This window comes from Parasteatoda tepidariorum, chromosome 9, assembly GCF_982258835.1.
Source record: "Parasteatoda tepidariorum strain Cologne lab strain chromosome 9, Ptep-v5.0, whole genome shotgun sequence".
In the NCBI taxonomy this organism is placed as follows: domain Eukaryota; kingdom Metazoa; phylum Arthropoda; class Arachnida; order Araneae; family Theridiidae; genus Parasteatoda; species Parasteatoda tepidariorum.
In genome coordinates this window covers 60,143,541-60,287,719 of record NC_141763.1, presented here as the reverse complement: position 1 = coordinate 60,287,719, position 144,179 = coordinate 60,143,541, and the positions used below count along the sequence as shown (strand labels likewise).

At 29.1% G+C, this 144,179-nt stretch overlaps 3 protein-coding genes across 6 annotated transcripts; all 3 read left to right on the top strand.

Annotated features, from left to right (window-relative positions):
* The first annotated feature begins 26,730 nt into the window (after window positions 1-26,730).
* LOC107456596 (uncharacterized) lies at window positions 26,731-94,096 on the top strand. Of its 2 annotated transcripts, none has more exons than XM_071186813.2 (6): window positions 26,731-27,163; window positions 66,563-66,775; window positions 72,538-72,792; window positions 87,918-87,953; window positions 91,237-91,402; window positions 93,558-94,096. In XM_071186813.2, the coding sequence occupies exons 1-6, from the start codon at window positions 27,091-27,093 to the stop codon at window positions 93,580-93,582; spliced, it is 768 nt and encodes a 255-aa protein (XP_071042914.2). In that variant the 5' UTR covers window positions 26,731-27,090; the 3' UTR covers window positions 93,583-94,096. The 2 variants fall into 2 exon arrangements, with proteins under 2 accessions (XP_071042914.2, XP_071042912.2); XM_071186811.2 differs by having other exon boundaries at window positions 26,732-27,163; window positions 72,538-72,828.
* Window positions 94,097-112,627: 18,531 nt separating this feature from the next.
* LOC107453033 (uncharacterized) lies at window positions 112,628-120,181 on the top strand. 2 transcript variants are annotated; one of them, XM_043056216.3, is made up of 2 exons: window positions 112,628-112,780; window positions 119,214-120,113. In XM_043056216.3, the coding sequence occupies exon 2, from the start codon at window positions 119,236-119,238 to the stop codon at window positions 120,043-120,045; it is 810 nt and encodes a 269-aa protein (XP_042912150.1). In that variant the 5' UTR covers window positions 112,628-112,780; window positions 119,214-119,235; the 3' UTR covers window positions 120,046-120,113. The 2 variants fall into 2 exon arrangements, with proteins under 2 accessions (XP_042912150.1, XP_042912151.1); XM_043056217.3 differs by lacking the exon at window positions 112,628-112,780 and adding an exon at window positions 112,819-112,957 and having other exon boundaries at window positions 119,214-120,181.
* A 15,622-nt stretch (window positions 120,182-135,803) lies between these two features.
* LOC107453032 (uncharacterized) lies at window positions 135,804-143,466 on the top strand. 2 transcript variants are annotated; one of them, XM_087151944.1, is made up of 2 exons: window positions 135,804-135,988; window positions 142,393-143,466. In XM_087151944.1, the coding sequence occupies exon 2, from the start codon at window positions 142,415-142,417 to the stop codon at window positions 143,222-143,224; it is 810 nt and encodes a 269-aa protein (XP_087008070.1). In that variant the 5' UTR covers window positions 135,804-135,988; window positions 142,393-142,414; the 3' UTR covers window positions 143,225-143,466. The 2 variants fall into 2 exon arrangements, with proteins under 2 accessions (XP_087008070.1, XP_087008071.1); XM_087151945.1 differs by lacking the exon at window positions 135,804-135,988 and adding an exon at window positions 136,032-136,165.
* The last annotated feature ends 713 nt before the right edge of the window (window positions 143,467-144,179 follow it).

Here is a 144,179-nt window from a genome sequence, read left to right as displayed (position 1 = left end):
TTTTGGTACCTATTGCATAATCCTTATTCATTTGAGATTTGTGTTAATTACATTTATCAGTGGCAGCAAGCTAAATTCGAAAATTTTAAATTATATAGAATCCTTGATAAGGACTTTGCAGCTTGACCATTTCTTTATCTCATTTTTAGTTTACTATTTAAAATGCTTATAAGTAGTGGTGGAAATTCTTATAATTCTAATTCGTTAAATTATTAGAAAAAGAATACAAAATGCTTACATCTATAATAACAGAACTTCCTTTGAAAGAAACGCGCAAAGCAGCAGATTTTTCATAAGAAAGAATAAGTGAAGCAATAAAGAAAAAAGAAAACAATTGAAATAAAAATACGGCTACCGAAGCTGACGTCTTCAGGGGGTACTAGCTCCGGAAGCCGTAAAAGCAAAACCTTTTCCATTGAGAGAGCCAGACAAATGTCAAAAAATGCTCTCTCAGTACCCCGAAGGTTTTGCAAAAGTTCAGAAAAAAGTACATAAATACATAAAATCATGAGAACAAAATACAAAAATGAGAATACAAAAACTCACAGTAAACTAGACAAACAGTAAATTCATGAAACTAACTCTATGTTAAAAAAAAACATTTGAAATAAAAGAAAACAACTCCCCCTATTAAAATGCGCAGTAGGAAGAAAAAAAGGATAGGAAAGGCAAAGATTGCGTAACATCATTGACTCGTTGAGGGTTTTTCAGAGTGGGAAACTAAAATTATTGAAAAGGTTAAATTTAGTTTTAATACCAGTTTACGGAAAACGTATTGTAGAATTCTTATTATTACTGTACCAATTAACATAATACCAGTTATAATAATACTAAAATTAATTGAGCATTATCTGAGTGAGATTTCCCATGGTTTCCCTAAACGATTTTCCCATGAATCTTTTCTCTCTTAATTTTGTTTTTCAGTACGTAACTTTTTTTTCTTTTAATTTCAACTAATGCACATTAACAATATTAATTAAGCATTGATATCAATGATAATGATAATATGGCGAATAATAATATCCCCAAATCGAATAAGTACATTTTCTCCATTAACTTTACTTTTTGCAGATTAGTTTTTTTAAAATTTCAATATGATCGAGCAGTGGTGGCTCAGGGGATAGAGCATTCAACTTCCAATGATGTGAACCGGGTTCGAATCCTTATGATGGCTGGTCGATAAAAATTCCACACCCGGCTTGCACCGACCACACTGCTGACGTAAAATATCCTTAGTGGTAGACAGATCATGGGTAAGAGTCCCTTTGCCGTCAGACTAACCGTTGGAGGTTTTGTGGTTTTCCTCTCCATGTAACACAGATGTGGGTCAGTTCTATCAAGAAGTCCTCCACGAAGGCAAATTTTTCCCAATACTTGACCCAGGAGTTCCCATGTCTTCTGGATTTGATTCGAAATTACAAGGCTACGGAGTACAACATTGGTAGTCGTAAACCCGAAATGGCCGGTTGTTCAGTGACGGTTATAAAATTAAATAAATACATATTATCAACATTAATTAAGTATAATTTTCGTAAATAACAGTGTGCTTTTTACGGTTCCTCTAAACGATTAAATATCTTTACTCCATTAAGTACATAGTTTATTTCTTTTAATTCAATATACATATATTACCCAAATTACTTAAGAATCATTGGCATGAGTAACAGTATTTACAGTTTACGTTACTCCTAACCGAGTTAGTATCACTTTTCCACTAATTTTGAAATTGAATTTATCTGACCTAGCGAATAAAAAAGTAATTAAACATTAAAGTATGTGCCATTAACTCTTTTTTGACCAAATAGCAGGCAAATGTCACTGATGGTATCTTTAAAATATTTTAAAAATGAAATTGTCGATAGATAAATTTAAAACAACGGCTAACACTTCACCAGTCAGAAAATTCCATTTCGTTTTTCACTCATCTGGCTCGAAGGGTTCTTCGTAGAATGTTCTAATGTCAACAGTGACTTTGCTTATGCTTCGAACTAGCTGTGTGCCAAATTTAGAAAATTTCATCACTTTCGATAGGATGGATATATCTAAACATATTTTATTTTATATTAAAATAGAAATGTATTTTTTGAGTATCTGGGATAATTTGTTTTAAAATATTTTTCTTTTCCTCTCATTCTTAATATATTGAAGAGAACATTAACATATGGGGTACAATTTGTTAGTGACGTGGTATTATTAATAACCATACTTTATTATTATTAATAATTTAATTAATTATGATAATAACAAGGCGGGTATGTGAGTGCCATTACCTGGTTTAGATTTGCCCGGTATTCTCTACACTAATATTTTTTAAGGTTAATGGCCATTACCCGATTTACATTTGCTTTGTATTTTCTACACTGCTGTGTATTTTTTTTTTCTCTTACTGATTCGGAATATTTTTATATTTTTACTTTTATTAACTGTAACTTTCAGTTTACGTACATGTATTTATATTGTGTTTTGAAGGGGGGCGTTTCTTTAATTGATTTAAATTTTATACCTTTTAGGTGTGATTCATTTTGAGATTTTTAGTGCTTTTAAATTGTGGTAAATAGTTATATTTTTATTTTTTTTTTCATTAAGGGGCCTCGGGGCACTGTTAGTTTTGGATTAATCCAGTAACAACAGAAAGGCTCCTGTGTATTTGCAGACAGTGTGTCCCCTGATGAAGTACTGTTCTTCAAACACACATTTATATTTTGATTTTAATTATTAAGATTTATTTGTGTCTTATTTTCATTATATAAAACAAATTTGGTTTCAGCTGCCTTGTGCGCTTTTCCAATTTGACTTAATGATTTAATATTTCAATGTTCGTATTTATTTACCTTTTATGTATCAATATTGACTTAGAAAATTGAATTTATTGTATGATTAGATCAAATGTTTTTAAAGTATTTACACCATTTAAAACAATCGCAACATGCTGGTGATGACTTTTATATGTGTGTTTGAATTATTTAACACGTTCACGCCGGGAAAAGTGAAAATACTGGTACGGGAAAAGAGAAAATACTGGTAGAAGAACTATTTCAATATTAGATAATATTCGGGAGGAGTTAATCTATTCTCAACAATAACAACACCTTGTAAGGAAATTTATCAGGGCGAAGAAGCAATTCAATATAAAAATTGCATCCGTTAAAAACAATTGTTAGTTATGGATTTCTATTATTCCCGGAAAAAAACTAAAAAAAATGAAATTTATTGTTACCAGTTTTTACTCCGGTGCGCTGCCAAGATGAGACAATCTAGCGTGACCCACCGGTGGGTCACCCTGTCGTGAACGTGTTAAAGGTCGTGTTGGTCAAAATCATTTTAAAACCAGATGTGAAAGGATATATTTTGCTGCCATTTCAAATGATTGTGAAAAACTCGGTCTGAAAGCCTAAGAAGTTGGCAGGTCTTAATAAGGTATGCATTAATTTTAAAAGCTATACTAAAATTTAAAAAAAAAAACTAAAACTAAAACTGACATAAAAAAATTCTAACCTTCAAATTGCATGAAGGTAACGGTGAACATGTTAATATCAGTTTGATAACATACGAGATTTATTGATAGTGTTGAAAAGTTCTTCATTGTTTCAATAGAATTTCTGAATCAATCGATCCTAAAGCTAAAACCCTCCTCATCGATGGAAAGAAATGATAGTTTTGTGTCTGAATTTCAGATTTAATGAAGACAGTAGGTTATTCTGTTGATGTTTTTGTGACCAGATTAATTTGAGAGAATAAAATCTAATCTGTTTGCTGCGCTCCAATGCATAAGACTTCATAAAAGATTTCGTTTAGGTGATACGATATTTATGTGCAATTATTCTATAAAGCTAAACACTATTTTATCCCTCTGACGCAAAAGAGACCGGTGTCTTTTAATATAGTTTTTTTTCTGACGCTCTAATTACAAGTAAAAATATATTTTCCTTTTTTTTTCAAACTATAAAAAGTTTTATTCGCTTTTTTTTTTAATTATAGTCTAATAGTTACAAAAAAATCTGTTAAATTATCGGAATTATATTTGTACTAAAATATAAAATCCAAAAAAAAGCAGCTTAAAAAAATTTTTTTTTTTTCGTATTCAAAAATTTATCTATATTTTATTTTGTAAATTAAAGAAATTTATAATAAATAATTGTTTCTCTTAAATCTAAATAAGTGCAAATTTGAAAAATTACTGCTTGGAAGAGAGCCGAATTTGGAAGATCTTGCGTTTAATGCAGAAAAAGACATCAGTGTTTCATGCTGTATTTTATAACTATAAATTATTAAAATGATAAGTATACTATTTTTCACCTATTTTGACCTAAATTAATACAAAAGAGTACTAGTCTTCCGGATTGGGTTCAAAATGACAAGGCTTTGGAGTTGAACATCAGTAGTCGTAAACCCAAAGTTGGGGCGTTCAGTAAAATCTCCGTTGTTTTATTTCTCCAATGTTAGCAGGTATGCTCTCTTCGAGTGCTCCGATTTTATCGTAAATTCAATGACTTTCCGGTAGTTATTGCTGCCCTTTTTCACGTATTTTCTGAAATCGCGATTTTTAAAAAGTTATGAAACGCTTTATTTGTGCAAACTTCATGAAAAATCTAATCTTTTTCGGCAGTTGTTGCTACGCATTTCCGCATGGTTTTTAAAATTTTGATATTTTGGCACGATATTATTACGAATCGCGATTAAATAATCGCTCATTTAGATAACCATTTTTTGACGTGGTTTATTTGTGCCAATTTTATTGCAAATCATATTATTTTTCAATCGTTATTTTGGCAATTATTGTTACACATCTCTACAAGGTTTTGAAAGTCCGATATTTTTTATACGCTATTTTGATACTTTAATTTCGCATTTAAATACATAAAATTTTGACGCGTTATATTTACACCAATTTCACCGCAAATATAAAGGTATTTTGATAATTTCCTTTGTAGTTACTACTACGCTTTTTACCCGTGATTTAAAAAAAATTGATATTTTTCATATAATTTGACAGCACGCGAGTTTTGAATCGCGCATTTAAATAATTACTTTTTATGTGCTGTATTTGTGTCGATTTTTACATAAATATAAGAGGTTTTTCGAACGTCTTTTTACTTGTAATTTAGAATATCCTGATATTTTAGCACAATATTACAACTCTTAAAATTCGATACTGTTTTAATTTTTTTTTGGAACTTAAAAAGTAATTACGTATTTTAGCAAAATCGATACCTTCCTAAAAAGAATAAAAATGAAAAATAAAAACAAGTTGTGTACATTTATATTAAACGCGTTCCCCTTTGCTAAACAATAAATGAAAACACGTGTATATTTCTTTAGTACCATGAACAAGTGCAAGTTAACATCACACACTCAACCTATTCTTTTTGTTGTTACATGATTTAAAAATCACATGTCGAGATTCGTATTTATACGTTTTAAAAATCATACGTTTTAATTCCTCGCGTAATTTAAAATTCACACATCGCAATTCGATCTTAAAATTTCGTATTAAAAACAACGAGATTTAAAAATCATCCATCGCGATTCATATTCACGCGATTTAAAAAACATATATCGCGATTCATATTCACACATTTTAAAAATCATGCGCTGTGAGTAGTCTTTTCGCAATTTAAAATTTTACATCTCAATTCGTATTCACACAATTTGAAAATCACACATTGCGTTTTATATTTGCGCAATTTAAAAAGCGCACATAACAATTAGTATTTAGGCAATTATAAAATAACACATCGCTATTTGTATTCACGTGTTTTAAAAATATGGAAATGAAGAACACCATATAGGACAAATTCCAAAAGTGATTAAGTTTTTTGCCCTAATTTAATACTACCCACAACAGCTTCTGTCATAAGACTGTTTTCCAGAATAAATTTGGCCTGTTCAAAATTACAGAGCAGTCTTTTAACAAATTCATTTAATGGCTCGAAAAAGCATGATCAAGTGAATCACATGATCAAGTGAATAAAATTATCCCAATATTTAAAAAATTTGCAAATTACAGGATAACCATTAAGAAATTTTTTTAACCATTTTCTTATGCTATACTTCCACCATTTCATATCATTCATGATTGTACGCTGGGAAAAGATTTGTATATCATTAAATTTCAACAGTAAAAAATATAATCAAAATAAGCTTCGTTAAGTAATGTAAATGTTACTAATTGTTTATGCATATGTGTATTAATTGTAAATAGTTGTGTCATGTTAAAAAAATATTCGCCATAAAAATTTTTAAACAAGTATCTTAATAGTTTTTTATTATTAAGGAAAATAGTTTATTCAAGATTAATGCTTTCTTTCTTTCTTCCCTCTCTCTGCCCCTGCTTCCTATCATTAATTTAAAATAAATGTTTTAAAGTTTAAGTATATTCCCCTTCTAAATGCTAAATCTTATTTTCCGCAGATGGGGTTTTGTTTCAATTTTTATCATTTTTAACCCTATAAACTTTCTTTAAATCAAAGTATTTAACTTGTATTTATTTTAATAACTAGAACATTTTTTTAAAATTTATTTCTATGAACGAATTTTTTAAAGTTAAAATTTATGTTAAAATGGACTTATGTATTATGTAATATGACTTTTAAAAAACATGTATTTTCCCATAGTTTTTTAATTATTTCAATTTATCTAAATTTTCTTCTGATTAACTGATTCTGTTTTTTCTTAGAAGGCTCAGTTTTTTCTTAGTTTAGAAGTTTTTAACTTTAAGCATTTAAAAGTATTTAATTTTATGCTAAGATATTACAAGGTTAACTTAGAAAAAGAATTTAGTGGTTAGAACAATGTTTTTATAACAATTACTACCTAAAATTGTTGTGAATATGTTTGTCTAAATACTTTGGGTGTTCCCTTTGGCATGCGGCCCTTCATTAGTCAATCTGCTGCGCATGTGGCCCTTCACTCAAAAAGGTTGTGCACCCCTAACATAGAGCAATGTACCGTCAAAGTAAATAATTTGAACATGTAGATTTAAAAAAAAATTGGTAATTACATGAATCTCCGCTAATCGTACAACTAATTTTAGAAAAAAAATCGTTGGAATTTTATTTCTATAAATTAGGACAGTGCATTTTAAATATAAGTTGCTTATTAACGTTATCCTATCAATTGTACCTTCCAAAATTTGAGGTTTGTGGGCAACAATTTCATTGAGAAAGAATTATAGTTTTTAAAAATTCAGTTAATGAGAGAGATTTAAAATAAACTGTATTATTATGAGACTTTCATTACAACTTAAGAAAAATGACAATTTGTCAACATGACCCTATGGTTAAATCATTTATATGAACAAAATTCTTTTGATTCTAATTAATTAAACTAATGCATTATTTTTCCTCCCACTAGGAAAAGTATTTTCTAAAACTACGGAAGTTCCATTTTGGTTAGTGGGTATGCCATTAGTGCTTAGTATCTTTATATTCCATACCATATATTATATACATACAGGGATGACAACTGCTCCACGTTCAGCAAATTTTTTAACAAATTGGTAGCGAATGAATTAGTAAAAATTGAAGAATTAGGATAATTACGCCTACTCTTTAAAAGAGTATCCACGAAGAATACTTATATTTGCTGTATTTGATATGATATTTCAAATTTTTGATATGTAGTGGTACAAAAATGAATTAAAATGAAAAATAAACTAGAAATAGTGTAAATTTCATAACAACTAGAAAATAATTTTTTTGAAAGCGTAGCAAGTTGGCATCGCTGTGTGTATATACATACAATAAGAATACTTACATTTGGGTGCGTGGATAGAGCGGGTGCTTTTTTGAAGGTGAAATTGTGGTCAAAAGAAAAAATATTCACTTACATAAACAAGGAAAATGTTTTTAGTGGTAGTAACATTTATATTTCAATATATAAATCTTTGTTTTAAAAGTTTAAATAGAATGCTCGCCTCAACATGAAAAAATTAATTAGTCTAATGCATGTACTTAATACCAATTTATTTACCAAATTGGCTCTTCATTTCAACTCTCGGAGAAAGAATCTCTTTCTCGTCAAGGCAGCGTTCGTACGTTCCTACAAATTTTAAAAATAGGTGCTAATATCCTAATAGTTAAGTTAGTAAGTTTTTTTTAATTATAAACCATCACATAAATTATAACCATATTATTTTACCATCACATTAAATACTAAAAACTCATTTTAAATCTTCCAGAAAATCCATAAGAGCTGGCAGACCTGAAATTATTTCATGAAAAGGGCCGTCGGTGCCCAGTTGAAGGATCTGACAAGTTCTGTCCGCGGAAGTACACGACTTCTTTTACAGTAATGCAAAAGGTTCTTTTATAAAAGAAAGTGGTAAAGTATTTAACCTTTCACTCTATAGTAATGTTCTAGCTTAAAGAAAAGTAGCATCTATGGCGCAAAAGAGCTAGTGCATACATACTCAAACTTGTAAGGAAAGTATCCAACTGAACTAAACGGTTACATCTAATACATACATTTAAGGGTATATGCCCAACAACTTTTTGTTTAATTAAGTCTCTTTTTTGCATACTTACATAATGTGGCGTGTTTTTTCACGGACAGAATTTTCCGCTGGACCTAATATTTCGAGTAATATTTCTAAAACCATGTAATTATATTTTTATAAAATTAAAAATTTGCATTACATAATCATACAATAAAAATTAATATAAAACAACATAATGTCATGTTCCAAATATTCTGCTATGTATATAACAAAATTAGTGCGATAAATAAAATGATGCTTAAGGTCTAGGTAAGGATTAGTTTCAAAATTTTAATAAAAGATATCAGAAACTATTAATGACTCTAATGTAATTTGCTGAAATGGGAGACCATTTCTTTAATGAACCGTACTTTCCTCTTATTTACATAATAGGATTAACATTCATTTCTCACATGAAAGGTTTCATTGTAAATAACAGAACCAGTTCTACTTTTAATTATGCTTGTCTAAATCTTATTATAATTTATTTACATACCAATAGGTCTTAACCAATTCAGCCAATTAAATGAGATACTTTCTGAACGCTGTTGTTTTTATTATTTTGATCTTTGACATGCATGGGTATTATAGAATTTGTCCACCTCATAAAAATGTCATCGTTTATGAGGAAGAAGTTCACAGTCTACCATTTTTTTCTTCACACACTTCGACGAATTGCAGATTAAATGGCCTGGAAACATGCTAATATGCTGTATATTACAAAATTTATTAGTCAGAACAGACCACCAACATTATGAAGGTTTGTTGTTAATCATGCATTAACTTAATTCAAAGTGGCAGATTTGTAAAGAAATAAAATTTAAAAGATATCATTAGTAAATGTGGGATGTTAATAATGTTTTTTTTTAAATTTATTTTGTTCCGGAATTCTTTATCGTAACATAAAATATTTTAATTGGAAAATTGTCCATTAAAGAAGTTTTCAAAATTTACCAACATTCAATTCTTCTTTTTATAAACAAGTTAGATTTATTAATATTGTCATTAAATTAAATTTTTATTAAATTTTAATATTAATTTTACATTTATATTAACAAACATTGAGAATGTTTGCATAACTTTTCTTTTATATCGTAATTTTTAAAGCAATGATCATAATTATAATATTTTGGTCAGACATTAATGAATTGCGAGTTGCAAGTGTTTTAAGCGTTTCGACACCTACTAATTCTTTTCTAATGAATCACTTTCATTGCTATAATAAACGTTTAACATAATTCTTCAAGCCAAGTAGAATAATGAATAATAATTGAAAAAATAAATAAATAATAATAAATTAATTTTTTGTCTCAATGTAAAAATTATTTACACTTCGCACTCTAAATAACTAGTTTTTACATTTTGTTCTTTAGCAGCAACTACATATTAGCTTTGAGGTATAGTTAATGTGTAGTTATAAAGTTAATTGTTGTGCAATTATTGTATTAATTGTTCAATTATTGTTACTCTTAAAAATGACCGTAAGCGGTCTCAGGTGCCCAGAAAAATTTTGATGCTGACAGAGATGTCTTGTAAGCTTTAAGTTGGTATATATAATTCGGGATTCGTAGCTAATATTTTCCAAGACTACTGAAAAAATGTTTAAATTTAACTTTTATATGAGAATTGCGAAATGATTTCCGTCAAGTTTTATCTGGGCGACTGAGGCCGTTAGCGGCCCTTTTCCCATCCGTCTTGAAATGTTGTCTTTAAGCTGGCTCTTTCTAGTAATTGGAATGCAAATTGGAGTGAAAGGGAAATTAAATATTTAGTATTTTGGATAAGATTACGTCACTACTATAGTAAGCTGCCATCGGCCTGAGATTTATGTCTTCTCTTAAGTTTTCAAAATTAAAAATTTCATTGAATCCTGCGGTGTCGCAATTTATGGTTTTTTTTAAAAAATTTGTTATTTAGCTTTGCAATATGATGATCTAAAGAATCTATGTTGAGGTCGCGATGTATGTTTTTATTTCGGATAAACCATCTTACTCGTGTTATTTTTCAGAGAATTTTGTTCCAGCATCTTTTGAGTTCTATTAGAAGTGATGTTGTGATGTAAATTATTCCCGTTGTAATTTTTTCAGCGTTATATAATAACTTCAAATAAAAAATTATTGGTAGCTTGGAGCGTCGGAAACCTGTAATTATTCAGCCGTTGAAAATACTTAAAGTGTGAAAATTAATATTCTATCCAAACATATGTAGTATTTTAGTTTTTTAGGCATGAGTTAACAATTAGCAGGGATGTTTGCACCCCAGAAAAGAGAAAAAAAGCAGCAAAACCATTTTGTTGCAAGAATTTTTAAAAACTAATGTGAAGGTTTTTACTATTTTTAAATGTGAATAATCAACCACAATTGCTTTCAATTAAGAATTAAGCCAGTCTGTATCCTAAATGTTGATTGTCAGAAACATTATGATCCTCTTGAAAACATTGTTAGATATAAACACAATTAACTAAGGGCTGAAAGCCTATTCATGTATCAAGATAGAAGAAATCATATATTGGTTGGAAAGACATTTCCTTCCAGCATTCTTTCGAGAACTCAGTATTTATCAAAGTTTTATAAAATTGTATTTGCTTTAAAACCTCTTAGTTTGCAACTAAAAAAAATAGTTAACAAAAAAGCTCAGAAGTTCGAGGCCAATTTAAAAGTCATTTTTCAATGTTTTTTAGAGTTCAATTATTAAAGGCTTTATTTGCAAATAAAAAAAAACAAGAGTTCAGTGAAGGCAATGGTCGTTGCCGGCAGTATTTTGGCGGAAGTTTTTTTTTTGGCTCATCCCATGTCGTATATTTGCTCACTTTGTTGCGTTTTTAGTCGACAAGGTTGGGTAAGCTTTAGAAAGCAACGCAGCGTGAATTGTTGCAAAAAAACAAGGGCCCAGAGAAATCGTTCACTCAACCACTCCAAGTTTCAGAGAATTATTATCCAACTGGTTATTATATAAAGATGCATACCTGATAACGTGATAATGCAGCAAAATATTTATAAAAGATTCAGATGATTTCTGATATACGAGATAAGATTTCTGATACATGAGATTCTTTTAAATACTCATAAACTTGTACCCGATTTTTGATTTTAAACGTAGTATAATAATAGATTTTTTTCTTCTCAAGTTTATTTTAACCAATTTGCGCAATCGACACTCAATTTGGTTGAATGAGGAGCTGCTTCAAATTGTAGTGTTTGTGTGTGGGGGGGGGGATTGCTGTGTTCTCTCAAACATTTTCACTATTCAGCAAATTTTGCTTGCCCATTCTGCATGTTTACGAAAATTTATTTATCATATTCTATTTCGAGAACACAAATGAAATTATGAGTGGTGATTTTTACTTTGATTAAATTTCTATTTCATTTGGAGTAATTAAATTGTAAAGTTTCGAGGATTTGGAAGCAATGAATATCAGAGAGTCTAGCCTTTAACGTAACTAAAAATAAAATGTAAATGAAATATCAAGATGTGAAAATTTAGTGTATTATAAAAATTTAGGAGAAAATAATGAGGCTCATACAAAATCCATGCTATACTGTAAAAAAAAAGGGTAAAAATTAATTCAAACTGCAAATTATCAATGGTAATTTTAAAATAATCACTTTTATTTTTTCTGCTCATATGCTTATTTTATATAATTTATTGAGTTATTATGTATACTAACAGGAAAAATGAACCATGAAATTACATTTACTAGATCCGTATTTACTTTATTGTTGTTCATTTTTTTTAAAAATGCAGCAAATAAATATAGTTTAAATAAGTTCAGCACATTTCTATTAATAAGTAATTTGTTATTATTTTTTTAATTTTTAACTACTGAAATTATTTTTTTATTCTAAAGCGCGATTCTCAGAATACCTATTTCATTCTTGTCGGATGAGATTTGCCGATCATCACTAAATTATTTGTTATTCGATTCACGAGAAAAATTATGTCTTCATCTTTCTTCAATTTTCTTCTTTTTTCATATTTATTTATCAAATTATTCATTACTTATTAACTAGAATAGAAGTAAAGCATTCCCGCCGTGTGCCAGAGAGCTATGGAAGTTAATCTCCACAATGTGACATGATTGTGGCGACGTGGTCAGCATTGCGCACAGGCAGTCTTTACTTTACAGACAAATGGTACCCATTGATTAATTGAGCCAGCCCCGGGGATCGAATTCTGCTTCTTCACAGCAGTTCACGGCCTTACCTATTGACCATTTGATGTTTACTGATTAGAATAATTAAGTTTAAGGCCGTTCAACCATTAATATATTGAGAAGATATTAGCAACAAAATAAGTTCTTTTTATTGAGTTTTAGTTGTTGTTTTATTTACGTCGCACTAGAGCTGCACAATGGGCTATTGGCGACTGTCTGGGAAACATCACTGAGGATGATCCGAAGACATGCCATCACTATTTTGATCCTCTTGAGGGGATGGCAACCCCGCTTCGGTAGCCCGACGACCTGCATTCTACCGTAAGTCGAGCACTTTACGGTAGAACAGTTTAGCGAGGATCAAAACCGCACACCCTTGGTCCCTTTGAAGACTGATGCAAGTGGTCACCTACCCGCACACTGACCGCAGCCAGTGATGCTCGACTTCGGTGTTCTACTGGAAACAGTGTCTTAACGAGCAGTCAACTGCGGAACTTATTGAAGCTAAGTAATTATTTATTTATTAATTATTCGGTCAAATTCGAAATTTCATTCTGCAAAATCGAAATTTTGCCAATTTTTTTCCACAGTTTTAGAAATGAAGAAGCTGGACGTTAAGACTAAGAGAACTTTCCATTTTGTTATTTCGTTATAATACAATCAAAATCGTCATAAAATCCAACTTATCCGAACAATCATCATAAAATCAAAGCAATCATCATAAAATCCAACTTAAAATCCATATTCAACTCAAATATCATTTATTCAAGATATATTCATGTTAAATTCAATAAACTATAAATCAGATATGCATTTTTTAAAAAAAATAAAGGCAGTTAACGATTGTCGTTATCTACAGTGTTGAACAACCGGTTGTGGCTGCATGAAAGTTCAACTTCCTATTTATGTAAAATGAAACTTTTTAGGTAAAACGAAACCCTTTTCAAGTTATAAATGGGGTAAAACTACGAAAATCTCCCATGATTAACTCGATGACTATAACCTTGAAACGCTTATTCTATTTACAAAGACAATACATGTATGAGACCGAGTACTCGTTAATACAACATAGAAAAAAAACTTGGGACATAAAAAATAAGTAATTCATTATTTTGATCAAACTACCTATTTATCGCCAGGAAATAAAAGTGACTAAAATGGAATCATTATCCCTTTCGCGCCGCCTGTCACAAATACGTGCCAGCATAAAAATGTATCAATTAGGGTAAAAAGATAAAACTGGTAATCAAAGTATTTCTTTAGCAGTTTATTTGTGGGCGGAGTTACAATTGTTTGATTTATTTAATTCACCATTACTTTGTTCAAAATAAAACTATTTAGTAATACTTTGAATTAACATTGATTATATATATGATCGGGGCCGGGATAGCCTGGTCGGTAGGGTGCTGGGCCCATATCCAAGAGGTCGTGGGTTCGATCCTTGCCGGCCGAAGACTCCCCGTGTAGTAAATGGTGACTGATGCACGTTAAATCTGTCGAGTCTCAAAGTCCTCCATGTTCCCACAACAAATCAATACCTCTGGGGATACTGATCCAGGAGTTTCCTTGTCTTCTGGATTGGTTCAAAATTACAAGGCTACGGAGTTGAACGTAAGTAGTCGTAAACCTATGAAATTGGGTCGGCTGTTCAACGACGGTTATAAAATAAAATATATATATGGTTAAACTAACAATAATTAAAGCAAAGTAAGTCTGTCAAATTAGCAACGACTACATTTAAGTTACCGTTTTTTAATTTAATTACATCCTGATTCTGATTTTGTACGAATGCTTTTCTGAATCACCCGTCCTCAAGGGGTTAAGCATGGTAGGCGAAGCGAGTAGAAGATGGAGATCGTGAAAGTAAATCTAAAATTCTAAGTAAAACTCAAAATTTTACTTTTAATGTGATTATAAATTTTTCTTAACTTTTTTCCCCTTATATTGTAAATTTAAATAACACAAAAATTTTAAATGGATACAAATAATTTCATTTTACGTGTTAGTGTTTTTGTAATTTTGCATAAATTTCTTAGATTTTGACAGCATATAAAATGTTACGCACGTCTCTAATGAATGCATTTTAGTAATTTGTAAGTCATGATAATGAAAATCGTTTTAAATCATATTTATGAAATCAACAATAATTTATTCAAACATAAATTTCTCTACCAGTGGAAAAATGACAAACACAACAAGCGAAAAGGTTGGAAACTATGTAGTTATGAGATAAAATTAAAAAAAACTCAAATGATTGATATCAAGTTTTATATAAATACGTAAAAGAACAGTTATTTTCTACAAATTCTGATATAAATATACTTATTAGAGTTGAATTTGGTAGAAATGTAGAAACAAAAGTAGAAAAAAACCCATCAAATAATTCAATGACCCATGAAATCAAACCAAACAAAGCGAGTTAAAATAACATTAAAACTGTCATAAATATTTAATATTTCGTTGGCAACACTGGGAACATCACCAGAGGAAAAAGATAAATATCAAGAAATTTTTTTTCTTCTAAAAGACGATTTTACAAACTTTTGATAACCAAATGATAAAGTTTTTAATCCAATGATTTTTCTAAATTAATAGTGTAAGCGAGCATGTTTCCTCTTAACGAAATGATTCAAGTTAATTTTAAGATTATTGAGTTAAGCACCGATTTCCACAGCGATGAAAGTGATATGTATACATTTAATATTTTTTCTCTTAAAAGATTGCACAGCGTTGAATTTTCTATTTATTTATTTTTTTTTTAACTTACCTCTCTTGTTCATCGAACCTTATAAATTACACTAAGAAACAATCGGGTGTAGGGAATTCAAATCTAAAATTTGTTTTGTTTGAAAAGCAACATCAAAAGTATATTTTTCGTTTAGTTTAACTTTTGGTTAGAATGTATAAATTTATAAAGAACATATAAGTTTCTATAGATATAAAATTAACTACTCTTTTGAAAATAACACTTAAGACAAAAAACATATGACTTTAAGCATCGCCTTCTACCTACCACGCCCTACGTTCCAGGGAAGTGGGGACACTTAGTTGTCCTCCGAGGGAATTATTACAAATCCTGATTCGGACTATTAGTTAAGTGAATAAAAATTGTAATTTGTCGAGAGAAACCGATCGTAAATTTGAAACCCGAGATGTGAAAGTGTCTAAGATTTGTTAAAAAATCTTATGCAAAAGAGAAATAAAACTGTTCCTCAGTAATATCATTAGAAATAATATTTCATAAAGTTCTGAGGAGCCAAAGATCACAAGTAAAAGGATGCCACAGGCAGGTTTTATCAAATAGAAACTTATATGTAACTAATCTGGAACATTTTCAAAAATAGTTCAAATATTTAAGAATTTTTTTGTTAGAAGCAAGTATTGATTTATAAATCTAATCTATTTTTTTGAAAAAATAAAGCTTACATTGAAACAGTTTTATATCTGCATAATTTCTTTTTAAAGAATAAAAGCATTATAAAAAGTAGTTCAATTGAGTACTCTCCTTCACATTTTGTTACAATTCCTTTTCATTTAAATTATCACTTCCAACAAAAGGCGTCATAAGTAAGGAAGTCTTCGAATGCAAGCAGCATTAAAGGACGAAGATTTCTTTGATGATAGTTTCCGTTTCGACCTTGCTCTTTGTTGCCAAACGAGGGAAAGGAAAGTTGCTGAGAAAAAGGATGTAGAAAAACTTTTACAATGACACATTTTTACCCAGATTGTTAGATCAAAAACTAGCTTCCTTCACTTCAGCAGATTAAAATGATAGCATTTGTTTAAAAATAGAATAGTGAGTGACTCAAAGTTTAGAAAAACCATTCAAATAAATTATCGTTTGGAATTTCAAATGAAAACTCATTTCATTTCAGAAACCGATTTCTTTGTTTATCGGTGATATATTTTTTTAAATGAAATTATTTCGAAGAATGCTTTTCTAATTTGAAATGAGATTTAAAGTGGTTTATGAGTGACCTTCGCTGGTGTTGATAATTTCGAAATATTCATAGTAACTATTCTTTAAGGAAAAATAATGATGATTACTAATTAAAAAAAGTTAAAAATGTAATCAAAGGCTCCTAAGCATACTTAGAACTACTAAAAAAAATAAAAGTTAGTAAATAAAAATAAATGTTTCGATCTTATTTTACTTTGTTACATTTTATGTTCATGTATATTGCACCAAGAAAAAACAGACCAATATCTGAATAAATTTTAATCTAATGATTGGACCTTCACGTTTTAGGACTCATTCTTAATGGTTGGAGGAAGTGATTTCAAATATGCTAATTAATTAGTGCAGACGATGTTGTAAGTTACAAAATAAGACATAAAATCGTACTTTGTTTGAATTAAGCATAACTTCTTTTAAAACGGTTTCGGCTCCAAAAATATATGGGGCAGCCGCTATCTGAGAAATATGGTCCCCATAGTTCGATCCAAAGTTTGTATCCTTAATGTTAAAGTTACTTTTTGCAAATTTCGCTACATTAAGCGAATTGAAAACTTTTTGAACACAATCCTAATATTCGTTTATTCTAAACTAATACCATTTCAAAAATAAAATTTTTAGAGAATATTATATTAAATAGTAGTAGAAAAATAATTCCAGAAAATTTATTACAGCTGTTATAGATTGAAATTTTAAAACGTTGGAACAAACTTGTTACTAAAGCTACAACTTTAATTTTTTAAAAAAAAATTAGGCTACTGATCACAGAACGATTATACTACTAAAATTACCGAACAATTATACTACTGATCAGTGGCGTACGCAAGGGAGGGGTTTAAACACCCCCTTGAGCTCAGACAAAATGGCAAAAATGAAAATTTTAGTAGAAATTATGCGGGCTATTATTTTTTAAGACTATATATTTTTATTTGCCTTATGCCTACTTTTTTCTCTCACGGTATTTCTCAGAATACTGAAAAAGCATTTACAATAATAGGGTTGTACTTTTGAAACCAAATTCATGTGATAATGTTACGGACTGGTTCCTTTCTGTCCTGCCAGTCGCGATAGTTTTCGAGACAGGCTGGCACTCGCGAGGTCTTTACGCGATGATTCTGGAATCCTAGAATAGTGTAAATAATTTACTTTTCTTTTATCTTCAATTGTTTCTATTATTATGTATCAAATTGCGATTTTATTGTTATGTATAACCTAGACTAGAATTATGATTTTCAACTATTGTACATTCTGAGATTTAACTTACTGTTAACGCAGCAACCCCCTTACCATTCTCCAATTTATTTTTCTATTGCGATGAAAGAGCAGATATCCAACACTGGATAGGTACTCTGATAAAACTTGAATAGTTAGTTAGTGGAGTTAGTTAGTCGGGCTAAAAGTTATCTCTGCCGCTTGTCTTTCGGAGCTTGTCGCTAAATCTGTTTTGTCTTAACAAAAAGTTCATTCAATCGCCGAACCCGTCGTCGCCACTATTTCAGCTAGTGAAGAAATCAGTAACAATACCATTGGTGATATATATATATATTTGCTGTTCTTGGATCTTTAGGATGTCAAAACGCAAGAATTTAACAATTTTTAATTACTTTGAGAAAAAATCACGACCTGAAATTAGTGAGGTGACAGCATCTAGTACCAATGTAAGTTTTTCTGTTGTACGGAAATGTGATACTTCCGTTGAAGAAAACGTTTCTAGCATAACAAAATCTGATGAATGTGAAAGTGGCCCTCAAAGTGTTACTTCCCACCCATATGACTTTTTTCAGAAGATATTACATTATGTTCTTAAATTTAAAAAATCAAATCAAAATTTAACTAAACAATGTTGTTTAAATAAAAAGTTAGAATTGTCTAGCTGTCTAAATTAGGGAAATACATAATAGTGCTCTTTTACATACTCGAATTTCTTTTAGTAGTTCCAGAAAATTATGAACACCCCCCTTGAAAAAATTCTGCGTACGCCACTGCTACTGATTACATGTATTATGAACTATTTATGTTTGTAGTAATCATAAATGGATAATTTCTTTGGAAAAATAGAGTGGAAGCGACGTAATTTTGATACCACTTTTTAAACTTTTGTCTGGATCACAAAAAATTTCAAAAACGTAGATTTTCGTGACATGTTTGCAATGAGTTAACAGGTCCACCATATGTGAACAGATTAATTCCTTATCTTCTAATCAATCAACGGAGAATACTTGAAATCTAAAGGAACATCTATAGTTAAAAAAAGTGCTGATTTTAGTAAAAAAAAGTTGCTAAGTTCACCGTCACCGGTTACAAACGATTTTATTTTATCTTACTCCTTTATAGAAAAAATTTAATCGAAAAAATGACATTTAATTAAAATAATTTTTACGCTAATTACCGGTAAGATATTAAACACAGCATGAATCGATCAATTTTTAGCACAATGAATAGGCTACGAATTTATAATGATAGATTTAACGACACCGGTTTAATCTACATGTACTTAAATTTAACGCATAAATGACTTTGATAGACCTGGACTTTATATGAATTGAATCTGAATTTACGAATAAATATTTTACATTTATGTAGTTGGTGGGTATTCTTTTGATTATTTTTTCAGCGGTGCATCACGCATCTCTTGTAGTATGAAAGCACATAATTAGAAGTGCCAATTAATGACACTGATTGAAGAATAACAAGTCAAAATCAAATAATAATTGGTTGCCATTTTTTTTTCTTCAAAATTCGTTTCGTTTAGGAGGAAGCCTTTCAATACTTTTTTTAAAAGGTATTATCGAAGTATTATCGTCGACTAGATGTCACGTGACTCTTTATGTCCGGTCATTTACACTAATTTTATTTCGATTGTAATTTTATGAAAGAAAAGAATCTTCTTTTGTTAAAATAATATGCATCTAAAAAGTATTACAAAAGTATCAAAATTTACTTGAATGAAAAAGATAAGTTGATGCCGTTTTTGATTTCGTTTTTTTCATTTCTTGGAAATTAATCCAAATCTTTCTTCATTTATATATCTTATCTCTGTATATATCTTATCATTTATATATGCTATCTATGGGACTGTCCATAAATGATTTTCGACCCCACTCAGTCACAAATTGTTTCATTTCGCTACGTGAACGAACCGACTAACCAATTTTCACTCTTTTCCGAAACAAACTGAAAAGTCTATTTGGTTTTCATCTTAAGAGAAGAGTAGAGGCAATTTTTACTCTTTTCTTAAACAAACTGAAAAGTCTACTTGGTTTTCCTCTTAAGAGAAGAGTAGAGGCAATTTTTACTCTTTTCCGAAACAAACTGAAAAGTCTATTTGGTTTTCATCTTAAGAGAAGAGTAGAGGCAATTTTTACTCTTTTCTTAAACAAACTGAAAAGTCTACTTGGTTTTCCTCTTAAGAGAAGAGTAGAGGCAATTTTTACTCTTTTCCGAAACACACCGAAAAGTCTATTTGGTTTTCATCTTAAGAGAAGAGTAGAGGCAATTTTTACTCTTTTCCGAAACAAACTGAAAAGTCTATTTAGTTTTCATCTTACGAGAAGAGTAGAGGCAATTTTTACTCCTTTCCGAAACAAACTGAAAAGTCTATTTGGTTTTCATCTTAAGAGAAGAGACAATTCTTACTCTTTTCCGAAACAAACTGAAAAGTCTATTTAGTTTTCATCTTACGAGAAGAGTAGAGGCAATTTTTACTCTTTTCCGAAACAAACTGAAAAGTCTATTTGGTTTTCATCTTAAGAGAAGAGTAGAGGCAATTCTTACTCTTTTCCGAAACAAACTGAAAAGTCTATTTAGTTTTCATCTTACGAGAAGTGTAGAGGCAATTTTTACTCCTTTCCGAAACAAACTGAAAAGTCAATTTAGTTTTAATCTTAAGATAAGAGTGGAATCAATTTTACTCTTTTCCGAAGCAAACTGAAAAGTCAATTTAGTTTTAATCTTAAGATAAGAGTAGAGGCAATATCTACTCTTTACCGAAGCAAACTGAAAAATACACTTAGTTTTCATCTTCAGAGAAGAGTAGAGGCAATTATAACTCTTTTCCGAAACAAACTGAAAAGCCTATTTGGTTTTCATCTTAAGAGAAGAGTAGAGACAATTATAAGTCTTTTCCGAAACAAACTGAAAAGTCTATTTGGTTTTCATCTTAAGAGAAGAGTAAAGACAATTATAACTCTTTTCCGAAAAAAACTGAAAAGTCTATTTGGTTTTCATCTTACGAGAAGAGTAGAGGCAATTTTTTGTCTTTTTCGAAGCAAACTGAAAAGTCTATTTGGTTTTCATCTTAAGAGAAGAGTAGAGGCAATTTTACTCTTTTCCGAAACAAACTGAAAAGTCTATTTGGTTTTCATCTTAAAAGAAGAGTAGAGGCAATTATAACTCTTTTCCGAAAAAAACTGAAAAAAGTCTATTTGGTTTTCATCTTAAGAGAAGAGTAGAGGCAATTATAACTCTTTTCCGAAAAAAATTGAAAAGTTTATTTGGTTTTCATCTTAAGAGAAGAGTAGAGGTGTTCTTTCCTACTCGCTTTGTTATAAATAGACGATTTTGTCTAGAATATAATTGTTTTGAAAGCAAACTTTTCATTTTATTACAAAATATTCTAATATTTTCCAACACTGCTCCGATAATAGTTTTTTCACTTTTTCAGCGAAATAGAAGTTTATATAAATTGAGAATTTGGTTTGTGAATTTAAAGTAGAATGATAAAATCACATTCAGTAGGAATTTTCTAAGTTTGTAAAAATCTTGAATTGTATTTTATAATTCTTTAAGATTTTAAATTTTTTATTGTAGTTTAATTATCTAAATGAAGTATTTAAAATATTGATAAAAGAATTATTATTACATAAGGAATAATGGCGTCACGTGAAAATTAGGAAACGAATCAGTCAAAAATCAATAGTTGAATAATTAGCAATCGTTAAACGATAAACTTCTCAAAAGTTGATGGAATTTAAAGCTGGCACCAAAAGCTTCGAGTCAAAGAACAGACCCAATGATTTTAAACATAGTTATAAATTTTTTTTAAAAATTTATTTACTGTAATATTTTTTTTTAAAATTATAAGGCTTCGTTTAAATATGAAAGTTTTGCACAAGCAGATGCAAGTATCATACTAATAAAATTAGAATAAATGGAAATATATTTGTAACATCTAAGATTCTTTCAATATAAATTCAAATTATCGACAAAGTGAATATTTTTGAATATAAAATTTTGTCTACAAGGGACAAAATATCCGTCTGACTGAGCTAGTGATTTACAGAAGAGATATTTGGGCACATTTGATTTAAACGCCACCAGATAACATACTTTTTTTCAACACAAACTGAAAGGAATTCCTCCTTTTTTTTTTTAATCTTAAGCTAAATGAAACTATTCCACATTTGTGTTTATTTTCTTTTAAAAAAAGCTGCATTTGACCTTTTCAAGGTTGTAAGGGAAAGCGCTTAACGTTTTTATGATTCGGCTATTAAACACTAAAGAGGCTACAAATTGAGATATCATTGGATATCTTCAATTTGTAGTTTGCTCAGAAGATGGATTTTACGATGGCCAATTTGGGCCATAAAACGAATCCCACACACATGAATTCGTTTTCACACAGAACCCTTATAAATTCCACTAGATTGATTTCAAAAATTTTTTTTTTTTTTGATGAGAGAATATAAACGATTCTGAAAGGAAAATACTTCATTCGAAATTCGTTCAATTGAAGAATCTCTCATTTGTGAAAAATAAAAGTTTTATGCGGTATTTTTTTATAGCATTCTTGCACATATTTATTAAAATTATTATGAAATATTTACTTCTGGGAAATAATGTTTGGGAAAATAAAGTTAATGATGGTGATGTTTAAATATGTATGGGGCGAGTACAAGAGTTTTGTTATTGTTAGTAGCAGATGCCTCAAAAATGGTAGAAGATTTGCAAAATATATTAAAAGATCGCCATAAGGGGATAGAAATGTATGCTTTGTGTCGTTCTGCTGAGGAAACGAAAATTATTTTCAAGAACATAAGTTGCAAAATTCATCAACAGGTGGTGCTACTGTCAAGAAAACTAAAAAAACAAGATATGTTTTTTTTGTGAACATTGTTTTTATAGTTTAATTTGTGGGCAGTGCCAGATATTGCTCAGCTTTATTATGGTAAGTGAACAATTTAGTTCTATAAGTAGAACGTAGTAAATAGTACGTTTCTTTTCGTTTTACTTTAAATGATGTTTCAACTAGTCGGCCAGATTTGGGACACTCGATGTAAGATTATTGAAAGCACTCAAATTGTATTAAGTATTGCGAACAGTTAACGTTTTACGTTTTTCCCCAGATCCAATTCATGTTTTTTTTTCATTATTTATTTATTAAATCAGTTGACGTTAAATACTTCCTTTTTCACAAGCCATTCTTCAGCTCTGAAAGTATTTGTGTACTACATGAGGTACAATTCTTTTCAAATTTTAAATGGTTTCTTAATTTTTAATTAATGTGCATAACATTTATATAAGTAAATGGAACATTATATCCATTTTTTTCAAAAAAAATAGTTGTTTATATTATTCGAAAAGAGTGATTTAAGCCTTTGAGTGGCAGACAATAAATTTGAATTAAAAAATGTAGACAAGAAAAGCCACTAGAATTCTGGTTATAACATGCTTATCTTCAACAAAGCGGTTCGTAATACCTTTAAATTTCACAAAATAAAAAGTGGTTCATTAAAAACCGCTTTGTTTAAGTGATAAAAATTGTTGTGGTTCATATTATTGTCGAAAATAAATGGAACAGTTTTTAACCTACCACCTCTGAAATGGTAAAAAGTAAATGATTTAAAGATATACAGGGGTTGGTCAAAAATATAAAAACACTTCTGTGCTAATTATGGATAGAAATTCTTGTTTAGCAGCAAATGTTTTGGAAAATTTTACATGGCAAAACTGTTGGCACAATTTTAAAGATTATGCTTGAAACTTTTCATGATGGTGTTCCTTTGGCTAATGTAAAATTTGCATCGCTTAAAATAAGCGTAGGCATCTTTAAATAAATATTATAATCCTGTAAAGCATCTTTAAATAAATATTATAATCCTGTAGAATGATTTCATTATTGCTAGTATCAGTACTAGACGCAAGGTATAAATTTCATCTCCACATTTTGGTCACCATTTCTGAAGCTTCGAGCATGATCTTTCATAATGTGCAAACAGTTTTGCCATGTTTTGTTAAATATTCCAAAACTTTTGCCGCTAAAAAGAAGATTGTTTACGCAGAGTTAGTATTGGAGATGTACCAGTTACCCAATTACCCGGGCCCGGTTATTTTGTCTCAAGCAGGCTCGTTCAATTTTACCGGAAAACACTCATTAATTTTCGATACATTCGTTCGTTCGTTGTAGTGGAACTGGGAGCCTGAGGCCTTACGGCCCTTTTCCCATTTACCCTGAAATTAAACTAAGAAACATACATAACAAAAATAAACTTTGGGGCACAAAATGAAGATCGAAAGCTCGATACAACCATATTATGTTTTCAATAAACTTAAAACTATTCATAAAATAAAGGTTTGCATTTCATTTTTATTATTTGGGTTTGTATAAAGAAATTATGATGGTAAAAGAATTTTTTTACAAATGACACCTTACTTATGTAATTACTAGTTTAAACATTATTAAAGATTACTTTCTTAGCAAATAAGACCAAGCGTTAAAATAGACGAAATTGATTTAATAAAAATTGATAAATAAATTTTTTGAGGGTAGTTTTAATTTTAAAAACAGGAAACTTTTCATTTTTAGATAACTCATGTGGTAAAAACTTTTTAGAAATTTTTTTATTGCATTTTTAATATCTGTTCTACGTTTTATTGAAAAGGAGCATGTAGGGATAATTAATAACTATTAACTAAATTTTTACCAGAAAACGTTTCTTACTCGTTTGTTTAACAATAACAGCTTCTAGCTAGTCTGGGTAAATTTCTTTTAGCGCCGGGCTTACCACTGATGAGTTTCGTGTTTTTTTCCCCAGTGTTTTACAAATACGCGTTAGTTTTACAGAATTTTTTTCTTCATAAAATTAAATTTGCCCAGATTTCTAAATCATGATTTGAGGACAAATTAGTAGAACACCCTCAAAAAATTTTGTGATTTGTTATATATATATATATATATTTTAATGTTTTTAATGTTTTTAAATGTTTTAAATTGATATTTTCTGTTCAAAAGTATTTCTTAAACTTTTAATCAAAGATAAATTCTTAAATTGAAAAATATTTACCTGGTACCATTTGCTTCACCTTTCCATTTTTTTTTTAATAAATAGTTATTTTTTAAAACTTCTAAATAAATTCTACTGAAAAGTTAATTAAATCATTTGTCAAATTAATAATAAAGTCAATTAGCAGATGTCTTCCCTTTCGCAACAATGCTTTAAGTTAATCATTCAACATATACAGTCACCCAAAATTTCTTCTAGAAACTTTTTTTTAAAATTTGATTTTAGAAAAAGGATAAAAATGGAAGTATGCTTTTCTTTCTTTTTTTATAGGCGTGCAGTAAATTTTCCTAGAAATCTTATAAAATTTTTGTTCCATAGAAATCTCAATTTTTAGATTGCTTTGCATAAATACTATAATAACTGGTCGGGTTCCCGGAGCTGGCCGGTAAAAGATTTAATTTTCATTAGGTACCGGTCATCCGGACCCGGCATTTCTATAGTTAGTATATAAGTGTATCCATATTTTTGCACAACTCCTATTGAGGGATGAATTTTAAAAAAAGAAATTATGTTCCTAGATGATTGTTTTTAAATGTTTTAAATTGATATTTTCTGTTCAAAAGTATTTCTTAAACTTTTAATCAAAGATAAATTCTTAAATTGAAAAATATTTACCTGGTACCATTTGCTTCACCTTTCCATTTTTTTTTTTAAAGAAAGAAAATAATATGAATAATATGAAATATTACCTTCTCGTCGAGGCTTCAAGATTTTCTAAAATGGAATTAAAGTGTTTTATTTTTATTTACTTTCAAAATGATAACTTACAAAAATGTTAAACTAAGAACTTATAGTAACAGTAAAAACATTAATTTTCATAGACGTATATTTTCAATTTTCAACCCAATTTTAAATTTATATTATTTAAATGCGGATTAGAATAAGGTTTGCGTATAATTTGTTCAAAATTAAGATATGATTTGTTCAGTATATTCGATATGATTTGTTAAGGGGGTGACCTATATGTAATGTTTCATTTGCAGTTTTTTTTGTTGTTGTTATTTTACTCTTGGAACTTTACTTATTTGAACTTGGAAACTAAAATTCGTATTATATTTATGTTTTTAAACATTATTGCTATCTTAAAAATAATTTTAAGTGATAGGAAAATTGGAAAAAATATTGATGTATTGAATGATTAAGAAATATATATTGTGCGTGAAAATCCGGAAAATTGATTTTATCAATCCGAGAGAAACAATAAAAATGCTACAATAAAATACTCCGAAAAATAACACGAGCAGGGTTTATCCACAATAAGAATATGCATTGCGATTTCACTGATTTCTGAGATTAACATATTGCAAAGCTTAATTTCAAATTTTTCGTAAAAAGCCGTAAATTGTGATGTCGCTGGATTTAACGAAAATTTTACTTTTGAAAACTTGAAAGAAGACATAATGCTCAGCCATGCTTATTTTTGTTATATTTTATTACATTTTGCTACGCATCTTTTTCTAGAATGCAAAATATTTAAATATTCTTTTTACTCCATATTGTTTTTCAGTCACCAAAAAGTACCACTTTAAATTAAAAATTTCAAGGATATTATTATCCTTAGCGACAATCTTTTATCAACCCTAAAACTATGAAATAAAAAGAAATTTTGCTTAATACACCCTAGTCAGTAATGCTTTTAATGATGAACATTAAAAAAATGTTAATATCAGCATCTATCTCAACTGTCACTTTAATATCCAACCGGTTCTCAGAAATCACCTGCTAAATTATAACACGACGGTGACAACTTTTCCCCCTACCGACTTACTACCTGAGATAAATCTCCAAATCAGGTAACCCGAATCTCAGCACCCAAAAACTTTCCCTTTCTCCAAAAAACTTGGCGTCAAAAAAAGAAAGGATTCCAACTAGACCTTCACAAGGTCTAGCGACGGGCGCAAGGTTTGGAACATGTTAACCCCGCCCCTTTCTGCATGCCGGAATGAAAGTGTTAAGTATCACGTGACTTGAAAGCATCAATGGACACCATCGGTTGACCTCCAGTACCCCCCCCCCCTCTCGCCACCATCCGAACGAAAGCAAAAGTTCTTTTTTTGGTTTTGTTTCTTAGATTTTATTCATCTGTTCATCCACAGTTGTATGTTGTCCATTCTCAACCCTTAGACCCACCGGGAACAGATCTATAAAAACTTTATCTCCAGGACAGGTAGTGAGTTGGGTCTAAAAAAAGGTGACAGTTTTGATTTTATGTGACCAAAGAGAGATGGGGTCAATTAATATGCTGGACATTATTGCGGTCGTCTTAATTAGTCTGCTAGGAATAGCTCAAAAAATAGGTAAGTTGAATTTTGTAAAAAATTTCTTTATTTAAAAATTTTTGTTTTTAAGATTTTCCTTACAATTTTGTTGTAGTACATTTCGTAGGTTTAAAACTTATTTCATTTAAATAATATAATTTCGAATTTTATTTTTTTTCTTCGAGATTAAACTGCACCATTCTCTGATATCAATTAAAATCACAGTTTATTTTAGTTTGTAAAATAGAATTTATAAACATCTTTTATAGACATTTAAAAATGACATTCTAAAATATTATACATTTAATAATATTAAAATTTAATTATAAACATTTTTAAGAGGATAATAATAAGAATTGTGTTTTTATATATTTTGTAGTGGGTTGAAATTTTATTTAAATTTCTGAATTTTTTTATTTTGTCTAAATATTGTAATAAAACTTATAATCGATTTACAAAATCATTTTTGATCAGAGTTCAATTTAAATTCAAAAATAAAGTTTACATCCATTATGTTTTATCATATATATCCAAATGACATATACTTGTATTTTTAAATTAAAAATTAATTTTTTTAAAAACATATTACATCGTAATATATAATAAATCATATTACATTGTAATATATTTCGCGGTGGATAAGAGCCATATTATTTTCAAAATTAATTTAAATCAGAGTTAAATTTTAACATCTAAAATAAAATTCATGCCTATATATTTCATCATACGTTTACACGAAAGCTATAAATTTTTAATCTTTCCTAAGATGAGTTGTAGTGACAAAAAAAATTTTTTTTTTAAAATTTTGTTAGATCTTAAGCACATTATGATGCATTTATACGTACAATTATGATGCATTTATGTTAATATGTGCTGTTGATTTTTGTATTCTGGTATACAAAATCATTTTAAATTGAATCTTCGAATCAAAAGGAAAAGTTTGCCCCATTTAGATAATTTTAAATATAAAAGTAAAATTCTAATATGCAAGCAGCTATGTAAAATGTTTTTAAAGTTAAGAACAACAATATACGAATAATATTTTTGACTTTATTGGTTTTATAATACTTAGAATTTTGTAGTAATACACATTTCTGCGGTCATACGAAAGTTTGTTTTATAATTTTGGTGAAAGTTGATTCGCATAGTTTTCGAAAGCAGTTTAAGTCTAATTTAATCCGTATTTATGTATGTAAGTATAACAAAGAACATAATTAATGAATATTATTTACTTTTAAATTAATAATATTAATTTTCTCATAAAAAAGCTCTTTTTTTTCTAAACTCGTTTTTTATGTTTGAATTAAAAAAAATATTTCATATATTTTCATAAAAATAGGCAAAATTACCAGTTTTGGTGTTTAATTTTTCTTCAGTTATTTTTTAACAAAAACGTTCGAATTTTTACCTTATAAATAGTTTTTCATTCAATGCTATTCTTATTTTAAAAAAATTCTATATTCAGGAATACTTTTTGTAGAAGATCATAGTAGTAGATAAAAATTAATGCCTACAGCTGGCTTAATTAAGTATTATAAAAGGCTCATCATGTGATACTTTGATGTAAATATCATTTTGTATGAGTACTTTAATTATTTACGTCTAATGTTGAGTAACATAACTTAAAACCACTTTTATTAAAGAAAGAATCATATATTAAATCGCGAGAAAAAATTTACCCTCAAAACGGTGCAAGTTTATATTTCTGTTTAGTATATCGAGCTGTTCTGTTTAGTATATCTATCTGTTTAGTATATCTTATTTTTATTTAAATATAAATAAACACTTCGAAATACGTATTTCAATAACACTATGCATTTAGAATGAAATGTTTTTTTTTCCTCTTCATATTTATCATAAATAAATTATAATCAAATTACGAAAAAAAAGTTTACGCAAAAAGTGATTGGATGAGATTTTTTTTAAAAACTTATATGAAGCTCTTATACTGTGAATTCTAGAATGCACGCTTATTATAGCATTAACGTAAAAATTTCATGACGAATGCATATTCAATTTATAACAAATTAGCTTAAAGTTTGTACACTTATTTGTTTAGTTCGATGAATTTCAAATTACCAAATAATAATTATTCACATAAAAAGTGTAAAATTATCTTATATGCATTTAAAATAATTTGTGATTAATTCATAAATAAAATACAGCATTAGAATCCAAAAACTTCATACTTAGCAAGACATAATTTATTCTTACGTAACTAAGATTTTTTTGTTGTCTGAAAATAAATTACTTGGCCTATTTGCTGACGTACTAAAAGATTTTTGATTTTTTTAGAATATTTCACCCATATGTGCTTAGTGTCCCTTTAAAAAGATGTTTTTTTTTGTTGAGCTCTTTAATTTAAATGTTCCTTTTTTTCAAAATGGAAAATTTTTGTAGCACAATTCTTTCATTATTAGGTAGCAGATATTGTCTATAGCAATATATTAGTAATATAAGTAATAAAATCAGGGATGCCAACAGCTCCGCTATCTGAATTTTTTTAATAGCGAATTAAATTAAAAAAAGTTGTAAAAATAAGGATAATTACCTAAATTAATCATCATGTGTTTGGGTTCCGTTTGTAGTCTTTGTGATTAACAGGCACTGGGATGCTTTAAATTCACCTCAAGCACTTAGCTTGAGTATCTAAAGATAAATGATAATGAAGCACCTTGCTCTAAACTTCAAAATTTTTGTTGTTGTTGTAGATAAGTAAAAATGTGTCAGCATGAGGAAACGCCTTGAATCGCTTATTATTAATTGAAACGCTTATTTTTCAAATAAGATTCAAAGTTGGGAACCGTTATTTGTTTTGATAGTTGTATTTCATATGACACTTTGAATTTTTGATACGTAGTGGTGAAAAATTTACTTAAAATATACTGAATTAAAAATAATTAAAATTTCGTTAGTTAGCATCTCTGTAAAATATAGTCAATATTTTAATAATATGTTTAGATATGAAGACGTACTATAGAGATTTTTTTTTTATAGCTAAAATGGAATTTTAAAGAAAGTAATAGCCGTTTGATGCTAACTAATATGTATTACTTTTTTTTTCCTTTATGTATTTTTCATGTATAGGCCATTTTTGTTACTGAGTTTTAATTAGTTAAAATTACTGTTTATGTAAAGTGCACGAAAAAAGGAACGAAAGATAAATCATAAAAATCTGACTTTTTTAAATATTGATTTCCCAATAACTATTGGACCTATTTAATTTTAAATTCTATCATATAAAATCGCATTCTTTACTGTGTTGCAAAAGTTTGTATTCCTCACAATTCTAAATTTTTCGACAATTATATAAAATAAAAAATAATTACTAAAAATTATTTTTTGAGTGTAATTATCTTTGGATAAACGAATTTTATAATTGTTAGCAAAAGTTTTTCAATTAGCTTAAAAATTTCTAGTGATATGGCAAAATGCGCAAAAGATGAAATTAACTAACATCAAGGGGCCAGAACCTAGAAGGCCCTTGTCACCCCTGCATATCTGCCAACTTTTACGCATTTGGCGTAAAATTTTATTTTTATATCTAAAGTGGTAGTAAAATGTATGCTTTCTATAGATTCCTTGCATTTATAAATTTAATTAATAATCTTTATGAACACCAATATTTTTTAACAAATTAAGCATATATATTAATATGTAATACAATCTAACTTTACAGCTTAAGCCTTTTCAGAATTCAGCGTATGTTTCTTCCTAAAATTGTAATTAAAATTTCATTTTACTACCAGTTGGGAAAATCATCCTCGAAAGGATTAAAAATTGGCAGGTATGCCCCTGGCATTTTGGATAGATTAAAATTTCCATGACTACCAAAATATTTCTACTCAATTGTAATACATGTATTTAAAATTGTCATATGCTAAGAGAATCAAAATGTGTATATGATAGTTTATAGTTGAAGATTAATAACAGTTTATTTTTCTTTTCATGAAACCGCTAAAAATGGAAAATTTCGACAATCAATGTTTCTTCTTTTCCGTTTTAAAAAGAAATAATAGATGAAATATGACAGGGGGTGCTTAGTTACATGATATAAAAATTTTAAAAAAAAGCTCATTTCCGTGATGATTAAAATCGTTATAAACCATAAGTAATCGGAAGCAATTCCGATAAATACTATTAATCAGAATTACTCCCGATTACTTATAACGATTTCGACCAACACAAACTGTAAACATATGCATTGGAGATTTTAAATGCTCTCACTAGCATCTTTTATAAAGAAACAGTTATACAAAGTACTTTTTCATAAAAAGAAAATAATGGTAGCTTTTGTTATGGAATTTTTTATTTTTTAATTTCCTTGTTAGCAGGGTGCCACAGGTAACAAAACAAGTAACAAACAGCTTCGAAAAACGTCATTAACTCTGGTGTGGTGTGTTTTAGTTGGAAAAATTTTGAAGGATAATTTTGATTAAAAGCAGACATGCCAACTTGCTCCGGACAGCAAATATATATTTTTAAGTGGTAGTTTATCAATTGTGATTCTTGGTTTAATAAATTCAATTTACTAGATTTTTATCCACCACTATTTCTAAATAATTCGTAGGCTAATAAAATTAACCACTTTTTAGTACTTATGTCGCATATACAACTGAAATTCCCAACTGGTATCATTAAAATAATACAGGCCTACTTACATAATAGAACCTTTCAAGTTAATTTTAAAAATATGAAATCAACAAACAGGAAAATAACAGCAGGAGTACCTCAAGGAAGCATCCTTGGGCCCATACTATTCATATTATTTACCTACGACTTTCCCATCGACCGACAAGACTTTAACAGCATCACAGCACTTTTCGCAGATGATACAGGAATTGTCGTGAAGTCCAAAAATCCCAACATTGCCTTACAAAAACTCCAAGAAAAGATCACAGAAATAGAAACCTGGTGCCTAGACTGGAAGTTTAAAGTAAACGGACAAAAATCGAAACTACTAATCATTCAACATAAAAGAAAAACGATCCTCCCCAAAAAACAAGTTGTACTCTTTAACGAAACGATACCCATAGTCAAAACAGCAAAATATCTTGGTCTGGTCATAAACAGCAAATTTAATTGGAAAGATCACGTCAAAACAGTCATCAACAAAGCACAAACAGCCTGCCACAGATTACAAATCCTTCTTCAGAACCCTAAAATGGAACTCAGACTTAAACGTTTACTTTACATTTCGATGATCCGTCCCATCCTGACTTATGCATCTCCAGCTTGGTGCAACATCTCTACATCACTCCTTAAAAAACTCAAAATATGCCAGAACAAAATCCTCAGGAAAATAACAAAAGCAAGATGGTTTATCCGCAATAAAAACATACATAGCGACCTCAACATAGATTTTTTAGATCATCACATTGCAAAGCAAAACTTCAGATTTTTTGAAAAGACCATATATTGTGACACCGCAGGATTCAATGAAATTTTTACGTTCGAAAACTTAAGAGAAGACATAAACCTCAGGCCGATTGCAGCTCATTTTTGTAGTGACATAATTTTAACTAAAATACAAAATATTTGATTTCCTTTTATTCCAGTTACCAGAAAGAACCACCTTAAAGATTAAATACAAGATGAATGGGAAAAAGGCCGCTAACGGCCCCAGGCGCCCAGTTATATTTCGATGATGATAGTACTTATGTCATGCTATACCTTATAAAAAGCATGCAAAATAGTCAAATATTTGCAAAATTTACTTTGTAGTTACTTACCGTTCTTTTAATTATCTTAGCGTGTCCGGAGCAGTTGGCATCTCTGTAAAAGTATTGAATATTTCAAATTATATTGCTTGCTTTATTTAAACGTAAATCTAGGAAATAAAGTATCATACCTGCCAACTTTCACTCTTTCCAAGAATGGATTTTCAGAATGGTTGTAAAACAATAAACGAAAAACAATCTGACTCAAAAATATATTTACATTTTGATCCCGCTGAAATTCGCTTGCGCAAAGATTATTATGCTTTTATATATTTACTGTAATTATTTATATGTAGTGGTGGTCAAATTCATTTATAATTATCATTATAATTCAAAAAGTTAATTAGAATAACCTGAGTATTGCTACCACTTTAAATATGAAAATAAAATTTTCCGGAAGAGTTGGCAGGTATGCTGTTAAAAAAAGCAACCAAAAATAGTCAAATAGTTGCAAAATTTACTTTGTGGTAATTTACAGTTTTTTAAATCATTTTGGCGTGTCACCGGAAGGTATGAAGTTGGCAGGTATGAAGTACTGATCTACATTATTTATTTTGAATGATTTTGATTAAACTAGAATGCAAACCATAAATTATGTTTCTGGCTCTTAATTCTAATTATGTGGGAAATATTGTCTAGTGAAAAATTTAAACCATTTTCAGGTAAGATCTGCTAAGTTGAAATCAGGGGTGAAAGCGAGACGGAAAAGAGGAAAGGCTGGTAGTAAAACCATTTCAGTTATAGCTAGTTTTGGGGAGGAGTTTACTTATTCTTTTTTTAAATTTTTCAACAATATCTACTTTATCTTGGAAAAGAAGCAGATTTATATATATGACAGAATTATGAAAGAAATCTTGATGGTTACAGATGTTTCATTTTTTTTGAAACAAATGCTGGAATGAAATGTTTTACGTACCAGGTTTTTCTCTTCTCCGTCTTGCTATATAAGGGCTTTCACCCATGGTTGAAATTCATGACCAGCAAGACAGCAACCGGGAAAAATTAAAAAGTGGTAGAGAACGATTTAAGAAGCAATTTTAATAATTCCTATCAACCAAAAATTAATTTATAAGTAAGCGGCGTTCAACAGCCGACCCAATTCTGATTTTAAGACTATCATTGTTTAACTCAGTAGCCTTGTAATTTTGAACCCAACCCAGATGACAAGGGAACTAACTCTTGGATCAAGCATTGGGCTAAGCTAGCCTAAGCATTTTGATGGAACTAATTCGCATTTGAGTTAGATGGAGAGGAAAATTAAGCAAACCTCCCAAAGTTTGACCGATGGCTAGGGAATTTTAACCCATGATCCGTCTAAGACTGAAGATTCTTTTACGTCAGCACTGTGATTGGTGCGAGCCGTGAGCAGAATTCGTGCAAACCAGCCATAGCGGGGATTCAAACCTGGGATACTACATTGGGAGGCGAACGCTCTATCTCCTGAACCACCACAGATTAGCCAAGGAGTATTTGAAAATTAAAGAAAGTATATTTTGTTGTTGACCAGCTTAATTACTGAAATTACAATCAATTTAAAGACTTTAAAATTTTTAACAGCCTGAATGAAACATTTGTCTTGGTGTTTTAAATTTTTCCCGTTTGCAGCCACCCAGCAGAAAAAACTTGTTAGGAATTAACGAATTTAGACTTGTAATTTAGATGAAAAATGCCGTAAATTGTCGGATCAAAATATTACTGTTAAATATATTCTGGAAAACATGAATGTCTCCATTCAGACAAAATAAATTCAAATTATCAAATTACCATTGTCTATCTTTTAATAAAAATACACAACTGAATTAACGAGTAATGGGTTAAATGGGTTGAATAAATGATTATCATGTATTTATGTATATGTTTTATTTATTTATATGTAGTAGTGGTTAAAATTATCTTAAATTAAATTTATAACTCTAAAAACTAAATAGAAAATGCATGCATTTTTGTGTCTCGTCAAATATAAGGATAACATTTAACATAAAATCCGTAAAAAAATTGACAGTATTGAATAAATCCCTAGTTTTTAAATAATGAATGGTATATATTTTTGTATGAATGGTATATATTTTCGAATGGTATATATGAGTATATATTTTTGAATTGTTCAAAGCTTCTTTTAAGAAAGAAAACATTTGTTAATCTGTTTTAATATAAGTTTCAATAACTGTTTTTTTTTATTCAATCATACATAGTTACTTTTAGTTAATAGCGAAAAAAAATTTTTTTTGAAATTTAAGTCATTAATTTATTAAGTTTATCTTATACAATACGTGATTCAGCATGCATAAATATCCTTTAAGAACAGATAAAAGAAGACTAAATAAAGTATTATTTACAATGAGAAATGTTACATTAATTGTGATGAAATGCTACTAAAATCGTTACAATAATACCGTAAAACGAACTAAAATCGTTACATGCAACGCTACTAATATATTAAACAAGCATAAAATCGAAAATCCTGTTCTGTAAAGTTCGTTATCAAGAAGTTAAACTCATATTGAATATTTTCAATCGATGTATCAGTATTTTTTTGTGTATCACACCCAAAAAGCACCTAGCCATATTTTAGCGTAGTTGTCATGTAAATTACATGAAATATGTTACTTAAGCATTCGACGATTTTAGAATATTGATGACAAAACCAGTTTCACTTTGACCTTTGCACCGAAATATTAAAACTAAGTATAGGCTGCTGTATATTAAAATGATGGAGGCACCCTTATTCGTTTTCATGTTATCGAATATACCGGACCTACAAAAATTTTATGGCTTAATGATAATCATGACCTATACGTGCTTCCAGTAATAAATATATGCTAGTAGCTAATGATGTTTGGGAATTATATGATGTCCGTTATTTAAATTCATTTTTTACTTATTTGTATTAATAAGAAAGAATTCAAAATAATTAACTTGAAAATTAATATATGAAATTTAAATTAAGTTTATATTTAGGTTTACTGCATTGAATTAAATATTATGTGGAACTGGATCATTGAGGGTTTAATTAACAACCGTTATTTTGGGGCAGAAATTTAGTCTTAGTTTCAGAGTATCGGTTCTCGATATTTTATTCCTGATTGACAATTTTAGGTTAATAATTGCATTTATGGAAGGTAAGAGCAAAAAGCGATCAAATGATTAGGTTTTTACTTTTGACTACTGCTTTTAAAGCGGTTCCCCAGTTTCTTTCTTCCCGTGACGCTCGAAATTAGTTATCGAAAAATTTTCTGTAAATATGTATTAATGTTTGAAATATTTTAGTACAAATGTGAATTCATTAAAATAATCCTATCACATAACATATGTATGATTTTTGTTTGTCCTAGTAGCATAGAATCACCCAGCAAAATAATATTATACACTCTTTCATTATTGTCAATCGTAGAATGGTATTCCGAAGCGGGGCTGAAAGCCTCAGGGGTGAAAGCGAGAAGTACTAGGACAAACAAAAAGGCTGGTAGTAAAACCATTTCAGTTATAGCTAGTTTTGGGGAGGAGTTTACTTATTCTTTTTTTAAATTTTTCAACAATATCTACTTCATCTTGGAAAAGGAGCAGTTTTATATATATGCCAGAATTATAAAAGAAATCTTGATAGTTACAGATATTTCATTTTTTTCGAAAAAAATGCTGGAATGAAATGTTTTACGTACCAGGTTTTTCTCTTTTCCGTCTTGCTATATAAGGGCTTTCACCCATGGAAAGCCTATGTATATCAAGATGGAAAGGCACAAAAACTTTAACGAATGACAATTCATTCTAGCATTAATTTCGAGAAAAAAAAAAGCAACTGCCAAGATTTCTTTTTTTAATTAAAGATTAGATGTTGAGTCCCTCGACTGGTGCGTACCTACTCCCGCTTACCCTATTCATAATGGAGATCGGGGTTTAATTACGTCACAATTTTAACCCTTATCTCAAGTGATAGGGAATTGATATATAGAATGTAAAATTCCAATTTTGAAATCTAAATTTATAAACGGTTTTTTAATCTTTATACTTTTTTGAGTTAAATAAAAGTGGTAATAGAATGACAGTTAAAATATAATTTATAAACACTTACATGCAGGTCTTTTTTTTAATTTATATTTTATTTTCAGTGTTTTGACACAACATAGTAAAATTAACATTTACCATCAATCTGGAAATATATAGTCCCAATAATTTAGTCAGGAAAGCGATCAAAAGTTTTGTTCTCTTTAAGTGAACTTCACTTTTAACGACTTTAGTCACATCTCTGGAACTTTTTAAGGGAATAAAAAAATTCGTTTATCCAAAGATAATTCCGAGTAAAATATAATTTTCGGCTAATTTATTGATTTTTTATTTATAACTATAATCAAAAATATTTCAATTGTAAGATACAAAAATGATTTGATCATTTTAAGTAATAAAATAGAAAATTTGGTTGAAATTAGTTCTGAATTAGTCCCCAAATTCTAAAATCTCTGAAAAAAGATATTTTTAAATTTTCATATCTCAATAACTATTGAGATAAAAAAACAACAACCGAAGGTTGAAAAATAGTTTTGTTGATTTTTTCGTTTAAGGTAACTGCATTTTGCTTCTAAAATATAAAAATGTCTAAATTCAGTATGACTTCATTTAAATCGTTTTTTAAAAAAAATTATAATAACTATTAAACCCAGAAAATTTTTCTATGTGATTGCATTTGATCCTAGCAGCAACTTTCATTGCGAAATCCAGAGAAAAAGTGATGGCATAAAAAATAAAGAGCTTGAGAAATATTTTTTTCTCGTGTTAAGAATTTATTAATCTATTAAAAGAAGCGCATGACTAACTCTATTTCGACAAAGATGTTTTTAACTGCAGACAGTAACTCATCATTTTTGTGTTTCTAAGATTTTGAGACTGAACACAATTAATGATTTCAGTGCACTCGACCACGCACAGAACAACATGAAAATTTTAAGCTTAAAATGGCGAAATTTTGCGTCTAATTTAGTATGTATAACAGCTTATCCTGAGAATCTTACAAAATTCCACTTGACTGCGATTTTATGCAGAGGAATGTTGAATATTAAAAATAAAACTTTTTCTTACATGCAGTTGGCAGAATTATATTCTGGAAAAGAACATAAACGATTTGGATTAAATATGCATTAAAGATTTAACATTGTTGCGATGAAATGGGCTTCGAACATTTTATAAATCTTTATGATGGGGGTTTAACTGGATAATTCTTACATTTATGTAGCATTATGTTGATGATTTCACACGAATGCTTGGTGTTTACAAGAGTTTTAACACAAGTTCACCGTCCGGCTCATCTTTATTCAATAATACCGTAAAGCTTCTATGGCTGCCGGATATATTTTCTCACTTGGAGATGGCAACAACATTCCAGAATGCAGTAATCTCGCGAGATTAGCCGAGACTGATTAGGGATTACAATGACAGCACAATCAAAGAAATATGTCACTATAAAATCTGGTCACGTTTTAAACAGGGTGGCCAAGCACGCTCGCTCGACTGTTGTCGTCGCGTGCATTGCACTTAGTTTGTTCGAACTTCTCTATCTAAATGATATTGAAATGGAACTTCTTGAAACTCGCTAAGTACAACATAATTTAGAAAGTATGAGTGTTTGAGAAGTTGTTGTTCTTAAAAATTGGTAATTGTATTTTTTCTGAATGAATAGTATTACTCATATTTTCTGCCTCCTTGTGTCATATTTTGATTTTGCAGATTACGAACGAAAAGCAATTTTCATTCAAGATTTTTTATTTTATTTTATACAGTCACAAAAATTATGAAAAAGTAAAGGAACTAAAATGCTTTTAACTTACAGAAATGAACTAAATTTTTTATGGGTGAATCCAATATTTTAATCCAGTAGTTTCCAGTAGTTAAATTTCTGTAATTTATGGTGCACTTTTTGAATCTCGGCTTAGTTAATAATTTTTTTTTATGAAGTTGTAGGTTTCAAATCTATTTAAATGCAAAGTTTTTATGTCAAGTGATCTTAAATGGTTAGAGCAGTTTCATCTTGTAAGATAAACAAATGAATAAAAGATTTGTGTGTTAAATGAAGAAAGAAATGAGTTATACAAAGAATAAAAAGACAGAAGCATTTGGATATCATAGACTGGTTGATTTTTTTTATAAATAAAATAAACTTATTGGTACGGTATTCGATACCGGAAAAGTTCAATGATAAGTTTTTGATTTCATTTCCTGATTTTAGGTAATTTTTTTAATCTTTTTTTCGAAATGCAATTCTGATTCGAAGTTAATCTTGTGCACGTTTCGTTGAAAAGCTAACATTTTGTAAAGTAGATAAAAAAAAATTTCAATCCCATTCAACATGAATTTTTACAAGTATTTTTTTAAAAAAAAATTATTGTTTGTCAGTTTCAAATGGTGGAATTCAGTCTTTCTGGTAGGAATAGCTAGCTCGAGAGAAAGAAAGGGAAGAACTTCAATTGATGCATATGCTCTCTTTCTCTCTCTTTTTTCCTAACGCAAAAGAAAAGAATCCGACATTGTTTGACTGAAAGTGACCATTTTCTCCTAAATTCCATCCCAAAATTATTATGCACAATTTCATTTAGGCAGGAAATAAGAATAAACTTAATTAAATTGCTAATTTTTGAGACGATCTAATATATTTGTCTTAATTTGAGGTCATTGTAGAACGAAATTTAAAAAAAAAACAATATCATTTAATTTAATCATTTAATTAAAGATTTAAATGTAATGATTGAACACTTAAAGATCATTTGTAAATATTATTCAAAGTATTTCTTATAAATATCGTATTCGCAGAATGCTTCTTTTTCTGTTCTTGGGATTTAAATTAATACTGCTCTTGGGTACAAAATCCCCATCCTACATTTGAAATGATTAAATCACAATTATTCTACAACTGAAATGATTCTGTCCATTTATAGAGGCTATTAGAAAGCACATAGCATAACAATTGTTTCTTTCTGTGTATATTGTTATTTACTATTATTCAGTAAACTTGAAAAAGAATGCATTTAGACAGAATTATTTCAAATAAAATTGACCTATAATTAAATTAATTGCTGAATAAAATTCTTATTCTATCCATCAAGAGGCCATATGCAAGTTCAAGGTCAAATGTGGACCTTTAGATGGTGGAACACGAAAGAACTGTGTGGACCGAATTTCGTGTCTTACAGCGATCACCCAAAGAGATCGTGCTTTGGAAGAAGACGATCATTAGCAATCGGCACGAATGATTCGAATATCGACCATTATTCCTGTTACTATATGTTAACAAATTGGCATACGGGAATGTTGTTTCTGTGTGTTCAATATTGCCCCACCAATTAGCCTCTTGAACAACACAGCACTTTGGCCTTCTAAATCAAATATGGTGTCATTGGCAGACGATAATTTTATTTCATTCCATGACATGCAAATTACGGTTATAACTGGGCCGCCGTTGTTTCTTTGTTTTGGTTTGAAATACTTCTTTCTTTTCTTCATTCGTTTTAAGTAGAGGTTGTTCCAATGTTAACCGTTTTGGATTACATATAATGTCACGTTCATTTTGAGACATTGCAATGCATGCTTTGTTTCAACCAAATACACGTAATATCATTTTAATTTCGATAAACATTCGTAATTGCGTCGATTGCTTTGAGTTTTTATTTATTTCAATTTCGTATGATTATAAAATTGCTTGTAAAGAATGTTGTTTCTGTGTTTTCAATATTTATCCCATCAATTAGCCTCTTGTATAACACAGCACTTTGGCCTTCTAAATCAAACATGGTGTCATTGGCAGATGATAATTTATTTCGTTCCAAGCTAATTTCGATTTTGACTGAGCCGTCTTTGTTTTGGTTTTATTTATTTATGGTAGGGGTGATTTCAATGCTCGCAATTTTATGTTATATAATCTCAAATTAATTTTTAAATATTGGAATGCATGCTTTTTAGCATCCATGAATGCATGCTATGACGGTTTATTCGAACTGAAAGTTTTTAATTGTCTTTGTGGCGTGTAATTATTGATTTCTGTATTTTTAAGTTTGTAAAGCTTTTGTTTTTACAAAAGTAAGTACTTATGCAATACTCTGATATATTTTTCAATCAAATGGCATAGTAAAAAGAATTAAGATTGAAGAAATATTTTTTCTGCAAATTGTCAGAATCATAGTAGATAAGATTCATGGGAATTAAAGAAAATGTGAGTAATTCAAAATGTTTGCAACGAAACAAAGACTACCCGATATTCGTAATTACTAGCTTGAGTTAATCTATTATAGTCCCCCAGTGAACTGATCGTAACGACAGGGTTCCAAACAGAAGACCGAAGTCAAACATCACTGGAAGAGGTCAGTGAGCGGGTGAGGAACCACTTTGATCTCCTCAGGAAGGGACCGAGGGTGCACAGCGTAAGTCCTCGTCAGGAATCGTTCACACTGAATGCGTTTCACGCACCTCCGATTGCTGACGAGAAAAATTGAGAACTTAATTTGTGAGTTTTTTGCTGGAGAATATGTATTTCAACCAGGTTCTTATTCTCTCACGTATATATGAATCCAATTAGGTTCTTATTCTCTCTCTACTACGATTGGAGATGCGTAAATTGCTTTCAGTGAGAATAACCTCGTAAAGTGCTCGATTTTGCTCGCAGGTCATTAGGCTAACAAAGTGGGGGAGCCATCTCCTCAGCTGAGGATCGAAATTGTGATCTTCATGGATGTTCCCCAAACCATCGCCAATAAATATTGTGCAGCTCTAGTGCAACGCTAATAAAGTACGACTACAACTTATCTGTTAGAATTGACATTATTACACTTGTTATTGCTGTTTTCAACTCTATAATTTCTGTTGCCAATGTTTGTAGGCGTAGTCTTTAACATTATCCAATAAAAATAAGCCTGGTGGGAAAAAAGTTAGGCATGTAGGGTAGGCTAAAAATACCCATTATTAAAATGTTCTGGGAAGACATTTGGAATGACACGGTTGTCAAAGTGACTTTTGCGTAATTCCTGAGAGCCTCCTGTTGAAATGTGGAGAAGCTCCATATTTATGAAACCCTTTGTTTCGTATCACTTGTTCATTAGTAGACATCAGGAATGATCCTTGTTATTAAGAAGTCGAAATAGAGAATTGCAATTTCAGCCTGAACAAAAGTTTTTACTTAAAATGTCATCAGCACAACCACCAAGCTATTTCTAGCGTAGCGGGCATGCTGTTCGTTGGTGAATGCGATGTTGAAGAGGTTTAACCCTTTAACGGGCCCTTTATTTCTAGTGAAGGTAAATTAAGTATTTTTGGAATTGAAATTGTTTTAAGAACAGTAATTGATATAAAAAAGGAAAAACTAATTTAGTTTATAAAAATGCCATTTTCTGGGTGGTAAATATATTTAACATGACCTATTAGGAACTTACTGACATTTCTTTTTCTTTATTTATAAAACAAATTCCTTAAATGCTACAAACTTCAAAAGGAATGATGTATTTTATAACTTTTATACGTTTTTTAAAAGTGACAAATGGTTACCAATTTTATTCAAACTCACTTCAAGAAAGCTGAAGTTATTGAAAAATGGAAACCTAAATTAAAAGTGGTAAAACGTGGTGGTAAGTATACTTACCATGGCCTTCAAAAGGGTTAACAGTGACTAAGTCTAAGCCCAACTTCTCAGTGCAAAATCAAAAATACACATAAAGAGCAGTGCATTTAATTTGTAACCTACTCCTTCCAATATAAATTCTCTTTTTATTATTATAATAAATAACCAAAATTTTGTGATAGAATTAAGTTACGGAAGACAATGTAGTGGGGACATAAACGGTATACTTAAATTCCAGACGTGTTTTGATAAACGTTACCTTGTTTATAGTTGAACAGTTTTCTCTCTTTATTGTTGTTAAGTTCATGACGTTTAAAATTTGTTTTACGCAGTAAAATCTCTATTTTTATTTTATTTTGAAAATGCCCCTATTTGATATCCATTTTAAAAATAAAACATCTTTTTAATCAAGTTTATTACATCTTTACTTAAAATTTAGTTACGTATTAATTAGTTACGTATAATTAGTAAGTTATCTGTTTCGTTTGGAGTGTTTATTAGTGCATCAATTTAAAGATTTAACTCAGTTTATTATAATAATATAATAAAAAATGATAATTTGCATTTATTAAATAATATAATTTGATGACATGACCAGTAGATACAAAACGCAGGGAGAAATTAACCTCTAAAAACAAACATTAAACTTTTCTCTACTTTTCCCCAATATTGGGGTTAGACTTGGAAGTTAGTCATTTTTGAGGAAAAACCTATTCACAAAAAATTAGCCAAACTGGGACTTATTGAGAATCATTGAAGTTACGATGAGAATGGCAATGACACGCAGAAAAAAACTAATATAATTTTCAAAACTGTGCCCTCACAGAAAAATTGGCTTAACGTTGTACCATAATACGGTGAAGTTTTATTGTAATCTTAGTAAGGTGTTAAATTGATTTTTTTTTTCCATTTAAGTTGAAGCATTGAATCGCGTAATCAATTTTAAAAAGTACGATATTATAGCAAAAATGGGTACCACATAAAAATCGCACCATATTTGAACGATATTTTGGTCTTACACGTTCTGTGATGTCTTACAGTGTAGTTAAAATGTTTTCATCTTATTACTCCTAATTCAGTGTTAGATATCCAATCTTATGTCACTTGCTGATACTGATGAATAATTTGTTATTTATAATTTTATATTTATAATTTTACATTTATAAAATATTTCCAATTGAGCCTCAAAGACTCCAAAGCTCCTTTTTGCTGTAATTTTAATTAGGTATTAAATTGATATATTTCTTTTGATTAATGTGAGCCATAATATCATGTAATCAAGTTTAAAAACTACGATGATAATATGGCTCAACTTGGTGCCATATCAAAATTGCAGAGTATTTGAACGATATTTTAGTTATACATTTTCTTACATTTCTAACAGGAAAGGTAAAATATTTTGACCTTATTACGCCTATCAAGTGTTAGCTATCTATTCCTAAGCCACATATTCATGAATAATTTATGATTCCACATTTATTAAAGATTTTCAATAGTGTCTCAATGGCTTACTCCAAAGCGTAACCTGTTAATTAAAGAATCAATCTCTTTCACGTGTGAATCAAGTCACATTTAACGTTTGGAATACAAAATGACCTCCCAAACTTACCTTAAGTATGATAAAAGAATTTTTCGCAAAAATACTTCGATTGAAGATATTTCATTATTGATAATAATTACAGCTTCTCGTGGTCTATCATCATAATTGCATTTGAAGGTATTACCTTTTTGTAATTGAGACGTTTAAGAAGGTTGGTACAACCTTTGACCTCGACATGCTCTTTATCTGTTTTCTGGGCCTTACTTGTTACACACTTTGACAGTATGATGGAGTGCTTTTACTTTTACCATATAGTATATTGCATCCCATAAATTCTGCTGATCTTTTCTTTCGCCGTCTTTTTAAACTAACTCTTTTTTTTTAGCATTATTTTTGAAGAAAAAACTGTATTAGATGAAAGATGAATTTCCAATTTCAATGGATTTATGCACTGCTTGAAAGATATATTGCACACGATTTTCAAATCCCATTAAAATAGTTGTTCCTAAAAATTTTTAGTTCCGTCCCACGCTAAAGGTAATCTAAAATATTGCAGCGCGGTTTTATGTTTGATCTTTGACAGTCTTAAGTTTTATGAAGTTCTTGAAAAATGCATATGGGTTTTAAGGGTTGGTTCCAGACCAGAATTATGCTTATAAATTATGATATTTTTTACGTGTGGTGATTTTTTTTTTCTTCACATGGACTAGAAACATGTATTCAATGTTGGCATTTTTATTAACGTATCAAGTAAATCCCTTGAAAATGTTAAATTTATCCTAGCCATAATGTGCTGTAATAAAATTTAAGTACACAGTTAGAAGGGCGTGCTTCATAAAGTTATGAGTTACGTTAAAAAATTGGTGAAATTTTGTAATATTTGGCCGTTTATTTTGCCAACTTTTTTGTGGTTATGAAAAAGAATCATTCAAGTAAAACGGCGGTGATACATGAATTATTGATTAAGTGGAAGCATATAATATTTTGTAATATTTGCCCTTTATTTAACTTGCTAGTTTTTGTAGTAATTTCGAAATAGTGGCGAATGAAAAATGCAGTAATATGGAATATTAAATACTTAGAAACTGATAATTTTTGCAAAATTTAATTTTAATTTTTAGTCAATTAAAAACAGGATTCTTGAGAAAAAAAAGGGTGATACATGCGTTATTAATTAAGTGGCAACGGATAATTTTTGCAACATATAGCCCTTTATTTACCTCTTTAAATTTTTGTAGTTCTGAGAAAATAGCTTTTATGAGAAAAATCCATGACGCAAGTATTAATGAATAAGTGGAAAAGGATATTTTTGCAATATTTAAATATTTATTTATCTTGTTGGTTTTTTGAAATAATTTAAAAATTGAATTTGAGAAAAAAAAGTCATAATGCCTTAACTATTATTTTAAACAATATTAAAATTAAAAAACGAAACAGAAATTCCCCATCCAAATATAAATATTTTAACTGTTATTTTATTACAACTCGTAATAAATTAACAATTATAGTTTAACTTGATTAAACTTCTTTGGTTCCTATATAAATCTTAAAAATACGATAATTTTGTAATTTTTTTGATTATAAAAGTGGTAAAGTACTACTGGCAGATTTAAGTCAATCTTATACATGGGGGCGACGATCCCAAAATTGTTAAATAGTAGGAATATAGAGTAAAAAAATAGTGATGTCTTAAGATATTCGCATTAACTAAAAATTTTCAATATAAGGAAAATGCATACGAGTATAAAAATTTGGGTAGCCACAACCTGGAAAAATTTAAAAAGTGGTGGCAAATGCTTGATTAGGTTGTCCTAAATTTTACAAGTCCTTTGAATTAAATTGGAATTAAATTGGGAATTAAATTAATTAAATTGGGCAGTTTTAACTTCTCGATATATTTCCTTATATTTACAAATGTATTTTGATTAGTATGAATTAGTCAAAACGATTTCTTTCTTCAAACTTTCTGTACCATTTTAGCAGTTTTTTCCGGTGTGGTGGCTGCCACTCTGAAAAACCTTAGATAATATTTGTGTAAAACTTCTTGTCTTGAATTGAGAGCTGGGCACCTGGGCCGTGCAGTGTCCCCTATCCCATCCATCAAGTATTTTCTATTTTGAATTGGTTCGTTGTGGTCAGCGATCTATGTGGTAGCTGATTTCTGTAACACTCAAAAGGTTAAATATTTGTTCTTTTTTCAAAACGACAAGCACTAGTAAGTGAGATATTTCATTTTAGAAATCATATTTCAGATACCTGAAATTCATGTTTTTTTACCAGAACATATCACCAATATAAATATAATCATTTATATTTACTTAAAAAAGCAACTCGTTTTGAAAAGCTAACGTGTTATTTAAAAATTAGAAAACCACTCTGTCAAAATAAGTGGTATACTTTAATAATAGTTATTTAGTAGTACACTATAATGGTTATCTTTTAATTCATTCATTGCCAGGTGAAATCAAAATTGAATTTTCTTTCTTTTTTAATAAACAATATGTTATTGTCGTAAGAAAACATATTATTTTATGCAAAAATAGTTGGATGATACTATGCATCGTGCCTACCAATTGATCTGTATTAATGTCACAAAGGGTAGAGAGCAATTTTGTCACGCGATCAGTTAACGAACGTGTTAAGGAAAGGTGCCTAGTTGACGAGAATCTCTGATAGGGGAACTATAAAGTCAAATTTTTTGTTATATTTGACATGCTTCGTCAAACAAGCAAAAATTTTTTATAAAAAAATTTTGTTTTTTAAATTTCGATTAAATTATATTGGAATATATTTGTTTATTCACACTTGAACTGAGTTCTATTTCAGTGTACCTGTCCGCGAAGCGAACACTTCACACTGTCATCGGTGATTGTGCCCGTGGGCACCTGGAATAATGGCGTTATAAGTGGGTAATGGCGGTGATTTTATTCACACAGCTTTGCAGGGATATTTAAAAATTTTATTTTTATAGTTGAAGTGGTAGTGAAACTTATACTTTTTTTTTAAATTTTAGATTTATAAATTTAAGTTAAAAATAGTTCTGGACACCATTGCATATAATCTAATTAAACGTGAATATTAATTGAAAATATTCACACAAGCCTGCATATGGATGCGCAACAATAAATACGAGAGAAAAATAATTCGCAGTATGGTGTGTATCAGCTCTGGTGTAATCAAAAACTATCTATGTCCAGACGTGCCAACTTTTAATCCCTTCCATTATCATTTTTCCCAGTGGTATTAAAATGGAATTAAAACTTCAATTTTAAGCAAACAAATACGTTGCATTTGAAAAAAGTTAAGTTGACAACCATGATAGTAACACATATTAATATATAAGCTTAATTTTTGTAAGAATAGTGGTGATCAAAATCATTTAAAAATTAAATTTATAAAAGAAAAAATAGTATATATTTACTACCACTTTAAATATGAAAATAAAATCTCCCGCAAAAAGCGGGAGAGTTGGCAGGTATGTATGTCTAAAATTTTAATTTTTAATTGCTTTTTTTTATTGCCGATTGGGAAATCTATGGAATGAGTAAAAGTTGGGATGCTTGGAAATATTTCATATTTAAATTATGACCCATTTTCATAATTTGTATAGAAGGCATTCACTAAAGATGGATAAAACTGAATCTAATAAATATGAATAACTTATAAAACATCTCTACAATTAGAAAAATAAGCAGACTTTTTGCTACAAAAGTATTATTTCATATGATCAGAGATCTTTTGAAGATCAGCCTTAAATTAACGCAGAAGTTCTTCACTTATAACAAGTAACCCCTGCTTCGTTTAGTGTGCTAGGTTTCCTTTTTAAAAATCTTCGCCAGCGACAACTTTTTTATCGATATCAATCTTTTCTGAAGCCTTTTCTACATTTGTATTCCTTTCCTTTGAACACCTGAGTCGATGTCCTCCTGTAATTTGAAAAGTGCTCTGTAAAACCCATGATGAATTGCTTCCTGTGTGAAATTGATTTCGTTTGCTATATGCCCTTGTCTAGTCTCAATCTCTAGAGAAAAAAATTATTTTAAACACACCTTTTACTATTGTTATTTGACTGGAAGCTTTAGAGAACTAATAAATGAATGTCTTTTCTTTTAATTGAAAAAACATCATTGTTGAACTTGTTCTGAGATTTTGTTTCGGTTTATTTTGTTTCAGGTATTTCTTTATAAATTAATTAAAAAATTAAACTGATGAAGAGATATTTTGCTATATGCTCTTGTCTAGTCTCAATCTCTAGAGAAAAAAATTATTTTAAACACACCTTTTACTATTGTTATTTGACTGGAAGCTTTGGAGAACTAATAAATGAATGTCTTTTTTTTTTAATTGAAAAAACATCATTGTTGAACTTGTTCTGAGATTTTGTTTTGGTTTATTTTGTTTCAGGTATTTCTTTATAAATTAATTAAAAAATTAAACTGATGAAGAGATATTTATAACTGTTATGATGATAAAAATTAGGATATTTAATCTCTAGTTTTTTACGCATTTTATTGCAAATATTATTATGTATAATTTTAAAATTATTTAGATTAAGGTATACGACTGAGTAGAAAACAGCCGAAATTTTCATTTTTTAAAATTTATTGTTGTACTTGATTTTTTGTTCGTTAGCTTTATAAATCTCTTTAAATTTTTATTTTCCGATTCTTAGAATCAAAGTTGTAGTTTTTTCGTTTCTTGACAAATAAAGCAATAGCAGATATGTACATACTATAGGTGCATTTTTAGAAAATCTTTGGTTCTGAAACAAAATCTTTCCGCTATTACACATTAGAAAAATAATTTAATGAAGAAATCTTTGAAACTTTTTGTAGATTTAGTATAATGCTAGATTCATTTCGATTTAAAAGTTAAGGTCTAAGCAAGAATTCATTATTTTTTTTATCATGATTTAAATAAGAATATTTTGAAACTTTATTGAAAAAATTAATACCAAACAATATATTAAGTTCTATTTCTGTGAATATTAAGCAATCATATTATCGCGTAAAATTTTTTTATTTATTTATGTTTTACAATTCGTTGTAGAGCTATTTGGTGAAATAACAAATCAGTAGTTTTCATGCTCAAATTTGCCTTTAATTTTAAAAGAAAATTTCAGAATTTTTTAAAGTTTACTTTAGATTTAGAATATTAGGATCAGTTCTTACCAAAAATAAAACAAACATTTTATTTAAGGCTATTTTCAAAAAAAAGAAGTTCTGAACCCAGTCGCATATAAGGCTGAAAGCCCTTATATAGCAAGACGGAAAAGTGCAAAAACTGGTACGAAAGGCATTTCATTTTAGCATTTGTTTGGAAAAAAATAAAATATTTGCAACTATCAAGATTTCTTTCATAATTTTAGTCTATATATAAAACTGCTTATTTTCCAAAGATAAAGTAGATATTGTTGAATAGTTTTAAAAAGAATAAGTTAACTCCTCCCGAAAACTAGTTATAACTGAAATGGTTTTACTACCAGCCTTTCTTCTTTCCCGTCTCGCTTTCACTCCTGGTTGGTTGGTTTTCGTTGTATGGCTCTTGCAAGCTGTGGAAAAAGGACCCACAGCCTCCAAACAAAAAGAAAACAAAGTGGTAGCTCAACTATTACATTATTTCTGATCGAAACAATTCTTTTTCAAATGCGATTAAATTTAAACACCTTTTTCTAGTATCTTTTTGAAAAGTATGCTTCCCTTTTAGAAATAAAAGCAGTAGAAGTTTATTATTTAATTTTTCTTTTGTAAATGTCATGTGCTAGGCTATCATCAAAAGATTTTATGAAGGGGTAGATGCTAAAAAATTTTAACTTCGTGGAATTTTAATTGATTCTAAAGACACTTTCTAAGACTCGCGAAGAGAACTAATAAATTAAAGAGAACTAGAAATTAAGAGAGAACTAATAAATTACGTCATTTCGTAAGAAGTTTTGAGTTATTCATATAGAACAGTGGACAAAATAATTTAAATCTTATTCACTAAACTTAGAATTGTTCATTAAATTATAAATTTTACTACCACTAGAAAACATTGTCTACTAAATTGATTCCTTGTTGTTTCAAAGCTGAAGTTGTATCTAATACTCCTTCCATCCCAAAGAAGTTGCAGCATTTAGATCGAAAATGTTGTGTCAAATTAGTTGCTACATTTTAAGTAGGTGAGTAATCTAATGAATAACTTCTAATGCCATTTAGTAGATCAATGGTAGTGAAATTATTCTGTTAACTAATTCAGGATTCTTCAGCTGGAATATAGTTTTATGCGATTACAGGTGGAATAATCCTTACAAAACGGGGCGTGGCCTACAAGCGGGCGAACCCTGGATTTCTTAAAAATTTATTTGGGTACTGATTTAAGGAGGGAATCCTTGGCAAATGTAGTTCATTGATAACTTAACACGCTGAATTCTCTGAAAAATGTTTAAACAAAATTATAAAATTACAGGTATCAATAATCAATACAAAAGTATTCAAATGTAGCAACTGATTTGAGACACAGGGATGCCAACTGTTTTGATTTCTACAAGATTATTAATAAATTGGTAGTCACACTTATAGAATAATGATAGTTCTGCCTACTTTTTTAAAATGTCATCACCAAATATGTAACTGCATTCAAGTTGCGTTTGATATGATGCTCGGAATTTATATGGAGTGGTGGAAAAATTAGACTTAAAATTCATTACCACTAGAAAATATATTTTTACAAAGCGGAGCAAGTTGGTATCTCTGGGAACAGTGGGAATAGAAAAGAATATCTAGCTGGTTTAAACTTGGTATTTTTGGATCAGGTTAGAGTTGGATGCTGGATATTGGGGTTATCTCGGCGTTTGGCGCGAAGCGTCACTAACCGATTCATCGATTCTGTTTCGTCGTATTCTAGGTGGTCTTAAATATCTTTGAAGTTGTAACGACAAATCAAGTCCTTAAAGAAGTAAATCTTTAGTTTTGAAGTGAAATCATCTTTGGAATGGGGAGATCCCCTTGAGTAGAGTTTTATGATAAAGTTAATAGTATTTTGATGGTATGCAGTCTGAGCATAAAAAGGCGGTAATTGGGCTGAAATTCGAACTATCACGGATTATATCAATATCGAACAACTTATTGAAATCTGATCAGGTTAGAGTTGGTAAAGCCTGTGACTTAATAATTATTGTTTGGAATTATATAGTGGAAATCAACTCTTTAAATTATTAATATTTGCCCTTTTAGGACTAAAAATTCAGATCTATAGAAAGAATTTGATTCAGAATCTCTTGTACTATGTACTACCAATCTTTTCATAAAAGTCCTGAGCCCCACATTCAAAATTTCAGTTATTGCTAGAAAAAAAAGTATTATAAACCTGCCAACTTTTGATTTTCTCAAGGATGATTATTTCCAGAGGTAGTAAAGTGCAATATATGTTTTATTATGCAAGAGCTTAAATACATCATCGTAGAGAGCAAAAATTTTGCAAATACTTTAAATATAGAAATTTTTTTTTAGAGATAGTGCTTAAATTTTGGTAGCAACTGGGTTGCTACGTGCAACTGAAAATGCAAAAAGTGGTAATTAATAAAAGTACAAATTTTTATTAAAAGCGATTAAATCTAGCAAATTTTTAAAACATATTTTTTCAGTTTACAATTGATGATAGTGAATGTTTTTGTTTTAAATATGAATAATTTGATGTGTAAATCCTAGTTGCGATTGACTATTTAAAAACTTAATGAGATAATAAATAAATAAAATCCGTGTAAAAAGTGCCTACTGTGTGATCAATTCTAAACAAATGCAAACAACCGTTTACATTCGTTTAACAATATTACCCCTATATGGATATTAAAATTGCTAAGCAAAATCTAATAATAAAATTTATAAAATAACATTTACATTAAAACTGGTAGATTTAGATTTTTATATTGTTTTTAATTAGAGTTCTTTAATCATTTTTTCTGTAGTTTATAACTGTTATTATTTTTTTGATTAGCCTTGATCATTTATTTTACTTTAATTTTTTATTTCAGTTAATATTTTTTCGTTTTAAGCAATTTAATTTTTGTAATTAATTTTTAAAAAATAAAATTTTTTCTTACCTTTTATCCGGGGGCAAATTTAGGTATCTGTAGTTCTTTTAACTATGACAGTGAAAAGACAAATTTTTGTTTCTTAACTTTGAACTATTTGTTGTCTTGTTAATTGAAATCTTTTAAATTTAAAAATTTGAAAACAAGAATCTAATATTACTACTTTACTATTGTCAAATCAATTGTTATTACACTACCACTCGCACATATGTACCAATTAGACATAGATTTAGCTCATATATTTAAAGTGGTAGTAAATTTCATATTTAATCATTTTATTATTAATTAATAAATTTGGTAATTGATCTTTGTTGTACATTGACATTATTAAAGAAATTATATTAATAGTATAATTATTATTTCTCTACCGCTTTAAATAATGTGGTTAGATAGAATTTAGGCGTTGGCATCATTTCGTTTTAAAATGAATAAAACTGCCGGTTTTCTAATTTTTCTTACAAAATTTGATTAAAGTTTTTATTTTCTTTTATTTTATTTTATCGGGTGTTTTAAAAATAAGTCTTTTTAACTTTATTAATATTTAATGGATTTATAAGTGATAAGTAAATAAGCAATTTTGGTAGAATGCATCTACCATTTTCAGTATCTGATAGTATAAGAACATTATTTTATATTCAGAGAAAAATGCAGAATGGTAAGACAGTTAAATAGTTAAGTTAATCATTCATATTTTTGCATCTTATCATGCATAATGTTACTCAGGTTTCGTTTTGTAACAAATACTTTGAGGGTTAATAATGTATAATTGCTAGTATTTAATTTGTTTGTTTTAAGTGTTTTGAAAACATTTGAATAAATTCCCCAGTTAATTTATGTAGTATTTTGCAATTCATTTAATAAAATTATTAAAGAAATTAATTTAATATCTTTTTAAAGTTCCGTGTTTGTTGCCATGACAGGAATAATAAATATGAAATAAAACGCATGGTCTGTCACGTGTTGTTTGTTTTCAATGAATCGTTTAACTGGGAAATAAATTATTGTACAGAGCATGTTTCTTTACTTTTCCAAGCGAAATATAATCACTTAATTTTATATTCCAAATTATTTAATCTTAGTTAAAAGTCAATCACGCGTTTCATATTTTCGTCAAAAATGTTCTCTGCAGACGATTTTTCACAGCTATTTTATATTACAAGTTCCAAGTGAGTCCCTTTAAACCTCTATTGTTGTAACGCTGGTCACGCAGACTAAAGACGGAAATTTATAGCAGTATATTATGTTTTATATTGCATGAATTCTTTCACGCGTGTAAACATCCATCATATTTATTGACGTGTTAAAAATAGTTGTTGGCACTTAGCAAAAGACTCGTTGCCAAAAACGAGTATAAAATTATACGAATTCTTTATTACATTATAAAAGGGTTATCGCTCTTTTAGTACTTTCACATCGGAATAAAAGAAAGCATTTGTTGTTTGATTACTTTTATAGATTTATCGAAGACCATAATCTTAATTCAGCCCGAGGTTTCAATAAAATTAAAATACTTTTTTCTTTCATTCCTAAACGTTTTAATTTTTTAATGAATGAATAAAGAAAAGTATGTAAAACATCGATTATTGATCCTGTTAAATAGTTATTTAATTCCCACTTTATTGTTAGGAGATAGTAAAAATGAAGCTTTCGTTTCATAAATTTAAATCAAAATGGAGAAAATTCTCGGAAATCTTTATCTTTAAAAACTAAAAAAAACATCGAAACTATATCTTGCCATTGTTTGTTAATAATATAGCTGTCAACTATTACACTTTTTGCGGATTTTTTTCTTATTTTAATTTTCTTACATATTGCAAGTAAAATTTACTCGCAATTCGTTTTGAAATGATTCGAAATTAAACTATATTTAACCCTTGACAGTTCGTGTACTTGAAATTGCTAATCAAACTAATGCTAGAATTAAGTCATTTAAAATTCCAAATTCAATGATTTTAATTAATAATTAACAATTATAATATAACTTACCTTATTTATTATTACTCATATAAGCAGGCTTGTGTGCTCATAACAATGACTTTTCAAGTTCAACCGAGAGAGGGACATCGCAAATATGGAACCAGGGTTACGTTAAGAATCGAGCACACTACTTTTATGTTACAATGAGTTTGGCGATTGCTTAGCCTGGGAGGCTCCAATTATAACATAATGTGGTTACAAAATATAAAGATATAAAACTTTTAAATTTCAGAATGGTTTTATACTTTTCCAGGGATACAGGACTGCTAATGCAATTTTAGGAGCCGATATATATAATATAAACATAAGTAGGAAGTGTCTGATGATAATGCGGTATTGTTTGCAAGTATTGTTGACAATGAAGCACATTTTCTTTACTTTTTCTTGTAGTCTGCTTTTTAAAACACACAAGGAAATATATTTTGCAGCATTTTCTTTCATTTTTTTTATCCTCGCAAGGAGTTGCACGAAACTATAATGTACCCTACTGTCTTTACTAATATTATTGATACTTTCTTACACACTTTTCTCTTTTTTTTGCGTTGGGTTCAGTTTATATCGTTTTAAAAATTTCGCTACATCAAATACGAAATTTCATTTTATTTAGTCACCCAGTAATATGTCCGCAGAGATGCCAACTGCTCCGGTGACACGCCAAAATGATTTAAAAAACGGTAAATTACCACAAAGTAAATTTTGCAATTATTTGACTATTTTTGGTTGCTTTTTTTAACAGCATACCTGCCAACTCTTCCGGAAGATTTTATTTTCATATTTAAGGTGGTAGCAATACTCAGGTTATTCCAATTAACTTTTTGAATTATAATGATAATTATAAATGAGTTTGACCACCACTACATATAAATAGTTATAATAAATATATGAAAGCACAATAATCCTAGCGCAAGCGAGTTTCAACGGGATCTAAATATAAATATATTTTTGAGTGAGATTGTTTTTCGTTTATTGTTTTACAACCACTCTGTAAATCCATTCAAGGAACAAGTGAAAGTTGGCAGGTATGTAACAGGTACAGCATGGTAAAAGTACTGTAACGTGAATTATATAAGCCTACGAATTATTTAGAAATAGTCGTGTATAAAAACCTACTAAATTGAATTTATTAAACCAAGAGTCATAATTGATAAACTACCACTTTAAAATATATATTTACTGTCCGGAGCAAATTGGGCATCTCTGCGTCCGGCACTAGAGATTTTGTCTTTTCACAGTTAATTACACGAGAGAGTTTGTCTGAGTATTTACTGTCTTCATGAAGTTGCAACCACGAGTTTTGATCGAATGTTTTTTTAATGTTTTGTCAGTAAAATTCAAAAGAACTAAAATACAGTAAGTATTCATAGATAAAAAATAAAATTTTAAATTTTAACCTGTGAATTTCTGAACCTTATATATTTTTTTAAACAATTCCTTTTTATTCAAAATCTTCTATTTTGTTAAGCTTAATAGATGTTATGGTTTACGATACTTTGGTCACGTGCTTTTGATTTTCGACCGGATGCTCTGTGCATGCGTTGTTAATAAACACAAAAGATTAATATGTAGTTTTTAACGACGACCACAAATTTCAGTTTGTAACATTTTGCCAGACCTCACCATTTGAAGCAATTAAATTTTTTTCCACCTTATTCTTTTAAGTTCTCAGACAAGATAATAGCGTTTGAATGGGAGACTCATAAAAGCTTCAGTGAATGGCTTTATTACTTTTTATGACCGCAAATTGACAGATTACATTTACTACAGTGGCTGACGGATTTTATGACAGGCATTTAAGCTCCCTGATAATTTTTTTTTTGTTATTTAATATGGGAAACCCCCGAAACGTTTTATTGGCATATGATTCCTAATACTTTTTTTTTGTGTGGCTATTTTTTGCTGTTATAGGGATGGTCTATCTAAGTACTTACTTCGAACTGGTTATATTTTAATTGTGAAGTCTTGTTCTGTAATTATATTTCGGGTGGCCAGAATTTATTGTAAGACCCATTTTGTCCTTATTAAACGATTCCAAAGATAATTCCGCCCAAAACCATACAAAAAAATTCTTTAGGTTAGTTATATCAGTTAGATTCTGATTGATGATATTCGCAATCAACTGATTTTTTTTATAATCCTTCATTAAAGTTTTGGTCTAAATGGACATTATTATATTAACATTATTATTTAAGTTTAAAGAATAGCTTGCCAATTTTTAACAATACAAAACCTTAAGCTTGCGTTGTTTTCGCATCAAAGTTTAGTGTCTTCATTCCCATTTTGTGTTATTAAAGCAAAATCATAAAAAAATTTTTCTTATCAAGTTCAATAAATCAGATTCTGATTGATGCTATTCACAATTACGATAGAATTATAATTATTTGACATTCAGTAGGGCTTAAATTGACATTGTTATTTAATAATGTAAACTTAAAATTTACGTTAATGATTTAAGTTAAATGACTATCTTGCCAATTTTTTTTTTTGTAAATAACGAAGTTTATATAAAAAATTTAATGTCTTCATTCATATTTTACGTACTAAATGCAATACCATAAAAAAATTATTTCGCGGTAAAATAAATCAGATTCTAAATTATGGTATTTACAGTTACAATCGGATTATACTAATTAGTTTTTTTCTTCTTTTTTTTGTTGAAAATGTTGAATTATTTTTTATCTCATTTCCATTACAAAATTTGCATTATTTTTTAATACTTCACTCATATGCTATAGATATAATATTTACTAACTCTCAAAGATGCATTTAGAAATACTTTTAAAAACTGGTGTTAACTTTCCATGAAGATGTTAGAATAGCTTAAAATTACATATCAGTTTTGAAAATCTGCAGAATTAGTTGCAAACATCTGGATACAATTATTTTAAACAATATAGCCAAAAGATATTTAAGTATTTCATAGTAACTTATTGTAACAAAAAACATATTTGAGTCTTGGAAAGTTATTAATATTAAGTTTTAAAATTAACGAAAAAAATGTATTATGCTACTATAATTTCTATTTTTTATGTTATATTATGACAATCAAATTTGAATATGGGTCAAGATTGCTTAACTTTCCCAGTATTCATTCTGTTACACATTTTTTATTTCATTCGTTTGCATATAGAAACATAAAAAAAAATGTTTTCTATTCAAATGAGAATTATTCAACATCCTTTGAAACACAGAGCGAAAATATTATGATCATTGTAATCACTGTTAATACACGATGAATACAACCACCCAACCACGTCCTTATCTGTGTTACCGAATATTGTAAAACAACGAACTTTTAACATTGGCCCTGTGAATCGAACGAAGGTAAAAGGCATGACGCCTTCATTCCTCAATATTGAAGGCTGTCAATTCTCACAAAATGAAAGAAGTACACATTTTTAACAGCCCCAAAGCGATTTGACCTTATGCCCTTTTCATTTACATAATAGCTTCTACGTTTCAAAACATTGTTTGAAACCTTGGGTGATTTAGGAACATCGAAAAAATTGCTTCTGTTATTGGATGGAAAAAGATTGTAAAAGCATCTCTTTAGTAGTCTTCCGCTTCCGGTTTTCCGATCATTGTTTGACCTTTCGTGTGTGAATGTCTGCTTTCATTTTTTTTTTAAGCAGAGAATATAAGGGGTTGGAAAGTATAATGAAAATATTTCGATTTTGTGCACTTTACAATAATGGAAATTAAGTCATATACTTTGGTTTCACAATATTCTTTTTAACAAACATTCTTCCACGCGGATTAATAAGCTTTAAAGCAGATCTCAAAATCGTGGAACTTGTGAAACTTTTTACTTCATGAATATATGGCACGTAATTTTATTTTATTTCGTAATAAGTTTTGACTTTAAGGATGTTTTTCGAAGGCTCCGTCATAATATGAAATGATGCTTTTTTGCGAATAATATGCTATTTTTATAACTGCTGTGAGTTTTCAACTGTTACTCATGATTGTTAGATCAAGTTCAATCTATCTAAAGCCGGCATTGTCTAAGCTTATTTTGAAAATGGCTCAAAACGTCAACATGGAGATAAGTCACAGTTTGTGAGAATAAAAAGCTTTTGAAGTAATTTTTTTTTATATTTAAAAACTTACTCCAATGCTGAATTACCTGGGTTTATAAATTTTTCAAAAACTGAGAATAAAGCAGTGATTTTAATAATTTTCATCTCGGTGGAAAAATTTCGCCAGTTCGGAGATTTTCAAAAAAGTTTAATAACTTTTAAGTTATTTGTCTGTTCTAAAGCCCAGATAACTCTTAACGGCAAGATTATATACATATTTTAAAATCATCGCATTACTTCAAGTGTAAGACGCTTAAACTATGGCTTTTTTATTTTCCTTGGGAACAGAACTTCGAAAAACACCATTAACTCATTGACAATCTACAATAATGCTCTCTAAATTTTTTAACACATTGTAAAAACCACTATAAAGTGAGAGATTAGTTCTAATATTGATTAATATTCTTTAAAAAGGAAATCAAAGTTGCAATGAAATAAGAAATATAGCCATTTATAGTCTTACTATATACTATTCATTGCGATATATGGTGCTACGCGTTATATAAATTAACAAACCTCTTTTTATAAGAGGCTTCTACCATCGCCATTTTGGATTTTAGGGTAAATTTTTAATTTGTGTTTTCTGGATATTTTTTTGTGTACTTGACAAATTTTTGATGATATAATATTAATAGACAGCAAAATATCTTTCAAAAAGATAGAAAATACAGGGTTCGCTTCATGAGATTAGGTGAAATAGCGCTTGATAATTTTTAGAACTTTTATGAATTTTTCCTCAAAACTTTAAAGCTATAAATTAATGCGATTTGTGATTTTTAGTAAATAATTTAAAACTGCACGTTCCTCAGTTTTTATATTTTTTTAAAATCTAATTTTATTGCAGTTTAAATTGATGAAAAGTGAAAGCATAAAAACTAAGATATTTTTTTAAAATCTAATTTTATTGCAGTTTAAATTGATGAAAAGTGAAAGCATAAAAACTAAGATATTTATGAAAAATCTAAAAACAGGCAATTGTATACTGTTTAACTACCTATCAAAAACTGTTGATTGCAGAATTGTACTGGTATAAATTTGTCAAAAGAAATTAATAAAGATTATGTATCTCAAATTGAGTGGATTTGTCATGTGTTGAAAGATGTTGCCAAATAAAGCAAATATCCATCATTAGATTATTTGTGAAAATTAAATAAAGAGGATTAGAAACGTATTTAGAATATTTTGAAAGTTGAGGTTAAAGATAAAGGACATCTTAATAACAATTTGTCTTCAATTTTTTTTCATGGATCTTCATTTATAGGAAAATAGCAGAACAATAGATTGCAATGTTATGTTCGGCTTTGTTGTTTATTGCAATGTTAATTTTTTTATGATGCTTATTTTTTCATGGGTTTGAATCTTTAAAACTTAGAATTTTAAAATTACAAGTCTGATTTCATAATCGTTATTATAATTTAGAATGCATATTTTTCTTTTTAATTAACTTCAGCGTTTTTTCAAATAAATAAATTTGCGAAATGTCAATTATATCCTTATTTTCATTCTTCATAGTTCGAATTGTTGGTATATTTATCTGGAAATTAATAATAAAAGGTTACCAATTGAATCTGTATTGAGCTTTTAAGGAAGTTTTAAATTTATTTTTGTGCTTTTCTGTTTTTCTATTTCTGATAAAAAGCTTTTCCTGCAGTATTCAATTTGTTTTGTTTATACAATGACTAGAAAAGCTTTATATTGTTGAAAAATAAAAAAACTTCATAAAAATAAATATATCTTTGACGTTTTGTTGCTAATCGCAATTCCTTTAACAGGTTTTTTGAACAAATTCAGAAAACTTTTTCCTATATCAAAATGTAGCAATAATTTTTTTCGCACAAAAACTGTATTATTTTAAACAGTACCACTTTTTAAATTGAATTTTAAATGAATTTTACGGTAAAAGCATGTAATTTTAATGCATAATTTGCTTTTGAGTACTTTTCTTTAAATTGTTCTATACATGCATAATTAGTTTAATAAAATATAGTAAGTGTACTGCTATTGATAATTTTTCTAAATTACATCCGCCAGTTTTCTCTTGAATCTCTCATTTTATTTATTTAATTAATTCTTCTTCTTATTTGTCTCTGTTTCTAACTTTTTTTTGCTTTTACGGACAAGTGAATTTTTGCATATTTAAGAAATAATTTTTGCATATTAAGAATATTTCTTTCTTTTGCATATTGTAAATGCTAATTTTACCCTTTTTTTGCAAAAGATATTTCCAGTGACACAAAAAATGATAATTTCATATTTAATTTTTTGCCTAATAAATTGAATATTACTTTTATAAATTAATTTGACCAATAAGAATAATTCAAACATTACACAAAAGGCTTCCTAATAATTACCGTTTTGTTTTAGAAAACAAGTATCTCTGCTAATTACTTAAAGCAACCCAATGATTTAGATTACCATTTGTATTTTATTTCTTCATTGCATTATATGGCTTTACATGATATTACCCAAGTCATGCTGCACGAAAATTATAATATAACTCTAATATAGCATAAATATTACTTAAATAAGTACTTCAATAATTTCTATTTACATTTCATATCTCATGGCTTTACACCTAATTACCCTAGTCATATTACACGAATACAATAATAACCTAAATAAGTTTCTATGCTAATTTCTAAAACAAACCAATAATTTCAATTTTCATTTATATTTCTCATAAATTAACGCCAAATTACACAAATTATTCTAAATGAAAATGACATTAATTCAAATAACTAAATATGCTAATTATTAAAGCAAATGAATAATTTCAATTCAAAATTATATTTTCGATCAAACAACATTAAATACTTTCATCAGATTAAACTGCCGTAGTCACGCCACCCGAAAACGACAATAACTTGAGTATCTCTGCTAATTTCTAAAAACAAACTATTAATTTCATGGCATATTCTTCATGATGTTTAGGAAAAAATAGAAACTTTCAAGAAATATCTTATTTGTAAGTACAAAATAAAAAGTAGTTTTGTCCCAGTAATCCTCCTGATATACCTCCATGTCCATATTTATCACAAATAACTACTGTTTGTATAATCGTCGAATGACAGCGATGTCGTCATAAATATGTCATGTCATTCTCAATGAGGGTTGATCGTTGCTAATGATCCCTCAGCACACATTATGAGAAGACATTACAATACGTTCGTCATCAAGCAAGGTAATATTTGCACAACGAGTTACGCACTAAGCAATTACAGCAACTTGAAATATTATCTCTTTCATTTGCAACTGGAGAAAATGACATATTTATCGCGATATCGGGGCTTTAGGATATATATGTGTAATTTTTAGATACACTAATTGTATATAATGCTATTAACTTTAGATTTTTTTCTCGAAAGGTGATAATTTATTTGGCACTGTTAGCATTTTGAGTCTATGTGTTTCGCATAAAGATAAGTTTATTGGAGGTGTTAAGCTATTGTACAGCATTTCTTCAGCTTTTTTAAAGATTGAAAAATTATAGAGGTCTGTAATCTAATTTTTAGCCGTATGTATTTAGTGCGAAATCAGTCTCAGACGAATAAATAGTCTGATCATTTATCATTTGTGATAGTTTTTTTCCAGATGTAACTTAAATCAGCATTCCCAGTTTTTTTCGGCTGCTGAACCCTAAATGATCGATGTTCATTTATCGAAATCCCAAGATTTAATGAATAGATCTCATTAGCAGTAGTGAACATATTGATTAACGAAAGACTATTAATTACTTTGAGAATATGTAATGATCTAAGTTTTTTTAAAATTATTTTGAAAATATTTAGTGAACGAAATTTTTTTCATCAAATCGTCTTATCAATTTTTATCTTAAAAGTGATCTTCATGTCAGACAGTTGAATTCCACAGGTCTAGAGCACGGTATTTATAGTCTAGTTCTTAATTTAAATTTTATGCATGCATAAACTGAAAAATGAATGAGTATGATTTTCCTTAAAATTAAAACGAAAAAAATAAAAAAAAAACGTTGAGAATTGTTTTCAGAGAAACTTACTTTTTCATCGATGAATTTGGTTATTTCAATTTTAAGCGAAATATTAATGGAATTTTTCCCTAAAGCATATTCCCTTTTTATAATTCATTCATTATATTTTTATTAGAAAAAGCATTGCTCTGAAATTTCTTTCATAACAAGCATTTCAACTAAATAATTTCATAAAAATAAAGAGAATATTAAATAAATAATGGATTATTAATTGGATATAAATTAAATACCGGCTTCAATAATCATAACGTGATCAAGACATTTTTCAACTCTAGGAAACCCTGGGACCTATCCGCGAAACTCTAGGGAACGGAACACGGAACACCATTTGGGAACCACTGAGTTAAGCAGTCCGTTATTATTTTGTTAGAACTAGATCTCAGATGCGAAAGCTTTTTGGAAAATAAATTAGTTAATATATCACTATATTGACATTAACACTTAAACACAATTTTTAATCCCAAAATCCATATTTTAGACCGATTACTATTTCTTTTTTGAAAGGTTCCAGATCAATTTTGTTGACAACTTGGTTTAGCAAGTTTACATTATAACTAACTAATAAAAAATATTATATCAACACTTGTGCAATTCAATATGCGTTTTTTTAAATTATTAACCAAATACGTCAGTACAAATACACTTAATATATCAAAACATTCTATCTAACATTCCAATAAATCAAATTTACGCTTTCATACATTGTCCTCGCAACGATTTTCTTCGCAGTTTTAAATCTGTCGAATCTCCTCAATTATTTTGAATTATACAAAGCACAGATCGTTTAAATATCTGCTATTCACACTTCGCAAAATAATAATTGCGCGTGGCTAAGAAATTGCCTTTTTTTTAATATTGATAATGATACAAGAGTTTCGTTTAATCTTTCCAATTTGAGAATAAAAAGTTTAAGATGTGTATCACAACATGCTAAACGTTGTTAAAATATTCCTACATCCCTTCTGATTGCATATTTCATTCTTAAGCATCAATTTCAGAAGTGGGCTATTCAAATGATTATTTTCTTGCAATTTACGTCGTAATTCTTTTTCTTCATTACATAGTTACGTGGGTTTTTTCCATGGCATTCAAAACAAAGCTCAGAGAAATAGCGACGTGGAACGTTCAAATAGGCATTTAAATTTGGCGATTTCATGACGTTCCTTTTTATTTCAACGATCAGATAAAAGCCACTCTCATTTCTATAAGTTTGATGAATGAGGATTCGTGTTTCCGATTGTATTGTTAGACGGTTGCGGTAACAAAAATTGTTTTTATTGATAGCTATCTACTACTTCAGAAGAAAATGAAACACATACTTAAACTTTGAATAGGAAAATTCATTTTATTTAATTTTTTTGAGATGGGATATTAGAAACTTTAAGCATAACCTTTTGCAGTACAAATTTTCATTTTAAATATTTGTAATTTTTTAGTGATATATGTATTATTTTAGTGATATATATATATATATATATATATATATATATATATATATATATATATATATATATATATATATATATATATATATGTAGTTCAAAGTTGATTTTATTGGATAGAAAAAAATGGCAGGACAATCGATTTCATTTCTAGACTGTTTTCTGAAGGAATAAATGTTCGTGATTGCCTTAACTTATTAACAGTTATTTTCCTTCTTAAGAGTAGCTTACATCAGTAGAAGGTCGTGGAAAACAAGATATGATAGACATGAAACGGTTTTACTACCAGCCAGCTTTTTTTAGCCTTGTAACTCGGTAATATTCTAGTTACGCACTTATTTCTTTAAAAAAAAAGTTATGGTAGCATATTTATTTCGTTATTAGTTTTTGTTGTTGAGAAAATGATTTTGTTTCAGTTATATGGGTGTCGAAGATAAAATTGATCCAAATCGGCAAATTTAGATAAATTTTATAATCTTAATCTTCTTTAAAAGTATATCTCTGCCCTAGCTTTTCCTAAAAAACCGTGCCCCCATTTAGTAAAGATACACTCACCTTTTCGCTCTGTCTATTAGCGTTGCTTCAACCGAAAAAAACTAGTTGTTATAAGATTAATATGATAAAATTTATCTAAATTTGCCGGTTTGGATAAATTTTGTCTTCAGCTCCCATACAACTAGCGAAATCATTTTCTCTACAACAAACGAATAACAAAATAAATATCCAACAATATCTTTTTTTAAAAAAAGAAATCGTTCGTTGTAGTGGAACTGGGCGTCTAAGGCCTTACAGCCCTTCTTTTTTAAAAGAAATAATTGCCTAACGCGAATATAATCGAGTCACAGTGCTAAAAAATGCTGGTAGTAAGACCGTTTCATATTTTTTATATCTTGTTTTCGTAAGAAGTAAAAGAACCATGTTTTCCAAGACTCCTTTACTGCTATGATAAGACATGCTAATGTACTAGTTTATAGAATATTCTCAACCACTTTAGACACTAAAAATAAATTAATAGATCCTCAGGTTTAATTCAATTATATTATATGTTAAGAAATATTAAAAGGTTTGAAATATAATTTTTTAATCACTCTTTTTACTTGACATTGTGTATGGAGCTTATGACAGAATGATTGATGAAGATTAATTAGAAGAACATTTAATACTGATTAATTATCCGAGCGTTTTAAAAACTTAATGGTTAAAAAATAATAACAAATTGTGCAGAAATATGAAGAAAAAAATCACGTATTTCGTTAATATATTAGTTGTTATCTAAGGTATTATGAAAGTAATTCTATTTGATATATCTTTTAATAGTCTTCGAAGAAACTAATTGAAGATCGCATTTTTAGATAATAGCTGTTATTTTCTCTGATATTTTCTATTTTCTAACCGTACCTGTAGATTTAATATAGTAGGTTACACCCTATATTTGTCGTAATTTTTGACGCGAAAATTGCCGGCTCGCCCTTTCTGGCTGAATATGACTTTTAAATAAGGAGAACGTTTCTGGTTTTGGGCTTTATACTATAAATCACATCTGATTTATTTCTGCTTAAAAACAGAAGTCAATTGCTGGTTCCTTTATTTTCGATTTAATTGATTTAAATTAGGGTGTAAATATATTTTTCAATTAAAACTTTGAAGCGTTTAAGAATTATTCCACTTTAAAAGTTACAATATTCGATTGACAGGATTTAAGAAGTACAGTGCGTGCTATCCTTCGGAATAAATTTCAGTAATAAGTTTTTTAGCATCAGGTGTGGTATTTTAATAACATTAAACGATAAAGATTTTTTTCATGAATGAGATGAATATCAGGAAAACAAACATGTTAAGAATTTTAATGCGAGTTTTTATTTGTTCTAATTCTATTTTGATACATTTAATACGTTAATCATAAACTATATATTAATCATGGTGAAAGATGTAATTTTTTTCAAATGCTATACAATTCAAATGCTATGAATGCTATATAATAATTCAGTATATTTTTTCAATTTTTATTATTATTTTTTTAATCCATCAAATAACTCTTGTAAAGTTTTCATCAGCATTAAAAAGCTTAGCTTAAAACTCTCTCCTTGCGAGAACATTGAAAGAAAAAAAAGTTTTTGAACTCTCAAAAATAAATCCTTGAGTCTCATTTCGTTAATATTGAGAATCATTTCGTAACGAAATCACGTGATTTGTGACGAAACGTGAACTCGTGAAAAGTGAACGTGAAAACATATATGTCGAAAATGTTTCCTCAACTCGGAACCATATTGCTGAATATCACGGAACCATATCACGGAGTTCCTGAATAGCAGGAACTTCACATCACACTGCATTGAGGGAGATTGTTAACTAGAATGACGAAACTAGAATAAATGCTAGACGATCGAAACTAGAATGACTTAATATTTCTTAACTTTTAAAGAAATTCGTTTCCATGAATTCGTCCCTTTGACGAAATATTCACTCGGAGCATCCAAGAAATGGTTTCGACAAAATATGAAGAAAGTTTTGTGAAGTTTAAGTATCCATTTGTTACAATGTATGCAAGTATAATGCATAATTTGCCTTTTACGTTGATATATTGAAATAATAATAAGTCAGAATTGAATAATAATCTATGGAATAATTATTTTATTTTATCTAAATAATCTATTGAATCATATATAAAGGAAAATATATTGAATCATTTTCATTCAGAATTTTTTTGGTGAGATTTCCGTATCGTGATCTGTGGCAGAATAATCGCCAAGTTTTGGAAACTTCCGGGCAGTGGCCTGCAAGAAACTAAAAAAAGGGACCAACTCGAAAGGTATAACTCGTAGCCATCCCCGGGCAAACATCCACATGTTTTTTCTTTTATTTTTTTTTTTATTTTTTTTTTATTTGCAAGTTTAAAATCTATTTGGCACCTTGGCGATTGTAGTTGGTGCAACAGATCACGATACGGAAATGTCCCCAATTTTTTAAAGACAAATTGTTTGAAAACAGCAGTTAGCAGTAATTTTTTTTTGTTTTAGCATCCCAAACCGTACCAGATCCTTTGTTTACACGTGGTTGTCGAGCGAACCGTGGACAGTTTCCACACGAAACCTATTGTCAGCAATACTACAATTGCTGGGACGGTAAAGCTGTCATCCAAGAATGTCCTGGAAAACTCCTCTTCAATCCTGTTATTTCTGCTTGCGACTATCCAGAAGCAGTAAATTGCTTAGCAAGATTACGGAATCCAGGTAACATTTTACATTATTATTTAAATTTATTTTCTCAAAATGTCTGATATCAGGATTCAAATGATACATGTTTCTGAAACACGAAAAAATATATTCCATTTAAAAACATTGGGCAGAATTTCATTAATTATTAATTGACAAAATTACTTGTCTGATTTTTGAACTAGGCACTTGGGGTCGCGCAGTGGCCTTTGTCCCATCTATCTGACATATTTGATGCTGTAATAAAAAAGCAATGAGGTTATCAGACTACGTGGTTTCCACCATTTTACGATTGAATGTAATACATTTATATACTCGTTTATTATTATTATTTTTTTATAAATGGGTAAAATTATAAAAAATATTTATAAAAAAATTATAAATACATATAAATATATAAAAAAATGTAAAAAAATTATAAAGAATATACAAAAATATTATAAAGAATTTTTTTTATATATGGGTGCTTAAAATGGGCGAAAGATTGGAATAGAAAAGCATATGTTATGCTATCATTTAAAATAGAAAAATCTTCCTGAAAATTCGGAAGAATTTTGTAGCTTTGTATTAATGTGCAGAAATATCAGACATACAGAAATATAGACAAAGTTGCTCTTGTATATTTTGTTGTAATATTCAGTAAAATACTTTCGCACAATACTGAAAAAGCATAAATTAAGTTCCGTATCATTCCATCAACATGTTTCTTGGCTGAAATACATCTAGAAAGAGAATGAAATGCCTTTCCTTAAAAATACAATAAAAAACACGAGTACAATATTGACATCATTAATTAAATTCCGTATCATTCCATCAACATGTTTGTTGGCTGAAATATATCTAGAAAAGCCATGGAATACCTTTGCTTAAATATTCTATAAAATGTACGCGCGCAATATTATTGACATCATAAATTAAATTCCACATCATTTCATCAACTTGTTTGCTGGCTGAAAATATCTGAAAAAGCCATGGAATGCCTATCGTTGAACGACTAAAAATAAAAAAATAAGGAAAAAAAAATGGAAGAAAGTATTCAAATTCATCAAGACCTGAAGTTATTCAAGTAAATTGATATCGTGCCACAGAACTATATAAAGCAGGTGAGGTTCTGTCGTAATAAGTAGCTCAATTATGGCAACTATTTTTTTCTTTCTTTCTTGATATAGCCAGACGTCCCGACATTTTAATTTCGACTAACTTGCATCATGAATCATTATTCTTGCCTATCTTATTGCAGCATCTAAAACGGGGATCAAGTGGTCAGAAAAACAAACAGAAACATCGCGAAAAAGAAGTTAAAAGTAATTCGCTGCAGGTCATTTAGTAATTTTCTGGCAAACAGTTTTCAAAGTTAGTACTTCCATTTACGCCTCGCGTGAAAGATTTTCAATTTATGAAGGATACATTTAAATGATGGTTGTCAGCTGAATGCCTTAGCTGACAGTTGATCTTTGCTGAAATGATTTTTATCATTTTTAAAGATGGATCTTTTATTAGTTTATCTTATGTTATTTATTACAACTAGTTTTGAGATTTGGAGCAAAAAAAAAGTTGGTCTTTAAAATGTTTCTTGAAGAAACTTGATGTAATTGGTAACATGTAATTTTCATGGTTTTCTGCAGAGCTGCCAACAACTACGCTTTTTGCAAAATATTTTATAGAACAATAGACAATTAAAAACTAAAGCTTTTAGAAGTTTTGGTTAATTTTCCGACATTTTAAATGCTTTACCACAGGAAAGCTGAAATAACGCGGCGTTTCATGTGAATTTATGAATCACTAGATGCTGTGATGTAGAAAATAAATGTATTCAGAACAAAGAATCATGCATTCAAGCATAAACTTAGCTACCAATGGAAGAAATGTTCCCCAAAAGCTTACAGCCTTAGTATGTGTATAGTTAGAAAAAAAAGAAAGGAAAAGAATTAGTATTGAAATATTAATTTGATTTTCATGTATAATGTTATGATAACATCGCAAGAAAATATTTTATACATGCAACAGCTCATGTAACCATAGTAAAATGTACGCATTTTAGCGTATAAACTATCTGTTTCGAAAAAAACATATTAATTTTTTACTGTGTTTGATTTAGCATACAAAAATTACACATGAAACAAAATTCTATCAAAGAAAGTAGACTGCTGGATGCAGCTAAACATTTGGCTTAAAAAAGGAGAAAAAACGACATTTTTGGCTATGGTAGAAACAATGTCTCTATTTCAAAATATTAAAGACATATCTTAAATCTTTCATTCTAAACACTTAAAATTGAAGAAGTTTAATATTCTTATTAACGAGAATATATTAATAATATTATGTTACATATCATGGGATGTATATGTCTTGTACTAAAATCAAGCAAGTGCTGTTTTCTTAGCCAAGGGATTCTTAACTAAATAAAATACCCACATAATTTTCATGCAAACGAGCTACCAAATTTTTTATCAAAGCACTTTTCTCATTATAGTAAAATCATTGCATGACTTTTCGAACTCGGCTTTTAGTTAAACGTACAGTCCAAGCCCCACCTAGAAGAGCCATTTGTCCCCCCCCCACTCTCTTTAAGATTTTCAAATAAAGTTTTTGTTTGGCCACGCCTAATCGATTATGCTTAAATCTACTACAAGCGAATCTTTAAACAAGTGTAACGAACAAGCGACTCTAACTCATTATTAAATTTTTTGTTTCATATCCGTTTAAGTTGTTCCTTTCTTCTTCATTCCTACTGGCATAACATAAATTTATAAGGTAACATTTTGTAATTTTTTCACGAGCTGTCTCGGGTTTTCTAGTCTACCACAAAATTTCAAATCCAAATCTCAGACAAAGACCCCATTAACATGTTGAGCGCCGCGTCAGCCATCGGTGGCTGACACTGAAATTACATTTAGGCCACGTCAACCACCGGTGGCTGACATTGAGATTACATTTAGGCTGCGTCAACCACCGGTGGCTGACACTGAAATTAGATTTAGGCTGCGTCTGCCACCGCTTGCTGACACTGACCTTTTACATAGGTCGCGAAAAACAGCTGCCTGACAGCGTATAACATGATATAGAACTATAAAATTTACACTCTTTTATGGAATAGCAGAAAATTTATTCAAAATTTACTTAATTATTGTGATTCCTGGTTTAATAAATTCAATTTAGTAGATTTTTATCCACCACTATTTTTAAACAATTCGTAGGCATATATAACTCACCACTTTTTTCAGATATGATATGCTAAACCTATGCTATGTTATGCTTTAATAAACTAGCAAAATCTGTCTATATTTACAATTTTAGTTTGTAGTTATTTACCGTGTGGCCTTCAACGTGTTAATGAAGTAGCATCTATTGTCAACAACCGACTGCGGCCGGTGTTCAGCATCTTCCAAAAGCGTTTTCAGAAGAATGCATTAAACCATTAAGCGCCATTTAAACTCCAATGTTCCAGTTTTGGAACATGTCTTTTCTTAAAAACGTTAAGGGATCAAACTCAGTCCTTAACTCAACTTCATTGATTCAACTCGTAACTCAAACCAATCGTTTGTTACGTTTGGAGAAGCTGAATAATCCCATCAACTTGAATATATTAGTATTATAAAAGTATGCATCTTGTGATAAATATGCTTTTATGAAATCAAGCAATTGCTATGTTTTTTTTTTAAACAAATTGGTTGATAACTGAATAAAATATCCATATATTTTATATGTTTACCTACTACCACATTTTTCACAAAGGCAATCTTTCCATTTTTGCAAAATAAGAGTTTTTCAGGTAGACGGTTAATTAAAGTGCAGATCCATTTTCTTTGATGCTACTTTCAGGAAATGAACTTTTGAATTATTATTTGAATAAACGGCAAATTTCAGTGCATTTACCGACATTTTCCTTTTTTTTCTGGTTTTCATTCTGTATTAGTATACAGCACATGCATCACTCAATTCTTCAGATTATAGATATTTAACTAGTTCTGTCCCCAAAGAATTTTTTTAAAACTAGTACACGTGTTATTTCAACACAAATTCGCATCAGATTAAATATTGTTGATGGGAGGAGGAGAACAGTTTAAAGAAAACACTGTCATTCCTGTTGTGTACCCATAAAACTAATTGAAATAAATTACATTTATATCCCTTTGTGGTGTCTACTGTTACAAAACTCGTTTACTGTAGCAAATGCAAACTCAAAAATACTAAATGCAAAATCAAAAATAGTGGAAATTGCCATCAAGTCTTCAAAAAAGAACACGACAAACTTGTTTTCCGAAAACTGTATTTTAAAACTAAAGTGGCAATCAAAGCCGTTTGCAATCACGAAAAGGCATTTACCTCCTTGAATAGAAAATGAGCAACAAAAAATGTAGCGGACATAGTGTTGAATACATTGTAAGCATTTTTTCTTTTAGGGAAAAGAAATTAAGTATTTGCAGATAAAAAAATTAAATCTGGAGTATATTTCTACCATATTGATTTGAGTGTACCGGAGCAGAACTATTTTAATCTTGCTTTCAATCACCAAAATTTCATGACGATCAACTGATATTATATTCATATTTCGTGGGGTAAGAAAGTTCACGAACAAAGATCGAACCGATAATTCATAAGTTAGAATATTCAATTGCGGTTATGTACATTAAGAAACATTGGGGAGTTTGTTTTTTCCCTGTAGAGCTTATTTTGGGAAGCGCTTTTAGCACTTTAATCAAAAGCTTTAGTCAAGAAAAACGAAGACAATGGTGATCATTGTGTGTAGTTTCCCACTAAAGCGTTTTGTTTTATCTTTAGATTTTTCACACTAAAAATTGCATTGCTTAAAAGCCAAGTTGTTTAAGCGATAAAAAACCACTGCCATTTTAATCGTTAATATTATTGTCAAAAATTAGTGGAACAGTTTTTATCACACCGCTCCTGAAAAGGTTAAAGGCAATAATGGTAAAAGTGAAAATTTGGGAGTGGACAGAAGAATAGATATAGCAGTTTTCTTGAAATATAGCATAATTGAAATAAAAAAATTGAAGTCTAAAATGTGCACACTATGGGGTAGATGAGCACGGTGTTAGGGGTAGATGTAATTGCTCCGAAAAATAATAAGTAAAGGTCTTCCAACCCCAATCCTGGCACCATATGTATGCAATAAATTATTGCAAATTTAACTTTCGAACCAATTTTCTTTATTAATACTGCTGCGTAGCGATAGACTATACACTTACAATTATAGACTTTTCCATTTGTAGTTTATCTATACGACTAATACGAAGCCTAGCACTTTCCTTTGAATTGCACTGATGGGAAAATCAAATCTTTATCAAGTTTTAATCTGTGAAAGTTTGTACTAGAACGCTGAAGTACCAGTATACTAGTTACCTATCCTTGCTAGGAGCTCGAGCCTTTAAAAATTTCCCCTTCAACCACTGTTTAAATTTAGAAACCGTCATCTAATTTGAATTTAAAACGAATCCAGTATTTTAAAAATGTTTTGGTATTAACAAATCAGTGATATAATTTTACGCCTTTTGAAATCGGTTAAAAATCAAAACAATAACACTACTCAAGCTTTTTTTTAAAAAAAGTAACAAAAATTTAATATTTAAGCAATGATCGTTGTCATTGAGTGCATTATAGCCTTGAATGTCTCATGCGTCTTGATAATTGCCGTTTCTGGGTAAAAATCACGATTCTTTTTTTTACAATTAGACCTTCAGTCAACTAATAATTTGTTAGCAAATTGCACATTTTGTTGTTGTGAATGAATCTTTATATTTATTTATTATTATTTTTCGCAGCTCCATCAGTCACTGCGGATGGCCGATGTCTGAAACAATTTGGCACCTTTCCCGATCCAACCGATTGCACTGCTTTCTACAAATGCTCTCATGGTAGAGCTTTCAGACAAGTATGCCCTTACTACACAGCTTTCGATGAGAGGTATTTGGTTTGCGTTCATGCTTATAACGTGGAATGTGCTGGAAGAGGTGGCATCTATGGAACACTAGCGCCACCACTCTTCAGGATACCAGATGGAGGAAGCTCTCAAATCGGTTTGTCTCCAATAGGATCTGTATCTTCTTCATCACGTAATTACAATAATATACCTTTCAGATAAATATTTTTTAACAGAATTTATTCATTAGCCATGTAGTTAACTGATATTTATAACTAGTTTTATCAAAATTAACTTCCACATTTAGTTTTGAGATATCAGTGGCATGCAGATGTGTGTCGATGCTATAGGTGAACTCTTCTATATGATCGGCGTAATTACTGGAAGGTAGAACACATTGGAAAAATATGTAAATAGTTTCAAGAGTGTAAATCTAAACTTTAAATTTATTTTTTAAGTAAATTTAAGCAGAAATTTATCTATTATTTCCATAAGATTATTTCCAACGACATAGTCTTATTTTCTTTTTCTTTCCCTTTAGTTATTTTTTTAGTCCTAAAAATTCCCTCTTAAATTTATTTCATGAAGTAATAATATTTTTTTCTAAAATATTTTCCTCGAACTAATTATTTAGCCGTTTAAAAATTCTATTTGAGTTTAAAAAGGTTTGTATCTTTTGTCACATCGCCCCCTTTAATTGGTCTCCTGTTGTCGTTGGCTCCTCTCTCTGCACCTCACTGAATAATATGCTTTGCTGTCACATTTAATTATTGTCTCATTATATCATCAAAGTTGAAAATTAGTCTCTATGACGAAATATAAAGTTTTCAAATACACTGAGAATGCGGTCAGTCGTATAGGTTTTAAAATCTGTTGAATTCAATTGTTTTTGGAATTATAACTATAACCGTTATATGCTGTTGGCTGCATAACTTTCAAGCCGAAATGAATATGAGAACTGGATAAAAACTTAAAAGTTTCATAATTGAAATGAAAGAAATATCTACTGGTTTCGAGTTCTAATCTAAAGGTCAAAAGTGCTAATCTAAGGAAGTAAATACGTCGTTGCGAACGAAAAAGAAGAAAGGAAATTCATGGGTGGTAAACATGCGACACCACGGTAGCCAAAGGGACAATGTTAGTCGAAGGAAACAAATCAAAGCTGGCCACAGTTTCGTGCGAGGGGTGGGACAGAAACGAGGTTAACTATGACATAACAAGGCAAAAAATTTTACTGCAGAGCAATATTACGGTATATTACTTTAAATTCTAATATTTTTTCAGTTATAATTCTTTTTATGTAATTAAGAAAAGAAAGAATTATAAGTAGTATTATGAGCTAAAATGTTTAGTTTCTTGATATCGACAACTAGTTTATTAGCTGTTTTTAATTGCTATTAACATTTCTTATATTAACTTTGATTGAAAATATAAAGCTGAGTTGATAATTTTGGGGTAAATAGTTGATGAAACATTTACACGAATTCGTATTAACAACAGGGGAATTTATTTGTTCTAAGTAGAATTAAAATTAACCTTTGTCTCCCTTTTTTTAATATTTCAGTTTTTGCCTACTTCTACATTTCATCAATAATTTAAGCTTAGATAGAAAGTATAAGACTGGACAGTTTTTCTTTTTAGCGAAAAAATTACCATAAAATGTTGTTTTCTATTCCGAAATGTTTGATAGTAATAAAAATTAAATATAGAACTCAGCGGACGTTGTTATTAATGAAATCTTTGACCCTAGACCTTTCAGCAATATCTTGCAATAATTGCTACCGAAACCAATTACGCCATCTGGTATTTGCCACGACGCCTCAAAATTGTTTTTCATTCATCAAAAGACCGATAACCAATTTGCACACACAAAAAAGGAAAAGGTGAGAGATTAGTTCTTTAGGTAATGAAGAGGGTCGGTTAATTTTGAGAAATGCAAGAAGTGATACTTCATTAGATAACGAAGTCCAACTGGTGGCGGACGCAACTTCCAATTATGTTATCTTAATTGAGCCACTTCATAATGAACTTCTTCACACCATTGAATTATATCATTAATTATCACCTTCTTCGCGGCTGAGACGTGAGTTATCTGTTTACTCATTCAGTGTGGATACTGCAGACGATATAAATATTCTTTTTCTCATTTCACTTTAATTCTTTATTGAAAAATCGTTTGGTCTTGACTCGAAAGATTCCATCAGTGATTGATTTTATTAAACCAGTAGGGAAGGAGTGTATGGAACCGAGTTCATTTAAAAACTGGTGACATAGCATTTTATCTTTGCCTCCTCTCTGTTATGCCTGTCAGGTAGCTGTTATTATCCAATCTTCTTTCGATACGCAAAGGTGGTAGGTCATTAAAGCGCGTTGCCATTTGCCAATCTATGAATTCCAATCGGTAATAATGCGGCAACAATTTGTCATTTGTCTGTTTTTTATGTATGCGTTTGTTGGAGGCAATTGACGTTGCCATTTTCCCTAATATAAAACTAGGAATCTTTTGCAGTCGAACAAATGAATGAAATATTTGAGGTGTGTTCTCAATATATTTCTAATGCACCTTTTCAACTTGTGTATAGGCTTTAAAAGGGATATTAATGCAGCATTTTTTTCAAATAAGACCACACATTTAACAAAGATTAAATAAAGAAAGATTTTTATATGTTAAGGATAATAATAGGGAAAAGTGAAATACTTATGATTATTTTTGACACTTAAATTTTTTATTAGTATATCAAAAGGTCAAGTATGTTAGGTTAATCTGCTTTTACTAAATACCTACGTTGTTTCTACTATAATGTTAAAATGAGCTCTTTATGAGGCTACTTTCGATTAGATCAGAAGTTTATCATGTGATTGCAGACTATACGAGCTTCTTTGTGGATTAAAGATCGCAACAATGGTACAATGCCTTTGAACATTTTAGGTTCCTGTGAAGTTTTTCCAAAGGTTTAAAAATAATTTAAATTTTCACAAAAATTTTAATCCAAGAAAAACTTAAGAAGATGCCCATTTGTCTGCTTGTCCTTTTAATATATGTTGAAATTATTTGCATGTACAGTGCGCAAAAAAAAAGAAAGAAAAAAAAACGAATCACCCTGAATAACTTCTGATCTAATGATTGAATCTTCACGCTTCAAGACTCAATCTTATTGGTTTTAGAGGATGACCTCAAACATGTTAATTAATAAGTGCAGACGATATCTTAAGTTACGAAATTAGACACAAAAACGTACTTTCTCTCAATAAACATGCCTTATTTTCGACGAATTCGGATTTCTGACCCCCAAAATATAGGTTAGCCGCAATCTGCGAAAAATGGTCTCAATAGTTTGATCAGGAGAGCTCTCCAAAGTTTGAAGCACTCTCCTGATATTATTATCCTGATGATATTAGTCTATTAGAGTAAAAAATAAAAATTTAAAAGAAGTATTACAAGATAATTTTTTTTATCAATTGAAAAAATTATTAAATATGCTTTTGAAATTAAATCGGTGATCAAAAATATAAGTTCTATTAAATCTAACGATTGAATATTTTATATTTAACATTTAACAAAGGCATTCTTAAAATGTTTCAAAAATCGCAATTACAATGTATTAATTTAATAATTTGTTACAGTTGCCCCGATGTATTCACGCCACGAAAATAAAGTCAAAATTTCTTTTTTCCTTCTCTGCATATCCGTTGTGTTCCTTTTTAATTCAAATAATCTTATGAAAATCACGTCAAAAAATTAGTCACACTTGGCGAATTAATGAATGAAAATATAATTTGCATTTCAAATGGAACTTTTTCATCATTATATATGTCATATTAGATCATCATTAAACTTCATGATGCTCTTTCTAATAGAAGTTTTTTTTTAAAAAAAGTAAAATAAAGGTATAGACGAAGAATGGTGAATTATTGTTCGTGGTTGTAAAGTTACAAGCCATTAATTATACTTGAAAAAAAAAACTTTGCAACACGTCAAAAACGTGATATAAAAACTCCTCTTAAGGTTGTTCTAACTATTCTTTCGGAAGAAGAAATAGCGCTTTTTGGCAAATAACAAGTCATTTTAAAACTGTTGGAAGTTAACAATTACTCATGACTATTAAATTTATCTTCAACCAGAATTAATTATAAAAACAGTGCAAAATGTCAATATGGAGAAAAGCCATAAAAAAATGAAAATCGTTAGAACTAATTTGTTAATATTTAAAAAGTTGTTCTAATCCTGCATGATCTAGACAGCGACTCGCAAATGGTGTAACGTTCTGTAAAGAGGTTCTGTTAGTCATGTCTTTTTCAACTGGTAATTATTTTTGAAACTTTAATGTTTAGATCCAATGAGTAAGCCATTATTTATTTAATATTTCAGTTGCCTGTATGAAATTATTTAAAGTAAAAGGCTAAGGAAAAATAAATAGAATTTTTTTTAAAACAAATTTAATAATGCATGCTGAATAAGAGGTGAAAAGGGTATGCATTTATAAAATGGCGCATTCAAAACAAAATGAAATAATTGAATTCGTTTTAACAGAAATATTTTGCCATACTATCAATTTTCAACGTTTGTAATAGTTCTTTTTAGTTTTTATTTTAAAGAAAACCATAATTCTTCTTATTTTTACTAATTTTCAGGATTACGAATATATACTAAAAAAAAAAAAAAGTCATATGCAGATAGGATTCAGTCCTAGGCCTGAGAATTTAATTGATGATCATAAAACCAATGAAAAAAAACGATGAAAAATTTAATTCTTCTTTAATATTTGCAAAATAGAGTAGTATTTTATTGTTTAATACTTTCATAATTTTCTTTATACATTTTAATTAAAGAAAGTCGAGGTCCCGCCGAAGGAAATTTGATCATTTAGGGTTCCATTGCCGAAACAAATTGGGAACCGCTGATCTAGACTCATAAAAATTTGCAAAAATTAAAAATTATTAATTGATTTAAAGAATTTTTTTTTTATCTAAAAGAGAAAATCTCGCTAAACTTGTGTGTTTTTCTAAAAGAAGTTTGTCCGTTCTAAAGCACAGATAATTCCTTACTGTAAGATGCTATCTATAGTTTTAAATTATAACTTTGCTTCCAGTGAAAAGCAACCAAACTGTAGCTTTTTTTATTTTGCTTGGCGAAAGACCATCGAAAAACACTAACAACGAAAGTGCACTTTCGGAAATAAAACTCTCACTTAATGACGATTTAGAAATTCTTGAGCTGTATTTCGTTAATTTTGATAATCATTTTGTCACGAAATCCCATGACAAAATTCGAACTCTCAAATACGTGACGAAAATTTTTCATCAACTCGGAAACTTATCGCAATACATTGTGGGGGACTGTAAAACTAGAATACTGAAACTAGAACAGCGAAATGCTACATTACTTTTGACGGGATTCGTTTCCTCGAAAAAGTGATGATATCGTCACTTTGACGAAATGCTCACTTGTAACATATACTAGGAAACGTTTTCGTCAAAAATGAAGAAAAGTTATGGGAAATTTGAGTATCCATTTTTTACAGTGTGCGCATCTGTTAAATTCCATCTGAAACGAAATCAAACTTAAATCAAAGGGCGTGGTCGAAAAAAAAGAGTGGAATAAACATTTACCGCCACTGTTGCCTGTGGGTCAATATGTGACACTTCAAACTTCAGGCGCCCTGACAAGCATAAAAAATGCATATGTAACGAAGCAAAAGTTGATAGAACGCTACAATTTGTGAAAGTATCAGTATTTGGTAATTGATTTTTCAATGTTTCGTGAACGACATGCATGCTAATTTATTCTTAGCCAATTTGCTCCACTTCTGATCTGTAGACGTCCCTAACATTTTTAGACCACCCGTGTGTGTAAAAGCAATGAAAAATGCCTCTTAACTGCGACCGCTAGATGCTTTAATTATAGCCATATCTTTAGACAATAGGTAATTGAGATATTACACACAAATTGCTCTTTTACCATCACTGTAATGAGCGGTTTTTAACACAAATTACATCTTGATAAGATAGTCTTAAGAATTTGGAATGAGGTCCATGCATGACGTATACAAGATCTGTGAAAATTACTGTTTTTTCCTTACTATGGTTTATATTCATATGATAGTAATAATCAATCTAGAATTTTTTAACTTTATGGTAATAGAGTTATGAAGTTTAAATATTAATTAAATGTGATGGAAGCAGAGTTACGAACGAGTTTAAATAGCTTTTAGCTATCGATTATTCATAATTGTTTGGAAAGTGGGATTTTTTTTAAAACTTTATTTTACAATTTACATAAAATTTTTTTAATCTTTTCATTTATTTATTTAAATTTTTTATGGATTTAGGGATCGTTTAAATATTACGTAAGAACCTAATGGGGTCATTACTTGTTATTTTTGCTGACAAGAGGGTAAAATGAGTATGAGCAATGCTTACGTAAGGTATTAAAATCACCTTATTTTCAAAATTGTCTTAAACATTAAAATAAAAAATGCAACAAAAAAATGCACGCAGAAAAATGTCAAGTTTGGAATAAAATTTGCCACTGGGAAAAAAATTTAGAAAAGTTTCTTCGTCGAAGACTTTCAAAGGTCAAGAATTTTGAACCTTAAAAGAAAACACATGTTGCACAGAATATTCTTCACAAAATTTTATAAAATGAATAAAAATGGAAATTTGTTTTTATGAAAAATTACAACTTTCATTTCAATTTTATCCTAAAATTAGATTGTTACGATACGGGGTTACGATAAGTTACGGTAAATCAAGTTGCGACCTTCTTACGTAAGCATGGGAAGGGATTTTTGGATCGTGATTTGCTTATTTTTGCTGAGAGGGGGAGAGGAAGTCCAGAATTTTCAAAAAATATGCTTACGTAATATTTGAATGACCCTCAATCAACATAAAATACAAATGTCTACTTAACCCTATGGGACCTATATGCTCTTTTTATTTTCCAAATACTAAAGAGTCCGGGATAGCCAGGCAAGTAAGGCGTTGGCTACATGTCCGACAGGCTATGAGTTCGATTCCCGCGGGCCGAAGACTCCCTGCGCACAAAATGGTGACTGATTCAAGCTGAATCTTTCGGGGTCACAAAGTCCTCCAAGTTCCCATAGTAAATCAATGCCTCTCTTGGTATTGACTTTGAGATTAATCGTGTTCTGGTTCAGGTTAAAATTGTGATCTCCGGATGGATGGTGCGTGAATATGTCCTCCCTGTAAAACGGGATATGAAGTATGAATATTGTCTCCGAATCATTCTCAGGAATGCTCACTAGACCTTCGCCAATAACCCACTGCGTAATTTCAGTGCGATATGATTAAAAAGCATCAAGTATTAAAGCTAATAATTGTTATTCCTTAGAAAAATGGATTTATTATGGTTTTACTTACTACCTTTATTTAAAATACATATAAAGTAGAGATTAATATGTTCAATTTTATTTTATTTTTATAACCGTCGTTGAAGAGTCGACCCAATTTTTTGGGCTTACGACTACTAATGTTAAACTCCGTAGCCTTGTAATTTTGAACACAATCCAGAAGACAAGGGAACTCCTGGATCAAGTATTGGGAGAAATTTGCCTTACTGGAGGACTTTTTTTGATGGAACTAACCTGCATTTACGTTACACGGAGAGGAAGATTACGAAAACCTCCCACGGTTAGCTTGACTGTAAAGGGACTTTAACCCATGATCCGTCAACCACTGAGGATATTTCACGTCAACACTGTGATCGGTGCAAGATGGATGCGGAATTCGTATCAACCAGCCATCGCTGGGATTCGAACCCGGTTCACCTCATTTGTTACAAAATTGCTAATATTCCCTCTTCTTTTGGTATCAAGGTCATTTTTAGGCCTGTTGACAAAATTAAACTTAAGTCTCGAAAAGATTCTATTAGTTTTGAAAATCACTGGGGCATTTACCACATTCCATGTCAGTGTGATCTTGGCTACATTCGAAAAACTTGACGCACTTTAAAATTCCTACTTAAGAAATACGTTAAATATGTCTGTTACCAAAAATACGATAAATCATTAACTGTTGCACATTGTTGGAATCTTGGGAGTAAATCTTGATGCCCCGGGATCTTTTTTTATTCATATGAATGCTAAATCCCTTATTAACGACATTAGTTCTTCTATACCTCTTCATAGCTCGAGGGAATATATTTTACCCTGATTTGCACCTCTCGGCTACTGTGGTTTTTCTAGTTTCGTTTTTCACTTTTATTTTTGCCTTTTTCTCTATCGACATTGTGTTTTTAATTTCAAATCACTTTTATTTCTTCTCATTCACGTCTGGCAAGTCTTGAAAACATGCGCCTGTTTTTGAGTGCTCGACACATGTCGACTGTTATTTCCAATTTGGATATTTTTTCATCAAGTAATATCTTACCGCTTCAGTTTCTTTAGATTATTTATTTAATGTTTAGGTTATAAAGTCTTATAAAAATTCTATTTACTTGAATTTTTTATTTTTTTCCACTGCCTCTAGAAAATTTAATTTATAGAAATCTCACATGTTGGACCGGTATTGTTTTACCGTTTTAGTTTTGATTTCATACCTTCAATTTGATATAATTTTATTTCACTATTTCTTAACAGATTGTATGACCTGTTAAACGAACAGTGAAATTTTTTAGTGTTTACCTATTATTTTTATTTCGATAAAAATTTATATATCGTGGGGAGCTAGAATTTTATGGTGGCCATTTATGCTACTTTAGGGTGGTCACACTCTGGAAAAAAGTATATAATTCTTTGAAGTTATACTAAATTTTATAGGCTTAAATTTGCCGTCAATTTTAGGAATTCAGTTTGCATTTGCATCACAAATATTTAATTTACAAGTAATTTTTGGACAAGAAACTAAAACTTTTTTTCCTACCAGTACTTAAATTTTTCTCGGAAGCGGCTATCCTGTATTGTTTTGAAGTATGCTATGATTATTTTTGAAAGGAAATATATTTGCATGATAATTTTAAATCTTTGCACTCCAATGTCGAGGTAGCGCCATCAACAGTGATCACTCTAAAATTAAAATTTTTTATACCTTAATGATTAGTAACTTCATTATTTTAAGAACTATGCAGAAATACTGTATTGTGTTTTTTAAATGATTTAGTGCTTATATTAGTTCAAACAGTATTTTAAAGTAATCGGAATACAAAGGGTTCAGACTCAGATCTGGAACTTTTTAAGTGCTATCTTAGGAAAAGAATTCTACTTAGTGTCACGTTTGCTACTTATCCAGAAAAATAGACTGGTTATGAGTGCATATTATTTTTAACTCTTTTTTTTTCTCCGGAAAATTAACTATCCGTTGAGAATGTTACAACGAAAAAAGTAGTCACAAAGAAAAAAAAAGGCCAAATCGGTTTTGTAAATTTGAGTCCTTTTTAAATTATATTGATTACAAATACTTCATACCTAATTCCTTTTTTTTTCTTCGGAAGTATACTTACTATTGTTACAACGTATAGAATTACATTTTAAATGTGTATGTTATAACGGAAAAAAAGATTTATTGACGGATAGTACTCCAGAAAGTAAAATCAGATTGAAATGTTTTAAGAGAGAAAAGAGTCGGTACCAATAGTTTTTAAATCTATATTTAATTTCCTAATATCAATTAAATCAGTTCATTTAAAATATTTTCTATTTTGATATAAAGTATTAAAATAAATGACATTATAAGTTTTTCTTTAAAAATTTGCTTTTTTAAATGCTTTAAAGAAGTGCAGAAATATACCGGATTAAACTTTTTCTTCATAAATAATTAACAAAACTTACTTAATACTTAATAAATTTTATTTTCTAACATATATTTAATCCCCTACCTTGTCTTAAAATTATTTAGATTATTTTACTAAACAAAAAAAAAGTTTATAATATAATATGAACAATTACCCTTTCCTTAATCGTTTTTGTTCGTTTAATTTCTTTCTAAATTATACTGCTTAAACTTTATTGTATTGTTTTCTTTTTTCGCATTCAACCCTTTCGCTGTTCGGTAATTAGCAGGTTTCATTCTTTTATCGTTCATATAACAAAAGAGAAAACAAATACCAGGTCATTAGGACTAATTTCATTACCTACTTAAAGCAGCTCCACCTTTTTTCAGAGAGGCGGATTTTAAGAATTAGAAGCACCTTCAAAATTTATGATCTTTAAGTTACATCTTATCCACACTATGCGTATAAATAAAAGAGTCATGACTCAAAACTACCCTTCTTTCTAGATGGGCCATTTATGAGGGAATCATAAATCTTAACGAACTCACCACACAATAAAAGAGGACCCCAAATCGACGTCATATACATAAATTGTAATTTAGAGGTTCTAGTCTCGTTTGTTAGGTGTCACGCCTCATTCCGTTTCTTGTTATAAATTTGAGATGCGTATATGGCAACACTGAAAGGGTTGGCAAGCTATGCGGTTGCTTTAATCTCGTTGAAATATTTGAGGAATTGGAGCTAAGCCTAGTGTGCCTGGCGTGTTAATGAATTTAAAAAATGTCGAGATTGATGCAGTTAAAATTATTAATTTTTACCATGAAGTACCGCAGAGACTCTTATTCTTTTTTTTAATGGTTTTTTTCGAATTCTTCCATCTAATTATTTCGATAACTGAATTATTAAAGTTTTTTCTATATCTGACAGATTACAGCACAATTCATTTTTGAAATAGCCTTATCTAAAATTTCTATTTTATTTTTGGTAAGTAGGGGACCTAAAGTTGTTAATCTATTGTAAACTATTTATGAAAAATGTTTTTTTTTTCTTCAAAACGAGGGAAAATTTAACGAACAAATTTTTTAAGCCATGCTAATATCTCTATAATAAATTGCAATGCATAAATATCAACATTTGTTTTCCAGATCAATAATATGGCTACGTGTGTTTTGAAATAATATCTTTAAAAAATTTCAAATATGAAATGAGATAAAAACTAAATATATTGTTCAATATTGATTTTTTAAAGAAAAATTCTAATCATTCTTAATTTGAGTATGATAAAAACGATAAATTCACTCTTAGACATTAGCTTTCAGTTCAAAATATATCTAATATTATGCAAATTATACGTACAAAGTTTCAAAGAATTCTATAAATTAAACTCTTTTTGTAATGCTCGTTAGCGTCAACAGATTTTCTGAAAATCAACTTTTTTCTGAAAATACATTGAAAATATTTAATTGCTAAACTGTCTTGTCTATCAGCATGCGAAGAAACAACCACAACTAAAAGTCGGAGAACAAAGATTTAAAGAGATACAGAAAACTATTGAACAGAATTTCAAATTATAAACAATAATAAAAAAATTTCTTTTAAAAATTGTCGATTTTTACATAGTAGTATACCTTAAGTTCTTTTTGGTCCACTTGTTTGAGTAATAGATGCTGTAAAAACAAACGTCATTATAAATGTCTATTATAAAGATCACTATAATATATATAATTACAATTATAAAGGTAAAGGTTGGTGTCCTATGAATTTAGGCATAATATTATATAGTTTAATGCTGCAAAAAGAGGAAGTTACATGGAACATGAGTGACTTTGAATTCTCTTGCATCAATAATTCACACTCAAGCTACGATAGTTTTTATGTGTGGGTATAATGTCGCTAAACTAAGTTTATTTATTTTTTGTTGTAAAATATGATGTTTGTAAAAACTGCACCATCACGTTGTTTTGAGTTTTGCATCTTCACTAAGTGGCACACTTCTAAACACGCCTGCACGAGTTTGATTGGATGAGCACACAGGCACCTGAGCACTTGCACCAGATGCAATGACATATATCTAACTAAATAGTTATTCCATCATAGGCTGGGATGGAAGGTCACATCAAGGATCTGCTTCAACTGGATATGGATCTCAAGCTCCACCGCCCATCAAAGGTTATGACATCAATATAAGAAGAAGCAGTGCCTCAACGAGTCTTAACAATGAGGGAAACACAGGGCAGCGTGATAGCACCCGTGGTGATGCTGGATTTAGTGATCCAGGAAGAAATACTTGGAATTCTGGATCTTCTAGGAACTTGACAAATGATGGTGCAAGCAGGGCCGTTTCAGGCAGTTTCGGGCCAAATCGGGGGCAGGCATCCTCTGGGACAAGCTCTGAACAACAAACCAATGGTTCCGCCGGAAACAGAAACTTAAGCTCAACTAGAAACGATGGAATAAGAGGAATTACAAGAGGATTAGGTGGAACGCGGACCACGCCATCTATCGGTGGAGTTTCAAACCCTTATGAAGACAGCACTAGAATTAACCAAAATTTGAGTGGAGCAAAAAAGGATAATGATAAGAATAAGGCTGTTGAGGATAATTCAAGTTTGCCTGGTTCTCATATTAAAAGACCTACTTCAAGTAGTGAAGCGGCTGGAAACTCTGGCTTAAATCAATCTTCCGAAGGAACTAGGGCTCCAATAGAAATAGGGCAAACTGTTGGAAGTTCTAGCAATACCGATCAACCTGGTGATTCTAGAGTAGAGGGAGCTGAAGGACGTGTAAGAAATGGAAATGGACAAAGAAGTCGTGCAAATAGCAGAAATCAATCACGTGAGTCATCACGACCTGGTGCAGGTAGTAGAAATCGTTCTAATGGAGGAACTGTTGGTAGAAGTAGAAGTACTGGTGGTATAAGTCGAAGTCCACCCGTTAGTTCTTCCCAATCTGGTGGTAGAGTGCAGGGTCTAGGAACGAAGGTTAAATCTAGCGATGCTGATACTTCAAAAGTTACGTCAGCTGGTATTGTTGGAATAGTAGCTAAAGAAATTCCGTCCACCGGTATGTTTTTACAAAATGATACGTTTGCACTAAAATATTAGCAATCTGAAGCAGTTTTAAGCTCACAAATATTTTTTAATCAAAATTTAATGTTATAGCTATTTAGCAGTACTTGTAAAAATGCCCAAAAAGTTTAAATGACTGTCCTATGTAATTTTTTTGCGCTTTTATACTCGCGTTGCATTAATTTTTAGTTGACTCTGAGATTAAAATGATCAGAGTGTATTAACCAATATTTCCTTTAAACATATCGATCATTTTAACCATCATTACATTAGAATTCATAAAATTGTTTTGCAAACTGCTTATTTTTCCTCTGCTTTGTCTTTAAACTTAACGCAGCAGAAAATAAGCTAAAATATGACAAATTTACGAAATCTTCTTTATTTTTTAAATATTTCTATGTGTCATAAATCGATGCTCGGGAAACGTTGCGATAGAGTAGATAACTTTTTTTCTCTCTTAATTAGAAAAGCATATCATTTGATTAGTTCAAGAATTAACCAAGAGCTTTCTGATTCGCTCAACAGAGGAAAAAATATTTCTCACATTTAAGGAAATGTATGGCCTATATATTGTATAGTTCAGGAATTTGCTATAAAGTTCCTGAACAGAGTAATCAAAGAAATTTTATGAGATTAAAAAAACATGTGCCCTATCTATTATTTAGTTTAGGAACTCGCTAAGGAATGGGCATAAGCTGATGTAAAAAGCCATGCGTACTCTAGCTACTCATGGCTTGATTGCTCATGCTTATTTTTTTTATTCATGTGATACAATTCACAAATGCATGGATACTTGCCTATATGAGTTGTGTTTGTAAAAATCGCATATATTTTCAGTCACAATTAAATATCAAGAGCAAAATTCGAATAAAACAACGATAAAATTGAAAATCAACAATAAAAACGAATTCATTTTACACTCAAGTCTCAATTGAGAAGTAGTAATTTCAAAATTAAAAGTAGTAGTTTAAAAATGAAAACATTGTATGAACAAATAAATAAGCCTGTTACAAATTTTCAACTTTTAACAATACTACTAACTGGACCTAAAAATTTAAAATTTCAGTTAGTAGCTAGTGGCTGGTAGATTCTATTAACTAAGTAGCCACTTTTCCCTCAAACCTAATGAGTCGGTCACCGATATCGATACGTCCTTTTCATTTAATAGACACTTTTTGCAACTTTTTTTTTATCACTTTTTTTTACTTGGATTAAATTATATTTTCAAAGAAAAAATTCATATTAGAAGCAATTTCGGCTATAAAAAGTCAAATCAACAATAAAAATAATATAAATATGTGGCAAAATTGAGGTAAAATATACTGACTTTAAAGAATTTTATTAAAAAATATCTGGGGAGGCAAAATACATTTAATGCATACATTAGAACTTTGAAATATATAAATTGTTAAAGAACTCCATTTTAACGAAAATTCTGTTTTTCAGAGTCTTTTTGCATTGATGTACTTTTATCATTAAACGATTTAAAAAAAAATATTGGAAAAAGAGGCCTATTGTTTATATAATTTAGGTCATGACTTTTTTTGCTGACTCGCCACGTGGCGAGTGGTAATTTTCAGGTTTACTAAGCCCGGTAAAAAAAGTTCTAAAATATGTAAAAAAAAAAGTTTATAATTCAGCCTTAATTCAATATACTAGTTCAATATATATCGCTCATGGGCTGCAATAGTGGCGCAACTTAAAAAACGCGCGTTTTGGACTAAGAACAGGTGTAAATATGAAAATACACATTCTTTCAGCAGAAATACTAGCACAACTCATAATTCAACATGAAGGTAATCTTCGTTTAAGCAAACTAAAGTATTTCTTATGCATTTTCCTTAGCAATGAAAACTTTAAACCCACTTATCTCAAATCTTCATTTTTTGAGTTGTGCCTTTATTGCAGCCCATGAGCGATATATTATATTTTTACTCTTTATTAAAATTTTGAACAATTAAAGGTGAATTATAACTGACATGAGTATTTTTTACAATTTCTTTAAAATTTACTATAATAAAAATAAGAAGAAGTTATTTATAAGTCAACCATATAAAAAGCTGAATATTCATATACATTCTGAATAAAGAGTGTTAAAAATGTATTTTTTAAATACTTCACGTCAATCAAACGCTTTAGACCTTGTACTCCTATCTAATTAAAATCATACAATTATCGTCAAATCTAATCAAAAATATGTTCCCTTTTTTAAAAAAATCCTCCTGTCTAAATCACGAAGCCGATTAACTCAGAATAAAGCAAATCGTTAATTAGTACCTTTCTTGTTACTCGGCACATCTTTGAACGAAATCCTTTCATTTAGCATTTTGCTTGTTACGCTATAAACCTTCATAACCTGACGGTACAAGTTCAAAATGACTGACAGCATCGTCTTTGCCCCTACCCGAAAACTTTTTTGCCCCATTATTACATACATCTCTTGTAATAAAAAAAAAATGTATCTAATAGTTTATGTTTTTATTTCAGGCGAGGAAAGAAAATATGAAACGCCAATCTCTCCCGGTGAGTGCTATTTAACGTTTTTTTTCTTCCCATTCCGCCATTTTTTTTTTTTGTCTCCTTTCTTTTGAACAGCAATCAATTTACTTTCCATAACTAGATAAAGACCGATTTAATGCATGTCACAACATGTCTGATATTTTTTTCGTGCTTTTAAATCTTTAAGCAACATCTTAAGTAATAGTTTTCTACAAGTTCTTGTCATATTTTCAACAGAATTTGAAGACTGAACAATTCAGAGCACCGAACTTTTTCTGTTTAAAGGGCACATCCCCTTTTTACGTTTCAGAGATTAAAGTGCTTTATTTTGCATGCATCTCAGCAGAGATTGAAACGTTAAATAGTGCCAACCCTAATTGTAATAAAGTGCCTTTTTCACTATTTAAGTGTATTGTATACAATATTAATTTATTATTAATGTTGCCGCTGATTTTTTTACAATGAAATTTGAGGTAGGGTTTATTTTCATGGCACCCCACAATGTTTTAAGTGGTGACTAAATTTCTCCATAAGTTAAGAACCTCACGGCATGATTATGAGGTCTTATATAATTATTAAAAAATAGTGGTGGTCAAAATCAAAGTAAAATAAATTTTTTAAATTTAATCTGTTAAATCAAATACAAAATACTAAATCGCAATATTTTCTACCACTTTAAATATTTGAAAAAAATCTCGAGTGAAAATGTGAGAAGTTACCACGTAAGCATATTCATAGATGAGTTTGATTTTTTTTTGTGTAACATATTCATATAGCAGGTTGAAATTAAGAGAGGATGGAGAAAAATTTCGTTACAACATTATTACTATTTACACTTGTACATTAGAATAGCTTTTAACTCTGGTGAGGAAAAAAACAGTCTTCAATATGTATGTTATACCTGTTAAAAATCATATAAATAATCTAGATAAATAAATTTTCCCGAAAACAATCTATAATGAAATGATTATCTTGATCTATATTAGGCCTACCTAAAAGTTCTGTAATCAAGAGCACAAGCCTTACTAAGCAAAATGCTCTTTTATGAAAAAAGTAGTTGGGTATTTATTGTTAACTCAAGAGTTATATTTTAGTTTAAAGAGACATGCATATATGTAGCTAAAGAGCATGTGAATACATATTCAAACGAAAGTGTCCAACAGAATTAAGCGGTACATATGATATATACATTTAAGAGTAAATTCCCTACCACTTCTTTTTATAAGAGCACCTTTTGCATCCTTATATGATGGGGTGTGTACTTTCAAGGACCAAATTTTCGGATAGCTTTAATATAAACTTTCTACCATGGGGCACAGGATGGCTTATGCTCCGATCAGAAGAAAAAGCTAGTAGTAAAACCGTTTCCATATCTGCCTACTTCCATTCTTCCACAATTACAGACAGACGTATACTGATTTGATAGTATTCTAATGCTTAACGCTGTCCTAGTCCTAGTGTTTAGATTTTACTGGGCACCTGGGCCGCGAAGCGGCCCCTATCCCATTCATCTGGAATTTTTGAACAGTTTTGGTTGAGCAATGAGGTAAGCAGGCAATGGAGTTGCTTTTATGAATGTTTCAAGCTCTTTGCTTGAATAACTAAAAAGGAATCAAAAATAAATTGAGCAGCTTGCTCTAAACTGTGTTTGTTTGATTTTGGAGTTGTTCAGAATTGTATCAGCATGAGGAAACGTTATTTTCAGAAAGGTTGATGAAATTATTTGTTTTGATAGTTATGATATGAGGCGTCGGAGGTGAAATGTGCAGCTATTGGTCTGTAGTTTTTATCTTTGATATAATTTTCAAATTTAAAGATTTCATTAAAATTTGCTGTTTTACATTCTATGGCTTTATCGAAAAAATCTGCGTTTAGCTTGTATATATGCTGTGATAGAGTTGGTATTTTGAGGTCTGCATGTATATTGGTATTCCGGATGAACCATCTTGCATAGGTTATTTTTCTAAGGATCTTGTTTTGGCATTGGTTTAATTTCTTCAGTAGATGTTGAGATATCGTTGTCCAGGCAGGTGAGGCATAGGTAAGTATTGGGCGGATCATTGCTGTATATAGAAGCTTCTTTAGTTTAAGTGACATATTCTGATTATATCTGGCTATTATTGCTGCATTTGCTTTATCTATTGTGCTTTTGATGTGATCATTCCAGGTGAGTTTGCTATTGATTATAAGGCCAAGATAATTTGCTTTTTTAACTATTGGTATGTTGAACATTTTTGGTTGAAGTTGTGGAAGTATTTTAATTCTTCTTTTTTGTATAATTAATATTTGTGATTTTCCAGCATTTACTGCAGTTTTCCATTTTAAGCACCAGTCTTCTATTTCGTCTATATGGTCTTGTAGTTTTTGAAGAGATGCTTAACGCTGTAAAATATGTATTAATATAAATGCATAATTTATATTTTACGAAGTGGTAGTCAAAATTATTTTAAATTATATTTATAAAGTCAATACAGAGATGCCAACTGCTCCGGACATGCCAAAATAATTAAAAAAACGGTAAATAACTGCGAAGTAAATTTTGCAAATATTTGACTATATTTGCTTGTTTTTTAATGTATATTGCTTGACACAATTAACATAAAGTGGTGAATTATATAAGCTTACTAATTATTTAGAAATAGTGGTGGATAAAAATCTACTAAATTGAATTTATTAAACCAAGAATCACAATTGATAAACTATCACTTTAAAATATATATTTGCTGTCCAGAGTAAGTTGGCATCTCTGTCAATAATTAAATAGAGACACATAACTTTACCTTTCTAAATGCAAAAATAAACATCTCCGGAAAAACCGGAGGAATTGGCAGCTATGCATTTTATATATAGCTTAAGCTATATATAAAATGCATAGCTGCATTTGGGCATAATGCATAATGGGGAAATGAAGAACCTTTGCTTCTAAGACTTACTAAGTATTGTAATGTATATACAAGACTGATTCAGTGAAAAATAACTGTTACTGTTAATATTCACGGATATTTATTCCTTGCAAAAAAAAAAAAAAAAAAGGAAAAAAAAGAAAGCAGAAATAAAAAGGATTTGCCGCTAATTTTTCTTCCGGTAGTACAAACTGTAGAATCAACAGTATCATCAGTCATAATCCACCAACCATTTACGATGTTACGCAAATATTAAAACTGCGGTGATAATGCTGTGATGAGTTGTTTATTTCATATTTCCCCAATAAACGATCTACGCAATTTTCTTTAAATTTTCACATGATTCTGTTCATTTATTTCTTATTGATGAATAACTGAAGTTTTTATGTATTTATTTTCATTAGAAACAACTTTCCGGTGTCCTCAGCCTCGAGGTCTCTACCCCAACGCCCTGGAGTGCAGTCGATTCTGGCTATGTAGAGAATACAAACCATCCCTTCTCAAGTGTCCGACTGGTCAGCTCTTCGATCTCGCTACACTCTCATGTACAAGTCCAGAAAAAGCACAATGGTATTTATTTAATAGTATTAACTGCAATTTTAAAATAATGAGGATAAGATTCGATAAGTGTATTTTTGTTCTAAAACTGATTTCCTGGTTTAATTCCTTCCAGTGTAATATAGCCAGTTCAGAAACACAAATTCAATAAATGTTACACAGGGCTAGAATTTCAAAACTAATTGTTTTTAAACGTTTAGCAACCACTATTCTTTAACCAACAAAGAACTAAAGTATGTCACTTTACTTTGAATGTGTTTTTAAGGTTGTGCTTGCTAATATCCTGCTTGACTAAAGTTTTCAATAGAAGTTTTCTGGTTTGGAAAAAGGGTATTACAATTCTGGAAATTGTTTCAAGGGACCCAGTTTGTTAAGAGGATGCCATACCGTGGGCGAAACATTTCAAGGCAAATCCTCTTTCACCTGCATAAATAAATCAAAATTTATAGTTTAGAGGAAAATGTGTTCAGGTAAACCTAGAGTGATCCACAAAGTTTTAAATGCATTAAAAAAATTTAAAATATCAAAATGCAAATTATTACTGGTTAAAAATATCCTAATTCTCGAAACCCCTGTCATCCTCCCACGGAACCCTATGATTCCGCGGAACACCTTTTGGGAAACACTGGTCTAGGTTTATAAAAATTGCTAAAATTGGAAATTAGTCATCGATTTTCGTAATTTTCATCTAGGTGGAAAAAAAAATTACCAAAACGGACTTAACATCAATTGGCATTGGCAAAAGAAGGAAAAAAACATCATTTGTTGCATAAAATAAGATACATTTTTTCTTCGTAACGGATTTTTAGCTATTCAGTATAGTTATTATCATTTAAAGACAGATTTTCTATTGTAAAAAACAAAAATAGCATTATTCTTTGAAATGATCAAAAATTACTTTTCTCTTAATGTCTTTATTCCAGTAAAATAAGCACTTCTTAATGACAACTAAACCAGGAAAAACCTAACGCGTTACATGTTTAATGCATATTATCTACATAGATTATATGCGGTGTGCTGCGTGATGTAGCGCATTAACTATAAACATTTTAGACATGTATAAAGACACCTGCAGAGAAGTGACTCTGACATTGACTAAACTATGTGATGAGCAGAACAAATGCTCCACGTGATGCATTGCTAACCCTTAGGCTGCCTGGATACATAACTCCTTTTTTTATTTCGCATGTTTTTCTCGTTTAAGTAAAAGCTTTAATCATAATTCTAATAAAAAAAATTCACACGTATTTTTAATTGGATTAATAGAGTAGTCACATATATTTTGATATAGCATTAATTTTTTATTTTTGTTGTTTTGTTTTTTTATTTATTTGCAAATAGCTTTCTTGTTTTATAATTCTTGTTTTTTTATTAGTTTTTTAGTTTCCTTTTCTTATTATTTTTTAAAGTTTTAAACATAATTCCAAAACAATTATACAAAACTTTATTTGGAATGTGTACACAACTTGTAAGATTAAGTTAAATTTTTATTTTGTTGTTCGGTCGCAAAGCTTCTTTGTTTTTGTTTTTTGCTGATTTATTGAAAAGCTTTAATGAAATTTCCAATAGAATAATTCAAACACAAGCCGGGTGTAGAATTCGCATCACCTAGCCTGGATCACATTATTACTAGGCGAGCGCTCTATCTCCTAAACCACCAAAGCTCAATGCCATATATTGCCAATATTACATATATTGCCAATATATAATGCCAAATATTATAAGATTAAATTTCTATAATTAAATTATTTAATGAGCTTTAAGCAATTTGGTGATTATCCGCTTTTTCCCCCTTGACATTTGCAACATTTTTACTTTAAACTGTTCCTTAGCATTGCTTTCAAATAGATATTTCACAAGTTTTAAGAACTTTAAATAGTTTATATTCAAGATATATGAGGCATTTTCTAAATTAAGTTTTGAAATCAAGTTAAAAACAATTTATTAAAACCAATCCTTATTTTGATAAGAAAGCATAAAAATATATGAATACGTGAACATATATATATATATATATATATATATATATATATATATATATATTATGAACCAAAAATTTCCTTATATCATAAATATACCTTATAATCCATTGTTAATGACCTCTTATTACCTATTCATTCAATTGTAACAAAACAAATGATTCCATGAAATCTTTGTTCTTTTTCAGTTCCTCCATTTCGCCAAGAACGTGACGTCACTGATTCTGCCTAACTCTTTCAATTATTGGCCAGTCGATGGATGACATCATAAATCGTCGCTTTCCAGTGACCTTTGTTACGTGTCTCACGTGGAGTACCGAAATTTTAAAACACGAAAGCTTTGATGAATCACTTCTCTAACCATCATTTAAGCTTCTAGAAATCTAGATACTTCACATAGGTACTTCACTGGCGCCGACTTGGCGTTAACTTGCATGACAGTGCATGCGCAGTTGAGCACTGCTTACTACTGTGTATATAAGTTACGAATTAGGAAGATTTTTTTGTATTTTATTCCTTTACTATTGAATTGCACCGGAACAAACTCATTAGACTGCGAACAAATTGAATTGGGATACATCATCTTTGTGTCTACGGGTACAGACCATAGACTGATTTCGTGTTACACTTGGACTACTTTTGTGTGAATGTTTTATTTATATCTGTACCAATCTCTTTGGCATTGTGATATAGGTGTTTAGTTTATTAATATATTTTGTAAAATAAATTCAAATTTGTACAGTAAATCATGTTCATTACTCTATTGGGATAAACCTGTAAACTTCGGAGATATGATTAGTTTCTATGCTATATATTTTGGAAAGCAAAGCTCCCATTGCAACAGGGGTTCGAAAAACCTATATTGGTCTTATAAAATATTTATCTAGGCGTATAGATATTATTAAATATTAGTATGGCGTGGTTTAAACAAGCAAAGAGTGACTGATGTTTTCTAAAACGTCAGTAACCTAAATTTTAAACAAGACAAAACTTCCTTTTTTAAAACCAAACCATATAAGCTTTACAATGAAAAGTTATTTAAACAGGATTGTAATGATTTAGAATTTTTTTTAAATTGGTAGTGAAATTGAGAAACATATAGATATTTTAAATTAATCGTACCAAGAAAAAAAATTCCAATTTAAATAAAATACATGTAAGTGAATATTTTAGGAATGATTTTGTAATACTTAAATGGAAGCTAAATTCAAACAGCTTTTATTAGCCTAACGAGAACTTACCTACAATTTATTGATTTATTCCAGACTCATAGCAGAGTTGATTAATTTCCATAACTTAATAAGGGCGAAGGTCTCCAAATTTTTTTCCCCAATTAGATGGAGACCTATAATACAATAATTTCCATCGTGAAATTTATCTTAAAAAAAGGAATTCGTAAAATTTATGTTGAAAACACAAATAATTCGTGAAATTTAATTAAAGAAACAAATCATTCCTTAAATTTTCTTGGAAAAACAAATTATTCATGAAATTTATAGCGGAAAAACAAACCATTCATGCAAGTTTATTCTGTAAAAAGAAATCATTCGTGAAATTAATATTGAAAAAACAATTCATTCGTAAAATTCATCTTTGAGAAACAAGTCATTTATCTTGGAGAAGCAAATCTTTCTTGAAATTTTTGTTGAACAAACAAATCATTCGCGCAAATTTATCCTAGAAAATTAAATCACTCGTGAAATTTTTCTCGAAAAAACAACAAATTATTCGGGAAATTAGTCTTGACGAAACAAATCATTTGTGTTTACCATAACATATTAGGTTAATTATCTAAATTTGGATTTCTGAAACTTGGCAACAATATTTAAACACTTAAGTAGTTGCCAATCTAAAAATAAACCCAAGCATAAATGCACGAGCCAAAAGGTACATAAAGGCACTTTATGCATCACTATAGGATGTTGCGTTTCCGTAACAGAAGTCCTAAATGGGTTACAAACTTTTCTCTGGTATTCATATAGTTATAGTTACAGTTGAGTTCCCAACATTTAAGGTGATTGAGATGTAACAACTAATGTTGTCAGAAGTTGTTAATTTCACTATTACTTTGAAGATCTTAATGAGATTATATGGTTTCCGTTCACGTTGGCTTATCTTCGACTATTGTATGCATGCCAACTTTCACTCTTTTTAAAGATGACTTACTCGAGTGGTAGATAATTATAATAAAATATTATTTCGTTTTGTCACAGCTTAAGCACTCCAGAATATATCAATAATGCATTTGTAAACATTTTTAATCCCTTGACATTCGAAGACGTCTGGGAGACGTCATTTGTTTCTTATGTAAAAACAATAATTGACGTGTCTCAGACGTTGCAAGTTGTTGTTTACAGTGCAATCAAAGATCATTTCTATATCAAGAAATGATACGTCGATGGGTTAATGCATATACACGTAGTGGTAGTCAAAATAATTTTAAATTAAATACAAAAATTTTTTAAAAAAAATGGAAGAAAATTTTTTATATCCCTTCAAATGCTAAAATAAAATTTCATGGAAAATCTGTAAAAGGTAGCTTTGGTAAAACAGTCCTGAGTCGACACTAATAGATAATTTATTGATAATATACATTGATATATTATCAATAAATTATCGTTTAGGTCTTTCTTAAATATTTTATTGGCCAGAGAGTTATATTTCTTAATTAAATCATATTTGAAAAAAATTTATATAATTAAATCTGTAGAAAACAATCGATATTTTTTTGTGTTACGCTTAACATTCACTGTTGAAAAAATGAACATTTTAAACCGTAAGAACCGTAAAATTTACGAAGTAAATCAAATTTGTAGTCTTAACGGCATTTTAACATTCAAAAACAAGTTTTTTCTACAAAAATTACGGAGAAAATCCGTAATTAGACAGGTTTTTTTCTTATCTTAAAACAAGTATTTACAGCAAGAATAAATCTGTTGTCTCAACAGACATTTACTATGAGGGAACAAGTTTTCACTGTAAAAGTTATGAAGTAAATCTGTACTCACTCTACAGGTTATATTTTATGTCGGCAGAAATTGTAACTACCAGTCATCGCTGGGATTTGAAATCGCTTGACTTCATCAAGAGAGCCTGCTCTGTCCCTCAAGCCACTACGGCTCAAATTGCCAATTGTGATATTGTAAATATTGTATTAATTTGACAATAAAATCGAATCGGAATTCTATTTATACAATGCTCAAAAACATGAATTGCTAAAAAGTAAGAGTGAGTATAGAAATTATGCGTAAAATGTTTTAAGAGAAGCTAAAACTATATTATAGAACCCAAAACAGCATGGCAAAAACTAGAATTTTAACTGACAGTTTTAATCCGTTTGTGATTATGATGGAAAATGGCGAAAAGCCGTTTTGTCAACAAAAAGGTTTTAGATTGTTAATATATACGGAGAAATTCTGAAAAAAAACAACGGGAATTTTTACAATGCACTGTATTCAAATAAGCTAGAAAAAACTATAGGCTGTTTATTTCCTTTACGATTATACATTTTTAAATTGTTAATATAAAATAGTAGATATCGATGGATTTAAAAAAAATTAAATAATTGAATTTTGTTGTTAGAGCTTTGCACTTTTGTTTTCAATAATAATTTAAGAGCTTAGTGGAAGAACCAGGTAAGAGACGTTCTTAGAGTGGCTATTATCAGGGCAAGAAGAATGAAAAAGTTGTATCTGAACTATATTATGGATTTATTGTAAGACGAAGGCTAATAGTTCTTTGTCTTATTTCATTTACTACTACTCAATTTGAAATAAAAATCATGTAAACACACTGAAAACTAGTGTGGATTAGTAATGTTAAAATTAAAGTTAAACCAAAATAAGTAAATAAATAAATAATTCTGTTACATTAACATAACAGTATTAATGTCATCACTTTATGGTACTTTCCCTGATTAATAAATACTCCTCAAAATGTGACTTATCTGTGTCTTCCATTAAGTTTTACATTTAAGAATGAAATAGCATTTTTGTACCTGGCAATTTTCCACAAGAATCTATTTTTATATTTAAAGTGATAATAGATGTTTTGCTTTTCCATTTCATTCTTGAATTTGAAAACTTGGTTAAGAATTATTTCAATTATCACAACACGTGCATAATGGTATTACTTAGGTGTGTTAGAGTTGTGGCAGATTATAAAACTATATTTGTTTATAACCAATGTTTCAGTTTACATTTTACTACCACTGCAAAAAATTAAATTTGGAACGAGCAAAAGTTGGCAGTTATACATTTTCATATCTACCAACATTCACTCTATTCGAGAATAGATTTTCCAAGTGGTAGTAAAACAATTACCGAAAAACTATCTGCCTCAAAAATATATTTATATTTTAATCAGGTTGAAATTCGCAATCGTAAAGACTAATATGCTTTAATATATTTGTTGTAATCATTTATATGTAGTGGTGGTCAAACTCATTTATAATTATTATTATAATTCAAAAAGTTTAGCGGAATAACATAAATTTCGCTACCACTTTAAATATGGAAATAAAATCTTCCGGGAAAACCGGAAGAGTTGGCAGGTATGCATTTTAACCCTTTTCAACAAAGTGCGTTTGGTCTGGGACAAAACAAATTTCCCTAAAATATCCGAAACTACTAGAAATGGAAAACTCTTTGCATCTACATATTCACCGTTTAGTATAAACTAATTTTTAAACAACGCAAAAGTTTAAATATATCTTTTAACTTGGAATGCGCTGTTTATATTCACAGTAGCTAATGGTTTGCAAAAAGTTTTACTTGAAATTACCTCTGCTGGAAAGGGTTGAAAAGCTAAAGTCCGTGTTTGTTTTTGCAAAAAAACTTACAATATTTCAATGCAGTTATTTATTTCATCCTGTTATTGCAAGAAGCTTTTGTAAATACACTATTTGATCAAACTACTTGAAGGTCTAATAAATATTTTAAATGCAACATTGTATCTTTGTGTTTCTTTCATAAATGTTTTATACCGTATTTTCAAAATCGTGAAAGATTTCTATCAATAATGTATGTATGTATGTAGTTGATTTATGTCGCACTGGAGCTGCACAATGGGCTATTGGCAACGGTCTGGAAAACATCCCTGAGGATGATCCGAAGACATGCCATCACAATTTTGATCCTAAGCAGAGGGGATCCTAAGCAGAGAGCACCCCCGCTTCGGTAGCCCGACGACCTGCACTCGAAGTCGAGGACTTTACGGTAGAACAGTTTAACGAGGACCAATACCGCCCACCATCGGTCCCTACGCAGACTGATCCAAGTCGTCACCCACCTGCACACTAAATGCAGCCAGTGATGCTTGACTTCGGTGATCTGCTGGGAACCGTGTCTTAACGATCAGTCCATTGCGGGACGTATCAATAATTCAATAATCAATTGCCAAATTAAATCCGCGAAAATTCAGAGATGGAAGAATTCAAGATATGAAGATGTCCAAATCAGAGGCTGAACTACATCTTTGAGAATAAATCAATTAACTGTCGTAATTTTGTGATTGTTAATGTTAACTACTCATTTGCACAATTCATATTGAACGATACGTATTCCTATTGGTTGCTATCAAGCTGGTTGATCATTAACGAATTGTCAATGGACAGATAAATGGAGTGACGTCAGCTTAGAATTCTCCATTGACACAAATTTTTAAAAATGTTAGAATTAAATAATTATTTCTTTATTGTTACCACCAGTGGTGTGAAGGGAACATTCCCTTTGGGAATCATATTCTTTGCTTAGATTGTCGTGAAACATGAAAAAAAAATATATATATAGAAAGAAAATATATATATAGAAAGAAAATGTACCTTAATTCATTCTTAAAATAACTACACAAAATAACTACAATGCAATTTTGACATTTTATTTTATTTTATAACCGTCGTTGAACAGCCGACCCAATTTCATGGGCTTACGACTACTAATGTTCAACTCTGTAGCCTTGTAATTTTGAACCCAATCCAGAAGACAAGGGAACTCCTGGATCGAGTATTGGGAGAAATTTGCCTTCGTGGAGGACTTTTTGATGGAGCTAACCCGCATTTTGCGTTACATGGAGAGGAAGAGCACGAGAACCTCCCATGGGTACTCTGACGGCAAGGGTACTCTAACCCATGATTCGTCTACCACTGAGGTTATTTCACGTCAGCACTGTGCGGAATTCGCATCGACTGGGATTCGAACCCGGTTCGTCTCATTGGAAGGCGCAATCGCGTCCCCTGAGCAATCGCGGCTTGCAATTTTGACATTGTCGATATAGATGCAAGATGGATGTTGGGATGTATTTGTAAAGTCCTCTTTTGAGATCAATTAAAGCACAGATATCATACGTCTTCAAAAAGCCGATCAAATAAATAAATTAAAAAATAATAAAAATTAAACAAATCTCGCGCTTACCCAATGGTTACCAATGGGATGATCTGTCAACTCCTATGTGATTTTTCAACAACGTCGATAATTGAATATCAAACCGTAAATCGGTTACCCTCCATGCCTTCAATTCGCTCTCAAAAACTTTAAAAACACCACATTATCAAATCGTGATTTTTTTCATTTTGTGACGTAACAGATATAACCAACGTTATAGCCAAATCCGAAATACTCACCTTAAACTGCTTCTTTGTCAACATTTGGATAGGAACTGGGATTTTCTTCGAACAAGTAGAATTCGTTGCGCAACAGAACATGTTCACCACCCTTTTCTTGGTTACGAAGTTTGGGGCTATTTAGCTTTGATACATTAGAAACGAAACAGTTAAATGGCTCCAACCATCACACTTTGCCTATGGACAAAATTTCAAATTAATCCTTCGCTAAATTTCAATTTCACATGAGTTTCAGCACACCATTCGACTGCTTATAACAGACTACTGCATCAATTCCTTGAGATCTTAGTATATATGTGTAGATAGTGCGATGTTACCGTAAATCCGTCTCCTTGTGCAAAAGTTCTTTGAATTTATGTGAGGCAGATAATTCGCGTTCTTACTATGGTGGGGAATTCATTTCGGTTTCTTACTGATATAACTTTCAGTAAACACCTACTCTCACTGTACATATAATAACAAAGTGACCGACTTACACATAAATTTTATTTCTAAATGAAAAATAAAATTAAGAAGCTAATCAAAAGAATCTATCGGTGAACCAGAGAATTCGAAACTTAATGACTGTATGGAACAATAAATTATGAAATCAGAGTCAACGAATTAATCAGAATGTCAATAAATCAGTGACTGAATTACACAATAAATCAATATATAAACAAAGCAATAAATCAGCAAATGAGTGGACTACCTACTGATTGAAGCAGCAAATCAGTCAGTTAATGAATGAGAGAGCTGATAAATTATCGAATCACTAAATGAAAAATTCAGAGGAAAAAAAAAGATTCAATATGATATAAAGAAATGGAAGAATCCGTAAGTAAGCGACTCACTGAATCAATGTGTAACAATTAGTGAGTTAAAAATCATTGAAGCGATGAAATAATAAATTAATGGCTAAAGTAAAAAAAGAAAAAAAAAAAAGGAAAAAAAAAGAAAAGAAAAGAAAAAAAAAAGTGTGAATAAAGCACAAGTGCAATTACATATGCTATGAACATACTATGGTTTCAAGTCTATAAACAAAAACCTACCCTCACCTAAAAACCTACCTCACCTATACACCTTTCTCACTAATTTATATAATTTAAAAATATAATTAAATAAAGGCAAAAATCGATTATTTAATATGCTTTAAACTACTGTTGTATATTATTTTGGAAAGAAAATATGTGTCTTGGGAAAACCTGCCCTGCTATGCCTATAATCATTAATGTGGTAGATTAATAAAGGAAATTCCTACTAGCTTTGATGTGAATTAACTATCCTTACTACATGTTTCTGTGCCAAAATGCTCTTTAATCCCTTGCCCGTGGAATATATTTGAGAAAAACAAGCCAGAAATTGAAATTTTTTAAATTTTTTTTTAATTTTAGATAAATATTCGAATTAGATTATCTTAAAAAAAAAAGAAAATTAAGCAAAATAACAACTATATTGAATATTTCCGCATACATGAGAAATGTTAATGAATTAAAATAAATTTTTGCTAAACTTATAGCTAAATAAATCCAATGACATAATTTTCAATCTAAATACAATAAACTAATGCAGCAATATTATTATTTATATCAACTGCCATAAATTCCATGTTCCATGGGAAGAACTGCAAAATTACAAAAATTGGATAAATGGCATGAAACTGCCGAACTTTTCACGAGAAAATTGAAATTGGCCCCATTTTCTGGGAATATGTTAAATTACATATTATGCATTGGACTAACTGAGTTCGGGCTTCACAGAATTGAAGCACCAATTTTTCTCTGCACGTATAATTAGTAAATAAATTTAAATTAATAAAGTTCTCATATAATTTAATTATCAAATTACTGTCTCTTTTATGTTAAAGAGTTTTTCTCATTATTTCAAAATGGAAAACTGGCAGGTAAAAAATAATAATTACTCAAAAGCTCCAATTTTTCACAATATTTCAAAGGGAAGCTGAAAAGGTGAAAATGCCTGTTACACTTTTTGAATTGAAAAAAAGCATTGATAGTGAAAAACATTCTAAATCGCTTTCTAAAGCATAATTTTTGTTATCACTTTATATGTTTTTTAAAAAAAAAAAAAACGGAAAAATTAGTATAACAGGTTGACTAAATAAAGAATTTATAAACTACTCATGTAAGAGGCTTAGCTCATTGGCAAAAAAATAATTACATTAAAAACAATTAATAGTGATATAATTATTTTAATTCAACATTTTACATCTCATATAACAAAAAAATAATAATGGTGAATATGTAAGAAAAAAAAATTTAAAAATTGCACTGTATTTGCAGATGTGGTGCTGCCATCTATTTTTATTTCACGAAACAATCACTAATTTTACTTATTCGATCATGAACTACATAATAATTGTTAATACAATTTTACTTATTCAAAATATTTAAAAAAATGACAATTTCACAACTCTATGCGATAAATGCTTAATCAAGTTTTCATCTACTTTAAAAAATAAAATACAGATAATAATGATAATGTTAATAATAAGAAAAAAAAATTACTGAATCAAGCTATAGAATTTGATCTTTTTTTTCTTTCTAACAGCACTTAATAAAAGCGTTGAATTAACTCTTTTTTAAGTTTAAGAAATACTATCGAATTTGAATTTAAAAAATATATAATTGCCTAAATATTTTAAATAAATGTCTTATGCACTGAAAAATTAATAATGAACCAAATATTTAACAAAAATGTTATAATCACTCTGAGGGCCTAGTGCTGCCATCTATTTTTACACAACGAATAATAAAATACTAAAAAATTGTGTTTATTTAAGGAAACCTAATATCAAAAACACGTAATTTATTAATTTCAACTACTATCAATTATTATAATTTAATTACATTTTCAATGAACTATATAATACATTTACAAAAAGTTCGAAATGCAGGTTGACTAATTTTCTATCAAGTTTCTTTTTTTAATGAAATATGAATAAATAATGATAATATTAATGCGTTGATTCGAAAAAAAAGCTACTTCCTGTACAGTTTTGTAGGAAACTTGTAATAACTATGCTCTTGAGCCTAATTAATATATATATATATATATATATATATATATATATATATATATATATATATATATATATATATATATATATATATATATATATATATATATATATATATATATATATATATATATATATATATATATATATATATATATATATATATATATATGGCAGCAGCATTGATGAATAATAAATAAATATGATAAAAATCTCTCTATATTAAAGAAAAGTTACTGTCGCCGTTGTTGTGTGAAATCTCAGCCGTTCTCACTGCTATAACTTAAAAATTATTTTATGAAACAATATGAAATTTTCTACATTTTTAAAGAAATGTTTAAAAAAGAATTTTTTATCAAAATGTTATTGATGTTGTCATTAATTTTTGAGTTATTTTGTTTCAAATTTATCGATTGCATTTTGCATCGCGGAATTCAGTTTAGTAAAATTTATCAACTGAGTCGGGATTTATTTTTTATTATTATTATTATTATTGTTATTGTGATATTTATATGTTAAAAAAAATATGCATCACATCTCATTTTGTTTAAATTTCGAATTTAGGAGAAAAGTGGTTGATGGTTTTTCCGATATTTTAATGTAAATTGAAAAACTAGTTTCAGTAAAACCATACGTTTTTGTAGTCACCTATACTTATGACTGAAGATAAAGAAACTGTTGACTTTTCATGAATTAATAAATTTTAAAATACTAAAAATACTTTACCACTAAATTTAGAAAATTACTTACTAAACTAAATTACCTTTTAATTTAAAATTTACTAAATTTAAAACAAAACTACTGTTACTAAATAGTATCAATAGTTACTAATAATAGAAGCTTAGCGGCAACAGAATTTTAATTTTTTTAAAATATTTTTGATACAATTCGGAAACGTAAATAAAAACTACATATTTCCCCCCGCATTTAGGACAGAACCAATACCATATTTTCTCTTTTCATGTCAAAATAAAATGTCTGAGATTGTTTTAATTAGGAAGTTCGATGTTTATATTTACATAAATTGATGCCAAGAGTTTTTAGATTTTGCATTTGATCGCGTTTCCTCCCCTCCTGTTCTTAACGTTGATTGTGACAGCGAAAGAAAAATGAAGGAAAGGATAATTTCTGGTGTTGCCGATGTGTGACGTAAAGCTATATCCTTTTCTTCTTCTTTTTTTAAAAATAATTTTCCAGCAGGCATTTTTCAGTTTTTGTCCTTGCTATTTGATTTTTTATACTAGTATAGGTTTTGCAAAATTTTCCTTCAATTAAAATTTGTAATTTGGTGAAACTGCTTCTCTTTTCTTTCTTTATTCTTTTTTTTATTACTAATTTTAGCCGATTTTGAGTATTGGTATGCAACGTAATTCTACAAAGATATGCGGCTAAAATTCTAAAAAAAATATATATAAGATAAAAATTCTAAATTATATGAGGCTAAAATCTACTAATGTAAAGTACGAAAGTATCAACAATCACAATTTCAATAATTCTTTGTTATTTGAATTTAATAATATTTACGTTTTTTAGGCTTAATAGCTAAACAAAAAGAATTTTTATGTACTGTTTTATTTTTTTGAAAAAAAAAAGGAACCAACACCAGATGAAAAATGTTTAGGGCTGTCATTTATTTTCAAACACAGACAATTTTCATAAAAGTCTTATGAAAGGAAACTCATCGTGAAGAAAACATGGATTCTTCAGGATAACTTAGTTGTGTAGTCACTTTGTTTCGGCTTTCACACTTGTTTCAGAAAAACCTGTGTACAGCTTTAAAATTTTCTTATAACATTTCTAAAAAAATTATAAATTTTTTGTTTGTTAAGACACGGGCAAAATACAAAACGAAAAAATAGATCAATAGAAAAATAATAAATTTAATTTCTGAAAAGTCGCGGGAAAACACAAAATTTAAAAAGTAGATTAATGGAAAAATTAGAAATGAAATTTCTGTAAAGACACGAGAAAATACAAGACGTAAAAATAGGTAAACGGAGAAATATGAAATGGAATTTCTGTAAAGACACTGGAAAACGCAAAAGTAAATCAACCGATAAGTAATTGCTGTAAGGACACGAGAAATAGTTAAAAACGTAAAAATAGTTCAAGGAAGAAATAAAAAGTGGAATTTCTGTAAATACACGGAAAAATTCAAAACGTAAAAATAGGTCACTGGAAAAATAAGAATTTTTTTTTTTTAACGAAACAAAACTGCGGAAAAATGTTTAACGAAACTGTTAAGTTTCAGACACACCTGCTGCCGGTAATTTATCAGTTTTTTCAAGAAATTTTTTTCACAGTCTACGCTTAAAAAACTAATGATAAATGATACTATCACAATATGGCCCCAAGATCATGAAATTAAGATTATATCTATAGAATGCATTAATAAATGGAACATCAGAACTAATTTCGATCTAATACATTACATACCAAGACGACGTACTGAGATCGAATTCGAGATGTTTTTTGTATAAGTATCTTTTCCGCAAGGGTGGCAATTGCGCGTGGAAAACAACTTGAAAGAAAGATTTGGGCAAACCTGATTTTGCAAATCGCTTTGATCTGATAGTTTCAACACCTAACTTTCCGTACATTGCGAATAAAAAAATAAATTATATTAATTAATAATAATTATAATTATTGAATAAATGATATTATTCAATAATAATAAACAAATTATTCTTTTGTTCTAATAATTTCAACAAACTAATTGTCACTTTTAATAGTTCAAAGAAATGACCTAAAATACGCAAATTGTTTTGTGCAGACACTGTAAAAAATTCCAGATCAAATTACGGTGAAAATTACAGGTTCTCGGGCGCCAGAACTTTTTTCCATAAAATTTTACGGAACAAAAAATCCGATTTACCGAAATTTTTACAGCAATGTTTACAATGAATCACTGTATTTAAGTAAATATTATTGTAAAAATTACGGTATAAAATTTTACCGTAGACATGAATTTTGCCGAAATTAATATATGTGATCTATATATGTGAAATTAATTTTTACAAAGGATTTTCACATATATAGATGTTGAATTTTTTTACAGTGCATGACATTTCAAGTTCTGAATATCAGGCACACAAACGTACTTTTTCTGAACAAATGTGCCGTTCCTTTGATGGATTTGGATACCTAACTCTAAAAATATTGGTGGGAGGGGATAGAAGCAATCTGGTCAATATAGTCCCAATAGTTCCGTCAGGAGAGCAGTCGAATGGTTGGGCCTCTTAATATTAATTTCATATTTTGCTTATTCCGTCATCTCAAAGAAGTCGTATTTTTGAAGTTTCATTTCTTGAAAACTATTCTTCCAATTCCATTTTCAAATTTCGGATTCTGTCTCTCAAAATTACGTGTGCTGAATTAGTGTAAATATTTGTCTACCTTACTATTCAAAATTTGTTTGACTATAAATTTAAATATCAAAGCAATCATATAAATAAATATAATTTTTTTTTTCGAGGAATAGTCTATTCCTCGAAAAAAAAATTTCGAGGATTATGAGTACCCCACATAATTAGAGGAACAAGTTATATATTTTTCCCCGGAAAGAGACGCTTTTGAAAAGAAGTCTAAAGGAAGGCGCAGCGCATTTATCTACGTTCTATTTAAAGATACTTTGCAGTTGTTTTAAAAAAGAATTTTTTTTTAATTTACTTTTTCGTGATGATGAATTAGTGCAATGTAGTGGAAGTTCTATAATTAGTGTACAAATATGAATTACATTCGAAAAGCCCAAAAATCTTTAAAACATTTATTCTATTTAAAGCTAAATATCAATTTCTTGCATTTATGGCAAGCGGAAAATAAATGAAACGGAAAAACACTTTTTTTCCAACATTCATGCGAGTAATTAATTGATCCTATCAAATTTGAATGTACTGATTTCAAATCTAAAATTAGTTTTGTTCCGAAAGCTAAAGAAATTTTTCAAAACAATATTTTTAGTTAATTCTCGATTAAATGTACCATTAATTTTCAAGGACAATTTACTTGAATAAGCTCCATTGCTTGCACAAAAGCATAAGTATTTGACAAGATAAGAATTTCCATGAAACGCCCCCCTCCCTCGCAATTTGTTTAACAGGTGTTAGCGGGGGTGGAACTATTTCCTCCCGGGATGCAGAAAATCTAAGCAATCACTAATGATTAATTTCTTAGGACCTATCAAGAGGTATGGATTCCGTGTCAGTTTAAATAAATTATTGTAAAGTTTGATGATTGATCCCCGCTTTCCTTTTATTCATTTACAATAGTCATACATTGCTTGATTTCAAAAGGAGCTCTATTCCTCTGTTAGGCACACATTCTCATTCACTTTCTTTTGAAGAAGATTTCACAATGTTTATTGGTATAACAATAAACATTGTGAAGGAGTCAAAGGTAATGGAGAGAAGATGAATACAGTTTTTCATATGTTTATTCTCCTTCTATTCATTATTTGTTTTCATTCAACTTCAAAAAATATTGCCGAGTTTCCAAGAATGATTTCATGCAAATATCTATAATCATTCAGTTCTTGTTTTTTGGGTGGTCTTTCACAGAAACTGTAACTATTTTCCCCTTTGCTAGAAATTTACCTTTACGTCCTGAAATACTTGTGTTCGTTTGCTTAAAACAACAATTAAGAATTCATTTAGAGATTAGATAAAAATAACTTTCGTTGATTCGACAAAATGAGAGAAAGTTTTAGATTTCTCAAAAAATTAAATAAATATCAATATACATGGTGTTATAGAAAATATTTATGATTTCAATGATATTTTTTTAAAAAAAATGTGCAATCAATGTTTCTTTTCTTTACTTTTTTTAAAAAATTTATTCGAGCGAGTGTAATAACGGATTTATTTAAGTCAATCAAATCTTTAGATTTAAAAAAAAAAAATATTTTTTTCGAAATGTTCTGGCGAATTAAGGTTTCATTATGCTTTTAGTTTAAAAATATTTAATTAATTTAGTAATTTTCTTGTTAAGAAATTATTATTAAATTAGTTTTGCAATTCTCTTGTTACGAAGTTATTCTTAAATTAAATTCGCAATTTTCTTGGGACGAAATTATTCTTGAGTTGAGTTTGATTACTGAAAGATGATGAAAACCATTTTCTTCAAGTTTGGAGCCGTTGTATAGTTAATTTTTATATGTATTAATTCCTTCTCACAATATAACTTCAAACTCGAATATTCAGAGTTATCATTACGTAAAATAAAAGCAATGATGAGTTTTAAAATGTAGAAAAAAATTCAATCATATGATTTTTTAATAATTTGTAGGATTTCCAGAAAAAGAGAAAAGTAGTACCCATATTTTCTTAAATTCTCCGTGTTTTATCATCAACATCACTTATATTTTTGGCAGTGTAATATAAATTTATAAAGTTTAGATTAACTTACTAATATGTTGAAATCTTGACCTCGAAAACTGAACAGTTTTCTGAAAAACTGAAGCACTCAAATTTTAATTGGTGCTCTGTGTCGGATTGCAATACAAATTTCCATTGTTTAATGACGCGTACCAGCAGAAATTATCTTAAAATATAATTTAACATCAAAGGAATTTTCGAAAATTTACGTCTTCAGTAAGTGCTAAAAATTTTAATTTTTGTTTTAAGAGTGACAGTGATAGTCTTAACATTTTTAATTTTTTTTATTATTGAGTATTTTTTTTTAATTATAATTATAATATTTTTTTCGAAAAAATTTTAAATAAATATTTTTCGCTCGTAAATTCTAAATGGAACGTTTTTCTGCGCCGAATGCACACTTTTCTCCATTACTTTACAATAACTTCTTTCTTTCAAAATTTGGAAACATAAATTTCTCTAAAATAAGAACAGATTATATCAATTTTCGAATCAAGAAACAAATTTTCTATAAATTATTCATTAAAAAGAGAAAGAGAGTTTTTAATTATCTCAAACTGCGTAGTTTTTGTCCTTCTAAAACAAGACACATTTTATTTAAAAAGAAATTCCGTTTAAGGACACTATATCTCGGTAGAAACTTTTCATCTCGAATTCTGTTTCACCACCATAACCAATTCAGAATTTGAAATATAGAAAAAGTGAGTTCAGGCGAACCTAGAACAAGCCACGAGATTTTAATCTCTGAAAAAAAAATTTCAAAATATCGAAAAGCAACCAAATAATTGGAAGAGAATTTTCCCATTACGTAATCCTAAGTTCTCATAATTTGTTTTAAATTTGATATCTGGAAAATATATTTTCAGTGTTAGAAACTTCATGGCTTACTTTAAGTTTGTCTGAACTTGTACATTCCAGATTTTAAATTCTAAATTAGTCATGGAGATGAAAGATGAAAGTTTTCTTCACTGATATCTTCTTTGGTATAGCGTCCATTTAAGATTTCCGGGTAAGGAACCGGAATAAAAGTAACGTGTAAAACAGTTTGATAGAACTTGGAAGTAATGTTCTGTCTGAATAAACGAAATTCGATCAGTATTCTGCTGTTCTTTTTTTCTCTAACTTAATTTTAATAAAAAACTATACAAAACTAAGTTGCATTATTTATGAGTTATGGAATTTCTTAGATAAAATTATTTGTTGATTCCAAAGTTTTACTGAATTTATAATTTTAAGGGGAAAAAAGATTTCGAAACGATTTTGAATATCACGTTTTGTCTCTGTTACATTGATAAAGTCCAAACCTTGTATTATATATGCTACTAAATGTACTATAGAATTACTTAGTTTATATGTGAAAATAAAATAAGCATGGTAAAAACAATAATCAGTTTTAAACTGTAATGATGACACAATTTATTCTGTTACTTATATTCCTACACTGTAAACAGTTTGTATGCATGGTCTACATCGTAAAAAATTTCAATTACGGTAAAAAGTACTGGTATTCTGACTGCATTATCTGTAAAATCCATTTTATCATAAGACCTAATCCACTGTAATACTTTATACCGAAGTTTTCACTGAAATATTTATTTAATTATAGTAAATATTTTTACAAAAATTACAGTGAATCAGACTTTTTTTGGTTTTAGAACATTTTCTGGTAAAAATGAATTTTACGGTAAAAAGCACTGCCACTCCTGAGTGTCGGTACTTTTTAGCTTAATTCGATCCGGAATTTCTTACTATGTACATAATAGGAAATATTTTAGCAAATTTACTGCAACTTTAGTAAGGTGGCCATCGAAACCTATTAATTATCCTGCAATTTTTTACACTTTTTTTAAACTTAAGCGATATGATACGTAAAACGTTTTACGATTTATAGTTTGTAGGATTTTTTATCTATGATACTAATGTAGATAAGACGTAGAGCTACATCATGCTCTCCTGCTTAAGCAAGTTCTCGAAGTTCCCGTTTAAGTATATTATATTCTCGTTACCACACACATTCTGTTTACCATTTCTACAAAATAAAGCTAACACTTTTCAATAATTACGTTTTCACTTTTTTTCAGGAATGAGTTTTTTTCTGGCATTGCCAATTTACTTTTTAGGTCATTAAAAATCTTCAAATTAAAAGCGTATGAAAGTCTTAAGAAATGATTCGCTGTTTTTTTAAAAAAAACTCTGGATTATTGGAAAGAGGTCTAGACTGACTTGATTGAGCTCTTACTTTTACATAAATTTTTGTTAATTTATTGTTTTTGCTTAATAGGTTGATATTTTCTTCTAAGTTAGATTTAGTTACATTGCAGGAAGTATTGTGAAAAAAGGTTTCTCAAAATTGAACAAAAATGCGTCGAAATAACTTTGAAACAAATAATTGAAGCAGTATGTACTCATTTTTGAGCAAAATGCATAGTCTCAAAAACGATGGTTTTGGAAAATGCTCGTTGGCTACTGGTAGGATTCGAACCAAGAACCTCAGGAAACGAAGTAGGATGCTTCAACCACCATAATTGTTCACCCAAGACGCGGGAGAATTAGGAAGCTTTATATATTAGCAGCCGTAATGACACATCACAACGTTTTAATTTAGAATTTCAATTATGCAAGAGTTTACAATTTGATCCCAATAGCCTAGTCAGTAATTTTCCTTTCACTTCTTACTAAATTTGCCTTAGCTTAAAAACATTTAAGCGAATGGAATATTTGTCAAATTGTGTCGTTGCGGAGGTCCTTATTATAAAGTTTTCTAACTCATCTTTGACTTGGATGTACAACTAAGGTGGTCTGATAATACTCCTACGATCCACAAGATCTTCGGTTTGACTACTGCCGGCAGCCAACAAACATCTCTCTCATACATTTCTCCCTTCTCATCGCTTTTAATTTCTCATTTTTCATTGTTTTTTTGTCATAGTTGAAAAATGAGTATATTCTGTTTCAATTTTTTATACATGGGGTTTTTAAATTCGGCTATTATTTCTTTATGATGTTTTTTCAGAGAAGGTAAAATGTTTCTGAACTACACAAAGTGAAATATTGCTTGCTCTGAATAATTGGTTAACTTAAATTAAAACTGACTCCAAATAGATTCTATAATAGTATGGGAAAATCCGAATGTAAAATTAAGGTGATGAATAAGATTCTTTCATTAAGAATAAGTTTCTCTTAAGAATAAGTTTCTTCTATCATTATTCCCGGTAACCTCAGGTTTTGTTCTAAATTGCATAATTATTCTTTTCTAATAATTAAACAGCATTAAACATGTTAAGTAATAATCTTTATTTTCTGAAAAGTCTGAAGTCTCAATCTTTATCTTTTGAAACAAAATTATTAAATTATTTTCATTTTTTTTAAGAGCACTTACTCGTAAGAGGGAAAAATTTCATATGTTTTGAAAATTTATTATTTATTTTTCCTGATAAATTCAACGATAATTATTAACTGATTCGGCAATATCTTAAAATTAATTTTTTAAGCCATCTATATAACTTTGTATGGTAGATTTACGTTACCGTTTCAATTAAGGTATTATAGCTAATTATGACATCTTGGTTAGCACCTTTTTTATGCATTATATTTTATAATAAAATTTTAGTAATCAAAAATTCTTTTTCCTGAACTGCAAATTAAAAGTAATAGTCAAACAATAACTAAATCATACACTAAATTTTCCTTAAAAAAGGCATGTTCTCTCGTAAAATGATATACTCGAAAGTAAGAGCTTGAGGTTTTAAGTTTTTAACAAAATGCTCAGTAAATAAGTTTAAAAATAATGTATCCCCTTTACCAAATCTAACTGAGCATAACAGGAAATCATTAATTATTTATCTTTGTATTAGAAACATTTTAACTACAAGAAATTAATTGTTTATATAGTTGGTCCAAGTAGTTTCAATATTATGCTGGCTAAAACTAAAAATAATTAAAATTGACGTTCTAGAATACAGTGTAATGTTAATCGTTAAAACATAGGATCATACTTTATGAGATAAGCTTTAACATGATTTCATCTCCAGTTCTAGTAGAACACTTTTGTCATTGTTCATTGATAACTTATTCATATGTTGCAATCTAAAGGCCTATTATTAAGAAGGGGTTAAGATTGTATTTAGGGGGGGGGAAGGGTGCAGCCTACTTTTATACTTCTGGAGACAGGTGTGAACCTGATTGGTTAAACATTCTAATAGATAAGAGCTATTGTATGATTAATTGATATTCTTGAATATTTGTTATACATCTTAAAAAAATTATTGACCCATTTAGTCTTAGAGCTTCGTGTAAGAATCATTTCGTGGTGAAGAAAAATTTGTTGTAGAAAATTGTGAGCCATACAGTGAACTGCGGAAGAATACGAAGATACCATACGTCTTCTACCTCTTTGTTTAAAAGGTAAGCACATTTATGAATGTTGAACTATTTAATATTCTTTTTCATCTGGTTAACATGAGAATTTCTGAACTATCAGTGAGTTTATCAGTTTAAAAATTGAAAACGCTTTTTTCCAGTATATATCATTTTAATGCCATTGAAGCTATTCAAACTACAATTTGCTGTTTGGTTTAAGGGGTAAATTTTTGCTTTTAATAAATTACGCTACTTTTGAATTGATTTTGGTAGCAGAGTATTTAACTTAAGCTAAGTTTTAATAAATTTATTTATCTTTTTTTGTTGAATAAATTCTAATTAATGTGGTCTATTTTTATATGTATTTCGCTTTATTTTTATAAAAATAGATTTTATTCATAAAATAGATAATACATATCTAGGTTATATTTCACCTGCGATTTACAATTTCATAAAAAGTAATTTTTAGCGTTTTCAGTTATTTGCCACTTTTATTTATAATGTTAGGAGATCTTGAAACTTAAGTTTCGTTCATTATTTTTTTGAAAATTTAATTTTTTAATGGGCTATGTATTTTTTAGTGCTGTTGAATAGTTGATTTTATTAATAATAAAAAATACGTCAAATCGAATTATAATTATTATATACTTTGCTAAAAAAACATTAAAAATATGTCTGATTTTCACGATTTTAGTGATTTTTTTTCTAATTTTAATACAATTTTTTTTCCATCACTGTTACCGTATGTCATTAAATTCAGATATTTTGCTCAGATTCGGTGTACTTTGTTTGAAGGCATTTTTTTAATTTACTACTTTTAATTTAATTCTTACATTTTAAAACAATGATAGATCAGGAATTTTTTAAGACATCATTGCTTGTAGGTATTGTAGGCTTTTAGGAATTGACTCGAAATAAGTAATTTTTCGTGTGTGTGCTTCATTATTGACGATAAGGTTTACTTCTTTAAAAAAAACGAATTTTTAAGCAATGTGAAAGCTTTTTGACAATATTAGTTGATATTAAACTTTTTTTTTGTCGTAAAATATGGAAGGGCTTGTTAGATCCGATGTTAGTAGCATTGTTTTCTAAATCTTTTACGTAAATTTAAAGTTTAAAAATTCAATATTTAAAGTTTTTTGTTTTAAATCATCATCAAATAGCACTGCTTTTTGCTAAATTAATCATGTTATTTTTTTCTTCAGAAATAAAAAAAATAAATTTTTTTTTATATGAATACAAATATTTATTACATTCCTTTGAATAAGGTTTCCCTCGTTTAAATTATGAGGTTATTTTATTAATCTGAAATAAGCACGTAGAGAGCTATATTAAGAGTTGATCATTATTAACATCAAATTGGTCAAAGTTAAAAAGATATTATTAATTACATTCAAATAAGAAAGTTTGACTAGAGTATGTTAATGAATGGATATTTTTTTGGTGCTGTAAAATAGTTAATTTCATTAATAATAAAGAAATATGTCAAATCAAATTATAATTATAGTATACATTGTTAAAGAACATTAAAAAATGCTTGTATTTTACGTAAGTTAGAAAAGATAGTACTTAAAGTGAATATTTTTATAGTTTTATTTTAAATTTTTACATAATTTGAGAATAGCATGTTACAAGCGTAAGTCAAAACTGGTAAAGATTATTAAAAATTACCGCATATTTCGCCTTTTAGTGATGCGATATGATCAAATAAACTTTTGAAGGATATATAGTGTTTATCAGGCGTTCCTTTTTTATACTTAGCAAGTGTAATAACTTTATTTTTAACTGGTTATATATGATTTAACTAAAATGTATATACTTAATGCAGTATGTGTTATATCAAAGATTTTAATTTAATTAATTTCAGACAATATATGGTATATGACTTCTAATCGGGTATCTTTGCTTTATTTAACTTATAAAAATCAAAGAAAAGGGTGGGAGGCGGGGTGATTATGCTTACCTATTAAGCATTTATAAAATTTATAATTAAAGTTTCGATTCTTTAGGTAGACACACATCTTTACCGCTAAATTTCAATTTATCGTTTATTTGTACTTAAATTTATTTTTAAACCAAAGAGGGGGTCTGTCTTCCTAGGAAATGCCTTAAAAATTTTCATCTTTTAATTGAATCAATCAATATGTAAAATCGCAATCGAATAAAAATTTTTGAGGCCAATTAAGCTTACTATAGTGATAATCAGACATTTTATTACAAAACTATTCTATTTAAATTTGAAACACTTCTTTGTGAAAATTGCGGAAATTGCACACTGAGAGAATAAGTGCGGTCAAGACTACAAGAATATGATGGTAATATTTGTCCGTGTTTTTGTCAAGAAATATTGGTAATTTTTGCCAAGGGGCTTTAGTAATAATTTTGCTATTGGTACAGATCAAAATAAAATATTTTGTCTGTTCCATTAAAATTTGAACCAGATCTAGGTGAAATTTGATTATTTATTTGCACCAAGATTTATTTCGAAACTGAATAGTCTGTGCAAGAGTTATAGACCGATGGAACCCCCTAAGTTAATGTTAATCAATTTTTAAAATATCTAGGTTAGAATCGAAGGTTATGCATTGTTAAAAACTACTTCTCTCTTTAGAATATGCAAAAAGAAAGAAAATTAAAGTGGTATTCAGATATTACTATTTTATTTAATTCTCACCATTTGTATAATATTGTCCTTTTGTTAGGTTTAAATGTATTAATCGTTCTTAATTAGTTTAAAATTCCTTTTAATATCTTTGGCAATTCAAAACTGTTTAAATTTATAAAGTGGGTCATCACACTTTAAAGTAGATTCTTTAGTTTCAACTTTAAAATTTTAATGATTTGACATTAACATAATTTTTTTTCCATCACTGTTACAGAATGTTAGTAAATTCCGATATTTTGTTCTGATTCGGTATATTTTGCTTGAAGTGAATTTTTTTATTTCCTGATTTTTATTTACTTCTTACATTTTGAACCAATGCTAGGTGAGGAATTTTTTAAGACATCATTTCTTGTAGGAATTCCCTCTTTTAGAAATTGATTCGAAATTAAAAACTAGTATATAATTTATAAATTTGACAATTTAGTCGTATCCTTGTAAGTTGATGATAAGCTAACATTACAATGTATATAGCTACATTAACTTAAACTATCCCACCATATAAATTATGAGGCTATCTGAAATAAACACGTAGAATGCTGTTTTAAGAGTTTTTCATTATAAAAATCAAATTGCAATTATAAAAATCAAAATTAAAGAGGTATTATTAACAACTTTCAAATAAAAAGTTTGACTAGAGTAAATCAATAAATGGATATTTTTTAGTGCTGCAAAATGCTTAGTTTCATTAATAATAAAAAATATATCAAATCAAATTATAATTATTATATACAGTGTTAAAGAACATTAAAAATATGTCTGGTTTTTACCTAAACTACTAAAGATGATATTCAAAGGAAAAGACTTCTTAGGAAAAGCCTTAAAAAATGTCATTTTATAATTAATTATTTATAATTATTGTAAATAATTTATAATTATAGAACAATGGAGCTTACTATAGTGATAATCTGAAATTTTATTATAAAACTATTCTATTTAGATTTAAAATACCTCGTTGTAGAATTTGCAGAAATTATGCACTGAGAAAATAAGTGTGTTTAGAACTACAAGAATAGGGTAATATTTGTTCGTGTTTTTGAATCTATAGAAACACCAAGAAATATCGGTAATTTCTGCCGAGGAATTTTAGTAATTATTTTGCTATTGGTGTACTTCAAAATTAAATATTTGGTCAGTACCATTGAAATTTGAAATACAACTATGTATAAGTTGATTATTTATTTGCACCAAGATTTATTTCGAAACCGAATAGTCTGTGCAAGAGTTATAGACCGATGGATCCCGCTAAAGTTAGTGTTGACATTTCAGCTAGTCAATTTTTAATGCATCTAGGTTAGAATTGAAGGTTAGGCGTTGTTTAAAATTATTACTTTCTTTTGAACATGCAAAAAGAAAAAAAAATTAAAATGTTATATTGTCAATTTTGTTATATTTAAATATAATAATTATTTTTAATTAGTTTGAAATTGCTTTTAGTATCTCTGAGAATTTGAAACTCTATTGAATACTCTTGAATATTTATTTGTGGGTTATTAGGGATTTAAAGAAAAACTTTAGTTTCATTTAGTTCATTTTAAAATCATAGAACGATATAATCAAAGGTAGTGATATATCAAGTGTTAATGTTTGAAGAAAAGTAAATTTTGGTATAAATTGAAGGATTTATGTAGTTAATCACTGTTTTGATTCTTTTAAAAGGCGGAAACATGGAAATTAATTTATTGTAGGAAAAATTTTAAATCATTGCGAGTTTAAACACCTCTCTTGATTCTCAATTTGTATTTTTGCCGTTCTTTTATCCCAGATAGATGTGTGAAGTTGATTTTGATATCAGCTACGACTTTTATTATAAAGCCCTACAAGCTTTATAAATGATTAGCAAACAAACCATGTAAGCTTAGTACTATATTAAATTTAACTATACCAGTTTACGCACTGTGAGATTCGAATTAGGCTTGCATAAACAACCTTTTTATATCAAGATTGAATCTGCCTTTACAAAATAAGACTAGGAAAAACTTCTGAAATTGAAAATGAAACGTCATACACCAATTAAGAGCGGTAAGCGTTCACGAATCGAGTAGGAGATCATCTTCTTAAGGTTCATTTCAGATTTTATGGCTATTGCTTAAACAGGGTTTATTTGCTCAGGTTTTTATATGCTTTCTTTAATAATTCAAAGAAGAAGGTTGGCCTGTAAATTAATTTATTACAGAAAAAAAGTTGCATTTGAGAGCCTGAAGAAATCTTGAATGAAAAGACGGTGAAAACAGAGTTTATAGTAAGAGTCAAAAAAGGAGTTTTTTTAATAGGTATTTTGTTTGCCTTTAGTTGATGTTTTAGGGAACAAGCTTGGAACATTAATATTTCTACTCAATGTAAGAAAGGTTTAATTAGTTAATTACGGATTAATTAGTCAATTATATAATACTTATCCGGTTGACGTTACAAATAAGCTCTTTTTTCTTAACCTGTTCTATAAATAGGCTTGGAATAGATAGAAACAGGTTTTATAGAGGGAGCCTTACAATTATTTAAGGTTTTGTATTTTATTTCCGAAAATTGAGAGCTCCCCCCCCCCAAAAATGATCTAATTTAAAGTTTGAAAAAAGTCGATATTTAAATTTTTTTTAAAATTATCATCAAATAACACGGTTTTTTGCTAAATTAATCATGTTATCTTCGTCTTTAGAAATAAAAAAATTCAATTTTCCTTAATATAAACACAAATTTTTATTACATTGAATTGAATAAGTTTCCACCATTTAAATTATGAGGCTATCTGAAATAAACATGCAGAAAGCTGTTTTAAGGGTTTCTTATTATAAAAATCAAATTGCAATTATAAAAATCAAAATTAAAGAGGTATTATTAACAACTTTCAAATGAAAAGTTTGACTAGAGTAAATAAATAAATGGACATTTTTTAGTGCTGCAAAATACTTAGTTTCATTAATAATAAAAATATATCAAATCAAATTATAATTATTATATACATTGTTAGAGAACATTAAAAATATGTCTGGTTTTTACCTAAACTACTAAAGATGGTATTCAAAGGAAAGGCCTTACAAAATGCAGTTTATAATTTAATCAATCAATATGTAAAATCGGAGACTACTGAGAATTTTTAAGGACAATGGATCTTACTGTAGTGATAATCTGACATTTTGTTATAAAACAATTCTATTAGATTTAAAATACCTCGTTGTAGAATTTGCGGAAATTATACACTGAAAGAATAAGTGTGTTTAAAACTACAAGAATATGGTAATATTTGCTGGTGTTTTTGAATCTATAGAAACACCAAGAAATATTGGTAATTTCTGCCGAGGAGCTTTAGTAATAATTTTGCTACTGGTCTATCTTGAAATTAAATATTTGGCCTGTTCCATAATATATCGGATATACATCTAGGTGTAATGTGATTATTTATTTGCACCAAGATGTATTTCAAAACCGAATAATCTGTGCAGGAGTTATACAGCGATGGGGCTCTCTAAAGTTAATGTTAATATTCCAGCTGATCAATTTTTAGTACATCTAGGTTAGAATCAAATGTTAATCGTTTGTTAAAAATAATTTAAGTTAAAAATGGCGTAGGTTAAAACTAATTGAAATTAGTAAATAAATAATAGAGGAAAATTTTAAATATAATAAATATTATAAATAAATTTGAAACTTTAAGTGATAACTAATTTCATAAATTATTAGACTAATTAGTAATGTGTTAGTAATTAATCAACATTTCGACCTTATTTGCAATTATGAATTTGCTCATAGCAGAGAAGAAAATAATTTTTTAAATAAAATTTTATGCTCCTGTTTTTAATTGTACCCTTTCTTTATTTTCAGGTTCTGAATAATACCTTACATCATGACAACTTGCAGTCGCTCAAGAATTTTTGAAATTCGAAATTCGTATCGTAGAATTATTTTTGAAACACCTCAAAGGATCAATAACACCCAGGACTCAAACACGTTGAAGACTGGGACAAATGCACCTGCAAGAAGTGCCAGTGTTGCAAATAAAAGAAGAATCAAACTCAAGCAGAGAGCTCGTGCATGCCGTCCAAGTGAAGAACACACATCGAATAAATCTGTACGAAATAAAGACTTTGGTGGTTATGAGGATTGCGCTCTGTGTTTAAACATGGAATTTGACTGGCCACATCTCTTGCCATGTGGGCATATTTTTCACAACGTGTGTGTATCCAATTGGTTAAAACGCAATAATACTTGCCCTGTATGTTTTAAAAATTGGGAAAATCAAGTTCATACCAATCAAGTGCCTAACTCTCATTCTAATGGTGACATGCATGGAAATCCTATACCTGACGCTATGGCTACGAGCGTACATATGCCTTCCACCCGAATTAATGATACTTCAGAATTGGATACCTGTAGGTCAGCAGATAAAGTTCGTAGTGTACTCAGAGGACGAGTTAAAAAGTCTATTCACCGCAGAAGAAAAGTTCGAGCCCTGCAGTCGATTGAACAATTGGCACTTAAAAAGGAAATACTGGATAGTGTCGTTCTGAATAACAGTGTTCCAGTATGTGGTGTCTCTGACGTGCTGTCACCTGATGAGCCACAGTCCAGTGATCCTGATATTATAATTGATGGTGAATTCATATTAATTGATTGTACTGATTCTATTGCCATCTTTGAGGAAGATGTAATATAAGACAATGTAGAGTTTGAGAGTCTTATTAGAGAGATTATTTTTGACAGAGAGATTATTTTTGACATTAAGCTATGAGTAATTTTTATTGTGTATTACTTTTATATGATTGTAAATGAAATTCATATTATTGTTTTAATTAAATAAAAAAAAATGTCATCGCTAATTTGTAAAAGAATATTTATTTTTTATTTTGATAAACTAATTGTAAATTATATCATTATTTAAAAAGAGCATAGAGATATATATCTACCTAAAATGTTGCAAAATATTAGAGGGAATCGAAAACCTAAAACAAGTTTGCACACATGTTTGAAGAAGTGAGAAAGCATAAGTTTCATATAAAAGAAAATGTGCAGAATTATGATGTAGTTTTGTTCTATGAAACTAATTATTAATTTTAAGATTGTTAATACGCAAACGTCTTGCCTTTACCATGATGGATTTTAAGAGCAAAATCGTAACATTTTGAATAACTGCAAGAAAGAGAAGTTTAAAAACGTTAATTACGAATGTTATGAAATAAACATTCAAAATTTGTACATAGTCTTAGCGTTAACTGTGTATTTAAATAAAATGTCCTAATGCCTAACATTTAAATTTTTCAATTTACATAGATGGAAATATTAGTTTATACATAACTCACCTGATGAAGTTTATGTTTAGAAACAGTTTTGGGTGATGAAACTGACGTTTATTCAGTATAACAATTTCGTTTACTTTTAAAGACACATATATCTTCTAATTTGCATATTTAGTGGCTGTTCTCTAATCAATATTGAAATATTTTTGACTTTTTTTTTTAGGAAATATTTATTTTCTTTAAAAAGATTTTTTGCTTTGTATTCCTTGTTAAGGTGTGCAATTTAACCAGAATGATTTTCAGACATTTTTTCTTTCAAAATTGGAAATTCTGTTTTCGGAAAATTTTGTCTAAAAGAAGTCTTCAAAATTAATAATCACAAGTGAGTGAAAATTTAAAAAAAAAAGGAACAACTCTAAAATGTTTAAAATGTCCAATATAGCAAAGGAAAAAGAATTAATTTCTCCAATTCAATCTATCAACTCTACATTTTCTGAGGAAAACAGTTAATTATGTGATTAATTTAAAATTGGATTGGATACAACATCCGAATACTGTTAAAGAAAGGAAATTAAACCGCATTTAAACTAAGTTTCATAAAATTTGATGTATGTATGTTAGGCTTCAAATTAAATGTCGTTCCCTTATAGTGCGTAGGAAGAAAACTTATTAGGATAGAAAGGAAAACGTTCAAAATATTTATAATGTATTCCTGTCAACCCTAAAAATATAGTGGATAATTTAAGGTAATAATTTTATAAGAAGCTTAATGCATAGTGAATATTCCTGAAGAAGCTGCAAACGAATTTAAAAAATGCAAATGGTTAAGAGCAATTTTAAGGATTTCCATAACTGAGTGAATATATGAGAGGAAATTTATTGTTCTAGCCAATCACAGAATAAAAAAATATGTATAGAAGAGAATTTCAAACAATTTTAAGTCGTCTTCATAAAGTGTGCAAATTTATAATGCTTTATCTCAGTGGTAGCAGTTTAATTCTTCAATTAAAAATATCAGATCAATATCATTTGTATTTTTCCATCAATCGAATAAAATTAAATTGAAACCCTTGAAATACAAGCACTAAAAGCAGTGAGTCAAGCATATGTTAATCTATTTATGTAAACATTCATTTAATTTTAAATCTAGATATTTAAATGAAATGATTGCTTAATTGCACTTTTAAAAAATTCTAATACTGTGAATTGTTAGATATTTGTCATCATTCAAGATTTATCAGCTAAAAAAAAATTCATCACATGAATTATGTTTGAGCTTACTTTAGTATAAACTTAAAAACAACGAAATTGAGGTGAGTCGGTAGAAACTGTATTAATGATGCTGAAACTGATCTTTTTAATGAATGATTTTTATTTCTAAGAAACTTTTTGTGACATAGTTTTGAAATTTTTTTGAAAGTTTGAGATTGTATCAGTTGTATGTTGTGATAATGTTTTAGCGTTTGCTGGAAAACTTTATGAGTTATGAAAGATTTTTGATGAAATTTTTTAAGAAATTAATAGTTTTCATTTCATAACTTTTTAAAAAACATTCTGCCAAAGATATGTTTTAATGGCTATCACAGTGTAAACATGTAAATGAAAAAAATACTGTGTAAAAAAAAATCAATATCTTGTTTAGATGCTGAGATAAGGAAAATAGAAAAATGTCATCTTTAGCATTATTGGTATATGCCCTTCCGAATCCCTTAGTAAACAAAACGTTTAAATGTTAAGAGTTTGAATAATATCTAAGAGATTCTTACATGTATTAAATGAGCTCTCCATATCATTTCAGAAAATTTACAAAAGAGCTACTCCCTCTCTATTGTTCAAATATCTAATATATATAATTCTCTTACGTGGCTCCCAAATTTTGGCTGTATTTCTTTTCCGCCGGGGGCAACGTTTGCTTTGTTTTGTTTGCGTTACTATTTTTCTTACACGGCCAATCGATCAATGATTGCCGTTAAAAATGTCACATGCCAAATCTAGCTGAGGTGGCTCAACATATAGCGCTTTTAAAAACGGAAACTGAAATAATCAGAGAGCATCAGCTGCGGCAATCTCATACTATTAAGCTAGGCAGAAGTGAGTGGTCTTTCTCGATAGATCTCTATTTTAGTATTTCGTCGAAAGCGCTTTTTTTCACGAATTTATATATTACGAATTTATTTGACGATTTTTGATTTATATCACGAATTATACTATAGCACATTTCTAATAGGTTTAACGAATTACATGTCATTTATTTGCATTCAAATTTATTTTAATGACTTAGTATTTACTAAAAAGATGTAATTTTTTTGAAAAAAAAAAAGTTTTTATATGGATTTGAATGTTTGTTTTGAATTCTTAGAATTTTGTGCATTTGCAATGTACCTAAGTTAGTAGCGAGCGAAGCAAACCATATAAGATTGCGTAACAATTTTCGGGGGTTGGCGAGCGTCAGCTGGCAGGGGGCGCAGTCCACTAGTTCATTAATAAGTATGTAAATTGAACTGCATTTCATAAACTGAATGATCAAAATTTTTAGACTTCTTTAAATCAATATTAAAACAAATACAATTAATACTTGCAACAACGATGATTATTAAACTTCTCATGATATTAAAATGGATAAATTATTTCGAAATAAAAATATTAAAATATCAGCCGACGGAAATTGATGAAATTCTTACTTAAGTTTCTTAAATATATCTTGAATGAACGCTTCTTTTCATTTCTAAATTTTAAAAAATGATATTTTTTGTTTCTTAGATTAAAATGTAATCACAACAAAACTTAATTCTGAACTCCTTGAAAAGATTTTCTTTTATTAATTTATTATTTTTAAGATTGTCTTTAGAAAAATTTCGGTCCTACGAAAAAGAGCTACAGAGAAATTTAAACTATATTTTCAAACACATGGCTGTAATTAACTATTAACAATAAGGCATCTAATAAATAATCACTTTTAAGAAGACTTTAATCTTAGTGATCACAGTTTCAATTTTTTGAAATATATATTTAAGATTGCTTTTAAAATTCAGTAACAAAGAAATTTTAATAAAGGAAAGAAAGTTCAATTCTTCTGCTCAGCTTCTTAAACTTTTTTAGCCGGTCGATTAAAGTGTACGTAAGCAAATATTTATCTTAATTAACCCGATGAAAACTCCGAGGATTCAGCTTTTTGGAAAATAAGGAAATAAAATCAGATTCCCAGTTTAATGACGACGGAAATCAGGTGTGGTTAGAAGTTGTATGGTATAAATGACTAATTGAAGATTGTGATGATAGCAGGATAATGAAAATGACAATTGAAGATATTGGATGGTATTTAAGATAAAACTTTTATTTAATAATATTTGTAGAGCTCGGGATATAAATATATTTTATACTTGACTTTTAAGGTTAAATTAATTTCGCATTATAATATTAATAAGGACAGGCCATGGGAGATAAATCTCTCATAACTTGCATAATATAAGAAAAATTCATTAAATAGTTTAGTAGTCTTTCATTAAATAGTTTTATTTTTTGCGAGATGTAATCGCTTGTCTACAAAATTTATAGTTATATTTCAAAGTGTAACATCCATATTCAAGAAGAATAATCGCTGTTGACCGCACAACCCAATTATACCTAGGAATTATAACTAATAAGACATACCTGATTGATCCGGATTTAAGAGTATCCTGTAAAATCAGAGAAACACTCACAGAAAATTATCTTTTACTTTCATACAGATAAATATTTTTTCTAAAAATGATTTTAGATAATCCACGAAGTTTTAAATGCGAAATTTATATTTTTTTCAAAATGAAAACATATTATAGTATAAATACTCGGAAAAAGCAGCAAAAAATTAATTCTGTAGTACTTTGTTTGTATTTTGATATGTAAAGAAGTCAGCATTCGAAGTTTTCTTGGACTCGTTTTTCCTAAACTTTGAATTTTAAATTTCCAACAAAATTGAAATAGAATTAGTCAAAAAAAGTTTCTCCCCGCTGTTTCACTTCAACTAAGACATTTGGCACATTTTCTTAACAAGATATGAAGAATAACCCTTAAATTTTTTGCTCCGAAAATTTTGTCAGGCATAGTGAATTACTATTTATTTAGTGAGTCATAATTTAGTGCAGGTATATCCACATTTTAACCTGGAGGAAGAAATTCAAGTGAAATTACCGTATTTTTGTTAACTAGTGGGCTGCGCCCCCTGCTCGCTAACGCTCGCCAGCCCCCGAAAATTGCTACACAAACTTATATGGTTTGCTTTGCTCGCTACTAACTTAGGTACATTGCAAATGCACAAAATTCTAAGAATTCAAAACTATCAGTCAAATCCATATAAAAACTTTTTTTTCTTCAAAAAATTACATCTTTTCAGTAAATATTAAGTCATTAAAATAAATTTGAATTCAAATAAATGACGTGTAATTCGTTAAACCTATTAGAAATGTGCTATAGTATAATTCGTGATATAAATCAAAAATCGTCAAATAAATTCGTAATATATAAATTGCGGAAAAAAAGCGCTTTCGACAAAATACTAAAATAGAGATCTATCGACAAAGACTACTCACTTCTGCCTAGCTTAATAGTATGAGATTGCCACAGCTGATGCTCTCTGGTTATTTGAGTTTACATTTTTAAAAGCGCTATATGTTGAGCCAACTCAGCTAGATTTGGCATGTGACATTTTTAGCGGTAATCATTGATCGATTGGCCAACTAAGAGAAATAGTAACGTAAACAAAATAAAGCAAACATTGCAACCGGCGGAAAAGAAATACAGCCAAAATTTGGGAGCCACGTAAGAGAATTATATAAATTAGATAATAATAATATTAATAATAACTTCTGTATTAATAATAACTTCTGTATTAATAATAATTTTTGTACTAAAATATAAGCATACGGTATGAAAACCATTCAAGTGATAATGTTTCCGTTCGTATGGTAGCAGTGTATCGACAATTCCAGTCTTCGAAATTATAGTTCTTATTACCACGCATTTGATAGAAATAATAAACTGTAAAGTAGTTTAAATGTAGGCCCTGTTCTAAGTATCATGATAAAATTGGTAACTTTTATCGCATATACCACCAAGCAACATTGTAATAAAACCATATTTTACTGTTAATTTTACCTAAAGTCAATACCAAACTGTTTCATTAAAAATTATCATGCATTTTGTTGCCTCCGTAAAGTCATAAACATGGTATATTTTACCACATTCTGTAGTTTTGACTTTTCTTTTTTTATTACCACGTTTATATAAACTTGCCTTCGTGTATGTCTGTCCGGGTGGAATTTTGTAATCGATTTTAAACTAACTTCCCGACTAGCTACAAGCTTCAAATTTGGCACATAGTTTAAAATTGGATGACAATGCATAAAAATGAAGAGAAAAAAGACATACAAAGTAAAATAAAATTAAAATTTAAAAAAAAAATATTTTCGAGATTGTCTTTTGTTGTCGATTCCATTATTTCAAATTAGTATTACATGTCAGGTGAAAAGATTTTTATTGTCGGAGTATTTTTATTGGCTGAAAAATCACGTGGTAGGATCCAGTTTTTCCTCATTCATTTCCGGTTTGTTTTGGTTGTCATCAGCATAAAACTAATGAAAGTCGTAAAGGTATTGTTTTTCTATAAGGATTTTTGTATCCCTAATTTAAAATGAAAGTTCTATTATTTTAGTAGTGGTCTTGTAGTAGTCTTGACTACTCTTGACTAAGAAAATTAATCTAAATAAAAATATATATTTTTAAAAACCACGTTTTTTGTAGTGAAGAATAATTATTGAAAAGTAATAATTTTTAAAAAATATAAAATAAAAATTAAAAATTAAAGAAATTATTATTTAAAATAAAAAAAATTCTAAATAAAAAAATTTCAAAATAAAAAATAATATTTTTTAAAACCACGTTTTTGTAGTGGAGAATAATAATTAAAAAAAAAAATTGAAAAACGAAAAACGTGGGGCGCATGAAATACATAACAGTACACATACACATACACATTTTCTTACTCATACATATGCACAGCCACATATACATCCACATACATATGCATATACATAAACATATTCCACATCCACATTCAGATACAATTACAGATTTACATGCACATATTCTCATGAGCACACATACACACAATAATATAACATTATTGTTATGTATTTCATGCGCCCCACGTTTTTCGTTTTTCAAAATTTTTTTAATTATTATTCTCCACTACAAAAACGTGGTTTTTAAAAATATTATTTTTTATTTTTAAATTTTTTTTTCAGTGAATTTATATTGAACTTCCTGTAGCTTAATTATTAGCACATTTAATTTTAGGGTATGAATTGCTAAGGCAAGTATTTATATCCTTTTCGCCATATCTGTCGTTTTAAAACTAAATTCGATAAAATTTTGTTTTTTTAAAGTGTGGAAATATTTAGACAAATGCATTGATATATTTTAGTAATTCAATTTAAAATTGGGAATGGGTATAAAATTTTATTATTTTCAGATAGCTGTGAAAATAAAATTTCTAAATTTTTATAATGGTTCATCACTATAACTTATATGACTTGTCTTATAGTTGACCCTAGACATTTTTTCTGAAACTGATTCATAAAACAAAAACTTAACTCAACTGCTTCATTACATTGAGGTGATTTTCTTTTAAAACTGATATTTGCATAGTTAAAATGTATAAATTGCAACTTAGAGACTCTGCAACTTTAACTTAGATAAAATCTTTAATTTTAAATTATCATAGTTAATCTTTAACTTTGAGTGTTCAAACATTAATTATAAGTATCATTAATTATTATTAATAATTGTTCTTACAACGCATATTATTATAAACACAGAAAATTATATTTCACTTTCTTACATATTTTTTACCGAAGGAATTTTAGGTAAACCATGAAGTTTCACACGCTAAATGTGTGCGTGTGTTTTACTTTTAATCAAAATAAAAGCAAATTATGGAAGAAATAGTCGGTACTCTGCAGTAACGAATTAATTCTACAATAATATGCATTTTAAAATTTCATCACTATAACTTATGTGACTTGTCTTATAGTTGACCCAAGACATTTTTTGTGAAAGTGATTTATAAAACAAAAACTTAACTCAACTGCTTCATTTCATAGTGGATATTTTCTTTTAAAACTGATATTAGCATAGTTAAAATGTATAATTTCCAACTTAGAGACTTTGTAACTTTAACTTAGTTAAAATCTTTAATTTTGAATTAGCATAGTTAATCTTTAACTTTGAGTGTTCAAACATTAATTATAAGTATCATTAATTATTATTAACAATTGTTCTTACAACGCATATTATTGTAAACACTGAAAATTTTATTTCACTTTCTTACATCTTTTTTACCTGAAGGAATTTTAGGTAAACCATGAAGTTTCACTCGCTAAATGTGTGTGCGTGTTTTTCTTTTAATCAAAATGAAAACAAATTATGGAAGAAATAGTCGGTACTCTGCAGCAACGAAGTAATTCTACAATAATTTGCATTTTGAAATTTTGAAAAAAAAAACAGCATTTGTATTTTATGGTTTATTTGGACTCGCTTTTTCTATACTTTAAATTTTAAATTAGTTATGGAGAGGAAATAGATTTAGCGATGAAAAGTTTCTCCTGCGGTATGGCGTCTTCTTAAGTGACATCTGGCACGATCTCTTGTCAAAATAAAAAAAACTCACCCTTAAACTCACTGTATTCAAAACCAGCATGAGCTGGGAGATTTATCATGCCTAATGATTAATTACTTATTTATTGCACTTTAAAATGCAGGAGTGCAGATAGATTGCAATGTTTGTGGTTAATAACACAATGCCAGAAAGCACGTGACCCACGTGTCTCCTGGCATTGTTATTGACCAAATTATTAACCCATATCTTCCAAAAATAACTATTGAACTACACAAGACAGTCTCCCCCACCCCCAAAGTATGCACCTGCTAGTAGTGATTTCAGTTGCTGAGAGGGAGGAAGAACTTTGAGAAAGTATAGGTGCTACACAATGATGTTGACATTGGAACATTTTAGTGCACCTTGCAAAGTTTAGAAACTTGCCAATAAAAAAGTCGCATACTCATATATATTGGAGGTTTTTAATAAAACTATGCACTATATATTTTCTATGTTTTTTCTAAAATTAACTTTTTATGGAAATCGTATGGAGCTAATTTTAGAAATTAGGCATTTTTTTTTGTTCAGAAAGTAATTATAAAAAAAAGTCACGAAAATTGATTGGAGAAGGATAAACTAAGTAAAAAGTTAAGAATATTTTTTTTCCGGGGCGGCAACAAGCACACATATTTTTGCAGGAATTAAACTTTTATTAATCTGAATGTTTGAAACGTATGTTGACAACGAATAAAATAGTAACTAAAATTTTAAACAAGAACCAAGAAATTACTTATTCGAAAAATATATATTCGATAAGTATATATTTTTTTCCGAAAATAATTCTCTTAATTTCTTTAATTTAAAGTACCTTGTATGTAATTGAAAAAATTAAAATGTATTAAATATATGAATGATAATCAAACTATAATGTAGTTAAAAAATTAAATAATAGTTTAAAAAAGGAGAACAAAAAAATAAAATAATTTGAAAAAGGAATTTAATAATTCAATTTTTTAAGACTTCCACGTAGTTTGATAAGCATAACAAAAAAAGGGGGGAAATACTTTAAAAAATGTGTATGTTGTTTTAAGAATATTAATATTTAAATTTATAAAAGACTTCCAAGTAACATATCTGATTTCTATTTTATTTTAGACATTGATATTTCATATATTGATTAAGTATATATATATATATATATATATATATATATATATATATATATATATATATATATATATATATATATATATATATATATATATATATATATATATATATATATATATATATATATATATATATATATATATATATATACTTAATTAATTGGGCAATTTTCAAAGAAATTACCTTAAATACGCAAATTGTTTTGTGCGGACACTGTGAAAAAGTTCCAGATCAAATTTTTGCAAAGACATAGGAAACTGCAAAACGTAAAAATAGATCACTGGAAAAATAAGAAATTTAATTTATGTTATGAAATTTTTTTTAACAAAATAAAACTGCGGAAAAATATTTAACAAGGCAGGAAAGTTTCAGGCACGCCTGCTGGGGGTACAGTTTTTTTAAGAAATTTTTTTCACAGTTTACTTTTAAAAAACTCATGATAAATAATACTATTATAATCTGGCCCCAAGAACATGATATTAACATTATATCTATAGAATGCATTAATGAATTGAACATCAGAACTAATTTTGATCTAATACATTACATACCAAGACGGCGTACTGAGATTGAAATCGAGATTATTTCTGTATAAGTATCTTTTCCGCGTAAGTAGCAATTGCGCGTGGAAAACAACTTCAAAGAAAGATTAGGGCAAACCTGATTTTGCAAATCGCTTCGATCGGACAGTTTTTTTTACCTACTTTTATGCACATTACGAATAAATAAATAAATGATATTATTCTATAATAATAATAGTTAAATAAATGATATTATTCAGTAATAATAAATAAAGAAATTGCTTATTGGCATTTTTAATAGTTCAAAGAAATGACCTTAAATACGCCAATTGTTTCGTGCAGACACTGTGAAAAATTCCAGATCAAATTAAGGTAAAAATTACAGGTACTCGGGGTGCTAGGACTTTTCATCGTAAAATTTTACGGAACAAATAATTCTGATTAACCGAAATTTTTACAGCAATTTTTACAATAAATCTATTTAAATATATGCATTTAAATATATATTATTGTTCAAATTACGGTATAAAATTTTATACAGAAATGAATTTTACGATAAAATAGATATTATGGATGAAACACCTAAGGTGCCTTTACATTTTCACATATATGTTATCGTGATATTTTGAATTTTTTACAGAGTAGGACATTTCAAGTTCTGAATATCATGCACACAAGCGTACTTATTCTGAAAAAATGCGCCGTTCTTTCGATGTATTCGAATACTTAACTCTTAAGATATTGGTGGGAGGGGATAGCAGCAATCTGGTAAATATAGTCCCTATAGTTCTGTCAGGAGTGTAGTCGAATGGTTGGGTTTCTTAATATTAATTTTTAATTTCGCGTAATCCACCATCTCAAAGAAGTCGTATTTTTAAAATTTCATTTCTTGAAAACTATTCTTCTAATTTAATTTTCAAATTTCGGATTCAGTCTCTCAAAATTGCGTATGCTGAATAAGTGTAAATATTTCTATACCTTATTATTCAAAATTTGTTTGACCATAAATTTAAATATTAAAACAAATGAATTAATAAATACACAATTTTTTTCATGGAATTATCATTGCATATACAAGTTTTGGACATGAAAAATAATTTCTTAATTTGGTTCATTAGTTCCGCCTATATGAGGAAATGTGCGAAAGTGAATTTATTACAACGAAGTCTAAATTTTGACCTCCTGATTAAACTATTGCGACCATAATTTCTGGATTATGCGTACCCCACATGATTAGAAAAACAATAATAAGTTCGATATTTTTTTCCCGGAAAGAGAAATTTTTGAAAAGAAGTCTAAAGAAAGACACAGTGCATTTATCTGCGCCATACATTAAGATACTTTACAGTTTCAAGTTGTTTTAAATAAAAAAGTTTTTTTATTCTTTACTTTCTTGTGATGATGAATTAGTGCAGTGTAGTAGAAATTCTATAACTAGTGTACTAATCTGAGTTACATTCGCAAAGCACAAAATTTTTTAAAGAATTTATTCAATTTAAAGCTAAATATCAATTTCTTGTATTTAATGCAAATGAAAAATAAATGTATCTGGGGAACACTTCTTTTCTTACATTCAGAAGAGTAATTGTTTCGAGAATAGAAGGGCTAGTTCGCTCCTTTGAAGAAACTCTCGCCCCGCCAAGCCTCCGATTTTCGCCTGTGATGTAGTCACGGTGGCGCTAAGCTTGAACTTTTACTTCAAGAACGAACCGTTCGGTCAAACAAGTTTTAACTACTGTTGGAGCTTTCCTTTTTGTGACCTATTCCAAGACATTCTTTGTATCTGATAATGATTTTTCTCTGTTTTGAGAAGTGAATTACAAAAATTTAAAATTATTGACGAAATGTCAGTTTGTGCAATTGCTACTTACAAAAATTCTGATGGAAACACAAAAGGAAAAAATTTAATTAAATGGTTGGTAAATAGTTCAGCGAAACACTCCCGGAAAGGTGCTTAAAAATTTCTTTTACGGTTAAGACGATATATAGGATGTTGAGAAATTTTAAGATGTTTAAAAATGTTGACTACGGTTTCATATTAATAATTATAAAATATATATTGAAGAAATTAATGAATATATTCTTCCAAATCTGTGCATAAGTATGCATATTATTGATATTTTGTATCAATTATTGAGAAAGCAGACTAAAAAATAAAATATTATCACAGTAAATAAGAACAATCTGGTGTATAGTCATATTCCATCAGAAGCAAGCTTTTGTAAAACTCGACATTCGTTGAATAAAATGTTTTTTATTCAATAAAATGTTTTATTCAAATTTCTTTACTAAATTGCAAATAGATTTTTAAATGACAAAAAAGAAACATAGTATTTTATAGTTCATAAAAATAAAAACATTAGTAAGCGGTTATTAGCGAAAAAAATATGAATGAAATTTTACGTTACGCGCGAGAAGTCAAGTTTCTCGTATGTTAATCACATTTTAATATTAATCGCCCCATTTAAATATTTCTCCAATGTCACCAAATTATTTTTTTTAAAAATAACTAAATTGAAGAACAGTTGAAACTTTAGATTTTTCAATTGAAAAATATATAGATTAATATGGTACAAAAAAAATTCATACCTTATAATTCAACATTTTTTCATCCTTAATTTAATTAAATAATAACAAATACTAAATAATGATTTAAAATTATTTTTTGGATGAAATTATCTTTTAATAAATGAGATTTATGAGAGGGTGCAATTTTTTTAATTGCTTAATTAGTTTTAATAGTTGGCATTAAATAATTGGCATATTTGAGGTCACACCTGGAAACCATTGAGATTGGCACTTAGTACGTGAAAAACCGATCATTAGAACGAAAGTTCTTCAGGGTGATATCTTTTTTTTTAACCGACTGTAAGACTATGGTGGTCTAATAATCCAACTACGGCCCGGCGGTATTTGGTTGTACTACTGCCGGCAGCCAAGGAACTTCTCTCACACACATTTCTAACTTCTCATCGATTTTAATTTCTCATTTTTCATCGCTTTTTTTTCATAGCTAAAAAAATGAGTATATCCTACTTCAATTTCCTAAACATGGGGTTTGCAAATTCAGCTATTATTTTCTTTATTGTTGCTTTTTCAGAGAAGGTAAAATGCGTCTGAACATATTTTACCGGCGTGGGAAAAACCGAATGTAAAATTAATGTGATTAGTAAGATTCTTTTATCAAGAATAAGTTTTTTAAAGAATAAGATTCTTCTAACATTAATCCCGGTGACCTTAGGATTTGTGCTAAATTGCATAACTATTATTTTCTAATAATTAAACTACATTAAGCATGTTAAGGGAATAAAATGTGTTTTTCAAATTATAATACATAAAGAAATCGAAGCTAAAATGTTTTCCAGAGAAAAATATTTATAACTAAAAACTGAATAGCATAATTTTTCTTTTCTAATAATTAAGCTACATTAAATAAGTTAAGTAATAATCTTTATTTTCTAAAAAGTCTGAAGTTTCAATCTTTATTTTTTGAAGCTATAATATTAAATTACTTTTATTTTATTTAAGAGCACTTACTCGTAAGAGGGGAAAACTTAATATGCTTGGAAATTTATTATTTATTTCTCCTGATAAACTCAATAATAATTATTAACTGACTTGGAAATATCTTCCAATTAATTTTTTAAGCCATCTACACTGGTTATCATAAATTAAGGAAAATTCACAAAAATCGCGATAACTCAAGAAATTACACATGGAATTTTATGAAACTTACCCACAATATACAACACATAGTAAGGTATTAAACAACATAAAAAGAAATTATCAGACATTAATAGTAGTATAGAAATTAGCACATGTATAAAATAAACAAATTGGAAGTATCGGTTTGCAATAGAAAAAGTACCTTTAATATGGAATATGATTGCCTCTAGAAGCAATACAGCACAAACAGCGATGTGTGATGCTTTCAATTATGCGGTCTATCAGTTCAATAGGAAGTGAGAGCCATTGCTCTTGTAAAGCAGTTGCAAGCGTGGCAAGGGTCTGAGGGGGCGGATTGATGGCAGATACACGCCTCCCTAGAGCATCCCAAACGTGCTCGATAGGATTCAAGTCCGGGGATCGAGCTGGCCACTCCATGCGAGTAATTGTTTCCTGTTGAAGATAATCATCAACAATGCGAGCTCTGTGTGGTCTTGCATTATCGTCCTGTAACAGGAAGCAATCACCAATTGCCCCGGCATATGGGCGCACATAAGCATCAAGGATGTTGTCTCGATAAACCTGAGCATTCACGGTTCCCCTTGGAAAGACATGGAGGTATGTGCGCCCTCCTAAGGATATGCCTCCCCAAACACAGACACTGCCTCTTCCGTATGCATCTCTTTCACGGATGTTTGATGGATGATAACGGGTCCCAGGTTCTCTCCATATCAAATAACGTCTACTGTCACTTTCTAGACTAAACCTGGACTCATCCGTAAAGAGAACAGGCCTCCATTGATCTGACGTCCAGTGGACATGTTGTCGGGCCCACTGCAAACGGTCTCTCCTATGGCGTGATGTGAGCGGCACGCAAATGGCTGGTCGTCTCGCATACAGACCACCTTCGTGGAGCCTTCTGCGCACAGTTGACGTTGACACCAACCTTCCGGTGGCTGCAGCAAGAGAGGATCTAAGATGTGTCGGAGTAGCGGTTCTATTCCTGCGTGCACTTAATGTCAAATATCGGTCATCGGCACTGGTCGTAACAGTTGGCCGTCCTTGACTGAACCTCCTAGATGCCGAATCTGTGGTTTGAAATTGCCTCCAAAGTCTATGAACCACAGATGGACTCACATTTAGCCATCTGGCCACTTCTGATTGACTCTGCCCTGCCTCTAGTCTCCCGATGGCTCTCCATCGTAGTTCTTCAGGCAAATGATGCCTAGAGGTCATTATTACGAATTGGCTATCTCAGATTTTCAATGTCGCAATCACAGTAAAATTTGTGTGCTTTCTCTCAAACTTGGACTTTTATGCTCCAGGCAGATGACGTAAGCCGAGTGCAGCGCCACTAATTTGCATATTGCAATTTTACTCAGCTACTCTTAGTGGACAACATATACAAATTTTGCACGGTTTGGCTTACTTTTGAAAGAGTTATCGCTATTTTTGTGATTTTTCCTTAATTTATGATAACCAGTGTATATAGCTTTGTATGGCAGATTTGCGTAATAATTTCAATTGAAATATTATCGCTAATTATAACACCTTGATAATCACCTTTTTTATACATCTTATTTTATAATAAAATTTTAATAATCAAAGTAAATTAAGTCAATTAAAAGTAATAGTCAAATAAGAACTAAATAATATCTTTAATTTTCTTTAAAAAAGGTATGTTCTGTTGTAAAATTATATACTCGAAACTAAGAGCTTGATGTTTTAAGTTTTTAACAAAATGCTCAGTAAATAAGTTTAAAAATATTGTATCCCCTTTATTAAATCTAACTAAGCATAACAGGAAATCATTAATTATTTTTCTTTGTATTAGAAACATTTTAACTACAAGAAATTAATTCTCTATATAGTTGGTCCAAGTAGTTTCCATATTATGCTGGCTAAAACGAAAAATAATTGCAATGATAATCATTAAAACATAGGATGATACTTTATGAAATAAGCTTTAACATGATTTCATCTCCAGTTCTTGTAGAACACTTTTGTCATTGCTCATTGATAACTTATTCATACGTCGCAATCATAAGTCCTATTATTAAGAAGGGGTTAAGATTGTATTTAGGGGGGAAGGGTGCAGCCTTCTTGTATACTTTTGGAGACAGGTGTGAACCTGATTGGTTAAACATTCTAACAGATAAGAGCTATTGTATGATTAATTGATATTCTTGAATATTTGCTATACATCTCAAAGAAGTAATGATCATTTAGTCTTAGAACTTCGTCTGAGAATCATTTCGTGGTGAAGAAAAATTTGTTGTAGAAAATTGCGAGCCGTACTTCTGTGTGCGTGTGAATTGTGAACTGCGAAAGAATACGAATATACTTGACGTCTTCTACCTCTTTGTTTAAAAGGTAAGCACATTTATGAATGTTGAACTATTTAATATTCTTTTTCATCTGGTTAACATGAGAATTTCTGAACTATCAGTGAGTTTATCAGTTTAAAAATTGAAAACGCTTTTTTCCAGTATATATCATTTTAATGCCATTGAAGCTATTCAAACTACAATTTGCTGTTTGGTTTAAGGGGTAAATTTTTGCTTTTAATAAATTACGTCACTTTTGAATTCATTTTGGTAGCAGAGTATTTAACTTAGGCTAAGTTTTTATAAATTTATTTATTTTTTTTTGTTGAATAAATTCTAATTAATGTGGTTTATTTTTATATGCATTTTGCTTTATTTTTATAAAAATAGATTTTATTCATAAAATAGATAATGCATATCTAGGTTATATTTCACCTGCGATTTACAATTTCAAAAAAAGTAATTTTTAGCGTTTTCAGTTATTTGCCACTTTTATTTAAAATGTTAGGAGACTTTAGAACTTGGTTTCGTTAATTATTTTTTTGAAAATTTAATTTTTTAAAGGGCTATGTATTTTTTAGTGCTGTTGAATAGTTGATTTTATTAATAATAAAAAATACGTCAAATCGAATTATAATTATTATATACTTTGCTAAAAAAACATTAAAAATATGTCTGATTTTCACGATTTTAGTGATTTTTTTTCTAATTTTAATACAATTTTTTTTTCCATCACTGTTACCGTATGTTAGTAAATTCAGATATTTTGCTCAGATTCGGTGTACTTTGTTTGAAGGCATTTTTTTAATTTACTACTTTTAATTTAATTCTTACATTTTAAAACAATGATAGATCAGGATTTTTTTAAGACATCATTGCTTGTAGGTATTGTAGGCTTTTAGGAATTGACTCGAAATAAGTAATTTTTCGTGTGTGTGCTTCATTATTGACGATAAGGTTTACTTCATTCTGACGATAAGGTTAAAAAAAACGAATTTTTAAGCAATGTGAAAGTTTTTTGACAATATTAGTTGATATTAAACTTTTTTTTTTGTTGTAAAATATGGAAGGGCTTGTTAGATCCGATGTTAGTAGCATTGTTTTCTAAACCTTTTACGTAAATTTAAAGTTTAAAAATTCAATATTTAAAGTTTTTTGTTTTAAATCATCATCAAATAGCACTGCTTTTTGCTAAATTAATCATGTTATTTTTTTCTTCAGAAATAAAAAAAATCAATTTTTTTTTATATAAATACAAATATTTATTACATTCCTTTGAATAAGGTTTCACTCGTTTAAATTATGAGGCTATTTTATTAATCTGAAATAAGCACGTAGAGAGCTATATTAAGAGTTGATCATTATTAACATCAAATTGGTCAAAGTAAAAAAAATATTATTAATTACATTCAAATAAGAAAGTTTGACTAGATTAAGTCAATAAATGGATATTTTTTTAGTGCTGTGAAATAGTTAATTTCATTAATAATAAGAAAATATGTCAAATCAAATTATAATTATAGTATACATTTATACATTGTTAAAGAACATTAAAAAATGCTTGGATTTTACGTAAGTTAGAAAGATAGTACTTAAAGTGAATATTTTTATAGTTTTATTTTAAATTTTTACATAATTTGAGAATAGCATGTTACAAGCGTAAGTCAAAACTGGTAAAGATTATTAAAAATTACCGCATATTTTGCCTTTTAGTGATGTGATATGATCAAATAAACTTTTGAAAGATATATAGTACTTGTCAGGCGTTCCTTTTTTATACTTAGCAAGTGTAATAACTTTATTTTTAACTGGTTATATATGATTTAACTAAAATGTATATACTTAATGCTGTATCTGTTATATCTAAGATTTTAATTTAATTAATTACAGACATTATATGGCATATTACTTCTAATCGGGTACCTTTGCTTCATTTAACCCATAAAAATCATGCTTACCTATTAAGCATTCATAAAATCTATAATTAAAGTTTCGAATCTTTAGGTACTTTGTACTTAAATTTATTTTTAAACCAAAGAAGAGGGATGATTTAAAGAATTTCATTTTTTCATTTAATCAATCAATATGTAAAATTTCAATCGAATAAAATTTTTTATGGCCAATTATGCTTACTATAGTGATAATCAGACATTTTATTACAAAACTATTCTAGATAAATTCAAAACACTTCTTTGTGAAAATTGCGGAAATTGTACACTGAGAGAATAAGTGTGGTCAAAACTAAGAGAATATGGTAATATTTGTCCGTGTTTTTGTCAAGAAATATTGGTAATTTTTGCCGAGGGGCTTTAGTAATAATTTTGCTATTGGTCTATCTTAAAATAAAATAGTTTGTCTGTTCCATTAAAATTTGAAGCAGATCTAGTTGAAATTTGATTATTTATTTGCGCTAAGATTTATTTCGAAACTGAACAGTCTGTGCAAGAGTTATAGACCGATGGAACCCCCTGTAAAGTTAATGTTGATCAATTTTTAAAATATCTAGGTTAGAACTGAAGGTTATGTGTTGTTTAAAATTACTACTTTCTTTAGTATATGCAAAAAGAAAAAAAACTAAAATGGTATTCAGATACTAATATTTTATTTAATTCTCACCATTTGTATAATATTGTCCTTTTTGTTAGGTTTAAATATATTAATCGTTCTTAATTAGTTTAAAATTACTTTTAATATCTTTGGCAATTTAAAACTGTTTAAATTTATAAAGTGGGTCATCAGATTCTTAAATAGATACTTCAGTTTCAATTTTTAAATTTTAATGATTTGACATAAACATAATTTTTTTTATCACTGTTACAGAATGTTAGTAAATTCCGATATTTTTTTCTGATTCGCTATATTTTGCTTGAAGTGAATTTTTTTATTTTCTGATTTTTATTTACTTCTTACATTTTGAAACAATGCTAGTTGAGCGTTTTTTTAAGACATCAATTCTTGTAGCAATTCCCTCTTTTGGAAAATGATTCGAAATAAAAAACTAATACATAATTTATAAATTTGATAATTTAGTCGTATCCTGATAAGTTTATGATAAACTAACATTACAATGAATTTATCTACATTAACTTAAACTCACCCACCATTTAAATTATGAGGCTATCTGACATAAACACGTAAAAAGCTGTTTTAAGTGTTTTTCATTATAAAAATCAAACTGCAATCTTTTATAAAAATCAAATTGTAATTAGAAAAATCAAAATTATAGAGGTATTATTAATAACGTTCAACGTTCAAATAAAAAGTTTGACTAGAGTAAATCAATAAATGGATATTTTTTAGTGCTGCAAAATACTTAATTTCATTAATAATAACAAAATATATTAAATCAAATTATAATTATTATATACATTGTTAAAGAACGTTAAAAATACGTCTGGCTTTCACCTAAACTACTAAAGATGGTATTCAAAGGAAAGGACCTCTTAGGAAAAGCCTTAAAAATGTCAATTTATAATTAATTATATATAATTATTGTATATAATTTATAATTATAGGACAATGGAGCTTACTATAGTGATAATCTGAAATTTTATTATAAAACTATTCTATTTAGATTTAAAATACCTCGTTGTAGAATTTGCAGAAATTATGCACTGAGAAAATAAGTGTGTTTAAAACTACAAGAATATAGTAATATTTGTTCGTGTTTTGGAATCTATAGAAGCACCAAGAAATATCGGTAATTTCTGCCGATGAATTTTAGTAATTATTTTGCTATTGGTCTACCTCAAAATTAAATATTTGGTCAGTACCATTGAAATTTGAAATACAACTATGTATAAGTTGATTATTTATTTGCACCAAGATTTATTTCGAAACCGAATAGTCTGTGCAAGAGTTATAGATCGATGGATCCCGCTAAAGGTAGTGTTAATATTTCAGCTAATCAATTTTTAATACATCTAGGTTATAATTGAAGGTTATGCGTTGCTTAAAATTATTACTTTCTTTTGAATATGCAAAAAGAAAATAAAATTAAAATTTTATATTGTCATTTTTGTTATATTTAAATATATTAATCATTCTTAATTAGTTTACAATTGCTTTTAGTATCTTTGAGAATTTGAAACTCTATTGAATACTCTTGAGTATTTATTTGTGGGTCATTAGAGATTTAAGGAGATACTTTAGTTTCATTTAGTTCATTTTAAAATCTTAGAACGATATAATCAAAGGTAGTGATATATCAAGTGCTAATGTTTGAAGAAAAGTAAATTTAGGTATAAATTGAAGGATTTATGTAGTTAATCACTGTTCTGATTCCTTTAAAAAGCGCAAGCATGGAAATTAATTTATTGTAAGTAAAATTTTAAATCATTGCGTGTTTAACCACCTCTCTTGATTCTCAGTTTGTATTTTTGCCGTTCTTTTATCCCAGATAGATGTGTGAAGTTGATTTTGATATCAGCTACGACTTTTATTATAAAGCCCTACAAGCTTTATAAATAATTAGCAAACAAACCATGTAAGCTTAGTACTATATTAAATTTAACTATACCAGTTTACGCACTGTGAGATTCGAATTAGGCTTGCATAAACAACCTTTTTATATCAGGATTGAATCTGCCTTTACAAAATAAGACTAGGAAAAACTTCTGAAATTGAAAATGAAACGTCATACACCAATTAAGAGTGGTAAGCGTTCACGAATCGAGTAGGAGATCATCTTCTTAAGGTTCATTTTAGATTTTATGGCTATTGCTTAAACAGGGTTTATTTGCTCAGGTCTTTATATGCTTTCTTTAACAATTCAAAGAAGAAGGTTGGTCTGTAAATTAATTTATTACAGAAAAAAAGTTGCATTTGAGAGCCTGAAGAAATCTTGAATGAAAAGACGGTGAAAACAGAGTTTATAGTAAGAGTCAAAAAAGGAGTTTTTTTAATAGGTATTTTGTTTGCCTTTAGTTGATGTTTTAGGGAACAAGCTTGGAACATTAATATTTCTACTCAATGTAAGAAAGGTTTAATTAGTTAATTACGGATTAATTAGTCAATTATATAATACTTATCCGGTTGACGTTACAAATAAGCTCTTTTTTCTTAACCTGTTCTATAAATAGGCTTGGAATAGATAGAAACAGGTTTTATAGAGGGAGCCTTACAATTATTTAAGGTTTTGTATTTTATTTCCGAAAATTGAGAGCTCCCCCCCCCAAAAATGATCTAATTTAAAGTTTGAAAAAAGTCGATATTTAAATTTTTTTTAAAATTATCATCAAATAACACGGTTTTTTGCTAAATTAATCATGTTATCTTCGTCTTTAGAAATAAAAAAATTCAATTTTCCTTAATATAAACACAAATTTTTATTACATTGAATTGAATAAGTTTCCACCATTTAAATTATGAGGCTATCTGAAATAAACATGCAGAAAGCTGTTTTAAGGGTTTCTTATTATAAAAATCAAATTGCAATTATAAAAATCAAAATTAAAGAGGTATTATTAACAACTTTCAAATGAAAAGTTTGACTAGAGTAAATAAATAAATGGACATTTTTTAGTGCTGCAAAATACTTAGTTTCATTAATAATAAAAATATATCAAATCAAATTATAATTATTATATACATTGTTAGAGAACATTAAAAATATGTCTGGTTTTTACCTAAACTACTAAAGATGGTATTCAAAGGAAAGGCCTTACAAAATGCAGTTTATAATTTAATCAATCAATATGTAAAATCGGAGACTAATGAGAATTTTTAAGGACAATGGATCTTACTGTAGTAATAATCTGACATTTTGTTATAAAACTATTATATTTAGATTTAAAATACCTCGTTGTAGAATTTGCGGAAATTATACACTGAAAGAATAAGTGTGTTTAAAACTACAAGAATATGGTAATATTTGCTGGTGTTTTTGAATCTATAGAAACACCAAGAAATATTGGTAATTTCTGCCGAGGAGCTTTAGTAATAATTTTGCTACTGGTCTATCTTGAAATTAAATATTTGGCCTGTTCCATAATATATCGGATATACATCTAGGTGTAATTTGATTATTTATTTGCACCAAGATGTATTTCAAAACCGAATAATCTGTGCAGGAGTTATACAGCGATGGGGCTCTATAAAGTTAATGTTAATATTCCAGCTGATCAATTTTTAGTACATCTAGGTTAGAATTAAATGTTAATCGTTTGTTAAAAATAATTTAAGTTAAAAATGGCGTAGGTTAAAACTAATTGAAATTAGTAAATAAATAATAGAGGAAAATTTTAAATATAATAAATATTATAAATAAATTTGAAACTTTAAGTGATAACTAATTTCATAAATTATTAGACTAATTAGTAATGTGTTAGTAATTAATCAACATTTCGACCTTATTTGCAATTATGAATTTGCTCATAGCAGAGAAGAAAATAATTTTTTAAATAAAATTTTATGCGCCTGTTTTTAATTGTACCCTTTCTTTATTTTCAGGTTTTGAATAATACCTTACATCATGACAACTTGCAGTCGCTCAAGAATTTTTGAAATTCGAAATTCGTATCGTAGAATTATTTTTGAAACACCTCAAAGGATCAATAACACCCAGGACTCAAACACGTTGAAGGCTGGGACAAATGCGCCTGCAAGAAGTGCCAGTGTTGCAAATAAAAGAAGAATCAAACTCAAGCAGAGAGCTCGTGCATGCCGTCCAAGTGAAGAAGACACATCACATAAATCTGTACGAAATAAAGACTTTGGTGGTTTTGAGGATTGCGCTCTGTGTTTAAACATGGAATTTGACTTTCCACATCTCTTGCCATGTGGGCATATTTTTCACAACGTGTGTGTATCCAATTGGTTAAAACGCAATAATACTTGCCCTGTATGTTTTCAAAATTGGGAAAATCAAGTTCATACCAATCAAGTGCCTAACTCTCATTCCAATGGTGACATGCATGGAAATCCTATACCTGACGCTTTGGCTACGAGAGTACATATGCCTTCCACCCGAATTAATGATACTTCAGAATTGGATACCTGTAGGTCAGCAGATAAAGTTCGTAGTGTACTCAGAGGACGAGTTAAAAAGTCTATTCACCGCAGAAGAAAAGTTCGAGCCCTGCAGTCGATTGAACAATTGGCACTTAAAAAGGAAATACTGGATAGTGTCGTTCTGAATAACAGTGTTCCAGTATGTGGTGTCTCTGACGTGCTGTCACCTGATGAACCACAGTTCAGTGATTCTGATATCATAATTGATGGTGAATTTATATTAATTGATTGTACTGATTCTATTGCCATCTTTGAGGAAGATGTAATATAAGACAACGTAGAGTTTGAGAGTCTAATTGAAAGTGTTTAAAAATTATTTTAACGAATAGCTCACCTATGATTTGTGTATTATCAAAAATATTTTTTTTTTAAATTGTACAGTTATTTTTTTAATATTTACATTTAATTTTTGACATTAAGCTATGAGTAATTTTTATTGTGTATTACTTTTATATGATTGTAAATGAAATTCATATTATTGTTTTAATCAAATAAAAAAAATGTCATCGCTAATTTGTAAAAGAATATTTATTTTTTATTTTGATAAACTAATTGTAAATTATACCATTATTTAAAAAGAGCATAGAGATATATATCTACCTAAAATGTTGCAAAATATTAGAGGGAATCGAAAACCTAAAACAAGTTTGCGCATATGTTTCAAGAAGTGAGAAAGCATAAGTTTCATATAAAAGAAAATGTCCAGAATTATAATGTAGTTTTGTTCTTTGAAACTAATTATTAATTTTAAGATTGTTAATACGCAAACGTTTTGCCTTTACCATGATGGATTTTAAGAGCAAAATCGTAACATTTTGAATAACTGCAAGAAAGAGAAGTTTAAAAACGTTAATTACGAATGTTATGAAATAAACATTCAAAATTTGTACATAGTCTTAGCGTCAACTGTGTATTTAAATAAAATGTCCTAATGCCTAATATTTAAATTTTTCAATTTACATAGATGGAAATATTAGTTTATACATAACTCACCTGATGAAGTTTATGTTTAGAAACAGTTTTGGGTGATGAAAGTGACGTTTATTCAGTATAACAATTTCGTTTAATTTTAAAGACACATATATTTTCTAATTTGCATATTTAGTGACTGTTCTCTAATCAATATTGAAATATTTTTGACTTTTTTTTTTAGGAAATATTTATTTTCTTTAAAAAGATTTTTTGCTTTGTATTCCTTGTTAAGGTGTGCAATTTAACCAGAATGA

Bases quoted from the DNA above. Each gene is read 5' to 3' on its own strand.
- LOC107456596 (XM_071186811.2), top strand. From the start codon at position 27,091: ATGGGGTCAATTAATATGCTGGACATTATTGCGGTCGTCTTAATTAGT. The intron at 66,776-72,537 runs GTAACATTTTAC...TATTTTTCGCAG, and splicing joins AGCAAGATTACGGAATCCAG to CTCCATCAGTCACTGCGGAT. The intron at 87,954-91,236 runs GTGAGTGCTATT...TATTTTCATTAG, and splicing joins TGAAACGCCAATCTCTCCCG to AAACAACTTTCCGGTGTCCT.
- LOC107453032 (XM_087151944.1), top strand. From the start codon at position 142,415: ATGACAACTTGCAGTCGCTCAAGAATTTTTGAAATTCGAAATTCGTAT.
- LOC107453033 (XM_043056217.3), top strand. From the start codon at position 119,236: ATGACAACTTGCAGTCGCTCAAGAATTTTTGAAATTCGAAATTCGTAT.